Source organism: Acomys russatus, chromosome 8, assembly GCF_903995435.1.
Source record: "Acomys russatus chromosome 8, mAcoRus1.1, whole genome shotgun sequence".
Classification (NCBI taxonomy): Eukaryota; Metazoa; Chordata; class Mammalia; order Rodentia; family Muridae; genus Acomys; species Acomys russatus.
In genome coordinates this window covers 56,245,584-56,389,762 of record NC_067144.1, presented here as the reverse complement: position 1 = coordinate 56,389,762, position 144,179 = coordinate 56,245,584, and positions in this window count along the sequence as shown.

The following is a 144,179-nucleotide window of genomic DNA, read 5'->3' as shown; positions in this document are numbered from 1 at the left end:
ATAAATTTTTAAAAATTTGATTCTGGACAAGAAAGTACCTTTGGGCTAAGCCTTGATCTCCATTTTATTTGCCTCTACACTTTGCTTCCTCATATTCAGTTATTGCTAAATAAGAGACTGCTATTAGCTAAAAATGAGTCGAGTTCAATTATTATTACTAATGGACCATTTATCCCTCTCATCTTAATAATGTAAAACCTTTTCTTAGATGAATATTTTTGCAGTGTCTATTTCAACATAATAAATCTGTTTCTTAACCAAATGAGGAAAAATAAAATGAGTCTTCTTACTTCCTTAGTAGTGCCTGAGGTAACAAACATAGATAATAAAAACTCATTATGAACACCAGGGTGTAATTACTTAGAAAATAATTCTGAGAAGGCGAGGACCCATAGGTGAGGCTCTGCTCTGACCTTCACATGTACACCAGGCTTGTGTGACTCTGTACTCGCACACTAACATCTCTCTCTCCTACCTCTATATTTCCTTGAATACTTCACAATACTTAGGTGATGGCCACAAAAGTTCTTCTTATCTGCCTAAAGACACTATATATTTTTCTTCCACAACCAAGAGATGTGTCTTGTGCGTGTTACTTCCCCTTGCAGAATATTTTTTGAGTAGAATATTCCTTGCGTAGCTCTCATTAGTACCTCTTGGTTGTAACCTTTCTCTTAATCTCTGCAAACTTGTATGTGTGGGTACAGATGACAGATAGAGGGTAGATAGATACCGATATTTTTTTTTAAACTTATGGTGAAAGAGGTTGAGTGGCTTTTAATTGTTACTGAAATCCTGTCTTTTGGACATGATGCAGTTGTTGCACTCATGAACTCACAGTAGCTATGGTTACCTGTACAAGATCTACACAAGGTCAAGTTGACAAATGAGATAACATTCCAACAGGCAGGCAGCACTAATTTCCACAGTGGGTTACATCCCATTGGATTCATCCTCAGTAGTGGGATTATTTTCTTTCTCTTTCTTTCTTTCTTTCTTTCTTTCTTTCTTCTTTCTTCTTTAAAGAAATTCTGTTCTCTGTCCCCAATACCATTCAACTACTTTCTTTCTTCACCAGGTCACATACTACCTTCCCATTTTTGACAACAACCACCATAACAGATTGGAGATGATTTCTCTCTAGGGCCTTAATTTTATGTCTTCAGTGATTACTGACAATAAACTTTACTCATATATTAGCTGGCCATGTTTCATGTAATCATTTGAGGAAATTTATTCAGCCCTTTGAATGTTTGGTAATCAGTTTTTTGCAGTTCAGAGTATTAAAGTTATTGAAGTTATTTTCGAGATGCAACTAATCATTTTCTGTAGATAGTCTTTTCACTGTACAGACTTTTTTCTGTTTTCATTTGTGTGATCTTACTTTTGGAGTCATATCCAAATGATCAATGACAAACAAATATCATGGGCTTTCTTTATTTTCTTCTAGAACTTTCAAAATTTCTATATTTATTTAAGCTTTTGGTCCATTTTTAGGTGACTTTTGTGAAGACAACAAGTAAAGAAATGTAATTTCATTCTTCCATCTGTGCATATGCACATTTTCAATAACATTTGTTGAGGAATTAAACCTTGGAAAGAAGTAGAAAAAAAAAAAAAGGAGATCTTCCATGTTTTCTGTGGCAATGTGAGGCCAGTTTCTATGGAAAATTGTATGGAAGTTACTAAAAAAAATTAAAAGTTGAATTAACTCCTCCTCCAGAAATCTTGGGTATCTATCCAAAGGAAATGGAGGCAATACCAAAAGATGGGTCTGTGCTCATATGATCATGCCTGCATTTTGCACAGCTGAGCTATCAAAACAAATAAGAGCCCATTAACATGATTTGAGTGTGACCTAGGAAAGTTCATGGGTTGGAAGCCTGACCTCAATGTGCCAGGGTTAGGAAATAAGGCCTAATAGGAAGCATTTTAGGTCATGGTAACATTGCCCTTGAAAACTGATTGATGTAATTTCCATGAGAGTGAATTAGTTATCACAATAGCAAACTATTCATCCAGACCCTTTTTCTGTTCCCATTTCACATGCACTTGCCTGTCCTTCTGATCCTTCATCATTTTGTCGAGCAATGTAATTACTCCCCAAAAGCCAGTTAGATGCCAACATATCCTCTTGGCTTTTGGAGCCTCCAGAACAAGACAAAATAAATACCTTTTCTGTATAAATTATTCAGTTTTAAGTATACCTTATTATATTTATTTTAATAATGTGCATATGTTTGTATATAAGTATGTACACATATGTGCAGGAGCCTACACAGCAGAAGAAGATATAAGATCCTTTGTAGCTGCAATTACAAGTAGTTGTATGCTACCTGATGCACTGGGAGCCGAACGTGGGTCCTATCCAGGAACAATATGCTTATACCTGGTGAGCCAGTTCTCTAGCATTCTCCTCCCTTGCATTTAAGTATTCCATTATAACAACATAAAATGGACTAAGATATCAATTGAAGAGGGAATATATGCCCTATATATGAATGATAGGTATATATACACATTGCTGCTGAATCACACAAAAAAGAAAGGAACACTGCCACTTATTTCAATATGGGTGAACCTTGAGGACTATTTGATAAGTGAAATAAACCAAGAATAGAAAAAATAAATAATTTATGATTTCACTTATATGTGGATTTAAAAAAAATTGAATGTCAATTGGCTACACCTATATAGAGGTCATAAAGGGCTCACCTTTTCTGATGAATAGGGAGCGGGGTGGGAGAGGAACAGTGGGACTGGGAGGAGAGGAGGAAGGGGCAACTATGGGATGTAAAGTGAATAAATAAATAAGTTAATAAAAATAGTAAATGTCGAATTCATTTCAGTGAGTTGATCTGGATTTGCCCAGGGCTTAGGTGGTCAGATAAATGGAGACAATTTTTCCTAAGGGTATAAAATTTCAGCTTAAATTTGAGTCTTAGGGATTAAAGACTATAAACAGGACAGCATAGTTAATAGTACCTGAAATTAGTTAAGCAGTTGAGTTCTAAAATATTCTAACTAAAGACAAATTCACTACATGTGGTACCAGTAATTGACTTAATGATGCAAGTATTTCACCATGCATACATATATCAAATCAACACAATATATGCAAATACACTTGACTATTTTATTTGTCAAGTATATATAAATAAGACAAAATTAAAATTTAATATACAAATCTAAGTTAAACTGAATGAAAGTAGAATAACTGTCCATGATATTAAAAATTATTGACATGTATCCCCAAGTTAAGGAAGAAGTAAACATTCCTTTTGCAAGAATATTCAAATTTATCTCACAACATCCAAACTTAACTTCAAAAGTGCTATACCAGGTCTAGGAATTTCTGGGATGTTTTATCTCTCAAACCTTTAAAGGACACACAATCCATACTGCTTTGTGTATTACAAATTGACCAAAAAAACTCCCTGATCATGTTAAAGAGTCTATGTCATGTTAACATGGCTGAAAAAAAAAAAAACTCTTTTTTTCAACAGAAGAATATAACATTAATTGAAAATAAATATAAAACCTATCATGTTTCATTTAAAAAAAAAACAAAGATGGTACACTAACGTGGGGATTCTTTGACTGGTGAGCGATGTAGGAATGAGGGAGGTAAAGCATGGGCTTCCTGACTAGCAAATGCAAATCTTTGCCTTATGGTTCAGTCTGGACTCTGAGCACTAGGTCAGGAGCCAGTACTGCGCTCTTGTAGTTCCTTGGGCAATCCTAGTGAGTCCAACTAGACTATGCTTATTCTGGCAAGATGATAAAACCAGTATCTTAAATTAATGGAAAATCAATGTTTCTTCAAAAGTATTATTGGTATTTAATCAATACATATATATCAGGACACTCAGTTCACCACTTATAAAGAATAAAGCTTCAAGCAATAAAAGTACCACTGCTAAGTAAAGATAGTTTTAAGGTGAGAAGACCTAGTTTCTATTTACATGAACATTAATATGTTTGTAATTTTGAGATATGACTAGTCCTTAACAGAAATGCTATGGGAAAATTATAAAATATGACTCCTTGAAAGAATGACATTTCTGTATTATTAAAAGCCTAAATCATGAATTTGTGTGAAAAATTACAAAAAAATATTTGGAACATGCTAAAATCTGAAGATTAATATCTTTAATACATGAAATGTTTCATCAATTAGTAATGAAGAAATGTATTGAGTGGTAGAAAAAATATAGGTTAAAAATATGTGGCTGGATGACTGATATGATCTGAAGAGAAACCAGGAAAACTCAACCACAGAACAATCTACAGTTTGTCCTGCCTACAGAGTGTGCTGGGACTGGGAGCCTAGCAGCATCAGCATCAAAAAGGCCAGAAAGACCTCATCCACCAACTGATAGGAGCAGATGCAGTGTACCATAGCCAAATATTAGGCGAGTCCTGCAGAGGATTGGGGGGAAGTAACAGAGGAACCACAGGGTCAGGGACACCAGTGACCTTGTAGATCAGGAAGCTTAAGCCAGAGATCAGGGAGCCTGTATGGGTCTGACCTAGGTCCTTTGCATTTCTGTTATGGCTGAGTAGCTTGGTGTTCCTGTGGGAATACTAACAGTGGGAGCGTGGGCTGTACTTGATTATTTTGCCTACTTATGGGCACCTTTTTCTCCTCCTGGGTTGCCTGCCCTCTCCAGCCTTGATGTGATGATATGTGCCTGGCTTACTGTAGCTCGTTATGCCATGTTAGGTTGATGTCCCTGGGATGCCTGCTCTTTTCTGAGAGGAGGGTTAGATGGGTTGGAGCTGTGGGAGAAAGGAGGTATGTGTGGGGAGGTTGGGGGAAGGAGAGGGAGGAGAAATTGCTGTTGGAATGTAATATATGAGAGAAGAATATAAATGAAAATAAATAATATCATTAGCAGGGTATTTTTTAATTAATTTATTCTTGTTACATCTCAATGGTTATCCCATCCCTTGTATCCTCCCATTCTTCCCTCCCTCCCATTTTCCCATTATTCCCCTCCCCTATGACTGTTCCTGAGGGGGATTACCTCCCCCTGTATATGCTCATAGGGTATCAAGTCTCTTCTTGGCAACCTAGCAGGGTATTTTTAATGACACAAAACTAGATGGATGTTTAGAACTTACAACATCAAATTTAAATTTCAGATTATATTTTCCTACATAACATTATACTTTGTCCATGTCTTTCTTCTCCTGCTGCCTTCTCTACTGCCTGTCTCTTTTCCTTCCTTCAACTGTTCAGCCTCCTTGTTCATTTTACACATGTCCTACTGTTCTCTTGCTTTTTTCTCTTGCCTCTAACCCTTAATATTGCTCCGTGCCTTCTCCAGATAGCCTTTCTACTTTCATGACATCAAAAGAAAGTTTTAATGGACAACAGTGAAAAAGTAGCTTTAATTTAAAACTAATTCAAGTTAGAAACAAGAAATTAAGTAAGGATTTCAAAGTAGACAAACTCAGTGTCTTCTATACATAGAAATTAAGCCAAACACTGAATTTTGCATATGCTTACCATATAATTAAATAATTATTCTGAATATTAATTAATACAGGAAATTATTACAGCAGTGATTTTCTATAACTGGATAGTTCCCCAATGATTGACACAGAGAGAGCATGATTTATTATTAAGCTATAGGCACTATGCTGGGCAGATTCTGAACTATTCTAATCCTAGTACCTTTAAAACCCACCAAAAAACAATCACTTGCCAACCTGGTGACTCCCAGGCTGCTTCTGTTCCATCTGTTTCTCCTCATGGCCATGTGATCAGTGTCTCGGTGTCCATCCTGCCCATGGCAACTCCCTTTCTGCTCCATCTCCCCCTTCCTCTGCATCTCTCCTCCTGCCTCATGATCTCCCGACCCCATGCCTGGCAGCCTAAGTTCTGACTACCTCATTTTTTGCCCAGTCACAGGTTTCAGCATCTTCATTAGACAATCAGGGTTAATTGAGGAACAATCCTTATATCACATGGGTACAGGAGATGGTTCAACCTTTGTGACAATGTCCATGGCCTTGAAATTCAGGTCACTGAAATTAGCATTTGAAAACAGTGCACAGACTCTCTCCCGACAGTTCACTTGTAAAGATATACAATATATAATTTATTATGGTATGCATTATGTGTGTGGCAATACATACTAGTTATAACACGTTAAATGAATTAGTGGGGAGAATGGGCTCAGTGCATCAGTTAGGGTTGACTAGTAGAAAGCACAAAACATGGCTTTGGTTGAGGAGGTCAAATCCAGGAAAAGGAATCAAGAGCCAAGATAACGGGAACTAGAAAGGAACCCCTGCTCTTTCCCATCGTGTCTATGTAAGTCAACTGAGCTATGAAAGTTTTCCATCTCCCACCCTATCCCTCCCAAGCTTCTGTCACTTTGCTCAAACTCAAAGTCTTAGAAGAAATACACTACTGGTTCTAGCTTGATTTAGCTGCCAGTCCTTTGGCTTGAGAACAGGAAGCTTAATTTATAGCACAAAGACTACCAACAATGAGCAGGTGTCCTGAATAGGATACAGCTAGTTGTTGAATGGAGACTAATGCTAGATCATTCCTAACAACTTTAAATAAACATTATTTTCAGTTCTTTCCTTTTTGTTAAAATTATCAATGTATGTTTATACACATATTATGCATTAAAGGATAAAAACCAAAAATTATATACTAGCATAATAGCATAGTGACAACCTTTAACCGTATGATTATGATTTTATTCTAAGTCTTTGTGTGGTTTTGTGTGTGTGAGTGTGTGTGCACACACATGCATTCATAGACACATCAAAAAATATGATATTCATGTTTTGTAATTAAGACATGTAACTATGAATTTAAATATATTCCAGAATGCATGATTTGATCTACTTTTTTATTAGCTTCTAAATTCGATATTAAATATGGAAAGAATTACTGCACAACCTAAATTCTCATTCTAAATCTTGAAAATACTGAATTACAGTGAGATAATTTTTTTTTACTTGGCAAAAGATACAGTTTCTCTTTGATCCTGTGGAATTCATCTTAAAAATAACCTCATGAAAAAAAGAAGGGAGGCCAAGGGCAGAGAATTGGATTGGAGTGAATATGACATATTTGGAAGAAATTGTCTATATGAAACTCAACACCAAGATCAATGAATACATGTCAATAAGAAATGTTTTAAAATAAAAAAGCAATATAAGCCACAGAGATGTCATATTGTACTGAGGAATATGGTTCAGTTTTGTGCAAGACCAGCCTTGTTATCACTCTTGGAATGATTACATTCTATCTCAGAGCTGGGGACTCTTCAGACAGAGGATCTCTGCTATTCTCTTTCTCAGAATTCCCTGGATGCTATGGATAAAATGCCATGTGACTGGTCTTGTCATTCTTGGAACATCCCCACTTTTTTCACATGACCATAGTTTATTTCCTACGGCACTGTGCTCTGGAATTCTTAATATAGTGGTCTGAAACACAGCATGATACTCAGAGTTATAGGATCAAAATCCAAGTCAGAGAAAATATTGCAACCTAGTTTATAAGTCACTTGGTTCAAGCTCAAGTTCTTCAGTAATTATAGTTTATAATGACAAGGGGGCACAATAAGCGGAGGATTTGAATAGAACTATCAAAATTTTAGCCAGAAGAACTGACACTCCTCTTTTTTATCAATAGAATAATGAATGCATTTTAAATATAATATCTCATTTCATAGACTTGTATCTTTCTCAAATATTAGTCCTCTTAGCAAATACAATATTCTTACAAAAAGATTTCATTTTAATTCCCAAAGCTTAGAGTCTATATTATATAGCATAATTACCAAATTATTCTCTTTTCAAGAAACTCACATATCTTTTAGAAAATTCCAGAATAAAGATGAACTAGGTATTCATTAACTTTAAAGTGGAAATAACGTATCATGTAACTTAAGAATTTTATAATGGAAAGGTAGCTTCATTCTCTTTCAAATGAAAGTATATAGTTTGAGGCTTTCAGGAAGTAGTTAGTAAATTCTATTTTATTAGTATGAATTTGCTAACATGGACTCTAAAACCACCTCATTAAAATTAGTGTGTTCCAAGACTTAGTCATATAGGTGTCTCATTGAGAAGCAGATAAATGGGAAGATATAATAACTTAAAGAGTGACTACAGCTAAACTTTTAATAAGCATCAATTAATACCAAGGAAATTCGGGGTCTTAATCAACATTTACTGTTTCACACTTGCCAGAAATGTACTTGTGAGTTTTGACGGAAGAAAAGGGAATGCAATAGAAAAGCAGGCAATAGTAACTTAGAGGTTTTTAGTTTCTTTATTTGCTTGTTTTATGGTTGCAGTGATCACAGCTGTAAAGCCAGTTTATATGATTCAAAGGTTTAGCAGTTGACAAAGGAGAGAGAATGACGGTTTATATAAATATATCAAAACAAATACTTTATCCATTATGCAGAGATTTTCTTTACTTCCTAAACTATTTCAGATCAGAAACTTAATTGCCAATGTTTGTGAACTTAGTTATCAATAACCTCCCACATAGGTCATTTTTGAAACAATGTAAGTCATTTTTGAAAAGTCACATGTCTCTTTGCTTCTATTGTTAAAGCGTTGGATTGCATGAACTAAAGTTCTTCTGCCTTGTACTATCCTTCCTGAGAAGTATTTGTTAATAAATCTAACAGTGGGCTGGTCGTTTATTCTGTGATATGAGCAGAGACAAGCTCTGTAGAGTAAATACAGAGTCAAATGAATTAGAATAATGGGAGATGTTCACAGCATTTGGGAGGAAATACTTTTTTTCAGTGGCAGGATAAACACATAAACAAATTTCCTCTCCCATTTTATAAATTGGAGACTCTCAATGTTCTATTAGGTGAATGTGCCCCAATGAGCATTTGCCAAAACCCACACTGATGCTTAGGGAAACGACAAGATTCACTGGCTTTATTTCTCTTCCTCCAGATAAAAGGATTCTGAGCCTTTTCCGCTCTTATCTGGTTTATTCTGATGGCTTATTTGCCAGAGATGTGATCGTACAGTTTTATTAGATATCTGATTGTTTGTTGGAAGTGGCCTTCAGTCTCCAGATGAGATGACCTCCAGATAACTCTCTTCCAGGGCGTTGTGTTGCGCTTCAGATTATCGGCCCCAAAGGTTAAACTGTCAGGGAGGAATGGAAGGGATTTTTACCTTTTATTCTCAAACTGCAGGTGAAATCTCCTGTCGGCTTATGTCTGGGCTCAGTGGTCTCATGGGGCTGATGGAGGGAAATTGAGCTTGTTTGATTTAGTCAAAGGCAGTGCTCTCTGCATAACCATTGCATTTTATTGTTTATTGCCTTGATCAGGCGAGGATGCTTTGTGGTTTTTCGCAACTGATTTTAATAGCACACTACATGCAGCACAGCCTGTCATATGAGATATTATGGAATCTCAAACTCAGATCTGTGCTGTGCCAACATGGCAATGTTATGCTGGTACTCTTAATTTTGTTTTTGTTTTCCTACAGGGGAGGAGGAACAGGAGCCCTGTGTTTGCCTTCTTCCCCCCCCCCCCCTTTGTAACAAAGGCAGGGCTAGCTACTTAGGGTTTAAAGGGCAGAACAGAAGGTCACCCTTTTTGTCAATATGCAAATAGAAGGCAGTCGCAGACAGAAGGTCAAAACACATGGCGGCATAGAACTTACCATCACTGTGTCACCAGGAGTGATTTTGCACTGGGAAGCTGCGCCCAGAAAATGTGAACTTTTTCAAACACTTCCGAGAGTTATGAGAAGATGCCAGTTACCCTTGATAAACATTTAAATAGTATGACCACACAGGGACTGCAGCATGGGCACTGCATGCCATCTTTTTCTAATCGTAGCTGCATTATGTGCAGGCTTAAGCCTTTGTCTCATACACTGGAGATGAATAATGAACATTATATCACAGAACATTATATCTCCAGAAACTGTCTTGGACACCACATGGAATTTCAAAGGTTCATATTTTTAAGGACTCAAGTTTATAAGCATCAGGATGAGAAAGCTCACCCTGGGAATTTTTACTCAAAGATGCAAAAATATACAAGCATTTACAATAAACTTCCATGCCCCCTTGCACCGTAATGTTTTCCATTAAACGTTAAAGTTTTATCTTGCACAAGTGACTAAACACGGCCCTTTTGGTGACAATGCACCTGTTCTTTAGATTGTAAGCAGGATCATTTATTAACAGCAGACTGTGAAACCATGAACAATTCCAGTCACATTACAGTTTACAATGGTAAGAAATCACATTCAATCATATGCACCCACATAATTACTGTCAAGTAAAAAGCCAACAAACCATACTGCATTTACTTTTGTGATGAGGATGAAAGTTACTTTGTTGAGTGAGGCACACAGTCCATTTTTATCATCTCCAGTTTCTACTAGTTCACCCATTTCTAGAATCAGAATCAAGGTGAAGAAACCAATCAGTCCGTTCTTCATTGAAACCTTTCCTGCAGACACAAATAAAACTAGAGGTCAGGGACCTGCCCACACTGGCCCCAGGCTGATGGTCTCTGAACTCTTAGGCACCTTTAACCTCTTAGCCTGCCCTGAGACCAGAGACGCCTGCAGGGGCTCCTAAATACCTCATCCAGCTGCTCAGAGTTTTCACTGTCACCCCTCAGAGAATGCCCTGCAACTGGAGGGCTTGTGGTAACTACATTTCTCAACCCTAGGATGACTTTGTGGATATTCCTTTGGGTGAAATTCTCTACTTTGTTATTGACTATTATGTAGACAGTGCCATTAGAAGATAGAAATATTTTGTCATGGCTAATTAACTGAAGAAACTGAACTAATCCCCTGGAACAGCATTTCTGTGACATAGGTACATTGGTTAGAGGAAAGTCAGATAAATATCTCCTATTGTGCTGATTCCAGAATTTCCTTAAGAAGAAAAGGTGTGCCTTACAAATAAATTAGATATTAGAGAGTAAATAGAGCCCACAAAAAAAGACAACTGACCAGGATTAGAACCTCTTTCATGGATGGAGTAAGAGAGCAAGACAAATAGCAGAACAAAAGGGGCCAACTAGAGGGGCCACCTGGTTTCTAGGCAATACCCCTACTTCCAAGTGACTTTTAGGATATTTTATTTCTGTGAAGAATGTAATTGACATTGTAATGGAGATTGCATTGAATCTACAGATGGCCTTTAGTAACACATCTATTTTTAACATATAATCAAAGTAAGAATACCTAACTAATTACATAAGGTTAAAATACTGTCAGAAGTGGTATACTGCTGTGGGTATCATGTGAAGAAAAAGGAAAAAATGTAATCAACAGAGAAGAAAGGCAAGAAGGAGAGAAATCATTTGAAATCATCCATCTATTCAACACAAATTTATTTAGTAATTTCAACAACAGAAAGCCACCAAGAAGAACAGAAGGGCCAATTTTGGACACTAAAGATTTTTTAAAACTCCTTACTCCTCCAGTACTTGCATTCTACTGCACAATAAAAAATTTAGTCAAGATGAACGTAGTCAAGATAAATCCTTTATTAGAGGTGCAGAACTTACAAAATGTGTGTGTGTGTGTGTGTGTGTGTGTGTGTGTGTGTGTGTGTGTGTTCTTCATTCAAACCTTTCCCACAAACTCATGTGAAACTAAAGGTCAGAGATCTGCCCTTGCTGGCCCCAGGCTGATGGTCTCTGAAACATTTAAGCATCTTTCACCTCTAAGTCCTCTCTGAGGCACCTGCTGGGTCCCCAAATAACTCATCTAGCTGCTCTTAGCTTTCACTGCCACCCCCAAACATGCTCTCTCATTCTTTCTCTATATAAATGGGGCTAGATAGATAGATGGATAGATAGATAGATAGATAGATAGATAGATAGATAGATAGATAGATAAGACATAGAGACATAGGTTGGTATAAACATTGGGATTTGTTAGAATGGATTCTAGGCTGTGGTTCAGCAAGTCCAACAATGGCTGTCAAAGGAAAGGCCAAGAATCCAGCAGTCGTTGAGTCTCTATTGTTATCCAGTTATTTTTGAAGACAAATTCTATGTATTCTTGACTGGTCTTGATTCTTTGACCATCCTATCTTGGCCTCCCAAGTGCTAAAGTGGCAGTAGTTCATCACAGCCATCTGTTGTTTGACTTTTAAAGCAGGGGTCTGAAGCCTGGTATGCAGAACTCCGATCTTTCCAGAATGTCTTCACAGGGTTCATGAAGTGAAAACTATCTCCGCGATACTGTTATGAGGCTCCTCGATGTTAGCACTATTGGTGGTTGTGAACTGATGGCCAAAGCAATGGGGTTGACACATTTGCCGAAATGACACAGTGACAGTGGCCACAGTGGTCACTACTGCCCCACACTCACTAGAAAAAAAGAAAACACCAAAATAAACCAATAAAAATAACCCCAATTTTTTATTTAGATGATCTTTGGATAAATGAATTTAATTTTATAATTATTAACACACAGTTTACTATATGTTGTGTTAGCAGAAAAATGCATGAAATACCTCCTGCCACGGACAGGCTCTTCTTAAGGATCAACTTTGTGGTACAAGCTAACCTCATAGCTCTTTGGATGGGTCTATACTTGAGAAAATAATGGACCATGATTATTTAAACTTGGCTATTGGACAGATGAGTCATTAAAAAGAATTAAATGAGTCTCTTGAATCAAGGAAGACAAATTTTAAAATCTACTATCATTGATAAGCCTTTAACTTTCAAGTAAATTTAGGATTTTGGAAAAATTATTTTATTTCTCAGTAGATAAACATACCCCTGATGAAGTAAGTAGTGATGTTAACAAATGTGATTATATTAACATTGTATAAACATCTTTTATTTTAAAGAAAGGACATAAATCAACTCAAAATCAAAGTTATTTTTCAAACCCTCGATGCCCATGACGTATTGACATCAAGCAGGATGAAAAGATGCATTCAAAGGACAAGAATGATCAATCAGTTTCCACCTGACAGAGTGTGAACAAGAGACAAGACACTGCCATGGTTTCAGATTCCTTATTACAACTTGCCTCTAAGAAACTACCATTTGTCGACTTAAGGTGAAACTTCAAAAGTAATATCCAAATGGCTGGGGAGATTTGTCAAAGTGAGCAAAGCATTTGTATCAGAAGCATAAGGAGCCAGAGTTCAAGTGGGCACAGCCACTCCAGTTCTGTAGCCCCAGCATTGCGAAGGGAGGAGGCAGAGACAGGAGCATCACTGGGGCTTGCTGAAAAGCCAGTCTAGATTTAATAAGGCGCCCAGGTTCAGGAAGAAGCCTTGTCATAAGGGAATAGGACAGAGAGGAACAGAATAGGACAACTGATATGCTCTTCTGGCTTCCACACATGACCCTGCTCTCACATGTGCATATCACACACACACACACACACACACACACACACACACACACCATCCTAGAATCAACAATTATACAAAAGAGCATTAAAATACGCTTTCCTCTTCTACTAAATATCTATGTGAAGCTAACTCTTCTTTATATTATGTTTAAAAAGAAGTAGATAACAAAAGATTCAGGGCAGGAAAAAGACGACAAGAATCCAGCTAGTTTCTATTAAGTTAGACATTTACAACTTGGCAAGATGTAAACCATACCAAACTTATTATTTCATTTAAGGAATATATAGTTGATTTTTATAAATTTGTTGCTTATCCAATAGGTCTATTATTACCTTAAGACAAAGTAATGCATACCTTTGATTTATTTTTAATTTTAATGCATACTGTAAAATACTAAGAGAAAACTAACATAAATAAACTTGCAAGACTAAGGAACCAGAACAGGAGGTACAGAAAAATTTGAATTGCAAACAAATATGATTATTTGTTAGCATGCATCTACACCATGTTATATGTGGTGTATAACAATACTAAACCTTTTCATTATGTTTCTCAAATTTACACTTAAGTGAGCATCCTAAATTTTATCTTACATGCATTCTCAATTATTGAGAGGGTAAAGAAGTTTCCAAAGCAGTGAGTAAGCACTGCTTCCATGCATTTTAGAGTTCAGTCTTGCTCCATGCCGCGTCTTTTTGCCCTTATTTGGGCTTACGGGCTTAGCTTCAATTAATTATTTTACAAGTCTATTGACATGAGGGTGATTGCAGGCACACATCTTCCTTTTGTTGTCAATTCTGGACACAGCTGATTTGCGTTTGTATTAAATGCTCTGAGACTGATTTATTGATGTCTATGAGAGTCTTGCCTGCATCTATGTATGTGCATTTGTGAGCATGAACTGGTGCTTGCTAAGGTCAGAGGCCATTGGATCCATGTAACCTGGAGTTACAGACAGTTGTGAGCTGCCCTGGGAACTGAACCAAGGTCCTCTGGAAGAGGAACCCGTGCTGTTAGCTATATCCCTAGCTCCTTAAATGTGCATTTTGTTCAAGGAGAAAATGAATGTGTGGTAGGAGCAGAACAGATGGAGTTATGTTTTAGCGCATGTTTCATGGATACTGGTGGTAGACTTATAAGCATTGTGTTTTTAAACAACACTGGAGATGCTCTCATAACACACTAAATAACGAGTGGCATTCCTCTAGGCCTATTCCATACAGAATTTGCACATAACAGTAGAAAAAGAACATATTGGATCTAAAAGACTTAGCCTTTGAGGTTTCAGACAGGAGTTTGAGAAAAAAAATCTTTATAGAAGACTTGCTACCTATTTTTCAATTAATGCTGGCAAGTATCTAGTATATCTGGATTTATTAAATGTGCTGCTAATAAAATAATAGTTTTTGTGGGAAAGCATAGATTGTGAAATGATTCACAACTTGAAATTTTGATGGTTAGACCCAACTTTCTGAAATGATTTATTTCTCTCTTTTAGTACACAAGAACTTCACCTAAATAGGCTTTTTGTTGTGATTTCCATCAATGCTTCCATGAACATGACCACAAAAATTGTTTTTATATAACTGTAGAAAATTCACAGAGCAGTTCAGTGGAGAAAATGTTGTTTGGCATGGATGTGTGTGCACAATTAATTGCACGCTCACCCTATTTTGTGGCGGCTATAGAGAGGATTCCAGTTTCCTGTGAGTTCACAAGTCTAGAAATGTCAAAAGAAGTCATGTAAATGGAATCTGTCTCCTGTATAATAGACTGTGTCTGATATCCCAAATTGCATTGTCCACCCACTGCTTGTATGCACAAACTGCAAGGTAAAAATTGCATTTCTCAGACTTGTTGGAGGCTATCATATTATTTAATTTCCATCATACTCGTCCGAGTGTGCTTACAAACAGAATCCAAAAGAGGAAGAAGCCAAGTGAGAGGCATCCATTTTACTGGTGAGGATCAAGGCCGAGGTGGCAGCTACAGCTGAGACTTCCCATGGTGGAACCCTGATTCAGCATCTTCCTGGAGCAGCGTGGGCATATTTCTGGCTCATAGCAAGGTAGGCTGGGACCAAAGTCAGCAGTATTAGCAACAGACTCATAATTTGTTATTCTCCTGCATCTACATCAGTAGCTTACCTGTTCACAGCAAAGGCAGAGTATTTCCAGAAGCTACAAAGTACTCCTGGGTGCTACGGCCCAAATAATTTCTCCTTTCCTTCAATAATTCTTTAAGTTCTCAGGTCTCTGTATCAAATTCTGTTTTGCTTACATTATCAAAAACAAGAGTCAGCAAATTTCAGTCATTGCTAAATCCAACCCAGCACCTGTTTTTATACTGTCTACAAACTAAAAATAGTTTGCATATTGCACAGGTTAGGAAAAATCAAAACAAGTATTATTTGGGACACATAAAATTCATCTGAGATTCAAATTTCAGTATCCGTGAGCTGGGTTTTACTGTGGCTCACCTACCCATTCATTTTTGTATTAGCTGTGGCTGCTTTTGCATCCCAACATAGGAACTGAAGATTTGTGGCCCCATGGACCACAGTTTAAAATACTTATTATTTATTCTTTCACTCACACACTCATACGGAAATAGTGACAACCTCTGATTTATTTTGGAGTGAAATGTCCTGGTTCAAGAGAACATTGAGTAATATAGATGTAAGTGGATTACAAAAGATGAAGTTTACCTGCCACTACCCACAGGTCCTTTCTGCATAATTTCCAACTACCCCACCCACCCAGGCTTTACACATCCTTCTCCAGCTTCGAGGGTAGCCTTTCCCTTCATAAGGAAACTTCCCTTTGCAACAAATGGAGATCACTACAGAAAAGCACAGCTAATCAAAACACAGAGTTCTATTCTTGACAGTCCCAATAGATATATCTACAATACAACTCCCGCACCTTAAGTTCAGGGAACATGGAAGAAGCAGAAAGTTTCTGAGAACCAGAGCATCAGGCAGTTTGTTGTGAGACCGTGTCTCCTGCTAATGAAGCTAAACCCGTGAGAATCTCATCAACATGACTCCATAAACATGGCCTGGATAGGGGCAACAACAGAAGACATGCTTAAGTAGATTGGGAAAAGTCCATGAGGCCTCAACCCTATGCAAAGAACTACAGGCAAGTAAGGAATTCTGAGAATGTGAGAAATAGTCTTCCTAACGGAACAGCACACAAATTGGTCATCCAATGCCAAATGATCAGCCTGAAAATATGCATACAAGTAACATTATACAGACTGAGCATGCTGTATTTGGGAATATATACTAAATATATATTACATCTTGTATATATTAAATGTGTTATATATAATGACTATGTTAAATATGTATTGTATGTTTATTATATATTAATTATATATTATATTATATGTTAAATATGTTGTGTATTATATGATGTGTATGTTAAATATATACTATATATTCCCAAATATAGCATGCTTAGTCTGTATTATATATGTATATATCATATATATTTAGTATATATTCCAAAACACAAATATACATATAGTAACAATTAATTTAAAAAAAAAAAGAGGCCATTAGTTTGAAAGAGAGAAAGGAGGTATATATGAAAGGGCTTGGAAGGAGGAAAGCAAAGGGAGAAATGTAGTCATAGTATAATTTTAAAATAACAAACAAAATCATAACAGCATATATTTTAATTATGTCTCTTTTAAGATTTATATAAACACATCCAGACCCTTTGCGTCCCACTGTGTTCCCTGCAGCAACTGTAATACGAGAGGAAGTGCCTGGTCTCACTGCAACTTGACATGCCATGTTTGGTTGATGTCCATGGAAGGCCTGACTTTTTCTGAAGAGAAATGGGGGAATGGGCAAATTGCAGTCAGGGTGTAATATAATAATGGTAGGATTAACTTTTTAAAAGAGGCAAATAAAATTACACATATTTAAAAATTATTTCTGATGCATGCCCTGACATTACAGCTTTGCATATAAACACAGCATATATATATATATATATATATATATATATATATATATATATATATATATATATATATATATCTCACTTTAAAAAGTAAAATGATAATGGCAAAGTTTATCAAAATGATAACCATCAAATATTTGTGGCGTATGTAAGTTTCTAAGGAAACAAATCACCTAAAATATTGGACCTCCAGCAATTTAGAATCCAAAGAAATTGATGAGATATTTCATTTTGATAACTCAAAGTGCCACAGTTATAGCAAGGCAGATCTAAAGATTGTATTTGGAAAATACATTTTATTATATTTAGGCATAAATATTTATTCCAGCAATGAGCTTTTCATAAAGCTGACTTACAAAACAACATATGGAAAATGGGAATACAAGTCCATTCATTTCACCATCATTCAAAATAATACATGAGTTTAAAAATTGTTTGAATAAAATAATTTTATAAACTAATCTTCAAACTGCATTCTTTAAAGTCTGTGTGGTTATCTAGAGCATTCTATGCATACATGAATGCATCTGTATTTTCACAAAGTCAAAATTCACTAAGAAACAGAAAGTGTATCAGTGGCAATGATAGCAATTTGGTGTACAATCCCTGCTACCTTGGAAGTCTGGCTGAGGTAAACTTGTGTTCTTTTATTCAAAATTGCTATTATTCACTCTAACATATCACACAGCACCCAGTGTATGTATGTGTGCCTACATACAAGCCAAAGGGTGCAAGTTAATGGATGCAAGTTAAAGAGGCTACATCCGAGCTCAAGAGTTTTCAGAATCGAGACAAGAATGAGTCTGTGTTGATAACATAGCGAGCAGGCCAGTGTCATGAGGCAACTGCAGTTGTGCCTGTTGAAGCCAAGGCTTGAGAGTAAAGCTGCAGATCTCAGCTGTGAGGTGAAAGGCCAAACTGGTGTCTGAGAGCAGTAAACAGCAGGTCCAGGTCCAGACGTGCCAACAAGTAGATGGGAAGACAGTTGAGTTAGCTTCATCAATAATGAAGGGCCAAGCCAAGCTAAAGCTACAGGGAGAGCTAGGGAATCCTCTGCAAAGTGATTCTTGACTCATACAAAAGGTTATCAGATGACAGAGTGGTCCAATGTCATACCAGCGCAGCATTAATTGTCTATCAATCAACCTATGGTGTCCAGATAAAGGAGTAAAATAATCTCCTTGGTCTGGTATGTCCGATAATTTCTTTAGCCTGGTTTACCTGATATGATTTAGTACATCCATGTGATTCCCACTGTTTCTACTCTTTCCAACTAACTTCCATGATGGCTTCTTTTCTGCTCCCAGCAATAAAAGTCACTTAGTCTCTGTTAGATGGGTGCTGTCTGATCTATGATACAGTTTCTGGGTCTACCCCGGGCCTACAGTCATCCTTCTCCCTTCAAATGAAATAAAAATCTGCTTATATGATAAAGTCCCCTAGGTCAAGGCACAGGCTGTAAAACTGCTGTCGTATATTAAGAAGCAACTCAGTAGATCATAGCCTGATCACGACATAGTCAACTCATCAAACAAAAACAATACCCTGCCACATGGATTCAGCTCTGATGCTTAGGCATTAAGCATCATTTTCAGATTCCACATCCCTGTTGATTCCAGAGAGTTCTGCAGGTAGAAGATCTGTGCAGATTCAGCAAGGTTTGGACATCTTTTGTTTACCATTTTCTGAAATAATTTTTCATCCTGTGAGCAATGTTGTTGGTGATCATTATGTAATCTGAAATCCTTCCTGTGTCTAGGTACCTACAGGCTAGCTTCTCTGCCTTTGCTCAGCTCTCAGACCAAATTTTAGGCAATGGACGCACATTCTCAGGACTCTAAGAAATCAGTCAGTTTATATCAGATCTGCCTTTCAAGAATTTACTCACTGACCTCTACTGTTCAGAATTTACCACAAAGAGTTCTCTTTTATGGGTGATTCAAATAACATGATGTTAAAAACAGAAACTATCATACAAGAGAGAGAGGCCAACTTGAGAATACCTTCCTCTTTGCGGAAACAACACATTTCTTCTTGCAGCACTCTTACAGGGTTTTAAGAGCATATTAGTAAACTGGAAAACATGTAGAAGAAAATAAGTTCATGTTTCTTAAGACCAGGAACCATGGTAAAATTGTTCCACACCACAATGCTTTCCATTTTAACAAGAGCAATCTTCCCTAGTTTCCCCTCAAAATTAGACACTGTGGGGAGAGGCATCATCTCTTCCTTTCCCAAGAAAGCCGGAGGCATAGTGGGTACAATCCCATATAACTAAGCTAGAGACATAAGAGGGTAGGGAATTGTGCCAGGATTCTCCCAGCACACCAGTGACACTAGTTTTTGTTACATAATAAGCTTTCCAAATTCCATTATGGATTCAGCCACATAAGCAGGAAGATGCCTACTAAGAACTCTCATTTTTGCCTTCTAAGTCATCAATGCAAGGCTATAGTAATTTAACCTCAGCAACTTTTCACCCCTTACACATAGCCCAGGGGATGAATAGATCGTCCTAAGAAGCAAAGGATCCCTGAACAGTACACTGTAAAGTCTGAAGGCTTATTGCAGTGCTTACTATTCTGGGACCAAGGAACGGGCTCAACCTGGGTAGTCATATGACACAATCTCTGCCTTCCCCTCTGCACTAGTGTGCACAGGTGCATCAGTGCGGCATGCCAAGCATGCTCTCTTTCTGCAGAGCCAAACAGATTTATTACTCTCTTATAGGGAGCGCCACTTACATCTGAGCACACTGGGGCAGAAAGTTGCCTCGGCAAATTTTTAGTCATATTGGGTTGGGGATTAAAATGATCAGGTCAGATTTGATTGGGTTCTTTGTAGTTAATGGCTGATTTTTTTAAATTAAAAACATCGCAAGGAGAAGCGCATGGGCTGTGGCGTTTCCCAGACCTTTGTGGATAGACTTTTAAGTATCTTGACTAATGTGTCTCCTCAAGCGTAATGAAAACATGTATTCAGAATTTTATCCGTGCAGTAAATCATCCTGCAACAGTCCTTTTGGTATGTTGATACTTGCTGGCAGTGGAGGAGAATATTGAGTTACATGAAGCATTTCCTAGTTATGTGTGAAGTATGTAGTGAAAACTCATGACTAAACAAGTGTGCTACCTTGGTGTCCAAGGGGGAGGGTTGCTGGTTGGTCATTCTTCTCGACTCCTCAGGGCTGTTCCCCTCTCACTCTCACAGGGCACTGTGACAATATCATGATTCCTGTCGGTGATTCTTCCTCCACAAGCAAGGACAGGCTTCCCAACATTTGACCTCCTGTCTTCCATGCTTTCTGTTACTTACACTATCGCTCCATGCAGGTATCTGAGCAGTCATTGCTTTGGAGATATAAGCTTCTCCTTATCACTAAACAATCAAAATGTAGCTAAGCATTCCTGTCAGCGTGAGCTCCTGCATTTACATTCTATCTCCTAAAACAATTTTCAAATGCATTTTTTCCCATTTTAACTGACTGCTTCAGCATTCACCTCAACTTCAGCGTTACTAAAAATCAACCATTACCAGCTTGTGTCTCCTTCATTTCTTATCCAACACATTCCTGCTTCCTGGCTTTCTAACTAGTCTCACAAACTCACAATTCCCTGGCAATTCCCTTCAAATATGGAGCCAAATCAGTCTATCCAAAGAACACTGACTATGCTGTAGAAAACCCCTGAAATCATAGTCTGCTGTCTGCAACCAGGGTCTTCTTGATATTAAAACCCACCACCATGAGATATCTCTATCTTTGCAACCTTCTGTCACCATGGGAATTCTTAAGGACCCCTTGGCTGCTTTTTTGGGCTCTCCAATGCACCTTGAACTTTCTTACCTCCATCCACGTTCACCACATTTTCATTGCTCATTTCATTATTCTCAAGTCTTAAAGCTAATCTCTCTGTCTGAGCTCAGATTAAACCCCACATCTTCTATCAGAATTTGCTCTGACCATACAGCACTAAACGGTGTCTCTTCTTGGTGCTTTGGTCTATATCACACCTCAGGAACAAGCTACTCGGAGGAACATTCTTTGCTACAATGTCCTTTACATTATATTATCTTTGTGAATAACTCATAAGCCTCCTGAGAACCCAGACTACAAGGAATGCACATAACTTTACATTTATGATTTTTTTCATTTTAAGAGCATCAGTGGTTGATTGATTGATATTTATTGTTTTCACTGTTAAGCATTTAGGATATATATTCTAGGCATGCATACGTTAAATAATTGGCACACTTGATCTCTGTGTATTACAGCCAGATGAAATTTGAGTACTAACCAAATTTCCAGTGGACTGGAAGACAAAAATTTAGTGTCTAGTGAAAATGAAAAAAATATGATGAGTGAAAGTAACTATTACTTTCTCTACCTACAATTCATGAGAAGAAATTAAAAGTAAAAGAGGTTTGAGGAAGATATTGATGTTTTGATAGTGGCAGGAGGGTTTTATATTGAAAATAATGTTGCTAGAAAGGCTGTATTTTCGCTCCAACTTTTGCCATTATTTTAAAGATAATCATGTAGATTTTTTTCATTTTTAAAAAAATAATAAGTGCTTTTACATAAAGTAATGTAAAAATTTATAAAGAAAAAATACATGTAGATAGAGTGTTTGACACCATATATTTTTCTACTGTGGTATCACATGGGATGTGACTTTAAATCTATATTTCTCTGCCAATTTTGGTGGCCCTTCCCCTGGATTTATGAGCCCAAGCACACAACTATAAATCTGCCCGTATTAGGTCGGCAGCCTGTTTTACTAGGTCTCTCTCTTTCAAGAAGTAAATAAAATATGTGCTGTTAATTTTTTAAACTGTTACCATGGAAATTTCAGCTGCAACATTACTAATGCCTTGTGCTTTTTAATTAACAGATCATTTGATTTTTATAAATATGTGCATGACCTTCTTAATATCATTTTAATTGATTTTGTTTAAGTAGCTTTATTTCTAAAGCTGCAATCAATATGGTTCCTAGAAGAGAAAGCAGAACAAAAATATTGAATGTAAGCCATTTTACAAGATGTCATTCTGCTTAATCAAGTTATTTATTAAGAAAATGAACTTTTAATCATGCTATGCAATTGTATTTTCCAGGATGCTAAATTCATTTCCATCTTTGTGGTTGTGAAGCTGTTTTTCCCAGGTCATTATAAAGGACGTCTCAAACATACACGCAGATTGCACATGCTAAGCTGACGGGACAGCCTGGGAGAGCAGAACGTACTGCAGTGTGTGCTTAGATCCTAGACATATGCAGAACGGATTGTTTTCAAAATTCATTTTTATTCCAGGTCAGAGTGATTTGTCATAAGCATACTTGCTTTAAAATTTTCTCACTGAGTAACCACAATTGAGTTTGTATTAAAAGGACACAAACTGGAAATATCAGATCTAATAAAAAATGTCCTCTTAACCCCTCTTAGTTGTGCATGTTCCACCATGATGGAATCCCATATTTTCGCGGGAGTCTAGAGATACTAATTGTCAACTGCATGTAAAACGAGATACACTGAATGGAAAATAACTAAACATAAAAGTCTCAGTTTCCTGGTTGTTCAAGCTCCAACAATTTTTTTACTGTATTAAATTATTCATATCTAAGTCTGGAGAGTGAAGGGAGGGAGGAGAAAGGAAAACACTGGAAATCCAACACAGAAGAGGGTCTGTCTTGTGACTGTGGAGATGCACTGATTACTGACTCTGGTTAATGGGACTATCGTACTCTATGAACACCAGCGGCTGAGGTCAGTGGTCCAGAGGGACTGGGAAGATGTAAATGAGGCCAGTGCATTTTGTAAGCTGAACTGGGTTTTGTTGAACTAAGTGATCCTTGCAAACCGCACCTACAATAAGCAGCTTTTGATACTGCGTTTTATTTATTTATTTATTTATTTATTTATTTAAAATAAACTTATTTTTCAAATTTTCTTATTTGCTATAATATTTGTGTACAGAAAAAATTTTAAACATTTTTAAAAAGTATTCTAAGAAGTAGTTAGTGGGAAAAAAAAAACCTCATTATCCCAAAATAAAGGTAATAGATATAGTTTATATGCAAGTGCTAAGTGAAAGAAGTCAATCTGATTAGAATATAAGGTATGATTTCACTATATATCCAACTATGTATATATTCATATATATATTCAATTATATATTCTGGGAAAGAAAAAACAGAGATATATAAACATATGTGGTTGACAAGTATTCAAAGGGAATGAAGGAACAAATGAGCGGGGAAAATGGGTTTATAGAGTCCTGAAGTTAGATAGTATGAAGCTGTAATGGTGAACTCAGTGTAAAGAGTATTTGCCAAAATGAAAGAACTACACATGGAATTTTTAATTAAAAATATGGACTATAGTTAATAATAATGGATCAATATTCATTAATTAATTGTAATAAACAGTGAAATTTAGTGATGGGAAGTTATATAAAAATGTATGTAATTATCTGTTAAGTAATGTTATAAATACTTGGCTATTTTTAAAGATAATATTCTCATTTATTCACACTACTGAAGAGTTAAGTCAAAACTTCAGATTTAATTAATGAAAAACTGAACAGTTTTTCCATTCATATATTAAAAGGCAGCCTCAGTTTTTATCTTAAGTACTAAAATGTCATTGTGTGTGTGTGTGTGTGTGTGCGTGCACACATGTGTGCATTCGTGTGTGTGTGTGTGTGTGTGTGTGTGTGTGTGTGTGTGTGTGTGCATACATACCCTTGTGGTACATAGAAATCAGAGGACACCTTGCAGTTTTCTCCTTCTCCTGGATATTGAATTCATATTATCAGTTTTGACAGCAAGTGTTCTTATCCACTGTCTATCTCACTGTCCCTTAAATTTATTACTATAAAAAGGTTTAATATGGCCAGACTAAATGTCCTTTCAAATATAATCCATGAATTGAATGTGTAGGGAAGTGGGGAAGGTGAGGCGTGGGAAGAGTTGGGGAGGGGAAAGAATATGATGAAGATTTATTGCATAGAATAATCAAAAAATTCCTTCAAGAACACTGTAAAATTATCTTTACCCTCAAGAAGCATACATTCCCACATTGTTTGCACCACTACAGCAAGATCGCACGTGTCTTGCTGGAGATCTGATATCAGTTTATATCTCTTTCTCATCAAACAAGCAGCATTTACCTCCCAGACAGTAACTTCTGAAACTTTAATAAAAACGATTAAAAGACATGGAAGACGTAAAAAAGCAATCCTCTTCCCGTGACATTTTTAAAAACTGAAGTCTAGGACATGAACAGCATATACTGGAAAGGCCTGCATTCAGGTACAGGTATGCACATTGAATCTCTTTTTTTTTTTTTTTTTTAATTAATTTATTTATTTATTTTTTATTAATTTATTCTTGTTACATCTCAATGTTTATCCCATCCCTTGTATCCTCCCATTCCTCCCCCCCCATTTTCCCATTATTCCCCTCCCCTATGACTGTTCCTGAGGGGGATTACGTCCCCCTATATATTCTCATAGGGTATCAAGTCTCTTCTTGGCTACTTGCTGTCCTTCCTCTGAGTGCCACCAGGTCTCCCCCTCCAGGGGACATGGTCAAATGTGAAGCACCAGAGTATGTGAGAAAGTCGTATCACACTCTCCACTCAACTGTGGAGAATATTCTGACCATTGGCTAGATCTGGGAAGGGGTTTAAAGTTTACCTCCTGTATTGTCCTTGGCTGGTGCCTTCGTTTGAGCGGGACCCCTGGGCCCAAATCTGCCTATCATATTGTTCTACTTGTAGATTTCTAGGACCCTCTGGATCCTTTTATTTTGCTGTTCTCTTTTATCATTTGCATCTGATGTTTTATTAGCAAAACCAAAAGTAAGAAATGACAAAATGCCATTGTTTCCAAAGCAGAAAGAAGATTTTCCGAAGAGGTGTTAGACTTATGACTGATCTATGTACGATTAGAGTCATGACCATATTAAACTAGTGCACAGCCAAGGAAAATTGAAGCTTGAATTGACAAAGTGGGAACCGAAAAGCAGGCATTTGCAGTTGATAGTGATGGCAGGAGCCGGAGGAGCTAGGGGAAGAGCTGATGATGGTATGACTGGCAACAAAACCGTCTGGGATGAGAATGCAGGGCAGTGTTTGTGAACTTCAAATGTATCCAGAGAGGAGGAATGCAAAACTTGAACAAATATTTATTCATTTTTATAAATATTTACTTCTTTTATTAGTTTTGAATGAAAATCATTGTACTGTAAGAGAATATATATTCTTAAGTGCAACAAATAGATATGATTCCATGGAAAGATAAAGTAAAATAGTTAGATAAGGTCTTCAAAAACCTCAGAAACATACAGAATATGGCACTGAAAAATGTTTTTATTATTTTAAAGATTCATTGACAACGAGACAGGTTAAATTCTGGCAACACACAGCCTACCTCAAAGAGAATGATGAGTGTCAAAGAACCTCCTTATGGAGATGGCTTCAAATGTAGTAAACAAGACACTGGGCAAAAATGTCCTCATTTCTACCACAGTCAGAATTCTGCCTATAAAAAGGCAAGCTTGGATGCAGGCAGAGTCAATGGCCAAACTCTGCCAAGATAGGGTAAGCAAGTCCTCAATAGTTCCTGCCTCACAAATATGTCTGTCAGATATATTGGACCAGACAGCTGAAGATGGTGCACCAACATTATAGAGAGTTTTGGGAGACTGTTCAGGCAGCAAACTGTCTCTGTCATCACATTTGCGAAGCTGTGAACCTGCACCCCCTGTACACTCAGGTAATTAATGTTATTCCTTCTCAAGTCTCTGACGGGGTTGAAGACCAGATACTTTAACTTTATAAGTTGTTTGGGGGTTAAGACGTTTTTAGATCTAGATGGATGTTTTAAGTTGATAATGATGACATATAATAGATATTGACTTACATTCAGAATTTTAGACTCACCAAGATAGGAAAGATGCTTTCTGCAAGGCTGCCAACTACAAACAGCCAAAACACTAAGAATGTAATTGCTATATAATTCCTGACTGTTTCATGGTTCTTCTTGCTATAGACAGTTTATTTTATATATGTGTAATAATATAAATGTATATGTAAAAATTTTTTTAAAAGGAAAAGGTTGTATTGTAAGCTTTGTATTGTTTTGACCCACAGAGCCTACAAATGGATATTTCATATAATAGTAATACCAAGGGGAAAGAGTCAGTATTTGGTCTAGGAATAATTTTTGTGTGTTTGTCAATTATTTACTTATTTATTTATTTGTTCACTTTACAACCCAATCATAGTGCCCTACCTCCTCTCCTCCTTGTCCCACCCTCATGAACCTTTCCACCTTTCCTCCCTCCTCTACCCTTCAGGAAAGGGGAGCCACAGCCAATTCACCCCAGCATTTCCAGTTGCATCAGGACTGAGTACATCCTCTTCAAAGAGTATCTCTGACTTGGACTTTGTTGCCTGCTTTTTGATCACTTCCCTCTGGTGGGAACAATTTCTAAAATGGTAATTTCCTTTGCTAAAACTCTAAACCATGAGAAGCATGTGAGTTTCCATGGTAAGCTAAGTGGTGACACACTCTTCAGATGCTGTGATTACTCACAGCAATCAGCTTTCCATAGGAAAACAAACTACACTTGTCCGGGGGCTACAGGGAGCAGACGGTTTGCAGAGCTGGCTATCCCGGCTGGTTTCTAGGCTAACACACACAAACTGGATCAGCCTCACCTTTGGGAGATAGTAGATCAGGCCATACTCAACGCTAATCACCAACCATGACTATCTTCTTTGAGCTTATTTAACATATTATCTCAACATGAAAACGAAGTAGATATTTTGGGGGACGTTCATGCATTTCTGAAAAGTCAAGGTGAGATTTGGAAGGTTGATAAGTTTCAACTGAGAGGAAGAAGATTGTCAGGAGTGTATTGAGTCCCGACACTAAGAGATTAATTTGGTGTCTTTAAAGGATCTTGATGAAGGAACTGTAGACGCTGACCTCTGCTATGAGCCTTCATCACATCTCAGCCCCTACAAAGTGAGGAGGTCTAGTCCACTACGATGCTTATGCTGGGTATCTTCTCTATATACATTAATTTCATTCCAGGCATACAAATGCTACATCGTACTTATCAGTTCTTGGTCATATGCACACAGACCTACTAGCTATGTCCTCATTGCTCGCTGCTTGGTTATGAGAGACAATTTTAAAGAAATCACCTATCACAAGGATGGACAGCAACAATGTGTCTTTATCATCACCTTCCTCTCAAAAGCTCTGGTTCTTCCATGAATCAGGTACCTCCCAGAACTGTATCTTCACTGATATTTTTTTATTAATTTATTCATATTACATCTCAATAGTTAGCCCTTCCCTTGTATCCTCCTATTCCTCCCTCCTTCCCGCTTCCCCCCTTCTCCCCTCTCTTTGTCTGTGATTGAGGGAGACCTCCTTCCCTATATATGCTCTTAGATTATCAAGTCTCTTCTTGGTAAGTTGCTATCCTTCCTCTGAGTGCCGCCAGGCCTCCCTATCCAGGGGACATGGTCAGAAAAGGGGGCACCAGAGTTCGTGTGAGAGTCAGATCTCACTCTCCACTCAACGGTGGAGAATATCCTGTTCATCGGCTAGGGCACCAGCCAAGGAGAATATAGGCAGTAAACTTCACTGGTATTTTTTAAAAGTGTTTTTGAAGCAGGGTTTCTCTGTGTAGCCTTGGCTATCCTGGAACTCTGTAGACCAGCCTGGCCTCGCCTCACAGAGATCTGCCTGCCTCTACCTCCCGAGTGCTGGGATTAAAGGCGTGTGCCATAACCACCTGGCCTTCTCTGGCATTTTAACATCATGTTTTCAACTTTTCTTCAAGGCCTTACTAGTAAAGAGCTGCATGAAGCTCATTTCCTCGTTTACTGTGAAATTGGTATAAGGACATTGGCCATTCAGTTGCTCATTGTTCCCTGCCCAAGTCCCATGTAAGAACTTGTGCTAAACCTATACCAAGAAGAAACTGTCTTTCTTCAGAGAATATTAAACTTTTCTTCTTCTTCTTTAGTGAAAATGAGTTATATAACTCAGTGTCTATTTGTCTTTTTGTTGTTTTGTTGTTTTGTTTTGTTTGTTTGTTTTCTATGGCCTTGGATATCCTAGACTCACTTTGTAAACCAGGCTAACCTTGAACTCACAGAGATCCACTTGCTTCTGCTTCCCAGATGCTGGGTTACAAACATGTGCTACTGTGCCTGGATGCATCTGTCTTTTATTCTTTCTGTCTGTCTTTAGATGCCAAAAAATATAAAGCCAGTTTTATGTGTAATCATATAATAGGTTGTCATTAGAGGCTGGCATGCTTCCTTCTTTGTTCTTTCTTTTTCTTCCTTAAATATACATTTGTTTGTTTATTTATGTATTTAGTGTGTGTGGGTGTGTGTTGGCCACTATTTATGGAGTTCTAGGTACAGACAAAAACACAGAAGTGGGATTGGATCCCCTGGAGTGGGTGCTGGGAACTGAACTCTGGTTCTGTGGAAGAACAGCAAGCGCTGAGTCATCTCATCAGCCTCTCTTTGCTTATTCTTAACCTTTATTTATCTACTTTACTATATATATATAATTTTTGTGAGAATTGTATGTCAGCCAGCTGAAGTCTCTAATAGAGCGATATCAAATATATTCATGCCAACTCTACAAACAATTTGTTTTATTTGGGTCAGACTTGTTTGAAAACTTCTCTTTTTTGCTTCATAAGATCCTGTTAAATTTAATATAGACATTTGGAATATACAATTAGCTGTGATTTAAACATATGCCCTTGGCACAATTTCACAAACATAAAGTTACAAAGAAAATAAAGGCCACAGGAACGGAATCACCATAGTCGCAATCAAAATAAAATTGTTCATTCGCTGTCATTAGAGTCCGGCATTCATTCAGCAAACATCTTATCATGCCAGGTTTCTATAAGGCAGCAGGCGGGTTCACTGGAGAGACTACAAACTTGGGTTAAAAAACTGGATCGCCCTCAAGGTATTTGCGGCTTAGCAATTAAAAACCAAGGTGTTTATCCATCGTGCCTAATGGCAAGAATGAGGTATATCTTGTTCAGCAACACCCTATGCACTATGCCAGGATTTTTTTTTTTTAATTTCAAAGACAACTTAAAAACATAAAACAAAATTACGTTATGGGAGAGTTTTATCATGGAAAGAAGAAAACTCTGAAAGATGATTAATAAGTAAACTTCCTTTAAATAAAGCTGAGGAAATGGATGATGGGAGATACAGCCACATGAACCAAGCCTATTTTAGTGAAGGTTTGACTCTTTTTTTCCCCCCTTAATTTTAATGTGAGCAATTTTTTTTCAAGATAAAACTTTCTTAAAAGTAGAAAAAAAAATTACAGCCTGTGCTCTGTAGGCAGACAGTACAAACGTTTTATCAGTCTTAAGCCCCCACACAGGAAGTTTGGTCATGGGAATATTTTCACAGCTTGCTGCCAGCCTTTCCAGAACTGAGGGTTGAAGGTTGCCACAATCATTTGTTTTTCATATTCAGCTGGCCTTTTTCCGGAGGTGAATAATGCAACAGTCTGGGAACCAAGCTGGAGGTGAGGCGTTTGCCTAGAAATTGGTTTAGATCGTTCCTGGCTTCCTAGTTCCTGGTCACCAAAGGTCACTTGGTTGATAGCTAAGATTTCATTGGAACCTTGTCATATAATCAGGATTCAGAGCTCAGCTGAAACTTTGTCTCCTCTGTGAAAGGAGACAGTGGTTTTATGATTAGCCTCAGAATGTTAAATTAGGTGTTGGCAATTATGAGCCATTTTCATAGTTTAAATTGCACTATAGAAACAGCTGTCCAGAATAGCTAAGGCAAGCGAGTTGAAAAGGAAAAAAAAAAAAAAAAAAAAAAAAAGCTGGAGCCTGAGTTCTCCTATGTGGTGATTCCACTATGCATAAATGGTCCTGCTTTTATTACCAAATCCTGGAAGCCACCTTGACCACTCTTGAGAAAGAACATTTTTGGTATCCTCCACCAGAATCCCCCAGCAGAGCTATCAAGAGCAAACCCCTTATTAAAGATAACTTTTGAATGTGCCACAGGAACTGATTTACATGAAAACACTGAAATCTTCTCCAGTTTATTTTCAATATTAGTTTTCCTTCCAGTCACCCTCACGTTCTTAGAATATGTCTACAGATGACCCATGAAACCAGACCCTAAGATGAGCACAGCTCTTCTATGAGTTCCACTGCTCAATACTCATGAAGACACTCTAGGACTTTAAGACTGAAGTGAGCAGAAAGATGATAGAGAACCTATGAGAGAAAGGCTGAGCACGCTTAAAAGCCACTAATGCTCTTTGAAACAAGGTAACACTTCAGTTTCTGTCCCTGCAGACACCACATGGCAGGGTAGTGTAGGTGGGCTTAGCGTAGGGAATGGGCGCCCCCGCAAAGACCGAGGAACAGAGACAGACGTCATTCCTCTGCCTCAAACTTGAAAGACAAGACCTGGGGCATCAGAGAGTGGAGGAGGTAAATCCAAAGAGACGTTCCAAGTTGTCACATAGGGAAAGGGGACACATGCTGGCCTGCTAGGAAACGTGCTGACCTGGCAGGGTTCCTGAAGTGTGAGCAAAGAACTGGGTATCCAAGGACAACTAGGCAAACAGAGACTAGGGAGGTGAGAAGTACAGAGAAGTTAAATCCAGAAGCCTTTGGAGGGTTCCCCTAAAGCAGCACATAACTAGGGTCAATGGTGCTTGGGACCTCCAGAGTAGCAGGAATGCAGCCTGCCCAATCAGAAAGTATCATAATCCACAAGGTAAAAGTCTGAGAACCATCTTTTCCAGAAATGAAAATATTAGTCCATGTAAAATATTATTCTGGTCCAACTTAATGTATGTTTTATTTCTTCCTTTTAAAATTTCATTGCATTTTTGCTATGCAGCCCAGAGCTGGCTTTCAACCACCTTTATCTGTCTCTCAAATGTTGTGATACAGTCATGCAAAGCCACAACCTGATCCATGTAACAATCCTTAACAGCAAGACCTGCAAGCATCACAGCCTCCAAGATATTATACCATACCTTGGGACAAAACTCAAGCTCATTTATGGGAATAAAAATATCACTTCGGTTTTCATATCAGTTCTGCCCCTTACCTTCTGTGCTACTTCAAAATACTACCTTATTTTATGTGTTTTAATTCTAAATACAATAAAGAATTATGTAAATGTTACATTCTTAGTGTTTTGGCTATTTGTATTTGACAGCCTTGAAGAAAACATCTTTTCTGTCTTGGTGAGTCTAAAATTCTGAATGTAAATCAATCTCCACCACATATTGTCATTATCAACTTAAAAACATCTTGATGAGAATCAAAGCGCCTCCTTATGGAGAGGAGTTCAAATATGGCAAACAACCCACTGGGCAAAATGCCCTAATTTCCACCACAGTCAGAATTCTGCCTAAAAAAAAGCAAGCTTAGATGCAGGCAGAGTCAACGGCCAAACTGTGCCTAGACAGGGTAAGCAAGTCCTCGATAGTTCCTGCCTCACAAATATGTCTGTCAGATATATTGGGCCAGAAGGCTGAAGAAGATGCTCCAACATTATAGAGAGTTTTGGGTGCCTATTCAGGTAGCATCTTCTTATTTGGAAACTGCTAACCTGCACACCCAATATACTCAGGTAATCAAATTTATTTCTTCTCAAGTCTCTGATTGAGTTGAAAACCAAGTAGCTTAGCTTTACGATGATATTACCTTACTTTAAATAAGGGATTCCTACTCGATACCATCAACAAATCTGTTATAGAAAGTGTTTGTGCACATTAGCTTGCCACCCACTCAGGAGAAGCTCACCACTGTGAACTAGGGGAAAGATATAGTACCTGGCATCCCATCAAAGAACATCGGCATACAAAAAAACTGGGCACATACAACCAACAGTGAAGCCCAAACAAGCAATTGAAATTCCCCAACCATTAACACAGATGTTAGAATCAATAGATAAAAGCACCCCAGCATTTATTATTGTAGTTAATAGATTAAAACTGTCATGTGCAGACATAAGATACTTTTAAAGGTCTAAATTGAGTATCTGCAGATGTCCTGGGAAACACTGTCATTGTCAAATTATGTTTCTGCATTGGAAAATGGAAGTATGAGATGCAAAGCAAGAAAGAAAAAAAGGAAGGACAAAATAAGAAAAGGAAGGAAGGAATTATTACAGTAGATAGAAATCCCAGTGCTGAAAGAGAGAGAGAGAGAGAGAGAGAGAGAGAGAGAGAGAGAGAGAGAGAGAGAGAGAGAGAGAGAGAGACACTAATGAACTTCGAAGCTTGGAAACATCTTTTAGAAGCTTCAAAATAAAATGTCCAGGGTAAAGCTGTCAGTTGTCAGCACTCAGGCTTTATTATCAAGATCTGATGGACTGTAATGGGCAATATCAACAGCTCGTCTTAATTTAGGGGTCTCTGGGATACTTCTGACTAAGATTTGAAAAGGTAATACTCCATACCTGGCCCTGTGGTTTTTATTTAACAACCCACGACTTATGGAAGGATCACTATATCTTCCCCCATGCAGGATACCTCAATTCAAATTCTTTATTATTGGTTTAGCATTTTCAGTAAGCAGATAAAATCGGTTTCTATTTTGGTTTTTCAAAAGCTACTAGTATTGGTTCTCTCTCTCCCTAGACCATCATCTACCCTTCCCCCTCTCCTGCCTCATTCTTCTTTCTTGTTCATACCACTTGTGTTCACCCAGTAAGATCCTTTCCCCCACCCCCTCCATGGCCTCTTTCTAGCTTTCTGTCTTCTATACATCTCCAATATAGTAAGCACATCTAAAGATTTGAAGCTAGGATTGACATATGAGAGAGTACATTCTGCACTTGTCTTCCTGGGCCTGACTTATATCACTCAGTATAAATTTTTCTAGTGCCATCCATTTACCTGCAAATTGATAACTTTCCATATTTAATGCATTAAACATCATTGTGTGTATTTATCACATGTTCAGTATTCATTCATCAGTTGATTAACTAGAAGCCAGTTTCTTTTCTTACCTATTGTAAATAGAGCAGCAATGACCCTAGACAAACACTAATCTTTGTAGTAGAATAGAAAGTACTTTAGGTATGTGCTTGGGGATATGGCTGAGGCAGAAGACATTTCTTTTTCTAGCTTTTCAAGGAATGTCTACCTTGATGATTTCCTTGAAATTAGTGCATGACACTTGCCCAACTGTGTCCTTTGCACTGCAGCAGCTTTGCACTTCACGGGGTGTGTCCCATTTGCTGTCAGTCTTATTTCCTGAGGCTTGTTCAGAAGTCCTTTTCCTGAGCAAACATACTGAAGTATACCTCTCTCCTTTTCCTCTGGAAGTTGCCACAGCAGATGCACTTGCCATATTTTGCTCAAAGGACTTGGATAAATCAAAGTAGAAGTGAGCTGGAAGCTTACTCCCTGCTGTCTAGCTTTCATAATGGGGAAAGTATACAGACTGTTGCAAGGGAAAGTTGTCAGTGCTATTACCTGACTGTGACTCTCAGGAGCAACAATAATAACCAGGTAGCCTGTGTGTGTGTGTGTGTGTGTGTGTGTGTGTGTGTGTGTGTGTGTGTGTGTGTATACATATATATCCATCCATGGATGCAATAGTGGCATCCTACAGGAGAGAAATTATGCCTGTGCTGTAAACCTGGACAAGAACCTTTAGTTGTTGAGGTCGTTGGCCTTAAAGGTAAAGCCACCACAATTATTTTATTAAGTAGGCATAATACCAATCAGCATTCTAAATAGTTATCTTTATATACATAGATTAGTGCAGTTCTCACCCTTCATCAGAGAAAGGCCTTCTTGTAGAGGATAGTTTTAATTTAAACTTGAAAGTCACAAAGTGCAACAAATAAGTGACTACGGAGTGCTCAGTCCTAAATGGGGACATCTCTATTACCCGCCCCCCCCCCGCAAAGACCAGGGAATGAAGTAAAGTCTGAAAGGGAAATATTTTAAGATCTAAAGCTTGGGGAAAATGTTGTTAGACAGTGTCTGCTGGACACGGCATGCTCAATTCCCTTATAAACTCATTGCTACAGTGGGCATCAGTGCAGTCCCTGCACAAGACTTGTTTGGGTGACCAACTTTTCATTATTCAAGAATCATGGGGACTCGTGAATCTTTGGGGGACACGTGACTGAAGAAAGGGCGGGTGGGTCACTCTCTGTAGGAGTCTAATCATTGCTAAGTTTCTGAGGTCCAGTAAAAACTTCCCTTTTATGCTCATGTAGGAAATTTTAGGTCACCTCTCTCTCTGTCTCTCTCTCTCTCACACACACACACACACACACACACACACACATACACACACACTCACACACTCTCTCTCTCTCTCACACACACACACACACTCACACTCTCTCTCTCTCTCTCTCTCTCTCTCTCTCTCTCTCTCTCTCTCTCTCTCTCTCTCTCTCTCTCACACACACACACACACACACACACACACACACACACAGGAAGGGACTTAGGGACTTGCAGGGAAGAAGGGTTTCAATGGGAAAAGAGAGGCAAAGAGCAGTGAGAGAGACTAAAGTTCTATATGTACATGTGTGATATTGTAAACCAAGAAAAATAATTTTAAAACTAGGAGATCAGTGAGAGCTGGGGCAACTCATCAAATTAGATATTGTAGGTGTATACAGTTAACAGAAAGTCAGCGATACATCAAGGGAGCTATGGTAAAACATGAGAAGTGGCCAGAACTCTGAAGGAAATTATAAATCTACTCATTAAACCAAGGAAATGTGATGCATAGCTGCACTGCTTGACATCATATTACAGAGCACAATCTAAATTAGCAGTCAGTGATAGTAAACATATGCATTGGGATAACTCTTAATAATAAAATCAAATAATATTTTTATAGAGAGGCCATTTTGGACATAGTATACCTTTTAATATCTTAAACTTTTCTGCCTATAATAACAAATCTAATGCTACTGAAATAACATTTGCAGTGACCTCTTTTAACCTTTACTGAGTACATTATCTCAGTTTACTTTTCCCCCACACAATTAATTTTTTTTAGAGGCAAAAGTTTTGAGTAGACTTAATTGCTAAAATAACTACCTAGAAAATGGAAATAACCTTCAATTATGAACTATGATCAAAGAGAGCCTTTTCATTTTGCTCACTGTTCCCTGAAATGGCTTTCATTCCCTCACCACATTTTAAGGAACTTTGACAAAACATTTTATTTTGCACCACTAAGAAAATACTTTCAGTTGAATGTGGTCTAAATGAGACAAAACTTTTAGTCAATTCTCACATAATGAGATATATACTGGCTTGGGGAGGGAACTACAGTGAGGAACAAAAATCAAGCTCCCTGGACCTGATGTCATTGGTAACTTTTGTTTCAGTGATTCATCTGGACCGCATACAGCAGCTCTATAAAGAACAGGTGCTTTGCTAGGGCTGATCAAAGCATAAATGACTAGGAAACGGCTCCTGTCAACGATTCACTGATAATACATGGTTCTTTCTAACAGACTATAAGACTGCAAGTCTTATTCCTACACCATTCTCAAAGGCTTTGCCTATGTTTTCACTGAAGAAATTAGCTTCTGGGAGATAAAAATGAAGAAAATGGACAAAAAACTTAGAAGCCATAGATAAGTCCTCATCTTTAGGATGTTTTGGGGTGGATAGACAGAAGCCAGGCATGGTAGGTCATGTTGCAATCACAGCATCCATGCCTCTAAGGTTGGACGATCACTTCCGAATCAGGACCATGCCTTTAAAAAAATTTCAAACAGAATTTAATTTTAGCACAGCTTCTTTATTCTAGGAATATTCAGTGTGCAATGTACTATCAACTTAAAGATAGCTTCTTATATTAAACACACGCTTAAGTATATGAAGCTTGTAACAAACAGTCTAAAAGAAAAGACTTCAGTCTTCGAATGAAGAAAGTCAATTCTAATCAAATGTCGGAATTTTAATGTACCATGAGGACAAGTATATGTATGAAAAGAGAACTATGAACGAAAAGGCTTTGATTACCCATGTCTGCACAAAATAAGTTTCCAGACATTTCCCAGCATGCCCTCAACTCTCCATGCAGTTTGGAGGTGTCATGGTCTTGGTAATAGAAGGTGGGAGATTCTGTAGCCGGAAGTGTGAGTATTGCTTGGTAGGTTCCATTTTCAACTACTTTTAAGTAATTAGCTAAGGGAACTTGATTCTACATGACTGCCGCTCATCTTCATGTCTCGCTACAAGCCCATCATAAACGGCAGCACGAACATTCTGTGCATGTGCAACCTGTTCAGAACAGTTGGAGAGAATAAGATAGGGGAAAAAAACCCTCAAATTAGAAGTACAGTATCAAGTAGTCACCAGTAATTGGGCAATCAATAATTGCTCACCGGGCTTATTTATATTTTCAAAATATTAAATAACTCCATCTACCGAGGCCGATCTTCAAAATATGTTCAATCTCAGAGTAAGCAATGCTAATGTGATAAACGGCATCAACCTCACTGGCAGTGTAGCCAACATCTAAAAGGCAAAACTATTCTAAGAAGAGAGAAATTCGATGGGAATTCGATGCTCCTGGGGGCATTTGGGAAAGATAGGATCTATGGAGGGGGAGGAGGAGGTTTGGCCTCTCTCTGGCTGAATACCTCAGACATGACTCATTCTGTAGTCAAATGAGGCGCCTAGAATGCTAAACTAATCAGAGGGGAAATGGTGCCTCTCCCACCATTCATTTTCAGGGCCAGACTTGCCTACTTCTGTCTGTGTTTTTCTTGTTCATTACTGTTCTCTTCGTTTCCTTCTCTTCTGTTTTCTTGCCTGGCTCCCATCAGTGTTTCACTTCTCACTAATTGTGGTTTCTACGAACTTCCTCCAAAACACTTGGTGCATGTAATTTGGTAAGCCAGCTCCTAAATTCCTAATGCTTGGCTCGACTCTGAATTTCTTGTCAGTTTGCTATAAGTATTGGAACATAGCAGGCTTTTAAAACTTTGGTGTTTCTCTACTATCAGTATTTGAATTTCAAAAATCTGCTCCATGCTGAAAACAGTGACGATTTCTTTACTTCTTCTTCCCACTGTTTAGAGGAAATCTGCATAAGTATATACTTTGCAACTACTCTGGCCACCCTTAATGAATAGGAACCATGGCTTCAGGCTCCATATACTCTCTCAACTAATATTTATTTGCATTACATGCTAAGCACTATGCTGAGAAGTGGAGATGGGCAGTTTTTCTCTCCCAGAAGGTCAGAAGGTGTCGAAAGATCCAAAGCAGCACCTGATCAGCCCCACGAAACAGTGTATCTCAGGCCCGGGAGAGTTAGACACAATTTCTCCCAATCTGGAGCACTGTTCGTGAGTCTTGATTCTAAAGATGAGAGTGTGTAGTAGCCCCATATCTTCACTACAATGGATGGATTACTGTAAGAGACGTGAGGGCTCTGTTGCCTAACTCAAGCCCCCCACCAGTTCTTAAAAAGATGCCATTGGCTTGGCTGAATGCCTGCCTCTAGAGAGTTGGTTTGGGGTTTTGTTTTGTTTTAAATGTTCTGATATGGGTGTTCTGTATTCATTTTAAACTTCTCTGTTTGGACGTAACTTTCTGGCCTGCTTACCGTGTGTCTCTGCTTCTGTTTTGCTGCTGGAAACTGAGAAATTCTGCTCTGATAGGTGCAATTGGGTACCAGCCACTACTGCTCAGGCCTATGTTGGGAGCCTAATGGTTTGGGTCCTTTATATTTTACCACTAGCTAATAGACATAAACATGGCCAGTGGAGCCAAAGGACCCCATGAGTCCCTAGAGGACGGCTGCTCAAAGCCTTGCCCTTCTCCGTTTTGCTGATATCATTGTTGCTGAAGCAGACAGCGGAAAGGGTGAACTATGAGGACCTAGCTCTTAGCAGACATCTTCAGAATCAAGTGTACCGGATTCTTGCATTTTCCTCTCATTTCCCAACTAGCTCTAAATCCTATTTACAGCTCCATTAACTGTTTGTCACTGTTAGAAAAAAAAAAAAAAAGATTGAAGAAGGAAAGATTTCTCTTGGCTCACAGTTTCAGGGGCCTTTGTGCAAGACTGCCTGGATGCATTGCTTTGAGCTGACAGCAAGGCAGAGTGTCCATCATGGTGTGTGTGTGTGTGTGTGTGTGTGTATGTGTGTGTGTGTGTTACAAACCTGGCTACTCACTCAACAGCAGACAGGACACAAAGATTCAGGACAGAGTCCAGGGTTCCAAAACTCTTCAGGGCCTTGCCACTCATGATTTATTTTCTCCAACCAAGCCCTACCTTCTGATTCTTCCACCTCTTAGCAAATGATAAATCTATCAAATGGATCTCAAAGCTAGAACCTCTGAACACACCACATTTGGGGCAAATCCATTTTGAGGTCCCTTCATATCGTACCAACCAACTCTATGTTCCACTGCCAGCTACTTAAAACTTCAGCTCTATTAGAAGTTGGTTGGAACAGCCTTGTGTGTATCTGGCATTTACAAACAATTCAAGTCCTTTTTACCAGACAGTAAACCGAGACATGTTACCACTGAGAGTGGTGAAGGCTCAGCCTTTCACACACATGATGGAGTGGAGCCTGGGACTTCAAGGAACCCTCACCCTTACTTGGCTTTTTTTTTTCAATATTTCTAGCTTATTGCCTTCAAAACTAAAAGAATCACAATATCCCAAGCAGAAGAGATGAACGGAAAACCATGGCTTGGAAAAAGAATTTAGTATTAACCAGCTGTGACCAACATGCCTATCTGGGAAATTTCTCTAAAACTATTAGAAACAGACATTAAGTAATAGAAATGGAACCACTGCTGGGCTCAGGGCTTAATTGTTGTGTTGTTAGATCCCAACAACCTCTGCTTTTCTTTTAGGTTGACTAAGAACATCCCCTCCACAGCGTACAGGTTCCCCAAGAATCCCCAATTAAAACACTCAAGCTTCTGGTCATCTAGAATGAATACAATGGCATGCAGACATGCAGACATGCAGATCTTAGGCTGAAGCAGTAAGTCACAGCTGGCATTCAGCATAACTACAAATTTTTAAAGCTAATTTAACCATTAATGAGACAAGCAGCAGTGTTTTATTTCTGGAGCCGGGTGGTGACTCACAGACACAGGGACCGGGTGGTCTAGATGTGAGCCTCTTTGCCATGCTTAGAAAAGCTTTCAGGAACTGACTTCACACTCCAGATCTTGCTGGAAGAATTGAGGAGATATCCTTAAAGGGTCATAATTTTTAAACATTTGTATAACTGAATGCAACACAATGACTTAAAGATAGCCTCCATTCCCCGGGAGCTTTAAGGAGTTAATTCTTTGGAAACCCAGACTTTTTTTTTCCCTTCAAAGAAAGACCATGCTCATCTTATTACAAAATAATTTATTCATATTAAGTACATATGTATTAGTAATTTATGGCTTACAAATATTGTCTCTAGGGCTCTTTTCTTATCCATAGCACTGTGTAAATTGTCTTTATTAGGTCAAATCCATGAGCTATATCTAGTAATTCTAAGGTTAATTCAGAGAGAGAGGAGAGAGGAGAGAGAGAGAGAGAGAGAGAGAGAGAGAGAGAGAGAGAGAGAGAGAGAGATTTTAATCCAACTAGCCAACATTACTTTCCTCTCTCTGTCAAAGATGTCCATTTCCTACATGACTGCCACCATTTGACATAAACACATTCTTTGATCAGACTAGAGTACTGGTGTAATAAGTCATTATGTCTTGTGTGATTGCTTCCATTAAAAACATGGGTGAAATCGCCCATCCCATGGTGTATATGGCTACATGGTAGGCTTCCTTTATCCATTTCCTCACCAAGCATTTGGGGTAGCCGTTCTATCCATAGCCAGTCTCATCCCATCCCATCACCAAGGATTATCTTTCAGTGCTGACCTAGGGCCTCTATCTTTTCCTCCAGCTGAGGCTTGAGATGTTTTCTACAGAGGGAACAATTCCCCCCGCCCCACCCCACAACCAGACTCCTCGCTAGAATATTCGGAGCACAGCATGTCCCAGGCATGCAGCACCTGTTACTCACTTGTTTAAATGTCTCATGAAGGGGACAGAGAAAAAAATAGTTTCTCTCCATCTCTGGGAACACACATAAATTTAGCATACAGTTCTTTTTTGGCCTCTTCCAACTTTGAGTTACCTTAAGAAAGGCCATAGAATATAATATCTTGAAGACACTCTTGCTTTTCCAATTTCTTCCCTAAAAGAATTGAGAACAGGTGGTGTCCCAGAAAAAATAAAAAGGACGGGAGCAGGGCGGGGTGGGGAGAAGTGAAAAATACAATAGTAGTTGATGTTATAAATCCAGGCATAAACCTGGGATGAATAAGTGTCAATCAGCGTCTTATTATTAATATTTGCCTTGCTAAGTATTTGGTGATCTAACTCTATTTAATTCTGTGGTAATCAGGACAGAAGAAACTGCTTTTGAATACTGAAAATCCACTATATACATGAAGACGCTGTTGACCAACTCTGCTTAGGAAGTAGACCAATTTTACATAATTCTTCCAGCATTTTAAGGTGATTTTCACCATGTAACCAACCAATCTTTACTTCATTAGAATTGTATTAAAAACATACTCATTTGATATGACTGTCTTGAGTGTCTTGTTATGTGTAATCATGGACATTGCTGACATCATGGGAATATGAGAGTCACATAAAGATGACACATGGCTACATTACTGTATTTCTTTAAGTTGAAGCATAATTTTTTCTAATATTTTGATTTTTTAACATTTTTTTCCTGTGTGTGTGTGTGTGTGTGTGTGTGTGTGTGTGTGTGTGTGGTGTGTGTGTGGTCATATGTGCCATAGGCCTATATGTGCCGTAGTAAGCCTGTGAAGGCCAAAGGATATCCTTGCGGGGGGCAGTCAGTCTACTTTCCACCATTTGCCTTATCTACTGTTTTCCCCTGTCTCTAGCACGTTAGCTAGTTCACAAGTTTCTGAGACCTTTACTGTCTCCATCCTCTATCTCACCATAGGGACAAGGAGATTACAAATGTGCATTACAGCTCTCAGCTTTCCCTGGGTTCTGGGTATTCAGACTGAGATTCTCATGCTTATTCTATTTTTCTTTTTAAGCAAATGAGTCACCTTCCTGGCCCCAGAGCCTTGTTCTAAATGGCTTGATCTGTGATAGGCTAAGCTAGATATGCACTTCCGAAGACCTGAGCATGCCCTCTGCGTGCACACTACTGTACAAGCTCACCCAGACACACAGACTTCCCTACCACAGCACTCAGACAAGCTGGAATGTCAAATGCTTACACCTCTTTAGCATTTCTCAACCACACTGAAGAAACACCTGTCAACACACTTTGAACTACTGACTTTTATACCACTGTTTATTAATATCTACTTTGTAAATACTTTTCCAGGCTGATCTAAGAATTATGGACATACTCATCCAAAGAGAATTTAAGGTCAGCTGTTAGTATTAAGCAAGTGTTATATTTATAAAATGTCTAGAAATATACTTTTTCATCTCCAAGTGTACTGGGCTGCTTTTATTAAACTCTCTTTTTAAATTTAAGTATAAACAAATAACTTGTATTTATGATTCTTATTCACCGTGATAGTTACACAAGAAAAAATACCTTAGGATCTGTTCTATCTTCTCTTCCTGTCAATCTGCCTCACCTCTGGAGCCAGTGGGAAATTCGGGGAGATATCCAGCACATGTGAAACTTACCCAGCCATAGTTCTTCCTGGGAAATGAGAGACTGTGCCATGATTAAAACTGTCAGACTGGAGAGATGGCTCAGAGATTAAGAATACTCTCTGCTCTTCAAGAGGTCCTGAGTTCAAAACCCAGCAACCACATGGTGGTTAACAACCATCTATAATGAGATCTAATGCTCTCCTAAGCACTGTATACATAGTTAATAAATAAATCTGTCTATTCTTGATGATAGTAGTGGTGATGGTGGTGGCAGCAGTGTGTGTGTGTGTGTGTGTGTATGTGTGTGTGTATGTGTGCGTTGTCCATGTGTTGTGCATGCACATGCATGTGTGTTTGTGCTTGTGGTGTGTGTGTGTGTGTGTGTGTTGTCGATGTGTTGTGCATGCACATGCATGTTTGTTTGTGCTTGTGGTGTGTGTGTGTGTGTGTGTGTGTGTGTGTGTGTTGCTGAGTGTGTGGTTTGAAAGAGGTAGAGTATCAAGTTTTTCGCTGCATTTTGGACTACCATGTGCATTTCCAAGACTGACAAATGCAGAGCTTTTGTAGTCCTTGCCTCTTACACATATAATCTAGAAACTCTGTGCAATATTGAGTATGTAGTAAATGCATGGTGTAGGCAAATGAAAGATTTGTGGGTTTGTGAGCTGAGCTATGACCAAAATAGTAAATTAAAACGAAAGGTGTAGAAATCATTGTAAAATGAATATGCTTAGCTGTGTTGAAACTGGTCCCAGGAAATGATTCATACAAGTGATGGGAACCCCTTAAGTTTCATCAAGAAAGCAGGTCCCTTCCTGAAATCCCATTTAAAAGGTACAAATTTAAATGTGTGTGACAAAAGATAAAAATTAAACATATGTGATACAGTATTAGTACCCAATGGATGTCTCTCTCTCTTTTTTTTTTTTTTTTTTTCTCATCTAAAAGTTGTGAGGAAACATTGCTTTGCACTGAAGAGAATTTATTGCTCTTGCAGAGGACTCCAATTCAGTTCCTGCGCCCCAAATGGCAGCTCACAACCACCACATCTACTTCCAGAGGATCCAGTCTCTCTTCAGCCCTTTGAGGTTCCTGAACACACGTAGTGCAAATACATATACCCAGGAGTGCGCGCTCATGCGCGCGCGCACACACACACACGCATACACGAATGCACGCACTAAAATTAAATAAATATATAAGTTATGATGAGTATTATTGTGATAACAATTATGAGTAGCTTTGTGAATAATAAGGATAATAACAGAGATTTCCCTATGATTATCACAAATGTCCTTTAGGAAACATTTGCTAGCTTCCCTAAGTGAGGATTCCATTGATCACGGTAGGACCTACTGATAAGGAGAATGTGATCTTTCAAGAATAGTCAGCTAGAACAATGTGATGCAATCAGGCACTAAGAGCATTTTCTTCTTCTACTCCAACTTAGCCCTCACTAAAAGATCAGGCTAGAGAGATGGCTCAGTGGTTAACACCACCGGCTGCCTTCCAGAGGGCTTGGGTTCAATTCCCAGCACTCACATAGCAGCTCACAACTGTCTGTAACTCCAGTTTCAGGGAGCCTAACACACACACACACACACACACACACACACACACACACACATACACACACACACGTAAGCAAAACGCCAGTGCCCATAAAATATAAATAAATAATTTTTTAAATATTTAGATCTTCATTTGGTTTAATAACCTAGTTTCCAATGTAACAACATAAATATCTGGACTTATTTAATAATAATATCCTCATGTATTGATTAATAATTTGCTATTGTTTAATATATATATATATATATATATATATATATATATATATATATGTACAAACACTGAGATAGGCTCTCACTTTGTAGTCCCACTCTCCCAAAATGCTCTTTGTGGGGAAGAGAAGCCTTCAAATCAGAGCTACATCTGTCTTTGCCTTCCAACAGTTGGGATTGAGGGTTTGCAATATTATTCCTATCTTCTAAAAATACTTTCGACTGATGGGTAAGAAACAAAGACACATTATCACAGAGTAAAGGGCTGGAAAAAGATTTTCCAAGCAAACAGATCCAAGTAGCGAGCTGGAGTAGCCATGATAATACCTAATAAAATAGATTTTTCAACCAAAATTTATCAAAAGATACAGGGAGGAATACTTCATACTCATCAAGTGAAAATATCCACCAAAATGATGTCTCAATACTGAATATCTCTGTTCCAAAACAATGACACCTGTATTCATAAAAGAAACATTGCTAAAGTTTAAATCACACATTGAACCCCACAAAATAAAAGTGGGAGACTTCGACACTCCACTTTCACCAATGGACACATTATCCAGACAGAAACTAAACAGAGAAATGATGAGACAAACATAATGAATCAAATAGACCTGACAGATAATCCACAGAACTTTACACTCAAACACAAAAGAATATACCTTCTATTCTGTACCTCATGGAACCTTCTCCAAAATTGACCATATACTTGGGCACAATTCATGTCTCAACTGATACAAGAAAATTGAAACAACCCCTTGTATTTTATCAGATCACAATGGATTAAAGTTGGACTTCAACAACAGAAACAACAGAAATCCTACATATCCATGGAACTGAACAACTCCCCGTTTAATGAAGAAAGAAATTAAAGATGCTCTAGAATTCAATAAAAGTGAAGGCACCAAATATTACTTTAAAGGCATATTGGAAAGTTCTCAAGCATTGAGTTCTTTGTGCATAAATATGAATATGTAAAGAGTAGAGTAGGGGGACAAAGGAAAACAGTCAGAGCTTTGCACATACAAGGCAAGTTTTCTGTCATTGATCAGTATTAAAGATCTTGGAATTTTCTGTTTCTTTCTCTCACCAGAATCCATAAGACATGAGTAAAAGAAGAGCTGAGGTATTGTTTCCCATTTCTCGTTAAGAACAGTATGCATAGGCACTGTAACATGTATAGTAGTTAATAAAACACTAGCTGCTGAAGTAGCATTGAAATTGGGTCTTTTGGGGGAGGGGTACTTGTTTTAAAGCATGGGATTATGTACATTTGTACCTTGTCTGGAAGAACTGTAACAGATCTATTTTAGAAATTCTTTGTGTCTGTGTCCATGGGAGAAGGGGTGGTGCAGTAGCTGGTGCTGCTCATCAACATATGTTGATAAGGGGGAGGTGTAGTCTTTCATTGTTCCCTCCCTAATTTTGAGAAAAGATCTCATATTGAAATCTGAATCCCACTATTTGGGCTAGACTTGCTGCTTGGCAAGTTCTGAAGAACATTGTTCCTTCATTGCTGTACTTCTGGAGTTACTGGCCCATATCACAATGCTAAATTTTAGTTTGCTTCCAGGGACCAAAAATCAGGTTCTCTTACTTGTATGCTGGTACTTTACCCATTAAACCATCTCTTCAGCCTCTAGAATTTATTCTCCAGAGAGAATATCAGTCTCTGTGATAGAATTATTAACAGTGTAGATCACTTAAAGCAAATGTATCCCATTGAGAATATCTGCTTGTTTCATGTACTGTGAACTATAATTTTAATAAAGCCTGTTTTTACATTTAAAAAAGAACAGAAAGGAAAATGAAGGCACAACATACACAAACTTAAAGGACACAAGGAAAGCAGTGCCTTCATAAAAAAAAAAAAAAATGGAGAGACCTCATATTACCTAATTAACAGCATACCTGAAAGCTCTGGAACAAAAACAAGCAAACACACTCAAGAGGAGTAGACAAGAGGAAATAATCAAAATCAGGGCTGAAAATAATGAATTAGAAACAAACAAAAATAAATAGAATCAACAAAACTAAGAGTTGGTTCTTTGAGAAAACCAACAAGAAAGACAACTCCTTAGCTAAAATTAACAAAATCAGAAATGAAAAAGGGAACATAACAATAGATACCGAGGAAATCCAAAGAATCTTTAGGTCTTACTTCATAAAATTTGAAAGATTCAACAAAGAAAGAGAATTTCATATCAATTTCCATTATGAATATTGATGCAAAATTACCCAATAAAATATTTGTAAGAATGTATTAAAAACATGAAGTACCATGATCAAGTAGGCTTTATCCCAGGGATGCAATGATGGATATGAAAATCCAACATTGTAATCCACCATATAAACAATCTGAAGAAAAAAAAAAACAGCATGAACTCAATAGATGCTGAAAAGGCTTCTGGCAAAATCTAAAACTCCTTAATGATAAGAGTCTTGGAGAGATCAGGTCTATAAGGCCCATCCCTAAACTCAATAAAGGCAATATTCAGAAAGCCAATAGCCAACATCAAATGAAGTGTAGAGAAACTTAAATCAATACCACTAAAAACAGAGACAAGGCTTCTCATTCTCTTCCTATCTTTTCAGTATAGTACTTGAAATTTTAGCTGCAGCAATAAGAAAACTGATAGAGTCAAGGGGACACAAATTGGAAAAGAAGAAGGCAACCTATTGCTCTTTGCAGATGATATGATAGTATACATATGTGACCCCCAAAAAGTTGCCAGGGAACTCCTACAGCTGGTAAATACCTTTAACAAAGTGGCTGGATACAAAATTAACTAAAAAAATCAATAGCCCTCCTATATACAAACAATAACAGGATTAGAAAGAAATTGGGGAAACAATATTCCTCACATAGCCACAAATAATACAAAATATCTCTGTATAAATCTAACCAAACAAGTAAAAGACCTGTATGACAATAACTTCAAGTGTTTGAGGAAATAGATTGAAGAAGATATCAGAAGATGGAAAGATCTCCCATGCTCATGGATTGGTAGCATTACCAAAAGCAATATATAGATTCAATGCAATTCCTATCAAAACACCAACACATTCATTAAAGACCTTGATAGAACAAAATTCAACTTCATATGGAAAAACAAAAAACCCAGGATAGCCAAAATAATCCTGCACAATAAAAAAGAAATCTAGAAATATCACCATTCCTGATTTCAAGCTGTATTATAGAGCAATATGAATAAAAATCCACATGGTCTAGGCATAAAAAGAGACAGAATCAAATTGAAGGCCCAGAAGTAAACCCACATACCGAGGGACACTTGATTTTTGACAAAGAAGCCAAAACTATAGAATGGGAAAAACAGAAGACTTCTTCAACAAGTGGTCCTGGCCTAATTGGATATCTTCAGGTAGAAAAATTAAATAGATCCCTATTTAATCACCCTGCACAAAACTCAAACCAAAGTGGATCAAAGACTTCAGCATAAAGCCGGATAGATTAAATCTGATAGAAGAGGAGGGCCCAAGGCGGGGATACATTTATCTCACTGAGAAAGGGAAATAGAATAGATATCAGAGGTGTCTGGAGGAAGGGAAACAGGGATGGGGAAGTAGGAAAGGAAGCATGAAGGATCAATTTGGGAAGGATGGAGAGTGAAAGAGTACTAGGAGAGACAACTGGGATTGGGAGTGGGCATCTCTGTGATGACTAGAAACCTAGGATGATAGAAAGTGCCAGGAATCTATGAGTGTGACCTTAGCTAAGACTCCTAGCAATGGGTGCTATGGGACCTGAAACAGCCACCTCCTGTAACCAGGCAAGACTTCCAATGGAGGGACTGGGACATTAACCCAGTCACAAAACTGTAGAAAAACAATTTCTCCTGCCAATAAGGTTTGCAAGGGTAACAAGGGAGCAGAAATTGAGGGAATGGCCAACCAATGACTGCCTCAGCTTGAGACCTATTGTCATGAGAGCTCACCCCTTACACTATTAACTGCTACACTTCCAAAAGGTGCCCACATAACTGTCATCTTGGAGGCTTCACTCAGCTACTGATGGAAAGAGAAGCAGAGAACCACAGCCAAACATTACTTAGAGCTTGGGACACTGTGGAAGAGGAGGCTAAAGGATTGAAGGAAACAGAGAGGTCAAATGTACAAGAAAACTTACAGAACAAACTAACCTGGGCTCATAGAGGCTGACAGAGACTGAACCACCACACAGAGAGCTTGGACACACCTAGACCCTTTGCACATATGTAACAGTTGTGCAGCTCGGTCTTCATGTGGTACTCTTTTTAATTAACTAAAAAGAATAAAAATAAATCTTCAAAAATATGTATACATATTAAGCTATGCTGCGAGTTTCCACTGAAACTTCTTACCATGAAACTGGAAGCCAAAATAAACCATTCTGCCCTTAAGCTCCCATTTGTCCCATAACAGGTCACAGAGACGAATAAAGTGATCAATACAAGATGAGGATCTATGCTTTAAAATTAGGTCAACCAGACTTATTTTTTAAATTGGTGGAATAAACACCTTTCTTTACCTCCTCTTCATAGTCAAACAGTCTAAGATCTAGAAAAAAACAAAACAAAAACAAATAAAATAGTTTAAAATCAGTAGACATCTATAATTCAAAGCAAGTGTGCTTGAAGACTTAAGTCAATGGAGGCATAATGAGTAATTGAGAGAAGACAAAGAAATCACACAGGTGAGCACTTTGCTGTATTTGTCTTATAATAATAATATTTTTTATTATCTATTTTAGTAGTAGTAGTAACAGAGTGTGGTGGCACACACCAGTAATGCCAGCACTCAGGGAGGCAGAGACAGGCATATGTCTGTGAGTTCCAAGCTAGCTTGGTGTACAAAGTTAGTCCAGGACAGCAATGTTACATAGAGAAACTCTGTCTTAAAAAATCAAACTCCTACCCAGATCTAGCCAATGGACAGGACATTCTCCACAGTTGAGTGGAGAGTGGGGTCTGACTTTCACACAAACTCTGGTGTCCCATATTTGACCACATCTCCTGGATGGGGAGACCTGGTGGCACTCAGAGGAAGGATAGCAGGCTACCAAGAAGAGGCTTGATACCCTATGAGCATATACAAGGGGAGGAAGTCCCCCTCAGTCACAGTCATAGGGGAGGGGAGTAAGGAGAAAATGGGAGGGAGGGAGGAATGGGAGAATACAAGGGATGGGATAACAATTGAGATGTAATATGAATAAATTAATAAAATATAAAAAAATTTACATGATAAAAAATTTTAAATGCAATTTGACATTTTAATTTGTTAAAACAGGATGCATTGCTTTTGTAATAAAAAAAAATATAAGAATGTCTTTAAAAATGGAAACAAAAAAAAATCAAGAAGAAGGCCGGGTGTGGTGGTGCACACCTTTAATCCCAGCACTCAGAAGGCAGATGCAGGTGGATCTCTGTGAGGTCGAGGCCAGCCTGGTCTACAAAGTGAGTCCAGGATAGCCAAGGCTAACACAGAGAGACCCTATCTTGAAAAATTAAAAAGTAAAAAATAAATCAAGAAGAAAAAGAGCAGGAGGAAGAGGATCAAAAAGACTCGAGAACTGGAATTACAAAAAACAATTTTGAAATGTTAGGAGGATATTTTTAAAACGTCATAGGGAAAATTAGCCTCTACCTCTGGCCCTGAATTTCTGTAAGCTCCTTCAAATGCCTGCCTCTTACTGTGCCTTAGGCAGTAGGTACTAGGGAAAAATAGAACTAACCTGAAGCTATTTGCTCAGTTATGAACCATGTGCCTTCAATTTCCACCAAATTCAAAGAGCTAATAGCTAATAACACATTCTAGGTTTCCTGAGAGACAAGGCATACCCTGGGAGAAAATTCCAGTAGAGATGTCACAACACAATTGCCACCTGGCCCGCCAGAAATGCTAATCATAAGAAGTTTATCAATCAGTAAGAAGTGTCCCCATCCTGGTTTGCTTTCTGTTGTTGTCATAAGCACCAGGACCAAAATCAATTTGAAGAAAGGGTTTGTTTCATCTTTTGCTTCCAGTTCGTAACCTGTTAATGAAGACATCAGAGAAGGAACTCAAGACAGACCAGAGGCAGGAATGGTGGAGGAAAGCTGCTTACTGGCTTGCTCCACTGCTCCCATGCAGCTTGGGTCCACCAGCCTAGGGATGGTTTCACTCAATTGGTTGTGCACTCCCACATCAATTACTTCTAATAATAATTTTAAAAGGCCCAAAGACAATGCCCATAGCCCATCCTGATGGAACTAATTGCTTAACTGAGGTTTCATATTCCTATGTGTGTCAAATTGGCAACCAGGAATAGCCATCATAGCATCTAGCATTCACAAATCTCCCCATTTGCTTATTAAGCCATTAATATTAACTAAGAAAGAGAAAAGAAAACTTGCAGTATGAAAAGAACCATAACATATTCAGGGAGCAGAAAAATACTGTACTTAGTATCTGTGGAGAGCTAAGAAAGTGCATCCCTGAGACAAAACAAAATGCATAAAAAATTCATAACTTGAAATTAGGACTGGTGATACCTCCAGCAGTGTTTTTTTTTTTTTTTTTTTTTTTTTATCATTATTCAGGATTTTGTATCTAAGAGCCTTTGTGCTTGCATATATAAGTTAGATTTTCCTTCAATGCCTGTGAAAAGTCGCCCTGGAATTTTTGTGGGTATTGCATTGAATCTGTAGCCTGATTTGGGAGGATGGTAATTTTCACCCTGGCAATCCTATCAATCCGTGTACATGGAAGACCTCATCATCTTCTCATCACCTCAGGTGAGCAGACAATAAGTGACAAAGTCTCCCATCTCTTCATGAAAAGAAGAAAGAAAACTGGAGATGCTAGGGATAAAATGAACATATCCCAGCATGATAAAAAGCTATACATGAGAGATCAGTAGCAAGCACCATGTTTAACAATGAAAAGTCAAAGCATTCCTGCTGAGGCCAAGAACAAAACACAGGGTGTGTACACCTATTCAGTATAGTACTTGGAGTCCTCACAACAGCACCAAAGGTAGGGAAGGAAATAAAAGAGATACAAGGAGAAAAAGAAGAAATTGAAGTATCACTGATGGCAGTTGATGAGTTCATATATGTGAGACTCCAGAGTCTCCACCAAAGGACTCCTACAACTAATAAATGCCTTCTCTCACATAAGTAGTTCCTAACATCTAATCTTTAAGTTTGAGTGTTTAACTTGGAGCATCTGTGGAAACCATGAAACTATGAAGAAGCTATAAGAAAGTCAAGGGTGAGGGATCTTATGAGAGGACAGTAGTACAGTATGTGAAGGGAGAAAGAAAAACAATAGAAGAAGAACTTAAGAGAGAAGAGGAAAGAGAAGTGAGGAAGAGGAAGAGAAATTTAGCCCTAGATGTGTTTTAAAAGGACATATAGATACCTGTTCTTTTATAAACTTCAAACTTTAACAGGAATTTCCATAGGTACTTACATGTAACTGCTCTTCTCAGAAATCATAGGCAACCAAATAAAGATCACTAAGCAGTGTGAGATGCCTCTTATGCAGTTGTTGGTTGAGGGCATCCCAGAAATCCTCAAAACAAAGAAAACAGTTGCCATTATCCTTGGTTGCTTTTTAGAACTTGGTAATAAGATCCTACTGCTGAAGATATCGTATATTTTGTCCAGAGCACTTGGAGAACTGAGGCTCTCACCATGTCAGAAGATGATATGCAGGCTGCTAGGTGAGAAAGAACATGAACAGTCATATCCAGCTATGCACCCTGCAAGCCACAGTAACAATCAGTGGGGCAAGATATATCCACAAACGCAATAGTGACATGAAAGTTATATGGGTAACCAATCACTTGCGGATTGAATTTAAGGCCCATTAGAAAGGCAGAGACTCGTGTCTGAGACTGTAAATCTGTTCAAGAACCCACATCTGGGGAGCTTATAAGCTTTAGGAGTGAACCTATGCCTACTATTGTTTTGCCAAATGGACATAGTATCGAGCTACTCTCTAAAGATGTATCTTTGTACCTAGAGATCAGTGCCGCTCTCAGTTATCATTGAAGAAGAGTCTTTGTGTAGTGAACTCAAAACTAATCAAACTACATAGAAAAAGTGCAAGCAAAATGCTCAACCATAGATGGCACATATCTACCATAGTCCTTCTCTGCAGAGCTTAGGGAACATTTTAGAAAGTGGAGGCCAGAAAGATCCTAAGAGCCAGAGGTCAAGAAGATTGGAACAAATTATTGTCACCAAACATAGCATGATCCTTCAGCTGTGGTTGTCTGTCCAAGACTGCCGAGAGGTCAAGCTAGTCAATTCTCCAGCTTAGATAGCAAGAAACACATGAGCACTCACACCCAGCTGACCTATTGATAGTTGATGGCTGCTAGGGAATGGAGAATTCATTTTCTTTAGTGATGTGGCCTCTGGCAGGGTGACTGAGCTACAGCTTATGGACCCACAAGTGAGAGACAGAGAGAAAGAGAGAGAGAGAGAGAGAGAGAGAGAGAGAGAGAGAGAGAGAGAGAGAGAGAGAGAGAGTAAATGTTCAAGTACATGAGCCCATGTGGGCCATTTCTCATGCAAATTATAACAGATTATTACAAAAAGGAGAAGAAGGGGGAGGAGGAAGGGGAGGAGGAAAATGATTAAATTGTTTAGGGGACTTAAATGGGAGATTCTAGAGGAGTTGGAGATGAGAATTGAGCTGAATATAATCAAAATACATTGTATGAATGCATAAAATTCTCTAAGAGTAAACAAAAAGAACATAAAAAACAAAAAACAATGAAGTGATAATAAAGAATAAAAATACAACAAAAATGTGAAGCTATAACTAATGAAAAACCAAAGATTAAAAAAAAAGAGGAGGAAGACAAAAGCCCTCTTTTCAACCAGTAAGAGTTATGTAAACAAAACAAAACAAAACAAAACTGTGACCTCTGCAGGAAATAAAATCTTTTCTTACTTCTAATCATAACATAGAAAGGTTGAGGCTCAGCACAATGTTTTTCATATGCTTTGTGTAAATGCCATCCTTCCATGACTTCTATATAAATAGTCATTGACCAACCACACTCTCACCGTGGAACAATGATATCAGGGCATTTGAGGCAATGTGTATCAATGGACAGTGTTGCACTCCAGCTAGAGACTATTGGTATGTATTCTGTGTTCCCTGTGGTGGACAGGTCAAAAAGAAGGATACGTCATAGGAGAAAACAGAATCTAATGTGAGAACAGACACCTTTCAGCATCCTTTTCAAGCTGGAGAGGAGCCTTCACACAGAAAAGGCCATCCCACATTGGACAGAAGACTCCAGGACAGAGCGTTCCAGAGGAAGTGACAGTGAGTAAGCAGGTAAATTATCAGGTACAATTGACAGTGCAGGACTATGAATGAGGCCTTATTTATAAAGCTACTAAATAGAATGTGGTCTTAGCAGTAGCTTCTATATAAGCTAAGAAGTGAAAACTGTCTACTTACAATTACCCAAACCAGAAGAACTATTGTATATGCATGTAAGCTAAATCTGCTTCATTTTTTGATATAGAGAAAAACAGTTTATATGTTAGTCATTACAATAAAAATGCCAGCTATGGGTTTATCACTGCTTTAAGGCCATTAGCAATGACTTACATTTTTCAGACATGTAATATATACATTAAAGTTATAAAGCTTTAAGTCACTGTAAAAAAAAAACCCTAAATTTCTAAACATGTAAAGTCTAGAATGAGACTCTGAAGGGCCAGATGCAGGGGTCTGCTAAGGCAGTCTGGGAAACAGCCAGTCATCTGCATCCTCACCTCCTGAGTTGTTGCAGTTTTCTCAATGTCATTGAGAAGGGTCTGGAACAACACAAAAAACGCCTTTTCCGTCCTGCAATTTAGAATTTGTCTTCTTCCAATCAGATATAGAACATTGGTTCTATTTTAAGGAAATAGAAGGCAAAAGAGAGTAAGTGTCATGAAAATGGTTAAAAGTTGATGGGAAAAGCAGGGTTGCATGTGGAACATTTTTTTACAACACAGGTAATGTTTTAGAACCAGGCACATTTGAAAAACTGAGTCATATAGAAAAAAATCCATTTTTAAAAAAAAATCTAAGTCCATATGGAAAAGAAAAATTCAAGCTGGCAATTGTAAAATTGCTCATGGAATTACCAACTCTATTTTGCCAAACATGGCAGACACCTCCACCCTGACCCTGACAGGAAGAAGAGAAGCCACATCTCAGTGTTCTAATATACCAATATATTTTAAAATAAAATTAGGAAATGTAAAGAAAAATGGATGGATGTGGAAAGAATTTCATTGAAATGATGCAGACATAGAACAGCAAAAGATACACTTTCGTGTGTGTAGAATCTTTTAGTGTTTTTAATGTGTATTGTTGAGAAGGTGTGAAAATGAGTAAAAGTTAAACACTAGATAGGAGCCCAAGGGTGGGGGATAAAGGATGCAAAGGAAGCTTTCAGGAAGGCCAAAGTATACATGTGACTTAAGAGCAGAGAGGAGGCTCCTGAAGGGAAGAATGGGAAAGGGTAGAGAGGATGGGTCGGGGAGGGGAAGCAGAAGGAAGAAAGTCAACAAAAATTTTGTTTGAGAAAGGCCAAAATAAAATCAATATATATATATATATATATATATACATATATACATAAGATATAATTAAAATGTTGTTTTTGAGCATATGCTCCACATACTGTGGTAAGCCCCAACCATAAAACTATTCTTCTTGCTATTTTATAACTGTAATTTTGCTACTGCTATGAATTGGAATATGAATATTCGTATTTTCCCATGGTCTTTGTTGAATGCTGTGAAAGGATCATTCAACCCCCCCAAAAGGATCGCAATGTATGGGTTGAGAACCATTTTTCTGACAAGAGTCCTCCTCCCCATATATGAACAGTTGACTGCTATGATGTCAGTCAGCAGGCTAGAGTTACTTGTTGACCAGAATGAATTTCCCTCAACCAGCTCATCATCACGGAGGTGAAAAATACATATGCCAAACAACTTCTCTAAATCTTGAGACCATTGCAAAAACAAGGAGGACAGCGTTGGCATTACTGAGCGACTCAAGAAAGATCCCACAGATCCGTCACCTAGAAATATCACACACTCAGGAATCTCTTTGGAAGGTCCCCTGACATTGGCCAGGGAATTTCCTTTCCCTTTTCACCTAGAAATAACTTGACAAATCATCATTCTGTCCCCACGGTCCAACATAGAAAGTATTTCTTGGCCTGTCCTCCTGACTTCCTCCTGTGAGAGTTTGAACTTCAGGCTCTTAATGTGTTTTCACTCCAACCTTATTTTTGTTACATTCTTCACCTCGAGAGCAAACTCCTGACTCTTGACTCAGCCCACATGTGACTTGATTCTTGCAAAATCTCTGTGGAGTTTAGCTTGTCTAGTGACCTAGAATTGTGTTTCCTCCTGGCTGTGTTCTCCATGGTGGCATAGTCGTTTTCTTACTGTCAAAGAAGTGTTTCTTCCTCCACTTTGTCTCTTCACAAGAGCAGGACCACCAGATATTCTCTTCCTGCTGTTTAGATCCTTCCAGCATGAGCTGTCACAGGACTCCAATTTCATTGGCTTTTAGTCTCAAAGGGCCTTGAACACGTTTGCAAATCCATCTTACTAACAAAATTAATCTCATTTTATTCTTGTGTGTTCTGTAACATCAATGTTAGATATAATTAAAAGTAAAAAAAAATCCACCCAAAACACAAGGCATGAGAGTTGTTTCTTCCACAGGGTCATGCTATGAGCCAATAAATTGCTGGGTTTTATACGACATTAAGTGATGATGAAACTGTAGCACACATTACTTTGTGCACAAGCAAGGCTAAATAAAAAGGTGACTCATTGAGCGTTCAGAGCTTTAAATTTAAATGAACACAGCCCACCATGAACTTCAGGCTGCGCTGTGTTGCTCCCCCACCTCAGCTACTAATGCGCTTCCTAACCCAAATTCTTCCCTATGGCTCCACAGTGAGAACTCTTGTTCTCATGTAGGTTTCCCTGCCGTGTGTAGAATAATCTTTTTTGGTCTGGGGTTCTTTTCAAACTGCAAGCTACCCGTCTGCTCTTTGCTTCTTGCAAGTCCTACCCCTGTGGTCCCCAGCGCTATCTCCTGCTGTGCTGAACGTCTGTTCGGAGGCTTTCCACTTATTTTTCTTTCCCTACATGTTTTTCTACTCATTATTTCCCACACCCCAACCACTGGACAAAACCGGTCAGTAACATTAGCTTGTGTGTTCTTGAGGTCTGGGTCTTTTACATCCTGCAGCATCTCACAGCACAGGAAAGGATTCTATGCAGTGATGATTTCAAATATTTGTTCAGAGAGTAATTTGAAAACTGGATGATTTCTTTCAATTTGCTTCTGTAAGTGGCATTCAACAGATGTGGATCTTTGTCTCTGTCTCTCTCCCTCTCTCCCTCCTTATCTTTCTCTCTCCCTGTCAGTTTGTCTCTCTCTCACATACATATTCACACACACACACACACACACCTTAAAGAATTGGGCAGAGAGAGGGAAAGTAAATCAACTTTGGAGACATTTTAAACAAAAGTATCTTTTATCAAAGTCGCATTGAGCTGATATGACATCACAGGTAAATACTCAAAGTTCTTTAAGCAGGTAAATAAGAAGTACAAAAATTAAAAAGAATGGCATATAACTAAAGGAGTTATTGGTTAGGAAAAGATTCTTTTAAAAAAACAAAGCAGAAGGTTTATTAAATAGGAAACATTTTCAACATAAGCTGGTAGTGGCACATGCCTGTTAGGCTAGCATGCATGTGGTGAAGACAGGAGGATGAAGGTTTCAAAAACCATCATTGGCTACATAAATGCTAGCCTAAACTTCATGAGACCCTGTCTCGAGAAGAAAAACCAGATAAAAATAATACAGTCAGTGCAATCTGTTGATTTATGATATGAAAGATGCATAGTGATTAATAATACTGAAGGAGGAAGTAGAGCGACTCTGACAACACACATCATACACCTACCTAAAGAAAGACAAAGAGAATCTTTCTTTTGCTCAAATTTTCCTCTACAGTAAATTTTTCTTACCCTAAAAATCTAAGAGTTAGATTCAGTATAATGTTTACCATGTAAATACAGTCAGCTTGTATTCCCAAGGTCAGCCTTGTTCACTAGCATGCCTGTAGCAGCAACCACCCACAGAGAAGCTGGCCAACCAGGAGAAACAGGATCTGCAGGTGTTCTGCAGCTTGAGAGTCATTTTTGGGTATCAGTCTTGGTTGGAGGGGCAGGTCACAAGAATAAGGGTTCAGGGTGAATGGGATTCAAAGTAAGGTGGGTGGTGGCCCCCTGTAAAAGGTATGGTGGCCTATAGTTTTTGTAGTAAGTCTATCCCGATTAGGGGATAGGAGCAATGTGGTGTGACTAAGGAGGAATAGTAACTTGTCTTGTCCATTGTCCAAGAGGTTATTCAGGGAAAGAGAACAGGATACCTGCAGCTATCCATCCAGATGTCTCGGTCAGGACTGAGTTGAGCACTCCTGTGCAGACCAGGAATTAACAGATTTTCCCCCGGCCAATAACATTACCTTGGGCTCCTAGAGACTCAGTGGAATGGGCCTCTCAGTCCTTGCCCAGATGGAGGATGGGGCATCCTTTTGCTTCCAGTTTGGGCATTCATTCTTCTAGTAGTTTTTGGTTTTGCTTTGGATGTTTGTTGTTGTTTTGTTTACAATAAGCACATTGGTCCTTTTCTGGCCTCTTCCTTTCCTAGAGTGTGGCAGTTTGAATAAAAATCACTGCCATAGGTCCATAATGAGTGGCTCTACTAGGAGGTATGGCCTTGTTGGGGTAGGTGGGGCTTTGTTGGAGGAAGTATGTCACTAGGGGGTGGGGTTTCAGGTCTCAGAAACTCAAACTAATTTACTTCTTTCAGCTTGATGATCTAGATGAAGAATCTCCAGCTGCCTCTTCAGCACCATGTCTGCCTGCATGCCACATGCTTCCTGCCATGATGACAATGAACTAAACCTCTGAACCATAAGCCAGCCCCAATTAAATGTCTTCCTTTATAAGAACTGCCATGGTCATGGTGTCTCTTCTTAGCAATAAAACCCTAACTGAGAGAGTGACTATGGGCTCCCCTTCTGCAATCTCTTTTATTGGTCTTCTTGAGCACTGCCAGTTCATCTTTTGTTCTGCTTTTCCTCTACAGAGTCACGGTTACTGTAAGCCTTTTGAACAATCTCCAGTAATTGGGACCTGTTCATATTCTCAACCCATTCTTTCCTGATGTTGCTTTCTAATGTCTAGGACCAGCTGCACAGCAAATGCAATATTGGTTACTTGCTGGGTTTCTGGTGTGTCTGGGTCTACAGAGGTAAACACGAGGGAAGCAACACAGAGGTACTCCTGGAACCAAGCAGGCTGTTCTTGGGACTCTTGTAGAACCTCCCTTACTTTAGACAGATTGGTGAGTTTTCTAGCAGCTGCCTTCAATGATCCTGGAAACACTGTCCATTTCTCAAGCTATCCTCCCAGAGAGGATCCAAGACCCCTAGTGTCCCAGTGTCTTAGTTCCGGGGATGTCACTGGCTCCACCAGAATGTTGCAAGGTAAGCCATCAGAAGCCATCACATAGAAACTCTTTTTTTAAAGATATTTTATTAATTTATTCATATTACATCTCAATTGTTAGCCCATCCCTTGTATCCTCCCATTCCTCCCTCCCTCCCATTTCCCCTTACTCCCCTCACCTATGACTGTGACTGAAGGGTACCTCCTCCCCCTGTATATTCTCATAGAGTATCAAGTCTCTTTTTGGTAGCCTATCCTTCCTCTGAGTGCCACCAGGCCTCCCCATCCAGGGGACGTGGTCAAATATGGGGCACCAGAGTTCGTGTAAAAGTCAGACCCCACTCTCCACTCAACTGTGGAGAATGTCCTGTCCATTAGCTAGATCTGGGTACTCTAGTTGAGAGAATCATGGGAGAATGGGGAAATAGAAGGATCCAGAGGGTCCTAGAAACGTAGAAGAAGAACATTATAATGGGCGGATCTGCGCCCAGGGGTCCTGCTCAAACTATGGCACCAGCCAAGCACATGGAAACTCTTAAAGCCAGAAAAAAGAGTTTATTGCCAACTGGCGTCTGCACAGCAAACTTTCCCAAATCTTGCAGCATCGAGTCTTATAGCCCTTTGTTTTTTACACATAAAACCCAAATGCTGGTTGTCACACTTCAATTACTAAGAATCATAGCTATAAAAGACAAAGAGCAATGTTAGTACGTTTAAGGACTTTCCTGGAACTATGGACCAGGTCTTTGGTGGATTGAGTCTTTGTTCTGGTTTTGGCAGGTGCTGGGGCCTATGTGCTAGGTTTTAAGGTCATAATGGTGCCTCCAACATGGAGTCACTTGTACTAAGCTCTAGTGGCCCCTTCCAGCTTACCATTTTTATTAGGAGCATTTGCACATTGTGTAGAGTATAAGTCAGGAATTCTAAATTAGATCTCAAGTGCTTTTTCGGCTCAGCCTAATAATGAGCAGGCTGCTTGGGATCCCACTTTTCTCCTGCTACCGGGGAGATACAGATTCCCTTGGTGTGGGGGGCTTCTTTGACCCAGCAAATGCTGTGACTTCCTATGGGTTCTCAAGGTCTTCAGGAGCTGCTCTAACAGCTGCTGCCTACGCTATTAATGACAGAGTCCCAAACAGTAGGTCCTCCACTTCATAGGAAGTTGAATGTCACAAGCCCACCCAGATAGCATTCATTGTTCCAGCAATGAGATTTGGTCAGCCTCCTATAAAGGCAACTTCAAGGTGCCTTTCCTCGGCCATGGGATATGATAGTTTTCATCTTATACTAGGGCTTTCCCCCCATAAAATGAAGTATAAAAAATCTTATGGCAAATGGGACAGTTCTATGTCATTAGGGGAAAAGTCAGTGTGTGTTTCTTCAGAGTATGAACAAAGGATAATTATATGTGTGCCATAAAACTCAGACTGGTCCATAGGATAAATGATCAAAGAGAACATGTATGTGACTGTCCTGCTTTCTCCATATGATTTTGCCTGTTCCTTAATCTGCCTCCATGATAGCATATTCCTAACTAAGTTACTCAAATATCATACCCATTCCTGTACCTTCAGAAAAAGGCGAGGACTCACCTCTGCTTACACCTCAGGAAGTCATCTCGAAAGGAACAAAGCACACTACCAGGTGTCCACACACTTCTGTAAACCACACTGAGAGAATAGGGTATGCCTACAACCTCTCACCATCTTTTGCCTTGTTCATGCCTTAAATAAAACCCAGCCTGTGTGTGCTGTGTGATGCTCCAACTTTCCTCCCAATGTGCTCACAGTGACCGTAAGAAAAAAAAAACTCTCATAAGTCGTCTTTTTCAGTGTTTGTAGTTAACACCATCTAAATATCCAGCAAAGGGTATAAGCCAAGATGCAAAGAGGAGTACATATGAATAGGAAGGTATCTGCAAGACTTTCTTGAAGTCAGTCACTTTGACAGGGACTTTTAATTCCAACAGTTCATAAATACCAGCAGCCAAATCACTTCAGGCGGCCTATTCATCATTAAGGCCCCGGATGCCTATAAACTGCATGTTAATTTTCGCATGTCCGACACACTTTGTATATGTCCTACACTTAGCACATGAGGTAATATGTAAAGCACATAGTACAATGTGAGGCCTGCGATAAGCTTTGGTGACATTTGATTTCCTTCCTTATATAACAACAGCAGTTCAGGTTTCCTTTCTCCAGCTCCATAGAAAAGAATTGGAGAAAAAAAAAATAGAGCTTTCTAAATATGACAAATGTTCAGAAGTTTGCAATTCCCTTTTGGCAGGGCTGTTAATGTCGGTGAGTTCCTCCAGAAACCTGTATTGATGTCATTTTAATATTTCAAATGGTTCATTTGGCAAACATAAACAGTACCGATAGATTTGATTCCGTGGCCTTTTGCTTGGATAATGGATGTAGAACTTGGTACTAACTGGATTTTCTTGTTCTTCTGTTTTTAAAATTCATATAGCATATCAGAGAGGGAAAAAAAACGAAAGAAAAAAAAAAGAAAGAAAGACAGAAAGCTGTTACAGTCTTTGTCATGGTATCATCTTTAGGGACCAGGAAAGCTCTGGGCCCTAAATTCCTTAGAACTCTCTCTTCACTCTTCTTCCCTTCTGTTTGTCACTCAGCACCCAGGAATCATATTCCACTGCCAGCATCTGCCCAAGACCTAGAGGGAGAAATGACTTCCAGATCTTTGTACCTTACAGTGCACGGATTAATTTCCTCTCCTGCCTTTCCACTCCACCAGGCTACACTTTGTTTGCTTGCTTCTATCTGGATTGCTTACATTGTTATATCCTTGAGGGTGTGTGTGGCATTTTCTTTTGTGCTTGTAATTATGCTGATCTCTTTCAACACTCTGAAATACAAGCAATCTTTGAGATATGTGTCAAAACTCTCTTAAACTATCCTCTCACAGTCATGGGCAGTGGAGGCAGCAGCAATGAGCTGTCACTTCTAGGCAGCCACCAGTCACGGTAAACCACAAGCACACTACCGTGTACTGTGTATGCTAGCATGTATGCATTTAGGCTTGTGATAGTTCAAACATATGATGGGTTTATTGGAGGCATAACCCCATCATAAGTCAAGGAGCAGAAGTCCCGCTGATTCTACTTAAACTGTCATTTTAAATCTAAGATAATATGTACTGTTTCCATTTCACATTCCTTTATAATCAAATTTTCTGTTTGGAGAAACATTTTAAGATTGAGTGGATATCTTCAGAAGTTCACTGGTCTTCATCTTTGACCTGGGATAAGTAAAGGGATTATCTTTTCTGCTGTGCAAACAGTGCTTTTATAGGAACACTGTCTCTCGCTGGGTGGAAAAGTGGAAGATAGAGATAGAGATAGAGATCGAGATAAGGAGAGAGAGAGAGAGAGAGAGAGAGATTATTTAAAGATGCTATTTCTGTACTTGAGAGGCTGAAGCAGGAGACTTTTGAGTACGAAGTGGCTCAGGACTCCATAAAGAGACTCAAGCTCAAATATAAACTAAAATAATAATAATAACTAATTTAGAATATGTTGTAAATCCAAAATATTAACAGTGATTATTGTAGTACACAGATAAAATAAGGGCCCAGCATTGAATTGACCCTCAAATACATAATGTTTAGGAAGTCTTTGGAACACAATATTACATTTACAAAACCATGCCATTCTTTCTACTGTATATATACATGAGTTTTGTTATGTTCATTTTTATGGTAATACATAATGGTGAGACATTTATTTATCCATGAATGATGCTACAAAAAGGAAATGTGTTTTATATATTTGAAGCTTTCAGTGTGTGTTATGGTCTACCAAGTGATATATATATATATATATATATATATATATAAAATTTTATTTTATTTGCAGCACAGGGGTTGGTCCCAGGTCCCAGTGCTAAGCAAGCACTCTGTCACAGAGCTCCATCCCAGCCCCAGATGAATTACTGATGTGATGAATTTGATTAGGACTTAATGACACCACTAGTTACTAAAAAAAGGAACAATTTCACAGGGCACACTTTCAAATATAAATCCCCAAAGTTGACATAATCAACAACTCGATTCATTCCATGATTAGAACATCCATCCATTAATAACCCTTAGATAAAATGACTTGATATGCCAAAGGAATATTTCTTCAACATGTATCTGAGGGAGAGAATTATCTAGAGGTGATTATGAAAGATCAGTGCAGATTTTTTGGCTCCATTCCAGACAGTCTGATCAGAACCCTGGGGCTAGAAGCCTGGAATCTGCATTTTAACAAGTTCCTTCCTGGTTCACCAAGATACTGATTGTTTCATTCACTGAAACAACCAAACACTAGAAAGAAGGTCTGAAATGTTAGTTGGGGGGTGGGGGGAGGCAGGGGGCAGGGGTGGTAGTGGTGGTATTTAGGAAGATAGGAGACTCAGCATTTCGGAGGGGGCTGGGTAAGATTTCTTTATTTGCTAAAGTAAATACTTGCAAAATTACAAATGAGCTATATAAATTGTACTAAATGCTGATAACTTGAAATCTCCAAAATGGAATAAATTACTGACTATTGCACTTTAAATGGACATCAAGAGTGTTCCAAATTACCAAATGTTTTGCCATTTTGATAAATTGGTTTTAATTTTTTATCAGCCTATATTTAAGTACTCTCCAGTAATGTGTGCCAGACAGTTCCATTAGGCTTCTTCAACTGCACTTATTTTCTTTAATGTATGAACTGTATAAACTAACCATAATTTGGATAGCATGGTGCCTAATTCCATTACAATGCTGGGAATGGCCCCTCCTGGGTTTGGGGCAGCAGTCACACAGTGAACTGTAGGGGAAAAATATGAAAAACTAAGGCAGGCCATCTATCTTTTGAATTGATTCTGGAAAATTAATTCATGAACACAAAGCGAAAAATCAAAATCGTATCAGGTAAAAATGAAACAATTTGATGGAGAAATGAGAAGATATTTGGATTTCTGCACACAAAAGAGGAGGAAAATGTAAGAAAGGCGTTCTCTCGTCGTGAGTCTTAAGAATGCATAATTAACTCCTAGGCACTGTGAGATAGACTCGCACTGCCGGTGGTTCGCTGCCAGGAAAGGACATGCCTGGAGCCGCTGGCCAAAAAGAATTGCAGGCATTCGCTACTACTTTAAAATATTCATGTTTCAGCTACAACACTGCATATTTCCGATTGACAGATATGGAAAAGAAATTAACTTTTTCTTTCTGCCTTTCCTGGCATGAGCACCGTACACAATTAACTCTTTCACTCATCAATTGTAATCGCTATCATTGGAGAATTCACTTTTCTGAAATGGACTCATGAATTTGCTGGGTTTTCTTCTAAGCCTGAAGGCAATATTTGTCCACTGAAATCTGATTTTTGCCTTTTTATAGACCCTGATATGTGTTGAAAAGTAGAACAAACCTGGAGGAAATATCTCATTCTAATACAGCTTTCTCCCTAAGCTGGAAGTAAACAAAATATTAGTCAGAGATTTAATGGCTTGGTAGACCCTAAAACCACCTACCTGATGGTTTTTCACAACCATCTGGAGATATCAGGAGGTAAAATAAAGAGAACAACATAGAAACTACATTCATCTAAGCAAAAATCGCTGTCAATTTTTCCTGTAACTTCTCTCAACTGAGAATTTCCTATTTTTTTTTAATTAAAAAAAAGCACTACAATTATTTTACAAAAAGAATTGAGAAAAAAAGATATCCATAAGTGTTTACTGTTGCTAAAGAAGCGTTATTGATAACAGTTGCTTTGAGTATCAAGAATCACATTGTTCATGAGTAGATTATGAATTTCAAAACTTAATCTTTGTCTGGCAATGAAGTATTACCTTTGAGATGGGTATATTTATGTAATATTATTTGTTTTGCTCTCTCTTTTTTTTTTTTTTTTTTTGATAAAGCTCTCTGTCTTATTTTTCAAATTTATCACTTTCATCTCACTCTAAAGATCAACCATCCAACACTACAAACAAGTCAATTCTTCTCCCCCCTCCCCCTGCCCCGGAACTGAATTACATCATTAAAAAACGAACTAGTTGTAGATATATCACCTAAATTGCCCTGGCTATTGTTGATATAAGAAAATACTGCACACCACAAACACAATAAAGAAAAGAGGTTTATTTAGCTCATATCTTGGACCCTGAAAGCTCAGGATGGTGAAAGCCTATCTGGGCAGCCTCTTGTGACAGCATCCTGCTGGAAAACATCACAATGGCAGGCGTGTGCAAAAGATAAAAGAGATGGCAAGGCAGGCAGGAAGCCAAAATAACCAGAGGCAAGATGGCTTTTTTTTTCCACCCTAACAACTCTTTGTCTGTAAAGTCAGCCTTAACCCTTTCCAAAAGCTGCTCCCTCTACCCTAAGCCTTCTGTACTAGCCCCCATCACCTCTCAGCATTGCCATGTTGGGGACCAAGCTTCCAGCACATTCCTGTTTGAGGGAATCCCTCAAATCATAGCTGAGCAGATGCACAGCCATGTTTGTGCATCTCAGAACCAGCAAAAATGACTGTGCTCCTGGCTACCTCTGAAGGCTGGTTAAAAATTAAATTAAATTCGTCTTTTCTTAGAGCTCTGTCACATGTTGTTGACTGTGAACTCTGTGATTCTAAAGTTGCAATTTTATGCATAGAATGGATCCCCAGGCAACTTGGTTTTATGGTATTCTAGTGGTCTTAACTGATTTTATTTTTATTTTACTGATGTGGTGTAATGTGGTGTGTGTGTGTGTGTGTGTGTGTGTGTGTGTGTGTGTGTGTGTGTGTGTGTGTATGTGTGTGTGTAGATATCTATGTGCATATATATGGAGGTCAGAGGTCTACATCAGTTGTCTTTCTCAATCACTCCCTGCCCTAGTTTTGAAACATGACCTCTCATTGAACTCACTGATGTAGCTAGCCTGACTGGCCATGCAGATCTGAAGACCCTCCCTGTCTGTCCTGTAGCATTGGCATTAAACCTATGCTGCCCCACTGAGATTCTTAAGTTTTAGCATTGAGTTCTTGGGTTCAAAATCAGTCCCTCCTGCTTACATAGCAATCACTTTCCCTGCTAAGCCATGTCTCCAATCTCAAACCCTGTATTGATTATGGACATTTTGTCATTAAACTGCCATTAATAATGTGCCCCATGGCTGTTAAAATCATGATCATTCAGGAAGCTTTGAATTTGTCTTCAAAGTTTACACAGCAATTCCTTTCTTTCAATAAAGGAGCACATGATTTAAATTCAGAATGTGGTATTGGCCATTTAGAGAAAGCAACTCAATAATAATGATCAACTTGACATTTCAATAGAACTTGACAGTGTTCAAGGCTTCATATGGATTACTTCCTTTTATTCTTATAATGGCCACTTGTCACACATGAAACATTAACATCATCTCCATTTAAGCCCAAATTGAATACTCTAGTGGACTGCATAGTAACTATACACTGCTCTACCTGTTACATTGAAAGGGAAATTTATACCTTAAAAATACTTTAAAAGAGAGGCCTCTTCCTATTTTCACTGACTGTGACATCTCGTTTTTCTCAAGTTTGTTCTATTTTTGTTTGTTTGTTTGTTTCTTTCTTTCTTTCTTTCTTTCTTTCTTTCTTTCAAGAGGGGAAGGAACCCCAACCTCACACATTCGGAAGTGATGGGCATGGCCTATGGCTGGAGATACAATGTATAATACAAAAACTGTACTGACCAGATTCCTAGCTCAGTTTTGTTCCTAATGGATATCTGTACGAGAACTGGAGATGTTTTATGACTGTGTGTGTGGTGGGGTGGAGGTACAGTTTAGTAAAAAGTTGTGAACTTCAGATATTCACATCAGTGTCTGTCTTTGAAAAGCATCTTTCAGAGTTATTCATGGGCAACTCACTGCTTGAAGAAAGGCTTGGTAACTTAACACAGTGGCTCAATCGATTTGAGCTGCCACAACGTAATGTCCTAAGCTGTGTGGCTGTATTAACAGCAATCTAGTTTCCTTCTGCTCTAGAGACTCAACTCCACATCTGGGATAAACATTCCAGCTGCTGTGGTTTCTGGTGAGGGCTCTTCCTGCCTGACAGATGGTTTCTTACTGTGGCCTCAAATGAATACCCTTCTTGGGTGCTTAAGGAGGAGTAAGGACAGGCAGACAGGGAGATGGATGGGGAAGGAGGAAAGGAGAAAAACAGGGAAGGACAGAGCCCTTTTGCATCCCTTCTTATAAGAACACTAACCAATCAGAGCAGGGCTTGACCCTTAATCACTTCCTAAGAAGCTGCATGTTCAAACACAGCTGCTCCTGGGGCTTGGTGCTCAGAACTTAACAATATGCAGAGACAAGAGCATTCCTTCTGCAACAACTTTTCTGATAGGCCAAGATTTGGGGGGAGAAATTATTTTTTCCTAAAAATGACCACTTATACTGCTGTTCACCTCTGTACGAGCTTCACATGTTATTTACACTTGGAAACTGGACTCTAGTACCACTGGACTAAAAAAAATATAAATTGAAACACTGAGAAACAGGATAAATGAATCTGTCTTGAGGTTTCAAAGCATAATTCTGAACAGTCTTCATTTTGTGGGAAATCAGCAGAACTCTCTTGCTTCAGGTCACTTATCTATGAAGTGAACATGACAAAGATACTGTACATGAAGCCTGTGATGATAAAGTGGCCTCGTCCTGAAGGATATGCCATGTCTTGGCATAGCATAACGTAAACCACTGGTGACAGCGGTTATCGAAAAGAGGCTAAGTTTTGTTCTATAACTACAGTACCATGCTGGCATTACTTCAGCACGGTAGCTTCAGCTGACCAAGTTTCAGAGTTCACTCTTTTTATAATTATAGTTCACCATAGAGAGAGAAAATGATCTGTAGCTGATTCTATCCAGTTGTCGTACTTGCTGTCTCTTCTTGATAAATGAATATAATCTGCCCAGAGTTATTCTTTTGGTTTTGATATCTGGCTTGTCATATAAATCCACTTCAAACATGTCAGACATAATTGAACATTTTTTCGAAAAGCTTATGGAATAGATTCAAATTTTTTCTCTATGATGAAGGAACAAAAGTGGGTGAAAGTTTTGTGTTTTTAAAAACCACCTCTCAGCCGGGCGCGGTGGCACAAGCTTGTAATCCCAGCAGGTGATTTCTGTGAGTTTGAGGCCAGCTTGGTCTACAAAGCTAATCAAGGACAGCCAAGGCTACACAGAGAAATCTTGTCTCAAAAACCAAAGAACAAAAAACAAGCAAAAAGAAAATAAATTAAATCCACCATCAACAGGTAAAAGTAACTAATAATGCCAATGAAGATTTTTGTGTATCCAATAGAAAATTACAGATATTTTATGTAAAAAATACAAAAAGTGTGACTCGTCATCAGCAGTTTGAAGTCATGGTAGTTATCAGGCACACAACTGTATCTTGTTGACTGTTGTTAAGATGTGTATATACCAGGGATAGAAAGATATCACAGTTAATTAACTCACAAAGACATGACTTAAATTCTCAGAGACTAGGAATTTTTTAAAAGGCTGAACATGGTGACCTGCTGCAGAGGCAGAGATGGCTGGTGGCCAGCCAGCCTAACTTATTTGATGTGTTTCAGGCCAATGAAATACCAGTCTCAAAATGAAGCTGCGGACAGCACCATAATAACAATACCAGAGGTTGCCCTATGACTTTCACATGCATACGCAGGAACATGAACACCATGCATATGCACACATAAACATAAAATGTCATACACCAGTATATTGTGACAATTTCCACATTTATATTGTATTTCCTTGAGAGAGAGAGAAAGAGAGAGAGAGAGAGAGAGAGAGAGAGAGAGAGAGAGAAGGAGGGAGGGAGGGAGGGAGGGAGCACATATGCCTATGGAAACCTTTTAAAGACATTGAGTCTACTGGAGTTTGAATTGCTGGTGGCTGGGATTCACCTGACATGAGTGCTATGAACCAAACTCCAGTATTCTAGAAATGCAACATGCACTCACCTAGAAAGCCAACTCTCCAACCTCATTAATATAATTTTCTAATCTGATAAAAAATACCTTATGTGCTAGAGTATTTTCTCAGTAGGAGTACACACGTTTCATGGACTCCAAGACCCAGGTCACTAGGAACCTGTACCCACCAGTTCAGTCAGAGAGAAGAAAAGTGAGGCTAGGCAACAGTAGCAGCTGCCATAGAAGTCTCAAGTCTCTAGAAAGAGCATGCTGATGAATTTCTATTTTCAAATTCTCAGCACAGCTCCCATTTTACTCATGCTGGCCTGAGTTGAATCCTAAGATGCTTTTCCGGTACCATGCTCAGGTCACATGATAGTTAGCCTAATTGTGTCACTGCTATCCAATGAGTATGCTCATCAGACAAGAGCAATGGATCCAATGAGGTACAGCTGAGATTTGTAAGCCATGGTGATTCTGCCAGTACAAAGGAGTTAATCATCACTTCATAGAAATCCAACTCCTTTTAGACCAGTTTCTCCAGCCACATACACAATTCCCTGGAGAAAATAAATGCACCAGAAAGCCGAAGGCCAAGAAGCATTGTGCTTGCCCAATGCAGAGCTTTCACTTGTCTTTCTTTCATTCTGTGTACAACAAGTGTAGAGAAGCTAACTGAATTGCATGGACCATCTTGCTTGTTTGATGCATGTTAGTACTCTCTCTGCTCTTATGCTATAAACACTGGCTTTCCCCTACAAACCAACATGGGGCTCTCTCTTCCTTTTCCATGAAGAGAAGTTACTTTTTCCAGTTTCCTACTCATAAGTAATGACTCACCACCTTACTTCTTAATGAAACATTCACTCAGTGTTCTATTTCTTATGGAAAATATTCACTCAGGGTTAGGGATCTGGCTCAGTGGTAGAACATTTGCCTAGCATGTCCAAGGCCCTGAGTTCAATCCTCAGCACCATAATAAAAGTAAAACAAACGAATGGTGCAAGCAAAGCAATGAAACATTATAGTCATCCCTTACCTACTAACCCTAGTGTAAAGTGCATGAGAAGTTCCAAGTGAGTTAGAGCTGACTGCTAGAAGTCCAGGCATAAGCTGTTCTTCAAAGTCCTCAAGCAAGGGAAAGAGAGGACACGGTATTTTATTTTGATGTATTTTATCATTTAATTCTGCCTTGCTCCATTAGTGCACACTTCCCCTAATGATATGAGCTGGCTTTAGTTCATTCATTCCACACTCTCTGTTTGGGCTGGTGCCTCCAGGTAGACCTTGAGCTGTCTGTGCTTTCATAACAAGCATCAATTTTTCCCCTCTCTTTTTTATGCAAACTGAGAAAATTACTGGGGATCCTGCTGATTCCAAGTTCAGCTTGGCTCCCCTTGAGCTGGGAAAAGACATGTTGGGTTCTTGACTCCTTAGGCAGAGCTTGGAGATGCGCACTTGAGATTTTGTAATTCATCGCCAGATGTGGCATTATTCACCTTCAAGGACCCAAGGTCTTTGGAGAGTCTACAGCAAGAAACATTTGGAAGGCAAAAAAGGGATAAGTAAAGTGTGAAGTATAAAGAAACAAATAAAAGAAGACCCTTAGCATGGAGAATGAGTGCAATAACCTCCAAATGCGATCGCTGAGGTTCATGAGAAAATTCAGAGGAGACAAAGATGATGAACTTTATGGAACTGCAAGCTTACCAAAGGGTTTGTTGACAAAGCATAGATCTAGTTTAAAGAGGAATTACTGTGGACAGTGTTACGATTAAGTGGTTAAGAGAGCTTACTGCTCTTGCAGAGGATGACTGTTCACTTCCCAGCACCATACCAGGTGGCTCACAATAGCCTGCAACTCCAGATCTGACACCTTGTTGGGGCAGCAGTGACCATCCATAAATGTGTGCATGCCTGAGTGAGGACATACACACACAGAAAGAAAAAAATCTTATCTTTTCTTTTACATATACATTTATATTATTCCACATATCTACAATAAACTACCTACAGCAAGAAGAACCATGACACAATCAGGAATTATATAAATGTTACATTCTTCGTGTTTTGGCTATTTGTATTTGACAGCCTTGAAGAAAACATCTTTCCCATCTTGGTGCATCTAAAATTCTGAATGTAAATGAATCTCCATCATATCTTGTCATTATCAACTTAAAACATCTATCTAGACATAAACACATCTTATTTTTTTAAAGAATGAATTAACTCTTAAGCCATAATTCTGGCATGGTTGTCCTTTTGTGGCTGGAAGGTAGGAAAACAGCATTCTGGAGAACCCAAGCCTCAGTCACTACTAACACAGAAGTATGAGACACATGCCCAGCATGCATTTAGGGTTCTGACACCTCACTGATGAGTGAATTTTACCTTTCTGTACGTGTAAATCTTGACACCAGAGCACAGCGTAATGAGGGATATATGGATGGCCCATATCACAGATCATCGAACTCAACCTCTGGTCCAAATCCAGCCTGGCATCTGTTTTTGTAAATAAAGTTTTGTTGAAACACAGCCATGCTCATTTGGTTATTTATTGCCTATGGCTGTTTTCACACTACAACTTGCATAGCTGAGTAGTTACAGCCGAGACCATCTGGCCTACAGAGCTGAAAATATTTACTATCTGGCCCTTCACCAAAAAAAGTTTGCTGAATCTTGATCTATATTAAGAGATTGGGAGTTTTCTTTGAGGTTAAAATAATTTGGCAACCAAAAGAATTTGAGGCTATTTCAGGGCAAGGCTTAGATCATAAAGAAGACACTAATTCTCAGTGAGAGTTTTTGAAAAGGGAAAACAACAGCACAGGGGTAGGGTGGACACAAAAGTCAAGAAGAAAGACATTAAAACAAGCCTCTTCTGCGTGGTTATCATGAGACTAAGCTACTGACACGGCTGTTTATAATGAAGTGGGTCCTTTCCTGTGCTTTCTCTTTTTACAGGTGCTTAGATGCTTTCTGTGTTCCCGCCATAGATATTATCTCAGAGGAACCTTGCAGACACTGTTACTGTGACCTTGAACTTCCCAGATTCAATAATCACAAGCCAAATGGGTTTCTCTTCTTTATGCATTACTCAGGCTGTAACAGAAAATGGATGAGATACCTAGACATAGCTGTAATTAAGTTGTTCTCTGAAAACTCTGGACATCACTTCTTTAAATATTAGAAGAAATTTTCTATAGAAATGTATCAGATAGATGATAGATAGATAGATAGGTAGATAGATAGATAGATAGATAGATAGATAGATAGATAGATAGAATGTCCCTGGCTAATATCCTATTGGTGGCAGTATGTAGTTACTGTCTGAATGAACTACCTTTCTTCAGGACAGCACTTAGTTCATGTGGTTTGAGTCCAGGGCCCATCTTTTATATGGTGCCTAGACTTTGCAGTAGGCTTTGATAGAAAGGTGGAAAGATAAAACTATAGCTTCAGTTTTCCAAAGCCAGATGGTGAATGGCAGAAGAAAAAATATATATATATATATAAATCTTCCTCTGCCTCTGCCCTAATCTGTTTTCCCTTCCTCCCCAACCCCAAAACTGAAACACAGCTACGCTGAAAACTCATGCTAATTACAGTCATTTATGTGCGTCACTTGTCCATTACGCCATTAAGATCATGGAACACAGTAACAGTTATTAATATCATTAAAGATGCATGCATTAACTTACCAATGATTTTATTGTCCACATTCTGAAGAGCTCAGGCAATAAGCAGAGAAATAATTGCATCTCTTTAAAGTCAAGGACCTCCACTAAAGTTTCAACTCTTTCCTTTAAGCATGTGTTGTCTTGGAAAAAAAATCAATCTCATTTTCATTTTAGCTCTCTCGTCTATAAAGAAAGAAGCATGTACTATATTTGGTATTTAAAAATATGCTATAAGATGAAAAATATAAAGTCCATGAAGCATCATGGACTATCTCCCTAAGACATAGAAAAGAGATGGATCTCCTGTGAATGAGTAGATGCTAGTTGGAAACATCCTGTTCTTCTGCTCATGCATTGCGGTTCATTCCCCTGCCACTGAAATACCCAAAGCAAGAGATGGGGAAATGGGATATTGATAGAGGTATGCCAGTCACTCTCTACTTAAACCCAATCAACCCTGCAGGACATATTGACTTAGCTTCTATAGCAGTTAAAAGTGTGAAAGAGTCTTTGTGGCCACTGATGTCAGCCAATTCTTTGAAAGTTCTTGAACTTCAACATTAAGATGTAAAGAGAGACAATTTCAGAAGATGTTCTCAGTTACTTGTAGGATAAGACTTAAAAAAAAACCAACAACAACAGTCTTCTTAAAGAACCTTAGCATAGCATTTTAGGTGCTCTGATTGTACTTTCTGGGTTCAAGTTTTGTTATGGTTGTTTTCATTTTAAATTAGTAAAATATTTCTATGTATTTCTCAAACTAAGTAACCCTGTTAATTTCTACTCATAGTCAAATTATTTTTAAAATGTTACAAACAGTTATAGGAAATTTTAGCAAGATTTTAAGTGACCATTAATGAAAACTAAACAACAGTGAAACACTAGAAAAAGCACAGGTGATTTCCACCCATATGAGGATGAATTAATACACCATTCTACTATAAGGAGATGGAAAACATCAAATAACATTTCATATTTTATGAAAAATGATGATTGAATTTAAAGATCTAAGTGCTATTATGCTATGTAATTGTGAGAAAATATGTGTACAAGGTATTGGTGTTGGTTGAGTATGAAGTAAATACCAAACACTAATTTCAGTTGTTTAAATTGATCTGCAAAGATGATGTAGTGTATACAGTGCTTGCTGTGTAAGTACCAAGACCAGAGTTCAAATCCTCTGCACCCAGATAAGTGCTGGCCAGGAGTGCTGGCCTATCTGTAATCCCACGGCTTGGGGGCACACATAGGGAATCCCAGAACCACGTGGCTAGCTGGATAATCTGGACCAGGGAGCTCTGGCTGCAGCCAGAGATCCTCACTCAGCAATAGTGAGCCATCCTAGAAGAAACCGATGTCCTTCCCTAGCCTCCACATGCGTGTACATGAACACAAGTGCATGCGCATGAACACACATTTGTGCCCACACACATATAAGTATACACACACACTACACACATATTTACACCAGAAAAATAGAATGTTTACCTTGTTGAGAAATGTCTGTTCTGTAACAAGTTATTCAACAATTATATTGCATAAATCTTTTATTGTAGTTTCTTAGGCATCCAGGGGGAAAATATAAAGAATAAAGAAAAAACTCATTTAAAACATTTAATACCTATTTAAGACTGTTCTCAACACACAAGGAAGGGGCAGCATAATAATAGCTTAAAAATTCAAACAGTTCAATTAAGGAGTTGGAAGAAGCACACACACACACACACACACACACACACAACACAACACATACATTCATATAACCATGTGTACACAGGTACCCACGTAGGCACAAATACATTTGCTTTACAGTATTTGAATGTAAAACCAACATCTAGCATTTATTGGGTTCTCATGATGGACAAGCTGCTGGACCAAGGACTCTATAGGAATCATTTTACTGAGTCCTTACAAAAAAGACTGAGGGGCCAGTAGACACTCTTACTTTTCAATGAACAAAACTGCCAGAGAATCAGACAAATCTAATAGGTAGCCTGCACTCACCCAGCGGAGAAGCATAGAGGCAAGAATCAAGTCTATCTCTTCACGGACATTCAGTATTTTGTAAATACAAAGATGTGTATTAAAAGTCAGCTGCATAGGTGTAAGCTGTGACCTCTATAAGTTGTTGCAATGTAATCTAAGGCAAATAAACCTCTAGAAATAGTATAGAATTTCAGGTCATAGGAGGTGAACCCAGAGAAGGAACCTGTGTCTAGGGGATGCTATCTTGGGTACAGAATAGGTGCTTTTAAAACCTGAGACCTGAAGCAAGAACCAAGAAAACTGCAGACCGGAAGAACAGGTCTCGGCATTCTAATGAAATCATCACTTCCTCTGGTAAATAATTGGAAGATATTAGGAGTTCAAAACAGTAATGTTAATGAATAGGTTCTGTACAGTAATTAGTCCTTTCTGGGTCTGGGTCTTAAGGGGTTTATTTTAAGTACTTCAGTAAAATGCAGGGTAAATATGGGTGCTTTTATTGTATGTATTTAAAAAATATTAGTCATAACTCAGAGGATTTCTGGACGAGTGCCAAAATGTCTGTGAATAAAATTTTTAATGTTTAAGAAACAATAAAACATATGAAAGTTTGTTCCTGTTTCTTCACTTGACTCCCAGAAAAAGAGATGGAAGGAAATTATCAAGAGAAATATATTGACATTGTAGTCTTATTGTATTATGTGCTATTTAAAACTGCTTGTTATTTTTTTTTTAACTAGTTAATTTGATTAATTATCAGCAGACATATGAAGACAATCTTTGGCAAGCAACTCAGTAAACCCAGAATACATTTTCCATGTTATCTTATATATAGCAGCCAAGTAAATACATTTTTACCCATCTCAGGAGACCAGCCTTGGAAAAGTAACTTAACGTATTCAAGTTGTGAGAAAGTAAACTGTCCATATTCTCATGAATTTTACAACATTCATCTTTTAGAGCACTGACCTTTTCTCCTCTCTGTCTCTGTCTCTCTGTCTCTGTGTTTGTCTGTGTTAGGATTTTGCCCCAGTCTGCCTACCTGTGATGTCATTGCCTACCTCCCACTGGGCATGGCCCTACCCAAAATTATAAAAGGACAGACCCTCCTATTGGCTTTCTCTCTTATCTCTCTTACACAACCCTCTCCCACCTCTCTCTTACCTCTTCCTCTCTTCCTTCTGCTGTCTCTATCTCTTTGTCTATCTGTTACTCTGTGGAGTACCCCTTTCCTGCCCCCCCATGCTCATTTAATAAACTTCTCCATCTAATATCTGTTGCCTGGCATATTATTTTTTAATTATTAAACTCTGTATCTATCTCTCTGCCTCTGTCTCTCTGCCCCACTCTCTTTTTCTCTCTGTCTCTCTCTGTCTCTCTCTATATATTACAAAATATCAATTGCCAGTCAATTCTATATTCAACTAAATACTGGTTTTAAACCTCTTAAGTTCTCCAATATTTAAAGAAAACATAAATATCACCACAGCTTGATCTTTTAATTTTAAAAAGTATTAGTTACTAGTAAAATCATTTCTTGGAGGGAGTAAGTGAAGTCCTGGGTAAATGTCTGTTGTTGGCATGGGCACAGCCCTGTCGAAGATCCCACTACATGAATCCCATGGTAGGGATGTGGCACAACGTTCCCTGGGTGAGATTCAGAGAGCCATCCAAGGCTTCTAAGGATGCAAGTGCAGATGCTGGCCATGTGTACAGAAAATGTTCACTGTAGCTTTCTCTCCCTGAAAACATTTATGACGTCAATATTACTGCTACATTGACTGCTTCTATACAGATTTGTTAAACCTGCCTCTTCATTCAGCTGTGTGCAGTAACCCCGCTGCTCAACCACATATAATACATATGTATATATAACTCTGTGTTCAACTGTATATAATAAACATGTACATAAAAAACAAGCTAAGGTTTTGGGATGCCTCACCTTCTCCACTAGAGAACCCAGCTCACCTGATCTGTGTCTGTGTGTTTGTCATTTCCTCAGCTCTTTACCACCCCAGTTTGATCAGTCCCTGGAGCTGTGCAGAGAAAGGCAAAGAACAGTACTCTTGTCTCAGTTTCCAAGGTGGCTTAAGGTACTTGTTTTGTTTTGTTGTCACTGTAGTAAAGTTCAGTTACAACTACAATGGTTGCCAAAAGGGGAGTTGAAGCAAATATTTAATTTTTTCAATATTAACCAAATTCAAGATCTGAGAGCATGGCCAAGAGTGGTGGCAGCTGTTTCCAGTTCTAGCACTTGGGAGGTGAAGGCTGGAGGGTAGAGTTCCTGGCCGACCTGGGCTACAAGAAGACCCTATCTCAACACAAAACAAAATGAAACAAAAAGGCAATCTATCAAGATTTTATGTCACAGTAGAGCAGAGAGAAGGTTATCACTTTGCTATTGCTCTGTCATATTTCTTCTGAAAGCCCACTAAAATAGGCTTAGAAAGGAAACCTATAACCGGGCGTGGTGGTACTCGCCTTTAATCCCAACACTCGGGAGGTAGAGGCAGGCAGATCACTGTGAGTTTGAGGCCAGCCTTGTCTACAAAGTGAGTCCTGGACAGCCAAGGCTACACAGAGAAACCCTGTCTCAAAAAAAAAAAAAAAAAAAAAAAAAAGAAAGAAAGAAAAAGAAAAAGAAAAAAAAAGAAAGAAAGAAAGAAAAGAAAGAAAAAGAAAAGATAAAAAACCTGTAAAGACAAACCATATCAGATATTTGCATTATTATTCACAACAGTAGCAAAATTACAGTTATGAAATAGCAACAAAATAACTTTATGGTTGTCTGTCAACACAACATGAGGAACTGTATTAAAGTGTTGCAGCATTAGGAAGGCCAAGAAGCACTGCTCTATGGTGAAGGAATGGTGGTGGCATTTTTTAAACTAACTTAACTGGACAGCAAGGTGAATCAATGTGGTCCAAGCCTGATGATGATCTGGGTTTGATCCCTGGAGCCCACATGGTGGAAGTTGAGCTTCCACACACTGCCATCAGATCTCCACCCATGTGTGTAGCACACAACCACAAATAAACAAATAAACATACAAATAATAAAGAAATATGATCCCATTTTATTTTTAAGAAAAACTATTTTATCACAAGACTTCACTCACTCCTTGCAAGGCAGGAGGTTGTTACAAAGAGAACATTGGAAACTGCAGGTTGAAGAAACAAAGAGCCTGGATAGTACTCTGACTGGAGGGAGAATTGATTTCCTCAAGTGATGTTTTCTTGGTGTAGTTGGTATTGCCTGGGAGAAGAATACCCTATTAAAACACACCAAGACGTCTCACGCTGGGTTTTGATACAAAGCTTTGTCAGCTGTGTACTCCAGGCAGCACCCACAGCTTGCTTGCTTGACTATCTTCTCCGGGTCCTCGCCAAACTGGTACTAAAGTGAAGGCAAACACAGTAATCTGCAAGAAAGTTCTTTTAGGCACGGTCCCAAGATTCATCTCCTTGGTGATAACATGGGCCCCTCAGTTGAGCAACGACTTCAGAACTCGCCCACCAGATTTTGTCAGCCATTTCTCAGGAGGAGAAAAAGGAGAAGAAAACAAGTTATAAACCTGTCTTTCAAGTAAAGCCAAAATTTGGGTAGGAGAGGTGGGAGGTACTGGGAAGAGTGGAGGGAGGGGAAGCCATAATAGGGATGTATTGTGTGAGAGGAAAAAGTAAAAGGAAACAAAACAAGACAAACAAAGAAAAAGAAAAAATGCTCTCTTCTCAACTGGATTCACCCCCTTTCTGTCTCTCATTAGAAAATAAACAGTCTTTGAAGGAATCATAATAGAATAAAATATAACCACAAAAACCTAATACGTTGCAATAGGACAAGACTAACAGAGAAGAGCCCCACCCCTCCCTGACAAAATGGTGTGTGAAACAGATATGGACATGGAGACCCACTCTTGGACTCAAGAATTCCATAAAAACTAATGTGAATGCCAAAAATATTTGCAAATAATCTGTAAGATTAAAAGAGAAGGGAGATCCAAGATGGCAGCAAGCAGTGTGGACCATGTTTGGAAGCTCCAGTGAACAATTCAGGGAATTGCACAGATTTCTGAGCCAGGAACACCAAGGTCCCCATACCACGGCAGCAGGAGTGCTCCATGGTTTGGAGGGACCAGGGTGTGGAGGACCTGCGTGCCCCTGCACACGGGAGGAGCGCATATTTTCTCGGATCGGAGCAGCAGCGGTAGAGGCAGCAGCAGCAGCAGTGGCGGCACCAGCGTCACCATCGTCAGCAGCAGTGGCGGCTGAGGTTTGCAGCTCAGAGTCTTCCAGTGGAGGTGATTGGTGTGGTGGCCGGTGGGAGTTGCTGTGGGAGAGGGGACTCTGGACAGGATTTGGGTCGCATGGTGCCTTGAGACCCGAACTGGACTCGGCGGACAGTTCAGTCCCAGAGTCCCGGGTTCAGCTCAGTGCACAGTGCCGTAGATACGTTGGCTCAGTTCAGCAAGCAATTCTACCCAAGGCACTAACTCAGCACAGCCACAGCTCCCCTGCTGTGTCGCAGGCTGGGCAGAGCACTCAGCTCAACCAGAGGCACTAGCTCAGCGCAGCCGCAGTTCTCCTGCTGTGATGCAGGCAGGACAGAGCATTCAGTTCCACTGGTGGCTCTAGCTCAGCTCAGCAAGCAGTTCTGCCCTAGACACCAGCTCAGCTCAGCGGGCAGTTCTGGGGTGCTGACACAGGCTGAGGTCAGCACACAGATTCAGCCCACAGGCCCGAGCTGGACTTGCTGGGCAGATAGGGTCCAGAGACTCAAGCTAAGCTGTGCACACAGGCTCAGCAACCCCAAGATTCTGGCTGGACTATCCACAAAGTTTAGACCCAGAGTCCCGGGCTGATCTCAGCGTGCAGTGTGAGACCAGACTTCCTGGCTGAGATCGGTGCACAAATCCACCCTGGAGACTCAGGTAGAGCTCAGCGTGCAGTTTGGGACCAGAGTCCCTAACTGTGCTTGGCAGACAGATTGGGTCCAGAGACTCTAGTTGAGCTTTTGACACAGTCCCGGCTCTAAGACTCTGGTTGGACACAGTGTGCAGTTTGAATCCAGAATTCCTGGCTGAGCTTGGCGGACAGTTAGGGCCCTGAGTCAATAACTGATCACAGCATGCACTTTGGGCCAAAAGCCCCTAGCTGAGCTTGGTGCGCAGTCCCAGCCCAAAATTCTGGCTGGATCCTGTGTGCATTTTGGGCCCAGAATACCTAGCTGAGCTCGGCAGACGGTTCAGGCCCTGAGAATCTAGCTGAGCTTGACGCGTGGTTCGGGCCCAGTATCCCTGACTGGACTTGGCAGGGGACACAGAAGGCTGTGGATACCTTGGTCTGACCCAACGCTCATTCAGAGACCCAGAACAATTGCAAGACCAACAGCACAGGGGAGCTGAGGATCACTGGCTGTGAGAATCCAAAACGACAGGGCTAACCTCCTGCCATCTACACAAGTGAAACATCAGAGCTTCCAGCCTAGGGAAATTGTGAGAAAACAAGTGAATCTATCATCAGACTCCCTCCATCCAACTCTGGAAGCTACCCAACAAAAACAGAGACGGTAAGATGTCTAAAGGACAACGTACAAGCATACACAAAAAAAAAAAACCCAAAACAACATGGCGTCTCCAGTTTCCAGCTATCCCAAAGAAAACAACCTAGAGAACTCAAACACAATGGAAACACAGGAAAATGACCTCAAATCCTTGGTAATGAGGATGATAATGGAGGAAACAAATAAAATTCATAATCAAATGCAGGAAGACGCAGCCAAACAGGTGAGAGACATAAAACAGGCACATAGAGTGGAACTGGAAAAATTGCAGAAAAATGCAAACAACCAGATGAAAGAAATAAATAAAATGGTTCAAGCTCTGAAGACCTATAAAGTGGCAATGGAAGAAACTCAGGAATATACAAACAATCAGATGAAAGAAAAAATCAGTTCAAGATCTGAAAATGAAATGGATTCAATGATGAACACACAGACAGATGAAAAACGAGAACGTGAGACCTCAGAGAAGAAGGTGAGCAACAAAGAGGTGAGCTTTTCTAACAGAATCCAAGAGATGGAAGAACGAATCTCAGGTCTAGAAGATACAATCACAGATCTTGAAGCAACCATTAAAGAAAATGCCAAATCTGGAAAACTCCTGACACAAAACATCCAAGAGATTAAGGACACCATGAAAAGAAGAAATCTGAGTATAATAGGCATTAAAGAAAGAGAAGATATCAGACTCCAAGGCCCAGAAAATATTCTCAACAAAATCATAGAAGGAAATTTCCCCAATCTAAAGAAAGAGATGCCTATAAACATACAAGAGGCCTACAGAACACCAAATAGAATTGACCAGAAAAGAAAAACTGCCTGTCACATAAGAATCAAAACACAAAACATACAGAACAAAGAAAAAATATTAAAAGCTGCAAGGGAAAAGGGCCAAATAACATCTAATGGCAAACCTATCAGAATTACACCCGACTTCTCAGCAGAAACCATCAAGCCAGAAGGGCCTGGACAGAGATCCTGCAAACCCTAAGAGACCACAGATGCCAGGCCAGACTACTTTACCCAGCAAAACTATCAATAACCATTGATGGAGAAAACAAAATATTCCATGACAAAAACAAATTCAAACAGTACCTATTCACAAATTCAGCTTTACAGAAGGTACTAGAAGGAAAACTCCATTCCAAAGGCTCAAGCTACAACCAAAACTACTCAGGAAATAGATAACTATACCATGGCAAAAACACAACTACACAAATGCTCGACTGGAAACAACATCAAAATTAAGACTCTTAACAGTCACTGGTCATTAATATTTCTCAACATCAATAGTCTCAATTCTCCAATAAAAAGACACAGACTAACTGAATGGGTGCATAAACAAGATCCAACATTCTAATATCCAAAATATAGAAAGAACTCAAGAAATTAAACACCACCAAACCAAATAACCCAATGGAGAAATGAGGCTTAGAACTAAACAGAGAATTCTCAACAGAGGAATATCAAATGGCTGAGAAACACTTAAAGAAATGCTCAACCTCCTTAATCATCAGGAAAATGCAAATCAAAACAACTCTGAGATTCCATCTTACACCCATCAGAATGGCTAAGATCAAAAATTCAAGTGACACCACATGCTGGCGAGGATGTGGGGAGAGAGGAACACTCCTTCATTGCTGGTGGGAATGCAAACTAGTACAGCCACTTTGGAAATCTATCTGGTGCTATCTCAGAATACTGGGAATAGGGCTTCCTCAAGACCCAGCTATTCCACTCCTTGGAGTATACCCAGAAGATGCTCCAGCTCACAACAAGAAAATTTGCTCAACCATGTTCATAACAGCCTTATTCATAATAGCCAGAACATGGAAACAGCCTAAGTGTCCATCAGTAGAAGAATGGATAAAGAAACTGTGGTACATATACACTATGGAATAATACTCAGCTATTAAAAACAAGGAATTCCCAAAATTTATAGATAAATGGATTGAGCTAGAAATGATCATAATGAGTGAGTTAACCCAGAAGCAGAAAGACTCAAATGGTATATACTCACTTATATCTGCATATTAGCCCAAGGGGCATGTCCCACGAAAGCCTTCACTTACCAGGAAACTGGGACAGAGGGGAGGACATCCTATTGGCACTCTAGATGAGAGAAGCATGAAAGAACAACAAAGTAGAAGGATCCAGAGGGTCCTAGAAACCTACAAGTAGAACATTATGATAGGCAGATTTGGGCCCAGGGGTCCCGCTCAAACTAAGGCACCAGCCAAGGACAAAACAGGAGGTAAACTTTAAACCCCTTCCCAGATCTAGCCAATGGTCAGAACATTCTCCACAGTTAAGTGGAGAGTGGGATATGACTTTCTCATGTACTCTGGTGCCTCACATTTGACCATGTCCCCTGGAGGGGGAGACCTGGTGGCACTCAGAAGGACAGCAGGTTACCAAGAAGAGACTTGATACCCTATGAGCATATACAGGGGGAGGTAATCCCCCTCAGTAACAGTCATAGGGGAGGGGAATAAGGGGAAAATGGGAGGGAGGGAAGAATGGGAGGATACAAAGGATGAGATAACCATTGAGATGTAACAAGAATAAATTAATAAAAAAAAAGATTAAAAGAGAAATATCCTCTCTTACCTGCCCCTCTCCAATTGACGCTTCCATTTTAATTCCCCCAATCCAGCTATAATGATCTGTACTATTTCCCTTTACTAATGAGATCTTTCTTCTCTTAATCGATTTCACAATACCTAAGCTCTGTGGTTCTACAGATTATAGTGTTGTCATAACTGACTTAATAGCTAATATCTACATATAAATGAAGATATGCCCTTTTTATCTTTCTGGGTCTGTCTTACCTCCATCAGGATGTTTTTTTTTTCTAGTTCCATCCATTTGCCTGCAAATTTCGTGATGTCATTTTAAAAGGCTGAGTAGTATTTCATTCTGTAAATGTACCAGATTTCTTTATCCAGCCATCTGTTGAGGGCCATCTAGGTTGTTTTCTATCTTTGGCTATTATAAATAGAGAAGCAATGAACATGGTTGAGCAAGTATCTCTGTGGTAGAAAGAAGTATCCTTTGAGTATTACCCAAGAGGGGTATAGACCGATCTTGAGGTAGATCAATTCCAATATTTCTGAGTAAGACTGATTTCCATAGTGGCCGTACAAGTTTCCACTTCCACTCTTGAGGAATGAGTGTTCTCCTTATTCCACATGCTCACCATCATGACCTGTCATTTGTGTCACTGATATTAGCCATTGCGACAGGTGTGAGATAAAATCTCAAAGTAGTATTGTTTTTCATTTCCCCGACGACTAAGAATGTTGAACATTTCTTTAAGTGTCTCTCACCTGAGATTCCTCTGTTGAGAATTCTCTGTTTAGATCTGTACCGCATTTTTAGTTGCATAATTTTGTCTATAGATATCTTGTTTCTTGAGTTTTATATGTATATTGGATACTACTTCTCCATTGGATGTGGAGTTGGAAAAATCTTTTTCCATTCTATAAACTCTTTCTTTGTCCAAAGTATAATGTCATTTATCTTACAGAAGCTTCTCAGTTTCATGTTGTTGATCTTTGTACCTTTGATATCAGTGTTCTGTTCAGGAAAGTGTCTCCTGTGCCAATTTGTTAAAGGCTATTCCCACTTTCTTTTCTATCATGCTCAGTGTATCTCATGTTATGTTGAGGTCTTTGATCCATAAGGACTTGAATTTTGTGAGGGTGCAAAGTATGGATCTATTTACATTCTTCTGCATGCAGACACCCAGTTTGATCGGTACCATTTTTAAAGATGCTTTCTTTTTTTCCAGGTTGTATTTCTGGCTTCTTTATCATAAACTAGGTGTCCATAAATGTGTTGATTTATGTCTGAGTCTTCAATTTGATTCCATTGAAAAACTTGTCTGCTTCTAATACCAGTACCATGTGGGTTTTATTATTACTGTGAAACTATCAGCCTAGTAAGAAGTCTGTCTTTTTATGTTACTTGGTCTTTTTCCCCTTGCTTATTATAATATTTTTCTTTGTTCTGTACATTTAGTATTTTAATTATATGCAAAGAGGACTTTCTTTTAGTCCAATCTATTTGGTATTCAATAAGCTTCTTGTAACTTTATAGGTACCACCTTCTTTGAGTTAGAAAATGTATCTTTTATAATTTTGATGAAAATATTTTTCTGGGCCTTTGAGCTGGGTTTCTTCCTGTCTACTATTCCTATTATTCTTATGTTTGGTCTTTTCATAGTGCCCCAGATTTCCTGGATGTCTTTTTGCAGGAGCACTTTCTAATATTTAACATTTTCTTTGAATGAGATATTCATGTCTTCTACCATGACTTCAATGACTGAGATTCTCTCTTACATCTTTTGTATCCTGTTGGTAAGAGTTGTCTCTAAAGTTCCTGTTCAAATTCTTAAGTTGTTATTTTCAAATTTCTCTCAGTTTGGGTTTTCTTTATAGATTGTATCTCCATTTTTATGTCTTGAACTGTTTCAGAACCTTGAAGGCTATTTTAAGTCTTGTGCTTCACCTGTGTTGCAATTCTCAAGGCCTACTGGCTTAGGGTTCCTGCAATCTAGTGGAGATGTATTGTCCTGGCTGTTACTGGTGGATTTTTTATGCTGGCATCTAGGCATCTGGGTTTGGGGTTATTTTGATTGTAGGTGCTGATATCTTGTTTGTCTTTGTTGAGTGGGTATTTTGTTCCTCGGATTCTGTTCCACTCTCTGGATCTTAGGAGTTTGTGGTGGCTGTGTGTTGCCTGATAGGAAATTCTGGGACCCAGCTAAGTGTGGCCACAGATCACTTCTGACAAAATATGTTTCTTGGTTTGGGGGACTAACACAGAATTGGAGATGTTTTGGGGGGGGGTACAGGGCTTCATAGGTCAGAGGAAAGCACATGTTCCACCAGGCTCTGCTTAGTGCCCTGAGAATGGTAGCAATGAGTGAGGAAAGGCCACAACAGGTAAGCAGCTAGAGAACTGAGAATGAGGCTGGGAGATTGGATAAGGAGGAGAGGAGGGAGTGAAAACCTGAAGCTGGCCTCTCTGCTTTGCTGGCCTACTAACTTCTCTGGCAAGTTGCCTCCTGGGTTTCCAGGGAATTCCTGTTGAAGTTGTGGGCTGGAATGATGGGTGAGTGGGAGAAGGAAATCTTGGGGGGAAGTATCTGTGTGATCCACTGGAGACAGGGGCAGAGAAGATGGGGAGGCTGCTGCCAGTGGTCTGCTCCAAAGCCGGGGCTGAGACTGGAGCATGGATTTGGAGGCAAGGTAAAAGAGGTGAAGTTCAGGAGTTAGCTTGCCTGCTTCCCTGGCCAGAGTGCCCTATCTCTTGTCCCTATGGGTAAAAAGGCAGAAAGTCATAGAGCCATTCATGATGCTGCATTTTAATTTTCTGAATACTAAAAGGAATACATGTGTATGTATGAACATATGTATATATATGTATATGTGTGATATATATAATATATTATTATACATCTTTCAAGAATTTTTAAATTCAAATCCATATTTTAGGCTAAAGAAAACCTTCTGTGCTTGCTAGTTTTATGTCAACTTGACAGAAGCTAGTCATTTTAGATGAGGACTTCAATGGAGAAAATGTCCTCACCAGATTGCCCTGTGGGCAAACCTATGGTGCATTTTCTTGATTGATGATTAATGTAGGAGAGTCATCTCACTGTGGGCAATGCCAGCCCTGGGCAGGTAGTCTTAAGTCTTATAAAAAAAGAAGACTGAGCACACCATGTGGAGCCAGCCAGTAAGCTTCACTCATCCATGGACTCTGCCTCAGTTTCTGCATCCAGGTTCCTGCCTTCAATTCAAGCTCTAATGCCCTTGCAGGATGGACCCCAAACTTGTAAGCTGAAATTAACCCTTTCCATCACAGCCCTTACAGAATACCTCACATCATTTTAGGTGACTTCTATAAAGGTTGAGCTCTTTGTCACCTTCAAGTGGAAAGTAAATTATCTCAATTACTGTAGTTTCTGATAATTGAAGATGAATTTTAATGATCATTTTGGGATGTAATACAGGTCTCCATAAACTGATCTGACAAAATGAATGTGTATATACTAAAAAGCAATAATTTTTTCCTAAAATTCCCTTTCTATGTTCACTATACTCTCAACTTATTTAATACATTTATGTCAAGATCTTCTAAAATAAATAGATTGTTATACTTTATACTTGAGTCATTGTATCCACAATACGGAGAGCCTCTCAGTCAGGTCTAGAGTTTTTCTTGGCTGTCCCTGTCTTGTTTCTGATCCTGTTTCCTCCATTCCTGCACGTTTTCATTGGCTCTACACCCTCACACTGCTGGTGGTAAACTTCAGATCTGGCTGTGGCGGACCTTCCCTTCCTCTCAGTTTTTCAGAGGTGTGGTATGTGCCCCGCTTCTGGCTCTGCGGATGTTTGACCCTGAGAAGCTGTTCCCAAATTACCCTCTCAAACCAGAAGTTACAAACAAGGTGGGATAAAACAAGACAGTAGTAGAGAGGAGATGTGCTCTGGACTACTAACCACTTGCTGTAGGGAAGTATAAAAATCTGTGATAGCTGCTTGTCTTTGTCCCCCCCCCCCTTCTACTGCTGGGATGCAATACCACAGTTTGGGGTATTTATTATTTTTTTAATAGAGGTTTATTTAATTTTAGGCCATGGAGGCTGAAAAAAAAAAATCCAATGTCAAGATGCCAGCGTTAGATACAAAGCATCACAAGATGACACAAAACTAGCATCCCAGACAGAGCTCCCTTCTGTGTCAAGGCTACACCTAAAGAATCAGTGAATCCACTGATCCACCAGTGAATCCAAAACAGGTCCACAAGTTCTCACACGCAAATACTTACAAACCTCCTGAGATTGGAGGAACTCATTCACGCTTTAGTACTGTGGGGACAAAGTCCCAGGATTCGGTAGCTTAGAGTAGTTCTAATGGTTCACTTTGATTGCCAACTTGAATAGATCTAGACTCACCTAAGAGACAAGCCTCTCAAGCACGTGCGAGGGGTTATCAGATTGTGACATGCAAGACACACCTTCTTTATGGGCGGCCCTATCCCATGGCCTTGGTTGCTAGACTGAATGAAGAGAAAATGACAAGAGCATCCATTACTGTCTGCTTCCTGACAGCTGGTGCAGAGGGTGGGATCAACCACCGCAAGCTCTTGTTGCCATGGTTTTCCTGCCATGATGGAGTGGACCCTTGAACAGTGATCTGAAATCACCCTTGCTTTCCTCAAGTTGTTTTTGTCACATATTTTTGCCACAGAAACAAGAAACACAACTAATTTGCTAATATATATTTATTATCTGATTTGCTTCTGAAGGGAGAAAATCTAAAACAGATCAGTGGGTGGGGCTAAAAACAAGATACTAGATCTGCACACTTTAAAGGCTCTAAGGATGCCTTTTCTAGTCATTAGAGACTGCCTACACTTTTTAAATTCTGCCAAGCCACAAATATGCTTCTGTCATCTCCTTCTGATTCTCCAGTCTCACCTTTCATTGCTAAGGACCACTGTTTTCATTTGGGGCTCATTTAGGGAATCCTTGATCACACCTCCATCTCTAGAACCTCAACTTAAGTCAATGTCAAGACACCCTTCTAGCGTGGAAAGTAGCACAGTCACAGGTTCTCCGGGATTCGTCTGTGGACATCTCTGAGTGGAGGGAGACATTACTTTGCCCTACCACAAAAAAAAATAAAAAATAAAAAATAAAAATAAAAAGGAAAAAATGAAAAGAGGAGAAATAGAAGTGGCATCTCAGGATCTAGACAATGCCTGAGAGATGGTAGCATTGATGCTGCCCCCCACTGTCCCTTTCTTGCCCTGCCTGCCCAGTGTTGCACCCTGTAATCTCATCCTCTCTTCTCCACTGAACTGAAACTCCTCTGGAGTTCATCTCAAAGACAATGAGCTAATCTAGGCTAATGAGCTCTTCAGGCAGACTGCATCATCGCTGAGGATTCCTGTTGAAGACAATGCCCCACTTTCGCTGACCTTGGTAGTTACCGAGCTAGTATTAAGAAGTGTTGGCCAGGTAGAAAGGGATAGAGACCCCACTGGGAGCATGCTTTGCAGAGAGATCCTTCCACGTCACTCCAGGCAAGAAATCACTTTAACCTACTTCCCATGATGTAGACTGGACCCTAGAGAGTGGTGTCTCAGTCTTCCTCCTGAGACAAAGACATACTTCTCAGTCCTTTCTGGCCTTGGCTTTCTCACATATTCAAGAGGAGGATTATTCTCCATTGTGTCAATTTGTGAATTTTGGATTATCAAAAACTTTAGCAGTGTCTCTTGATTCAGAATGTGGACAGTAAGGCTGTTTGCAGCACTCTTTCACTTGAACTAAATGGTGCAGTTAGAGTGATGTGATTAACTTTCTCTAAGAGCTTTGAGAAGTCTCTGAACTCACTAATCCTTCTGAATAAAATGATCTTATGCTTTCGTTCATCTTGGAGGCTCAGAAGCATCTCCAACACCTGAAAGCCTTTTTTAACCCTTGACCTGAGATCCTTTGAATGACACTGACTTCTGTCCTGGCATCATCATCCTTACATGTCCTAACAGAATTTTACTAAACCCTGATGTCCCTGGCCACATGGTATGCTACATTCTTTTTAGGGTGTTGCTCTGATGAGTAAAAGAAAGAGATGTGAATGCCATAGACAGGAATCGACAGACCCTGCATCACCAAAAACTTGAAAAAAAAATCTCAAAGCATAAGGATTCTAAATGCAGCAAGAAGGAAGACAATGACTTGAGAACTAGACATTTGCTTTGAGATATTTTAGTGTGGTGCTGTCTGCATCATACTGCTTTCTATTTTCTCCCTCATAACCTGCCAAGTGCCTGCCACACAGGAGGACTTAATATGTGTTCATTGATTGATGGATTGATTGCTCAAGAGGCAAAGCAAAAGTCAGGGTTTGTACTAATCTGTTAGTATTGTGTAATGCCTGAGGCTGGCAATGTAGAAAGACAGCAGGGTTGTTTTAGCTTATGGTTCAGGAAAGGCATAGCTTTAGCATCCACAGCTATCTATGGTCTTGGCAGCAGAGTCCAGAGCTTCACATAGGAAAAATTGGGGAAAGAATCTCTCTCTCTCTCTCTCTCTCTCTCTCTCTCTCTCTCTCTCTCTCTCTCTCTCTCTCTCTCTCTCTTTCTCTGTTTCTGTGTCTGTGTGTGTGTGTGTGTCTGTCTGTCTGTCTCTGTGTCTCTGTCTCTGTCTGTCTCTCTCTCTTTCTTTCTCTGTGTGTGTGTCTGTCTGTCCCTCTCCGTCTCTCTGTCTCTGTCTGTCTGTCTCTGTCTCTCTGTCTCTCTCTCTGTCTCTCTCTCTCTCTCTCTCTGTCTCTCTGTCTCTCTGTCTCTCTCTCTCTTTCTCTCTCTCTCAATTTAGTCACAAGAACACTAATGATTATGTGAAATGCTGTTTCCCAAAAGTACTGTCACCAGTTCCAACCTTTTAAAACTTCAAAATGGGGTTTAAATTTCAGCATGCGTTCTGGGTAATAACCACATCCAAAATTACTTTATGGCTATATGGCATATATTCATAAGAGGGCTTTATCCCAAGTCTACAAATCAATATAACCCACAGATGGCAGTCAGCAGTCATTGCCACTTGTCATGAGTTGCCTCCCATAGTTTCCGGTGAACATCAGTAACAGGAGCAAAAGGTGACTTGCCCTTGCCTTGTTATTGTTAAGAAATAAGATAAGCACAATAGTAAATATGATACAAACACATACATGTACTATTGATACACATTAATATTAAAGATATTGGAAAATGTATCTTGGTTGGCCTGTAGGCATAGAGTGCAGGCTACAGGAGACTAGATGATAAGGATGTAAAGGTGTCAGATTCCTTCCCAGCAGTCACTCAAATCCACCTCCCTGTGTGATCTTCATGAAGGATATCGTAGAAAAGTACTTACACCTCCGAGAGAGACCCAAGTAGGACAAAGCTATAAAGCAATCCAGAATGTAACTGGCAGCTGTCCTAGAACTACAGAAAGGCCAACCAAAGGAGGAAGAAGCTAGCACAAATGAAGCAAGCCATGAAAACCACACACAGTCTGGGCAAGTCCTATGCCATTACAGTCAGGTCTGTGAACAAGCACATCCTTGTGCTTGTTTGTTTTGTTTTGTTTTGAGACAAGATCTCTCATACTCCATAGCCCAGGTTGACCCGTGGATTGTTGTGTAGCCCAGACTGCCCTCGACTGCATCAGCCCTCCTGCTGTAGCATCTTAAAGGCTAAATTAAGAGGTGAAAGTCATTATGTTCATCCCTCGTTATTGTTTGTCAAGTTTGAGTCCAGTGTCTGATGCTTATAGCAAAAGTACCAGGCACAGGGAGCCATGTCTACATCCCTTTCTCAAATACTCAGTAGCTGTTGTATTCATGTAAGTAGGATACCTTCTGAGGTACCATTCCACAGAAAGCATTAAAATTGCAAATGGATGTGTTGGATTACTCATACCTGTAATCCTACCATTTGGGAGGTAGAGGCAAAAGGAGTGGGTATTCAAAGTAAACCTTGGATACATAGCACACTCAAAGCCACCCTGGGCTACATGAGACACTGTTTCAAAAAAGAAACAAAGCCCATAAATGTTCATAAGAGACACAACATACAGGATTAGCATAGGGTAACAGATATGAATACCACTGAAATACAAGAATATTACCCCACACTACCAGGAAGAACACTAATCAGATATAGCCCATAGCAGAAACCAGTGGCTTACAAAAACAATGCAAAGGCTTACAGAGACACCTGTCAGCATATAGGGAAGGAACTAGAGTCACATGTCATTGAGGTGACCAGGATCAGTGAGGTTAGGTGTCTGTTCTGTATCACTAAGTGATCACTCCTGATGGGATAAATGTCACATTTCTACTAAAGAACTGCTTTTCATTGAAAGCAAATATGAGTCACCAGCACAAATACAAAAGAAAAAAGAAAAAAAAAAGAAACAACAGGTGGTGAATACAACTCAAGACATTAAATTTCCATGAGTCACTGAAGCCAGATGGTGTGCTTTTGAGAATTCAGCAGAAACTTAAGATCAAAGCATTTTGGGTACTAACAGTATAGGCGACTTACCACCAACATTAGGGAGCCGCCAACTGTGCTATCTGACACCGTTAGACAGAGGACAGATTGTTTAGGTAATTCAATTAATTCAAGGAAACCGAATAAATACACAGAGCAGCACCAGGTGTAAGCCACTGTTCCACATGCTGGACACTCAAAAGTGTGTAAGACAAGGCCATGCCCTCCAAAAGCTACGGCTGAGATGACTGGCATATTGTCAGCCACAAACAAATACACATGTCAAGCATAAGCAATGATTTTTATAAAGACAGCAATGTTTAAACAATTCCCATATATGCACATGTGTGTGTGTGCGTGCATGCAGGGGGTTGGTATTTGGTGTTTTGTGATTTGTGAAATGTAAAAGGATGAGAGTCACTGCTGACTTCCCATGTATTATTTCCAGAGTAGTAGTGTGGACCCCCCCCCCCCCCCGACCTTCATCCTTCTGAGAAGACTGCAGAAGTGGAGGCTGTCTGCTCTGCCCCAGCCCTCTCACACCCTCTGCCAGGGCATCTCTGATCCTGGCTTTCAATGCTGGAAAGCCACAGGCTGGACATTGGAGATTCCGGAGCAGGTGCCACAGAAGCAGCATATACCCCATGCACATGCATGCTGTTGGAACCAGCAGGAGCATCATAGAATCCACCATAGGAGGTCCATCTTCCAAGTCTCAAGGGCATGCAGTGATGCGCAGCTGCAAATGAGTGTGGGAAATGCGGAGCTGTGCAGCCTAATCACACACCGTGCTATATCGAAGCAGGCTAAGGGTGTAACGGTGGCTGAGAGATGAAGACATGTTGGCACTATTTACATGTATCCCTCAGGAGTTTATAGTTAGGAAGGTAAACTTTTGTCCTCAAGATGGGAGCTATACTGCTATCGTGGTGTCAAGTTCACTTTCATTACAAGAGCAGCTTTGTTTTTATTTTATTTTTTAAAATTTATTTATTCATTGTATATGAGTGTTTTATCTGCAAAAGAGGGTATCAGATCACATTACAGATGGTTGCGAGCCACCATGCGGTTGCTGGGAATTGAACTCAGGACCTTTGGAAGAGCAGGCGGTGCTCTTAACCACTGAGCCATCTCAAGATGTCCTTGGCTAGTGTGCCTGGTCTAACCTTGCAGTAGAAGCCAGTAGGTGTTCCCTTAGACTTCTCCTTCCAAAGAGCATTAGGTAGCCTGTCTTTCTTTATCATTTATGTAGGCTATGGTGTTGACATAGAGCAAAAGAAAATAGAATGGCCACACTCTCTAGCATTTAAACCCACCTTCCTAATCACAGTAGTGGACTTCTATACCCAGCCCCATCTGCAGATGTAGCTCTTCCTGACTCTCCCACCTCACTAAGACAGAAGCTACAGAGTCAACCTTTGCCTCTCCCTCATTTTCTCAGTTACCATTTAGATCATTTAAAACAAAACAAAACAACAACCCTGCAAGTTGTATTACAGAGGTTCTGCCTCAGTTTCCAGCCTCTTCACATTAAAAAAAAAAAAAAGAAAAAGTAAGTTTCCCTGGAGTTACCTACCAGGTTCTCCCCAACCCCTGTGTATGTGTGTGTGTGGGGTGTGTGTGTGTGTGTAAATCTTTGGGTTATTTCTGAGTGTATGCAAATGAACATGCAAAGGTACATGTGCCTGTGAAGGCTAGAAATTGCCTTCAGCACCCCCCTTTATTGCTCTCCACCTTACACATTGAGGCAAGGTCTCTTCTACTGCCTTTTTTACAGTTTGATCTCATCCCTGTGTCATAGCTCCTCTTCTCTCCATTCCCAGATGCAACGTACTGACTCATCTATGCATTTTCTTCTTTTGTTCCTATTCTAAACCTAGCTTTTTAGTAAGTGAATTTCTATTCATATTCTATGACCCAGTGTGAACATTACTTTGTCAAAATGCTCCCAAGTAGTTTTTTTCTCTACTTATTGTCCAAATGTATATCTCAAGTGTTTCATAACATACTGCATTCCCACATGCTGTCTGTTCTTCTGTAAATGTAAACTGATAACCAACATCTCAGTCCCATTTTTACTGAATAACCAGAGGAAATAAATATGTCATAAAAAATCTTTTTTTAAATAAAAGAGAATTTGAAGACCCAAGAATATTTCAAACTATTACAAGATAAAAATAAAGTTCTCAGACTTAGGTATAAGATAGATAGATAGATAGATAGATAGATAGATAGATAGATAGATAGACAGATATTTGAGATATTGAGACATTGGTGTCTTTCTCTTTCAGATCTGCTCAGTCTATAAAAGTTGTAAGCCTTGCAGTTGGCACCAGACAAGCTGAGCACATGGGAGTTTCTTACAGGCAATCTTGGCTCTCTAGCCAGATTGAGCCAGCAAAATTGTAGAAGCCTGGCACAGCTTCTCTTGGACTGTGCACATGTTTAAATGATAGTACCTGCATGAAACAAATCCTAGATATTGGCTTTCATGTATTTCCCAGGAGAAAGAAAGATGTACTGAAATCTACAGTGAACCTGTCAGTCATAGAACAATTTGATTCCTTGTATTAATTCTTAATGTTATGAGAATTGATATAAATACAAAGAAAACCAAAAAGTCACTGTTAGTTAACAAAAGAAAAACACAGTGGAATTTGATTGATGCTTTTATGGGGATTTCTTCTAGAGAATAATTTCCCACATGCATTTTAGGGAATCCTGGTTAATAACTTCATGATCAGAAGTTTGGGAAATGAACATACACATTGTCTTCTTGGAATATCAAACCATTGTAGAAGCCTGGCACAGCTTCTCCTGGGATGTGCACGTGTTTACATGATAGTACCTGGATGACTGTAAGCATAGATATTGGCATTTGTGTAACTTCTAAGAGAAAGAAAAAGCTGCCTTCTAACCTCTTAGAAGGCCTATTAAATGTTGTTTTAAAATCAATGGCTCTTATAAGTCACTTGGCTTCTGGCAACATCCAACAGGATTAGCATTCAGTACTGATAAGGAAAACAAAGACTTTAGGTATGGGAAACTGAGCTTTAAAAGGTTGTAATGGGAGTGAAAGTGGAGGCTCTAGGTGTCCTCTGACTGTAAATTACGAGAAACTAAGCCCTAGAATAATTTCTCCCTGTTGTAGACTGAACTGGATGATGGTAACGCCTAAACAAAAGACACTGGGCTCTCATTCCTGCAAGCTGTGAATATGATTTTATGTAGAGAAAAATCAAATATCACATTACATGGCAAAAGATGCAACTTAGGAACGTTAGATTAAGAGCTATCCAGAGTTATACATGAAGTCCTTAAATATAATCATTTATCAGACAGAAAGAGGAGAGGACATATGCTGGGAACACAGAAGTGTCACACTGGAATATCGGGGCAGACATCAGAAGCCTCCAGAATTATAGTACAGGCTTTTGCCTACCGCCCCCACAGTGTCCCATCAACTCTCAGGCATAGTGAGCAAATATGACTTTTTCCCAATGTCTTCAACTCTATGGTTATTTGTTACAGCAGCCACAAGAAGCTCATACATTCTCACTGAGCACCTCTGCAAAGAAGGCACTCTACACTGTGCAGGTCACCTCCATAATATCCCCCGAAGTGGCAGCTGCTTCCACCTCCAGTATCCCAGTTTCCTTTAATAGTTGTCATCACCCTCTTTGCACCTATTTATATATAATAGCCTATATAATATCGAAGGCAATTACTTTCATAAATGTGAACAGCATCTTGGTGTACAGCTTTTTTTTTTTTTTTTTTTTTTTTTATGGCCGAGGATATTTTCGTGATGAATCCGTTTGTCCTTTTTGTCAACTTTTACTTAATGCTTCTATCATCAGCTTAAATAAGCGTGAGAGACAGCTGACCTCCAGTAAATAGGACAAAGGTCAGAGAGGAGAGCTTGGAGCAGCTAGGGCATATTCATGAGACACATAAAAGGCAACCCTTTTCTGACGTTGTAGGCTTTGGTGGAAAGGCTCTGTTTCAGAATGTGGCAGTTCAAGCTGGACTGCATGGCAGAGGAAGACCTTAGAGGCAAATATTCATCTTGGGAGTTGTTTCCAGGGGAGATGAGCCAGAGGCAGAAGCAAGTGGTCACACAAGTTAACCTAAGCCAAAGGAGCCACCTACAAACAAACAAACAAAAACTTTTTTTTTTTTTTGCCTTTAATAGAAAAAATAAACATGCCATTGGGCCAGCATCATTATAAACCCCGATAAGACTAATAGAAGTGTTTTAAGGATAAGTCCATGGCCTGCCCCTCCCTGACCTTTGCAGTACTGGGTATTGAACATAATTCCAGGCAAGTTCACGAACTGAGTTAAATGTCCAGTTCTCTCTCTGTCTCTGTCTGTCTTATCTCTCTGTCTCTCTGTCTCTCTCTGTCTCTGTCTCTCTCTGTCTCTCTCTCTGCCTCTCTCTCCCCTCTCACTTGCGTGTGTGTGTGTGTGTGTGTGTGTGTGTGTGTGTGTGTGTGTGTGTGTGATGCAGGCAAGTATCTGCCTGTTCACATGGGTGTGCATATGTGGACTCATTCACACATGCGTGCATGCACATGGATTACTAAGGTTGTTGTTGGTATCTTCCTTGATCACTCTCTTAACCAGTTGCTTGTATCTATTGAGGGAGGGCTCTCCTTTTAATCCCAGGACTCACCAGTATAGCTGGTTTAGGTAGTCAGCTTTCTCTCAGAATTCCCTGTTCTGTCTCTCCAGTAATGGCATTGCAGGGATGCTATGATACACCTCCTTGAATTTATGTAGTGCTGGCGATCTGTACTTAAGTGTCTTCACACTTAAACATCAAGTACTTTCTCTACTGAACTATCTCACCGCTAATGTGCCCCCAAGCCTGCCTGGCTGCCTGGCTGCCTTCTTTCCTTCCTTCATTCATTCCTTCCTCCCTCCCTCCTTTACTTCCTGCCTTTCTCCCTCCATCCCTTTCTCCCTCCCCTCCTCCCTTTCTCTCTTCCTCCTTCCTTCCATCCCTCCCTCTGTTCCTTCCTTCCTTCCTCCCTTCTTCCCTCTCTTCCTTCCATTCTTGTTTCCTCCCTCCCTCCCCTCCTCCTTCCTTCCCTTCCTTCTCTCCTTCCTTCCTTCCTCCCTTCATCCCTTTCTCCCTTCCTTCTTCTCTCCCTCCCTCCCTCCTTCCCCCTTTCTTTCTTTCCTTCCTTCTTTCTTTTTTTTAAGTTAAAGGCTCACTAAGCATCTCAGACTGGCTTTGACCTTTAACCTTACTCAAAGCTTAAGACTGGCCTTATTCTGTTTCTTTTCTGTAGCCTCCCTAACTGCCTGGGCCACCAAGACAATCCCATGAGTGTGACTCATTTCCTGTATTCCTTATATTAGTTTGTAAGAAGAAAAGTTGAATGCGAAGAATTTCAATTCTGTAGGTTCCAGGTGGAAATCACAAAGCAGAACATAATAAAACACCAGCTACTCAGCATTCCTTAAAACTTACTTAAGGAGCTGCGGCATTTGCCTGTGAGGGTGAATGGTCAGGAGAATAACGCAAGTGGTAAGTTAAAGGTGAAGGGTTCTGCTCGTTCCCAGTTTTTCTGGTTGGTTGGCAGTAGCAGTTAATCTCTGGGTGGCAGGCAGGGTGACTTGCTGACAAATGCTGTGTTCAAATGTGCATGTTACACACATGTTAAATTCTAATGGTGCTATGGTTAGCCCCTCCTATCTTCCTATATGTGCTGCAATTTAAATTGGAAAGGTCAGGGGAGAGTGAATGTGTGTGTGTGTGTGTGTGTGTGTGTGTGTGTGTGTGTGTGTTTGCTGATTCTATCATGACCTTTAAAATGCAAGACAATTGAAAACTTGTGGATAAGACTACACACACACACATAAATACACACACACACACACACACACACACACACACACACACACACACACATTCTTCTTTCTGTTTCTATATTCTACCAGGTAGCATATGAATAGAAATGTGTAGGATGATTTAGTGTCTGGCTCACATTGTGCTTCATAGATGGCACCTCCCATATGACCATATATGGAAGAAGAAAAAGACAAGCATCTTTGTTTTTTTTTTTTTTTTCTTTTTTTAAATAAGGGCACTACTTTCATTAATGAAAATCTGCCCTCAATTACTTAATGAAGTTTCACCTCTTAGTACCAGTACACTAAAAACTAAGTTTCCTCACATGAACTTGGGAGGATACAAATATACACTACAGAATGGATGGATAGATAATAGAGTTATATAGCTACATCATAGAAGATAAATTAGATATAAAAAGATTCAAATATCTGTACCATTGAACAGTTACTAAACAGCTCAACACATTAATCTGTCAAGCATATTGTCTTAATGTTATACACTTTCAAAAGACATCTCTTCTACAAATCATAATACTATTTATTTATGTTTTTTAAAAGTTTTTGTAGATCTTGGAATCAGTTCTTTCCTTCTATGGGTCATGCAGATACAACTCAGGTTGTTGGGTTTGGCAACCAGTGCCTTTACCCACCGAGCCATCTGGCCAGCCTTTTAAATCGTAAAATATTTTTTAAAACAATATGTACAGACACAACAACAAAGTATGCAATTGTGAGCATTTAATGAGACTCCCTCTAAGCCAGAACAAAAGTGTCTGATGCATCGCCACATCCTTACTCGCAAATTGCTATGAGGTAAATATTACACTTGTCAGTACTTCCTACAGGAGAAACTGGAAGCCAGAGTTCCCATCAAGATCCCCGGCTCACACTCTTGTTACCCAACATCTTAGATAAATGAACTTGGATTTAAGACAAGGCTCCTGATTTTCCCTAATGTACTAAGTTTGATGACCAAATATAACTAATCTAAGCCTCTAGAGTATCAGACAATTGGCACATGATTCCCAGTTAACCCTTTCAGAGCCCGGAATAGCAAAGTCACCTGTATCCCATGTGAGGGTGATGCTCGGGTACAGTTGACAATGCTACAATTTCATCTTTCCCAGTTTCTTTACTAATCACGGAACACAGAGGGCCAACCAATCTCCTACAGCAATTAACCAGCATGAGCCCCAATCTATGTGGTTATAAATATCTTTGAGACCACCCATCCTTTTCATTAGCAAGAAAGGATAATATCTATATGACAGATGTAGAAACACGCCCACGCTATTTCTTTTACAGAATTTCTCATCCAACCCCTGACTTTCCCCCTTTGTTGTTTTATTTCTTTCTCCTTTCTTTCTCTTTCTCTTTTTCTTGTTTTCATGATATGATAAAACTCAGATCTCTTTCCTTTCTTTTCACACTGACCTTATGCATTGAAAACTGTCCCACAATATTCACAGTAATCACATGGCTCTTCCACAACACAAAGCTGGTGAGTGTGTGATGGCATTGTGATAGTGCCTCTCTTTACTCTTGTTCCTTTCCTTACTAGGGGTTACTGTTTCTTTCCATTCTCAGTCTAAAAGCCATGATGAACCTCTCTGTGCTTTTTCTTCCAGTAACAGCCACAGGAAAGGTATTAGAAACAGCAGATGTCTTGAACAATAAACACTGACTGTTTTCAGAATGAGAACACAGCATCCTCAGGGCCTATCTGGTGCTTCTCACCACACAGTTCTGTTTGCTTCTTGATGGTGCCAGTTCTCCCCTAAGAAAAACAACAACAGTAAAAATTCAAGGCCTCTAATTGGTAGCTAGACCCTGTTTTGTGTAGAGAAGAATCTAATGTTGATTTTTAAATCAATTTAATATTGTCACTCTGATAAAAAAGAGATATGTTAAAATGACAGGACTTGGAAGTAGCAGTATTAATATTTTCATTAGTAGTAAAGAATATCTCAAGTACAACAGGGTGTACTTTCCCACTGTTCTGTGCACTAAGTGGTCAAATTGTAGCAGCGGCTCTTGAGGAAGTAGGTTTTAGAATACAAAGTTTGTAATGGAAATGAAATTCACAGAAGGACAGAAACAATGTACCTGAGGCAGAAATAACACAGAATCTATGGGTAGCACTGAATTCTATTGAAGGAGGGGAGAAAATAATAATACTGAGAGCCAATGAGGAGAGAGGTGGACCACTACGGGAAAGCATCACTTGGGACCCCTGTGAAATCTCAAAAGTGTTAGTTGCCCTGCGATTCACGATCAGTGAGTTTGTAGGTAGGCTCTTTTGAAGCAGGAGTAAATTGAAGGCAGAGAGGACAAGAAGGACGACGGGAACTTCCTGTGGATAGCTGGGAGAACGGTCCTTGCAGTTGCTACTCTGCTTTGGCGATCCTTTTAGAGGGGTGTTATTGACACTTGATGAAAGGCCTCTCCCAAAGTCAAAGCAACCAGGAAAACTGCTTTTCTTGAAAAACGGCCTAAAAATGAACTCAAGGCCAATCTCAATGGGAGGAAAGTAAGCAACTTTCTCTCACTCTCTGACTTCCAGACTTCTCTCTCAGAGCTCTGGCACATCAAGGGGAGCTTCCTGCTGGCCTTGTTTAACACCTTCAAGTGAGTCTTCTAATCCCAGAACAGCAGAAGCTTCAGGAGGGGGAGATCTTTGAAAAGTCAGAAACTGTATTCAGATCAATCAGTTGGGGAAGAGTGATTTTCATTGCCTGGGGAGACTCTTCCACCTGGCATCCAAAGAGACCACCCACCAGGCTGTAAAGCAGATCTCTCAGAATTCAAATTTGAAGTGATTTAGAACTCTCCTGAAAGATTAGGACGAAAAGGTCAAAAGTCCCTCCGCCTTTAGGTCAGGTTACAAAGGTCAGGGTGCCCAGAACTGAGTCATAAGGGTCAGAGTATCCTGCCAATAAGTCTGTGACCAGGAGCCTGATACTGGAGGAAACACGTGGTGCCGGTGGAGCCAGATGACAAATAAGTTTACCCGACAGCAGGAAGGTAAGAGCAACTGGAGACTGGGCAAACATGAGACATTTGGAAACAGAAGTTTAGAGATTTGTCTTAAGAAGAATCTGCTGTATCTCAAGAGAAAACTCGCTTTCCCCCAAGAGTGGAAGTGTTAATCTTACTGTTTGTTACAGAGGATCTTGCTCCCAGTGTCATTTCTTTCTGTGCTGTGATTAGAGGTTGAATTCTTTTTTGGAGTATTTTATTAACTTATTCACATTACATTTAAATTGTTATCCCTCCCCTTGTATCCTCCCATTCCTCCCTCCCTCCCACTTTCCCCCTACTCCCCTTCCCTATGACTGTCACTGAGGGGGACCTCCTCCCCTGTATATTTGACCATGTCCCCTGGAAGGTGAGGCCTAGTGGCACTCAGAGGAAGGATAACAGGCTACCAAGAAGAGACTTGAATTCTTTTTAAGTTGGATCTGAAAACTGATGACAGCAAAACCCAAGTGCCAATGATTTCCTAGCATTGTTCTCCAACTAATACAGAAACTACAGTGAAGCATACATTAGCTTAAGGTATTGACCTTAAATGTGGATGAAATTATTTTAAAATAGTTTGCCTCCAGTTTTGACTTCTTTCAAAATTACTTAGATGAAAAAATGATTTTTATGTTGAGCCTGTTTTCTTTCATTTCATGTTTTTTTTAATTCCAGGAAAAATCACAGCATTACAGAGACAATAATTTGAAATCATCCCTTAACAAAAGAGCCAAATGGAGATTTTCCATATGAAATGTTAAACAAAGTAACATTACTGCCATTCAAAACATTTCAGCTTAATATAACTATCACTGAGGTGGCCAGATGTCATAACCTTTTCTTTTAGAAACAAGGATTCATGTTGGAAGGAGTGAACTGACTCCTGAAAGTTGACGTCATCTCCCTACATATACCTGGCTGAAACACATGTGCACACACGCAGGTGCACACTCACACACACACACACACACACACACACACACACACACACACACTAATAAAAGTAATAATAATGATAATAATAAATTTAATATGTAAATTTATTGTAAAAACTTTACATTTACTTTTTAATTTACAGAACATTTTATTATATACTAAAAAAGCAATAAACACAATATTCAGTGTATTAATAATGGACTTAGTTGTGAAGGACTTTTGGTGATTAATGGGACTTGATCAAATTAAAAACAGTGAACCCTATTTCCATTTTTGGCTTGTGATTTTAATTATCTCTAATATGACCATGTATTTCATCCCATATGCACTATGTTAAAAAAAAGTCATACAACCTAATGTTATTAAATGTTATCGTTTTTGGCTTCTTCCTCCCTGGACAGTACTAGGCACTGAGCAGAATACTGCAAGTTTGCAAAATAAAGAAGAGCAGTTTCATTACTAAGATGTGGTCCTGTTTTCTTTTCAAGGTAGACCTCAGCAGGACTACTGCCAACAGAGCCTTCCTTCAGCAGCACCCGACTCTCTCTCCTCTTAAATAAGTCACTGCAGAGCTTTAGACTTTTGTTTTAGAGCATGATTCCCTTCAGATCTACACCATGTGCCAAGACTATACAAAAAAATTCTACAAATGTGTGGCTATGCACGTAGCTGTTACCCTGTGAGAAAATGATCCTCCTTTAGCGGTTGTCTCAAACCCGAAGATGGAGTTGGAGTTGGGGGACTCCTGTGCTGGTTCCTTTCGTGTACTGATGGACTAAATAGAGCTTCTGCCTCTACCTAAACCTCACCACTACTTGTCTCTGTAGTTGGAACCAATGGCTGCACCAAGGCTTTTGAGACTTCCAGCCTTTGCCCCATGAAAGTACATTGTAACTATCAATATATGTGACATTCAAGATGGTATGTGTGTCAGTGGAAGTTGCATGGAATGATTAATTAAGTGTTGTCACAACAAGGGAAACCCTTACAAGTGAAGGAATGCTAATATAGTATCTTCATTCTCAGATAATCCTAAAAATGGATTGTGGAGTCTTATCTCCAAAAGACTTGGCAAAGGTAAAACCTTAGTTGTAAACCTCAAAATATGTTTAAAATACCTCTGTTTAGCCAGACTGAAGTTATTCTGGAGTAATATAAACTATCTATTTGAGATATCCTTTTGTTGAGTCTTAAAAGCTTCTAGCCTGTGAAGTGCCCAGTGACAGATTCAATTGGCTTGGAATAATGCCACCAAATAAGCATTCATGGCTGCATTGTGTAATATCTTATATTATAGTTATATTCTAGAAATTTATAGATCATTTAGTATTAAAGACAAACTTTAGTTCAGCCATATGAATTTATTCAATGTTCCCTTAAGCGCATGCTTAATCTGATATAAACTGAAATTATTTCATCGTCCTAAAATAAATTCCCTGCTATTTTTAACCTTTTAAAAAAATTCTGGTTTTAACCAGGCGCTGTGGTGCATGCCTGCTATCCCAGCACTTGGGGAGGGGGGTCAGAGGCAGGTGGATCTCTTGGAGTTCAAGGCCAGCCTGGTCTACAACAAGAGTCCGGGATGACCAAGACTACACAGAGAAATCCTGTCTCAAAACAAAACAAAACAAAACAGATATATACATATATATGGACCACTTTGGACGAATTTCCTTTGAGATTTCTTACCTAACTACACACTTCTACTGAAAATGAAGTTGAACATGGGGATACATGTCTGAAATCACGGCACTTTGGACACAAACGAGGGAAGATTACTGAAAGTTGTCTGTTAGCCAGGGCTCTATGGTGATAGCTTGTCTCAAAAATAATCACAGAAGAAGGAAAGAAGAAAAGAAAAAAAGAAAGAGAGGGAGGAAGGGAGGGAGGGGTCACCTACATGACAATATTTTCATGTGTGTTTATGATGTGTTTGTCATGTTTTCCTAATACGTCTAACATACATCAAGAAGAGGGGATGAAGCTACCTGACCTGCTGTGGCTAGTGTGACGTGTTAAGTACTTCACATAGGCCGTCCCAAGCAACCACTTAAATCCACGATCAATGGTTTATGCATCTTGTATGATCTACTAAATGCAGGACACAGACACCATTCAAAACTGCTGCAATTTAACACAAGTAAAGACACTCTCTGCCATCAATGTCCCTATGGCTTGTTGATTCTTTTCCCTGTCTGGAGGGCTCTTTTCCTCTAAGATTCAGGAGACTTTTACTGTCATTTTTGCAAATGTTACTAATTCAGAGGAAGCATCATGAGGTGATGCAGTAATTCCAATGTGCTAGATTAAGTCAAGTCTTTTACTCTCCCCTTCATTACTTCCGGGGATTTAACGCAGAAGGAAAAGGTTATGGCACATTCTCCGTTAAATTTATGGACTCAGGACTAAAAACACCAGGTCAGATTCTGGCTTCTCCAAGTTGAAGCTCATTAAAGTTTGGTAAACCTAATTTCTCTTCTTCAGACGTAGGGGCAGCGTCAACTTCTTGAGTTAAATGTGTTAATGCATACAAAATGGCTGTCCCATGTGAACCAACCTTCCTGGAGCTACACCTCCCACTGATCCTTGTGCAAGGCTCAGTAGCTGATTAAAGCTTCCATGAGGAAAAGAGGATGAAATATTGAGAGTCTAGAACCAAATTATTTAGTCTATCTTTACACACTCTAATGGTCAACTGTGGCCCTCCTTATGAGTAAGCTAACCATGCTGTGACCATTAGGTAAATTTGTTGGCATATACAAACAGAACACTGGTTCTCAACAATTGTAAGAATAAGAGTACTGCTGGTCATGGTGGCACATTCCTGTAATCCCAGCGCTTGGGGAGGCAGAGGCAGGTGGATCTCTGTGAGTTCCAGGACAGCCTGGTCTACAAAGTGAGTCCAGGACAGCCAACCCTACATAGAGAAACCTTGTCTCAAACACAAAACAAAACAAACAGAAAATAAGAACACCATCAGCTGATACCTGAGCTCAATAGCTGATACCACTATTCTGTGTTCAGCCTGCCTAATGTTGCCAGCAATATGTTTGAAAAGTGTTTGGACTCATGGCCTTTTTTTTTGGGGGGGGGGTATTACTGTTGTCATTGTTATAAACTTTTATGCAACTATAACAATATTGGAACATGGAATTTGGGGTAGCCCAGAAACACAGATTCACATCCCCTTGCGGTAAGAGTTGTGCCTTTGTTTTGAAAGTTGTGGTGCCCACCACAGGGTGCCAAAAATAACATTTTACGGAAAAAGTCTCTAACTGAAGTCAGATACCAGCACCATGGTTCCCTTTTGACCATATGACATTGTCTTCTAGGGTGGATTTTGGTTAGTGTTTGGTGAACTCAGATCTCTTTTAGTTTATTCAAAAATCCATTGGCTGTTTACTCTGGGATAATTGTTTAGAATTCTATTTAGTACATATCTTCTGGACTTTTGGGGTTGCTTTACAACATTCATTTTGTTGGTTTGTTTTGAAATCATCTTGGTACCTGGCTGTTCTTTTCTGCATTTGTTATTGTTATCATCTCTTTGCTTTCAGCCCTCTGAAGACATTGTAGTTTCTGACCATTTGGTTTCTTAATTTTCTAGCAGTTTTTCCCCTAAGCAATCCCTCCAAAATCTTATCTAAGGATGAAGAAAAGCAAACAAATGTTTGTTATTCCAGCAGGCTTTATGTTTGATAAATAAGTTCACTCAACAACATAAAAGTGTGAAAGCAAAAGTGAGTAGCCGGAGAGATGGTTCAGTAGTTAAGAGCACTTGTCATTGCTACAGAGGACCCAGGTTCAAGTTCCAGCATCCACACAGGGGCTCACAATCATCTACAAACTCCAGTTCCAGGAAATCAGAAAACTTCTTCTGACCTCCATGGGCACTAGGCATGCAGCTGATACCCAGACATATATGCAGACAAAAAAACAAAAAACAAAACAAAACAAAACAAAAAAATAACCTAATACACATAAAATAAAATAAATAAATAGAACAAAGTTTTAAAATTTTATTTATTTATCCACATTACATCCCTATCACAGCCCCCTCCCTCCTTCCCTCCTGGTCCCATCCTTCTACCTTCTTTACCCTTTCCCACATCCCTTCTCCTCCAAAAAGAGAAGCACCCCTGTACCAATCCACCCCAGCTCATCAAGTCATATCAGGACTAAAGGCATCCTCTTCTACTGAGGTCAGGAGAGGCAGCCCAGCTAGGGGAAACTGATCCAAAAGCAGACAACAGAGTCATGTCAGAGACAGCCCCTGCTCCACTTGCTAGGGGACACACATGAAGACCAAGCTGCCCATCTGCTGCTACACATGTGTATGGGGCCTATGTAAGGCCCCAGGGCCTAGGTGAATTGACTCTGTTAGTTTTCTTGTAAAGTTCTTATTCCCTCTATCCTTCTCCCAACTTTCCCACAAGACTACCTGTACCATGCCTAATGCTTGGCTGTGTATCTCAGGATCTGTTTAGCTGCTGGGTGGAGCTTCTCAGAGGACAACTATGGTACATAGTAGAGTATCATTGATAGTATCAGGGGTTGGCTCCCTCCAATGGAGTGGGTCTCAAATTGGGCCAGCCATTGGTTGACCATTCTCTCAGTCTATGCTCCTCTTTATCTCTGCATATTTTGTAGGCAGGACAAATTTGGGGGCAAAAGTTTTGTGGGTGTGTTGGTGTCTCCCTCCCTCCGCTGGAAGTCCTGTCTGGCTAAGAGGCAGACACATCAGTCTCCATATTCCCAGAGAAGAACTAAAACACATGGGAGAACCATTGCCCCAAAGCAATAAGTTATGAATCAAAACACATTAGGAATGACTGTTTCCTAGAGCTCTCTCAACCAAAAATCATTTTGTTGCTTTTGTTTTTGTGTTTGTCTTTTTGTTTGTTTGTTTTGTTTTGTTTTTTGCTCGTTTGTTTTTCTGATGCAGGACTTTTCTGTGTGGCTTTCTTTTAGAGTATTATTGTTGTCATTGTTATAAACTTTTATGGAACTGTAACAACATTGTAACATGGAATTTGAGGTAACCCAGAAACACAGATTCACATCCCCTTGAGGTGAGAGTTGTGTCTTTGTTTTAAAAGTTATGATGGCCACCACAGGGTAACAAATATGACATTTTACAGAAAAAGTCACTAACTGGAGTCAGATACCAGCACCATGGTTCCCTTGTGACCATATAACATTGTCTCCTAGGGTGGATTTTGGCTGTCTTAGAACTGGCTCTATAAACCAGGCTAGCACTGAACTCAGGAGGCCCACTATCTTCTGCTTCCCAAGTCCCGGGATTAAAGGTCTGCACCGCCATTCCTCCCTTAACCTAAAATCTTAGAAGCACTGCAGCACCTTTCCTTTCTGTCTGTCTACTCTACTTGCCTGGAAGCCAGTAACGAGCCAAGGGAACTCTCCTGGCCTTTCTTCTTCTATGCTTTATAGCCACAGTAGAAAGAATCCTAGCCACTTTCTCCTTTGCACGGTAAGCCAACTAGCCTTTCTCCTTGTGAGACTAAACCATAGCTTAATTCAAGACCCTCACTAAATGATGTTTAAAAAAAGAGGCTTCCTGTAACTTTTAAGCCAAAATAAATAATTTAAATTCTATATGTTCTCATTTTGTGAAAGGTTGAAAATAAACCAGCTGTTGCACACATCTGTATTTTTCAGCTTTACACTGGACAATAATTAACTCTCATCCAGGTGCATCTGAGAACTCCTAGAAAGAAAACAAACCATTGGGATGACCAAATTCTGGATAAATGACTATGTGTCAACACACTCCAATGTTCTCATAAAAGCTAGAAATAGTAATATAAGCCTAGAATCCTGGCACATAAAATAATCAGTTTAAGACAAGCCTGGATTACACAGAAAGACATTTATTTTTAAAAATATTAAAATGAGGTCTAGGGATGTAGCCCAGTATTAGACGCTTTGCCTAGGTAGTGCCAAGTGCTCAGTTTGTCCCTCTGTATTGCCAAATAATGACAAACAAACAAACAATAAATAGTAAGATTAAAACTGTTTGATAACAAAAATTATTCACTCATTTATGAATAACACAATCATTTCTCTCACCTTCCTAATTCAAGAGAATTCTGCCATGTGAATTTACTCGGTAGGAGAAAGGAAGCAGCAAACAGCAGAGCATAGACACAGGGTTTAGAAAATTGGGTTCAGATAACTGAAGTGTACAAAACAAGAACAGAAAGGGTTTTAAGTAGTGACACTCTGTCTGGATATGGGCTGTCTTTCTAGTAGGCCAGAGTGGAAGTGATATATTTTAACTATTTCGAAATGGCTTTTTGTTTTGCAAGTTTTCTTCACTATGCATTCTGAGACTGGACCATGTGGTTCACAGCCTTATAAACAGTATCCACATAAAATTCATGACTAAACGTATTGTAAATTATAGTAACCGAATTCAGGGGCACACACAGTTGTAGTAGTGTAATTTGGACTATCCCTGTTGATTGACTCGCTGACTTCACATTTGTTCGCCTTTAAGTGGCAACCAGTGATGTATCCATTCAGCCAGTCCTATAGAGAGCTGCATTGAGGAACTTACATGACCCACTTGCATTTTTTTCTTAAAAAACAATCAATTAAATATTTCTGTCATGCAATTTATGTTGCTGCCTCTGTATATTTGCATCTCTTTCTTCATGGTGACACACATCTCTGCAAGCCTCATGAATAAGGTAGTGTTTTCCCACAGTAGGCATTAGTTTGGAGCATAAAATAATATTTAATAAACACCTATCTGATTTACCAGACATTCTACCAGAGTCTTTTTAGGATTGTTGACAAATATTAAGAGTTTTATAATACCCTCTGAGTTTCTTGATTTTATATTTATTACTACTAGTACTATGTGTGGGAATAATTGGTGAGTGGATGGGAAGAAGTGTGTGTGGACATCAGAGGGCCACTTTGAGAAGTTGGTTCTCTCCTTGCATGTTTAGATGAGCTCCTAGCATTGCACTCAGGAGGCCAGGCCTGTGCAGCAAGCCAGAACTCACTGAGCCAACGTACCAGCTGAATGATCTCTGAATTTATATAAGCTATAACACCACATTTTTAAACTTTAACAGAAATCTGAACATTTAGAAATTGAATTTTTGTTGAAGTCTTACTGAAGAAATGGTTGGATATATATTTCTCGTATATTAACGAAGAAAATACGTTTTAAAAGACAGAAAGCAAGTCATCGGAGTCCTCCTGAAATCAAGGAATTTAATGTTTACAGGGACATAAACTGAAAATACCCCAATCTCTTACTTATATATTTAGGGACGGAGAGTGTGTTTGCTTCATTTTGTGCTTTGTTTTTTGTCTTAGGTGCTGCTCTATTGCTTACAGAAGAAAGCTTTTAATTAGGTGCTTGCTTAAAGCTTCAGGGGGTTACTCTGTGACCTTCATGGCAGGGAGCATGGCAGCAGGTAGCCATGGCACAGGAACAGTAGCTGAGAGTTTACAGCCACAAGATGGAGGCATGGAGAGGAACAGTGGCCTTTAAAACTTCAAAGTCCACTCTCAGTGGCACAGCTCCTCCCACCAAGCCACACCTTCTGATCCTTCCTAAACAGTCCACCAGCTAAAAGCTAAATATTCAAATATATGAGCCTATGAGGACCATTCTCATTCAAATCATCATGGTTTTGTTTAGTTTTGGTAGTGGTAGCAAAGTACCTCTAACCAACCTACGCAACAAAAAGATTCTAAGAATTCAGGTGAAGCTCACAAATTGTGGGCCACTAAAGGAGTGGGAATTAACAACAAATCCCAGGTGATGCCCCTCCTGTGGTTCTGGCCTCTCTGGTTCTCCAGGCCTGTTGGGATTATTTCTTTCTCTTTCCACATAGTATGATAGAGATAGGTGACTGTCCAACATGTCCATCTCCACAGCCATTTTAGTTGTCACTCCCTTGTAGCTTTAGAAGAAGAAGAAGAAGAAGAAGAAGAAGAAGAAGAAGAAGAAGAAGAAGAAGAAGAAGAAGAAGAAGAAGAAGAAGAAGAAGAAAGAAGAAGAAGAAGAAGAAGAAGAAGAAGAAAAAGAAGAAGAAGAAGAAAAAGAAGAAGAAGAAGAAGAAAAGTAGCCTGGTGACTTGGAGTGTCAGTTCCTTGGAGACATACTCTCATAGTTTCAGGTGAATTAAGTTCTGTGTTGACTAATCCATAGCAATGGTGAAAAAGAGTAGACAAAGATTCCTGCAGTGAATTTCCCCACCAAAAAAAAATCATATTTATGGAACAAAAATCCCACTTTTTTTGTACCCCACACTTGTTCATATCTTAATGTGTTTTTTCTCACAAAAAAAAAGAACAGCTTCATGTTTGTTTCCAATTTATCAAATCTTGAAAACACTCAATATTGAGGATTGCAGCTCCCAGTGAGACTTTAGTAGACTCAGTTGGAAAACTAAGACTACCATAGTTAGCCATCATAAAATGACTGAGGCTGACTACGTATGTATGTTACCTGACCCTTATGAAATTTTCTCCCTTTCCCAAATAGATTGATGTTTTTAGTTCAATGTAATTAGACCTGACAAAAATCTTTGGAGGAAATGTGCTTTCTTATTTCATTATAATCGTGTTTGTGTCATAACAGACTGGCTAAATGAAAGGGACATACTCAAATCACTGGAGGAGCAGATGAGCAAATTGAATAGTTTTGGTGCGTTCACAGAAAAACTGATTAAACAATGGAACCGTGAAACGCAGGCTGCATTACCCAGGAATATCGCATGACAGGGTTCTCTGGTCTAGGGCCAGAACTGTACAGGATGAACGTGGAGGGCAGAAAGGCTTTATGTCCTAAATTTTTTCTTGGTCAAAAGAATGTGCCAAACCTTAGTGATAGAAACAACTATTACATTGAACTTTGTTACGTTTTTGTATAATTTCTGTGTGTTTTTGTGGTGATAGATGCATAAGATATATTTATTTGATGCTTAAAGTATAGAATTTAACATGAAGTTTCACAGCTTCTGTTTGGAAAACTAATTCTAAGTTCATGGAGTTGTACAGATTTGGGGTCTGGATAATTTTCACGAGTGGTGTTTCATTTCTTTACAAGATTTTTATAACAAATCTTATAAAAATAATATGTATAAATGAATAAAGTGATTTAGAAGAATAAAATTACACTTAAAAATTACTGTTTCTTGGGCTGGAGAGATAGCTCAGCAGTGAAAAGCACTGGCTGCTTTTCCAGAGGACCTGAATTCAATTCCCTACACCCACATGGCAGCTCACAACTATTTGTAACTCCCGTTCCAGGGGAATCTGACACTTTTCCACTGACATGCATGTAAGCAAAACATCAATGCATAGAAAATAAAAATTTTTAATTATCATTAAAATTTACTGTTTCCAGTTTTCTTAAGATAAACAATCCCCAAAAATATCAACAAAGCATGTGAGATTTGATAACAAACTAAGGGCATGTTGTTTTTGCGCACTTACAGGCAGCAGAAAATTCTCCCTTGGTTATTTACATCTATCAATGAAGTCGTTATTTCTCAGCATTAAGTAGAGAGCCTAGCATTGTCTAAGGCCTGTGGACTCAATTTTCAGCAATGAGAAAAGGAGGAAGAAAGGACCGGGAGGAGAAAAAGGAAACAGGAAAGGAGAGGAGAGGGGGAGGAAAGGAGGAAGGAGAACAGGGCAGGAGGGCACGGGAAGGCAAAGCAGGACAAGAACTGATAGTAGAAAATAGCAGTGACCAAAACAAAGGATCTCAGAGTGACAGAGGCAATCCACTGAGTGAAATTGTAATTTCAACTCAGAAATACACTTCCCACACAAATTAAAAGCAAACAGTACTCAAGAAACTACTACTATGAAAAAAGAAAAACTATATAATGAAAGGTCTTAGATAATTAGCCAGGAAATTTTCTAAATATGTGTTAAGCTGCTTGGGATATGTCAAACAAAACACAACAAGGCAAACAAACAAACAAAAAGCCAAAACAACAACAATATATTCTTGTCTAACTAGAGACCAAGACCCAGAAATTGAATATATATATGTATGTATATATATATATATATAAATAAAAGAAAAATTAAGAGAAATAGAGATGTATGTTGGATGATCCAAATGCTTCAACAAACACTTGAATTTGTGAAGAAATAGCCAAGAGTTAATTGGGTACAATTTGGAAAAGCCATGTCTAGTCACTAAGAGTATGAGATGTGTTTTCAGTGTATAGGCAAAGAAAGGAAATATGTGATGGCATGTTGCGACATGTTCAAACACATGGTGGGCTATCTACTTATCTTTGTCTATTAAAAACATCTTGCTGATTATAAGTATTTGTTTCTCCAGTCATAGGATTAGACCCAGAGCCTCACACGTGATAAGCCATAGTTATAGTTTAAAACAAAAACCAAGAATGGAAGAATGTGAAGTCATGGGATCTAAGAAGTACTATACACATTTAAAGCTACGCTGAAAAGAATCCCTCAAGCTAGGCTCTGTAGCCTGTGAAAAGGAAACCAGTCAGAACTAGCAAATGAGGAAGGCTCGTAGGACTACAACATTCCTAAAGCCAAGTGGGTTAACTTCAGCATGTGGTGTCCTAAGAAGCAAGGTTAGCGTGGTGCGGAATGAAGGGCAGATATTCTACGGGCAATAAAGGAAATGAAAATGGGAAACTCATGGAAGAACAAGGATGTGTGTGTGAAAATCTTGGGTCTAGCATCACAGTGATGAAGGATTCTGAGAAATACATCCTTTGCTAGGAAAGAATCCCACTTGGCCTTTATTCATGTGATATTGGCAAACAGCATGATAGGAGGACATCGCTGCTCACAGTTCTATGATAATTATAATATTGAAAGTATTGCTTGCTTCCGTATTTTTACATAAAGTCTAGAACTTAAATTTGTACTATAGTAAAATTTAAATAAATAACCTTGGTGGACGTAAATAATGGTACAACTAAAAGATCCAAAGAGGTATGGAGAGGAACAATGAGAGGGTATTTATTTTCTTTATCTTCATAAGATAAAAAGGGTTACTGACAATTGTGATGAAAAACAGTGACAACAACAAAATAATGTTTAATAGCAATGCAATCAAAATCAGAAGGAATAGCGTAAAAATAAATAAATATTAGCCAATTGATAAGCTTCTCTGGAAAAAATAAAATAGAGAGCTGTTTCAGGTTATAAACTGGGACTTTACAATTGTGAGTTATTTTAAAGCTGTAGGTGAGAAGCAGAGGCAGGAATGTACTACCTAGACCAGGTGTAGTAACAGCCTATAAGGTCATTCTGCAAGAGATCTTTTTGGTTGCAGTTTGTGTTTTGTTTCTAGTGTGATATTTGTGAAAAGTAATACAAAGACTTCCAATTTCGGGCAACCTTCGAGGGGAGTTAGGGGGAGGGAGTAGAAGGAAAAAAGCTCCCAATACCGCTGTTGTATTCTGGGGAGCCACTGGCAGGAGCTGGCATGCACTCCTGCACTCTGCCCTGCCTTGTTTGTTTATGCTCCCTACCCAGCTCCTGTGAGATTGGATCTGAGGATTTCCCATGGAGAGTTAAGGAGTTAAAAAGCAGAAGTTCTCCATTGTGGTTCAAGGCTGGTACCCCACGGGAAATGGGAGCAAGGGAAGGAAGGATGTGGTTTGAGAGATTATGATCTTCTATTTCTACCTGTCTGTGTAGTTTAAACTGACTCTTTATGTCAATGTCTGTCTCTGTCTTCCTCTTTGCAGCCTCAGTCACACATACAGAAGGAACAAACATACCCTATTGCTAGATGGAGGGTCAAAGTCGAGCAGAAAGATGACTTCAAGGCAGCAGTTCAGTACCAGGGGTCTACAGCTTTTACAAAAATAATAATAAAATGAAAAAATGTGTGCTTTTTCTTTAAAGAAAAGATCTTATTTTACTGTGTAGGGTGGCCTCTGGTTCACTATATAGCCCAGTTTGGCCTCATAGTCCAGATCTTACCGCCTCAGGCTCCCAAGTACTTTAATCACTTTACAGCCTGTCTAGCCCCTCCCCTCCTCTCCTCCCCCTCCCCCCCCCATACTCCCTTTCCCCCATTCCCCCCTCTCCTACTCCCCAGGGAACAGAGGTCCCTACATGGGTACCAACTCTCCCAAAAACATGGAGTCACAGCAGGACTAAGCACAACGTCTCCCACTGAGGTCAGACAAAGCAGACCAGCTAGAGGAAAGGGATCCAAAGGCAGGCAACTGACTCTTAACAAGCCCACCTTTGGATCTTGCTTTCCCTTTCTCAGTACCCTGAAGGCGGTGTTAGAGATAGAGGGAGCCCGTCTTAGCCGGATTAGACTGAAATGTGCCCAAGAAGGAAGGCCTAAGTGGAGCCGTTGAGATTTGGGGAATTGTGTTCTTTAATCACCTAGCCAAGTGATTTTCAAACGTAGTACGTGCAAAGGCTCATGCCATTCAGATCTCCCTCAGGTAGTTTACTAGGAAGAACCCCCACAAACAGCCCGGAGGCAGTAGGTGCTTAGCTGCAATGGGACTTCACTGAAACAAAGATGCAGGAAGAGTAGGTGATGCCACCAGCCCTGCAGAAAGATGATGCATGAACCTGAACCGAGATGAATGTGGGCTGTCTGGGAACTGATGACTCTAGGTTACCTGAAGCACAATTTCACTTGCACTGTGATCCTAATCTTCTGGGAAACCAGAGGACAGACAAGTCAGCCTGCTGTGAAGTCACCCTGTTGAGTCAACGCCGGTATGGGTCAGAATGCACTCACGAGGAAGTACTACTGTACAGAAGACATCACTGGGCTTTAAAGATAATGCATGATTGGTGCGGTTGCAGGGGAGCCACAAAGGAAAACATCTGCTACCATCTCCCGATTTCCGGTCAGGAAAACTGAAAGTAAATGGATGCATTCCTAACTGGGTGAAAGTGACAGGTTCCATCCTACAGATTAGCAGTGGCTGTTAGATCACATTCTACGTACCTCTTTTTACCTAGAGGGAAAATAAAGAGTACTTTGGGAGAGGAGAGGTCCATGGTGAGTTTGATCATACAGCCCAATGTGATACAGTTCCACTTTTCAAAAAGGTAGTTTCTCGAGCCAGGTGTGGCGGCACATGTCTTTAATCCCATTACTCGGGAAGCAGAGGCAGGCAGATCGCTGTGAGTTCGAAGCCAGCCTGGTATATAAAGCGAGTCCAAGACAGCCAAAGCTACGCAGAGAGACCCTGTCTCAAAAACACAAAACAAAACAAAAAAGTGTAGTTTCTAAAGTCCTTTGAAGCCAGTCCAGGCACTCCAGTGTTTCCCTGCTCTGCAGTTCACCAAAGGACCAGTGTTAGGCTCAGAGTGCTGCAGGACACAAGCTTTCGTTCCAGAGGGACCAGAGTTCACAACATGAAAATAAGGTTATGGCTCCAACACTAACCTCTGTGTACAGCAGCCCTTGGCCTTTGACTCCCAAGACTGAGAGTTTCCAAGTAGAAGGGTCTGGACCCCAGCTTTTTCATAGTACCAGGACTTTGACGTCAGCTGTTCCAGAATTAACCCCAGATCATAACTTTAACCCTAGGGCTCGCAGAGTTTGCCCAGAACCAAGCCTTTGGATCCAGGGATTTCAGAATGCACAGTGGAACTCGAGCTTTCATTCGAGTGGCCCCACAGTTCACGTGGAACCTAGAAGTTTCAGAGTTCACAGAAGAACCTAGGCTCTTACTCCCTGGCTTCAGAGTTCTGGCCAGGGTGGGACATCGGACCCAGGGGCTCTAGAATGTCCCCAGATGATTGGCTTTGATCTCAGTGGTGCCAGAGTTCACTCTGGAAATGCTGTTCTGCGTTTACAAGTGTCAGAACTACTGCTGGACCACACTCCAGCCGTTGTAGAACGATCAAGGGACGATGCTTTGACTACAGTGGTCCCAGGGTTCACTCTTTTGGCCCCAGAGTTCCCTGGGCAACCTTTGGCTACAACGTACCTAAGTGTAGAGATCAGGCTATATACTAACCTAAGTTATCCCACATTGTTTTGGTTTTTTGAGACAGGGTCTCTCTGTTTTGGCCTTGGCATATTGTACTTTTTTTTTATAAATTGGTTTTCCAGGATATGCATTGCCCTAGGAAACGCCATCTTACAAATAGGATGGAGGATGATTGTGGCCCCTGGATAGGCCCAGACGTTATACATTGTACATTAGCACCGCCCACCAGTGCAGGCTTATAAATATCAATCACTTATTCCTGGAAGTAGAATCAGAGCCACCCTGTAAGTATACTGGGGCACAAATTGAAGCCATTGGAGCACCTGAGTGTACTCAAATCATATCAGTGAAACCAGGCCCAAGGGCTTATCATACATACCAAAGGGTAGGGTGTAACTTCAACACCTGGATCCCTGAAACACGCTCAGCCCTGAAATGGCACTGTTCCAAACCAGCCTGTCTCTTCATACCTGTGTGAGTGAAAGGGCCAAGAGCATCAGGCCCCTCACTACCTACTATGCCTGGAGTGTGGGCTCAGCTTAGTCTCCATTTTTGATGTGCCATGCTTGACTGCCTGGCCATCTACCTGTTTGACTATCTGGACCTAAACCTAAACCCATTGCTTCCTGTCCTTGAACCCCAGTTTTGTCTTTCATCTTGCAGCTACTTGACTTATCAATACTGACTCTTTTCAGCCCATTTCTGAAACTTCTTGAACTCTGCTGCAGCCTCTTTAACATGTATTTCTATTGTAAACAGCATGCATGTGCACAGATACCATTACTGTGTGCTGTGAGATGTTAAAATTATAATTGGAATAAAAGAATAAAAGAACCTATGTTTGCTGTAGCTAGATTACCAAGGTATCATTATGTCAAAAATTGCTGTCATTGAAACTGTTGGACCTTGTAAATTCATTGTTAATTTTAAAATTCTGAAGCTGTGCCACTACTCAAACATGTTTCATCTGAAACAGTGTTCATCGTGGGAGCAGACTTTTGCCACTACTGGTTCCAATGTTTGCTGCACGGCTGGGGACTTGGGGACAACACTCCCAGAGTTTGCTGTGGGGCATAGGTTTGGTCCCAGAAGCTCCACAGTATCTCAGACGATCAAGTTTTTTTTTTAATCTCAGAAGTCCCTGAGTTTCCTCCAGTGTTAAGGTTTTCATCTCAGCTATCCCTGAGTTCAGAAAGAGACCCAGCCTTTCATGGTACACATCTTAAATCCCAGCATGTGGAGGCAGGAGCAGGTGGATCGCTGTGAGTTCAAGGCCAGCCTGGTCTACAACATGGGTCCAGGACAGCCAAGGCTACACAGAGAGATCCTGTCTTGAAAGAGAGAGAGAGAGAGAGACAGAGAGAGAGAGAGAGAGAGAGAGAGAGAGAGAGAGAGAGAGAGAGAGAGAGAGAGAGTCCCCCAGAGTTCCCTGAAGAATGGCTTCATTGGTTTCAGGGATGCCAAAGTTCACCCCCAGAACTGGAGTTTGGAACCTAGAGATGCCAGAGCTGGACTTAGATCAAAATGGGAACTTAAAGCCTAAATTACTGAATGTGAGAGCAGAGAACAAGCAGTGTATATTTTAAGAAACAGGTTTAGGAATGAGTAAAAGACAGAATTCCAAAAGCACAGGGACTAGACTGTCCAAGAATCAACAAGACAGTGTGTGAAAGGAAAAGTCTCTTCACAAAAAAGGCAGCCCACAGGATGAGGTAAATGTTTGCTATCTATATTTCAGATATGGGGCTGTTATTCAAAACTGTAAAATGCTGCAAAAAGTAAGTACAAAACTGGGCCAAGGAAGATGGCTGAGCAGCTCAGAGTGCGTGTTGTTCTGGAGGAGGACTCAAATTTGGTTCTCAGAACCCATGCCGAGTTCCAACCCCAGGAGATTCCAACATCTGTGCCCTCAACGGGCACCAGCACTTGAATGCACATACCTATACCCAGGTACATGGAAAGACATACACCATTAAAAATACAATAAGTTAAAAAAAAAAAAAACCCTGCCAATTAACAAGCAAATGAATGGAACAGACAGTTTTCACAAGAGGAAACACAAATGATCTGTCAGTATTTAAAGCATGCAGCATCTCTGGTCACCAGGGAAACACAAAGGAAGACCGCTTTGAGACGCCACCTCATCTTGCTTAAAACAGCTGTCATCAAGAAACCCGTCAGCAAATCCGGGGCTTCTGCTTTCAATCCTTGTCATTACACACATTTATACAACCTGCTGAGTCTGTGTAATGAGTTTGAAGGAGAGCAAGGAAGGATTATATGGGAAAGTTTAGAGGACAAAGGGGAAGGGGGAGTGATGTAATTATATTACAATTCCAAGGCATAAAAGAAATAATTTAGCTGGGCAATGGTGGCACATACCTTTTAATCCCAGCATTTTGGAGGCAGAGGCAGGTGGACCTCTGAGTTCGAGGCCAGCCTAGTGTGCAGAGTGAGTTCCAGGACACCCAGAGCTATACAGAATAACTGTCTCAGGAAAGAAAATAAAAGAATAATTTTTAAAAATAAAAGAAATATGACAAAAATGGTGGGGAGAGTTTACCATTGGTAGGATTGCAAACTAGCACAACCATATTAAAAATCAATATGGAAGCATCTCAAAACATTAAAACTAGAACCACAATACACCCACTAGACCACTTCTGAACATATGTGCAAAAGACTCCATACCCTGCCACAGAGAGATTTTCGCATCCATATGTATTGCTGCCCTATTCTCCATATCAATGAAATGGAACAAGCTTATATAATACATAAACAAATGAATATGTAATACAAATGCTATATGTGTACCTGAGAGAATTTTATTTAGCTGTTAAAAAGGTGAAATCAAAAAATATGCAGAGAAGTGACAGATTTGGAACCTGTAATATTACACTAGGTGACTCAAACTTAGGAACAGAAAAATACTATGTTCTTTCTCATATATGAAAGATAACTTGCACTGTATACACGCATACACATGCATACATACATACATACATACATATATACAAGGGGGGAGTAAAGAGGAAAAGACAGTTGGAGAAAGGTTGTAAGTGGGACTATGAATAGCAAAGGGGAGGAGATGAAGTAGAAAGAGAATCTGCTAAAATACACCTTCAAATATTATCACAATATCTAATAAGGTGTATAGTAAAAATTTAAATTGTTATAAAAAGATACTTCATTATATTGTTTGGGCTCTGAATAGAACCTCTCAAAGTACAGTGCATCCAGAATCCTTCAAATTAAAGGAAAGGTGCGCAGAGGCATCATTTCCTGACCCTTTCCTGGTTCTTCTGCCCAAGCCTTTTTTCTCCCACAATGTGGACTTCCTGCTCCCCCTTTGCCAAGGTAGATGCTCTGAACTATCTTGCTATTTCCCTACAAATACTCATAGACCTAGAAATAAGACTCTAACCTCCTCTGGCCTTTCTGTGGAAGGTGACTGTAGACAAGTTTTCAGCCTCCCTTATCTGATAGTAGGTCCTAAGACTCTCATTAAAAGGGACCCTCTTCTTCATCTGGGAGGAAAGAACACAGTGCAATGAGACCAGCTATATCCTGCTTAGGTGGGACATACTCTTTTGTCTGATCACATAGCTTCCATATAGACAGAAGCTTATTCATCGCTGAACATAAGCAGAAAATGTGTCAGTTTTCCTTGACTCATTGTGATGTCATTTCTGTAGTCTCCTGTGCCACGCAAACTTTGACCAAAAAAATTGTTAGGCTGTTCTACTGATCTGTCTCTGTAAGCCTTTACTGCAAACCTGGATAGGTATCCTACACAGGCCAGGCAAAGCCTCCCTCCCATGAAATTCACTTCTCTTGAAACTCAGTACATCAAAAATTTTAAATATTAAAAATAAATAAAAACAAATAAAATAAAGCCCAGTACAATAAGCCAAACAAACAAATCTTTTTTATAACTAAAGATATGTCAGTCATTTATCTCAGGATTTGATTTTCTCCTATTTAATTTGGTAACTATGTTATGATAACATGACACTGAGTTACCTTTGCTTTCCAGAAACTACTTTTTCCATTATGTGTTCTTCTCTCAGCTTCTTCAATAGATCTGACTATGGAAGAAGTCCTGTTTGGACATCACTGTCAATATTCCCAAAGGAGACCTTTGTTCCTGTAACTTATTAATTAAAATTCTAATAAGAATTATTTTATTTCACTGTTTAAATCTTCCATTCTATTTACAACCCAATGAGATTTTCACTGTTGATGTTATTAATTCTCAGTTATATTGTAATCCTCTTTTAGTACTCTTCTATTGTCCATAACATTTTATTGTTTTTTATTTTTGTTTTTCTTAATGTACATTTGCCTTGTTCATTTTCAGAAAGTTTGAGTAGAGCAGAAAGTTCAGGTCAAAGCAAACCAAAGATGACTCCAAAGCTGGGAGCCCGTTAACTGAGTAAATGACAAATCCATGCGTAGCACCAAGGAAGTCAGATAGAAGAGTTGAGGAGAGCTGCTAGTGTTAGCATGTTGAATTTAAAAAAAAAAAAATCCCAGAGGCTAAAATTGGGAAGGAGGAAGTGATTGAAATTGGAAAAGAAGAAACACTGTCATACAGAGCTAAGAATCACCCCAAACTAGCATTGCCCAATGCACTCCATTCCCACTAATCTAAAGAGAACAACCAGTCATGTCAAACCAGGTAGATCGAGGGTTTCTGTTTGTCCTTGTGATCAAAGTCACAAAAGAGAGACTCTTTACGAGTCATCTTTGGTTTTGGCTGTTAGTTTAGTCATCTGACAAAGCTAGAAATTAAAGCGAGTAACAGCTCCAAAGTCCAAGAGGGCCCTAAATTATACATGTGGACTTTCAGAACTGTCCATATTGCTCACAACTCCCACATCTTCTGGGGAAAATCTCAAAGCTCCTTTAAGGAAAAGGAACTTAGAGTGGGGTCTGACTTTCACAAGAACTCTGGTGCCTCATATTTGACCATGTCCCCTGGATGGGGAGACCTGGTGGCACTCAGAGGAAGGATATCTGGCTACCAAGAAGAGACTTGATACCCTACGAGCATATACAGGGGGAGGAGGTCCCCCTCAGTCACAGTCATAGGGGAGAGGAGTAGGGGAAAATGGGAGGGAGGGAGGAATGGGAGGATACAAGAGATGGGATAACCATTGAGATGTAATATGAGTAAATTAATAAAAGAAAAAAAAAAGAAAGAAACTTAGAACTTTTAAAAACTGTATATGGTAGGTAAAGAGAAGTTAGTTGGTTTGACTTGTGAAAAGTTCACCACCCATTTTGTGAGAGGTTTCAGGCATAAGAAAATCAAGGATTTTGCATAATGTGTATTCTAGGGCCCGTTGAATACTGAACAAGGTCAATCTGACAATTACAGTTACGCTATAGTGGCCCTTAGGTTGAACAGTGAGTCAGTCCTCTGGCTGTTACCATAGCAACATGCTTTGTGTATTCGTCAAATATTATTCTCAGTTTACAAATAATTTTACAGAGACAGACAGGTTAAGTCACTTCTAGAAGATCAGAATGTGTCAGCGGGAAATCAAAGCCTGAAGCAACAGGCCTACTACCCAGATACCTGTGTCTATGACCTCAGAGTAGGGACTGTACTTCCCGGAGACAGGACTTGATTGCTTAGCTAATGAAATAGGGCCTAACACCCACCTCTTGGTGACAATTAATTGCAACAATTACTATTCTTTAAAAAGAAGAAAAGAGAAAAATAGAAAAAAAAATCATAGTGACTTTATTTACCCAGGACTAAGGAGGCCTTTTTTCGTAAAGTGGGGAAGACTAAATATTTCTGTGTACTTTCACTTTAGGAATAAGCTCTGATGGTAGGCATGTGTAAGCGTGAAACAAATGTATTTACTTGTGATTTATCTAGCACTTTTGAAATGATTATGGGGCTGCTGTTTCCACTTGTAAAAGGTAAATTAGACGTTGGTGTGAAGGTCCACGTCTTGAATAATAATCATGAGTAAGTTGAGCTATTGGTTTCTGGTTCCAGCCTCATGGAAATCTTAAAGCAGGACGCAGAAGAGTTAACGGGAAGCCCAGACAGTTCCCTGCTGATCTGGTAATGAGAGAAAGCCTCTGCTGAATGTCAATAGCTCCTTGTGAACTTGGGTAACCCAGCTGAGCCCTGAGCTTGCCAGAGCTGGAGGAGGTAATCAGCTTGACCCTAGTGACCTTCCTGAGGCTATGCTCTGCCCTGCCTGGAGAAGCCGCTTTGCATACGATTCCCACTCACGCAGCAGCAGCAGCAGCAGCAGCAGCTCAGTGGAAACTCTTTAAGGAGAACTGGACCTGAGTCAGCCTCAAGACACAACAACCTAATATAAATCAGTCAATGCTGGCTATAGATTGCACAATACTGTAGGTGCTTTAAAAGAAACGGATGCAAACACATCCTGGAAACGAGAGAAAAGGTTTCCAGCAACTGCTATGACATCTGCCCTTGCAGGTTTATTAAAATAAAGTAAGGTTATGTAAGAGTTCTGTTGGCCCTTCACATTTCTTTATGGAGTTCTATTCTACTGTGCGCGTGTTTACCTTTCTGATTTCAGCAAATTGATTCCATCTCGTTGTATTGTTTAGGTGTCACCATTTCCATTGCAAACCAAGGAAGCCATGTATGTGATGTGCAGACACAACCATATAGTTGGAGGCTACCTCATGACATTGTTAGTATGTGGTTAAACATCTGACCCTTTTCAGCTCAGAACCAGAAACTCGAACAATCATCACTTCAACCCCTGTCCATCTCTGCATGTCTAAATGTACTGTTAGTAAGAGAATATTATTCATAGACTGAAAATAAAAACAGATGAATTATTTGTCTTTCTTTTTTATCCCAGACCCATCCTTTCCTCTCAGGCCCACCCTCATGCCCTCTCCTTTCCACTTCCCATTCTTCTCAGAGAAGGGAAGGCGCCCAAGGGGTATTAACCCACCCTGGCACCTCAAGTCCCAGCAGGACTAAGTCTGTCCTCTCCCACTGAGGCTTGACAAGGCAACCCAGCTAGGGAAAAGAGATCTACTTGTAGGCAACAGAGTCAGAGCCAGCCCCAATTCCCATTAGTAGGGGACCCATATGATGACTAAACTGCACATCTGCTACATATGTGTAGGGGTCTAGGCTGAGCCCATGCACGCTCTTTGATTGGTGGTTCAGTCTCTGGGAGCCCCCAGGCGCCCAGGTTAATTGACTCTGTGGGTCTTTGTGTGCATCACTTAACCATGTAGACTACACCACGAGTATTTCCATAAAAATAAGAAAGAGTGATTTGTATAATAAGCATTGCTTGTCATAGGCTGCAAATCTATAAGTCCCTCCCATAAGAAATAACAGAGTTCGGATCCTGAAGACTGTTACAGAAAGATGGAGTTGGCTCAAGGACCTAAGAATGGCTATTCCCAGGCTTAACTCAAAGGCACATTGTTCCATTAAGGTGGTAAAAGCTTAATTTTTTTTACCCTAAAGCAAATTTACCATCATGTCCATTTATTAAATATGCACAATTCTTTAGTGCGTAGTAAATCTTGGTGGCAACTAATGAAGTTTTGCTGGAAATTTTTACATTCTGTGTTTATTTATTAGGAAAACAACAACAACAACATTGTGACAGTAATTTCTCCAGACAAGCTGCATTCTTTACCAAATGTCACAGTACCATTCTCACTTTGTGGCCTAAGGGCAAAGAAGGTTGCAATTTCCAGTGGGCAATGCTGGAAAGCTTGTTTGATAAAACACTGCAAAACATGCTGCCCTTTGTTCTTGGCACAAGCATGCATGGTTGGATGATGTAGAAGCCATAAGCATCTTTCTCCAACCCTCTGCTAAGTCTAACATTATACCCACCATTTGGTCTGAAGGAAGACAATGCAGTTCTAAGCCCTACAGTGAGCTGAGCGGTGACAGATAGTCAAGATCACTTGAAGAAATGATACCTATATTTGATCACAGCTGTCAAATATGAAGAGTCTAACTGGCAGATGGATGTTAGCCAGATTTGGCTGATTCTGGCTCAAGCATCTTGTAACTGAAGGCTGGATTTTCAAAACACATGCCACATGCCCAAGTGACTGACTATCTATTGAGATTCTGTGCTGTCAAGCACACTAATAAAATATGTCTCCCTGGCTGATTTTTAAAAGGCTATAAAGATCAGACCACAAGATAACTGGTAATTTTAGTGAAGTCTAAATTTGTACAGAGTTTGCCTCTTAGATCGCATCAGATATTTACTTGGCCACTAAAACACTCTGTAGCTGTAGGTTCCCTATATGCAAATGTAAAGGCAAGACGTGCTTTGATTCACCAGACTGATCTGGGACAGTAAAGAAGGGCCCACTTGCTTGCTTTGACCTCGTTTTCACTTGCCTTTTGGTCTTGCAGCAGCAGTACCACCACCACCATCCCCACTCTGCAAACGGGAGAAGATCTTTATCAAAAATTCCCCATAAGTCAAAAGCTCTTTCGGCACAGGAAGAGGACACATTCCACCACAGTGAGGCATGGTTATTTGGTACTCTGCAAAATGAGCCTCTGCTACCTATGACCTGAAATAAATGAGGAAGTCTCAGAAATTACTATGGCAACGAGTCTAAGCTAAACACGCACATGCGACTTTTTGCCTATTTCTATAGTCTTACAGTCAAAACATAATTTTCACTGGTTAGCTGCCTGGATCTACCTAACTGAGGTGTCAGAATGATCTTGGGGCTGGGGTTGCTGTCTGACACCTATAATCCCCACACTTGGGAGCTACACACTAAGTTTTATGCCAACCTGGACTGTGGAGTAAAATTTTGCTAAAAAAAAAAAAAAAAAAAGGAAAAAAAAAAAAAAAAAAGGCAGGGTGTTGCCAGGAGTTAACCTGTCTCATTGTCATTGAATCTTTAAAATAAAGAAAACATTTTTAAATGCCATATTCTTTATGTCTCTGAGGTTTTTTGAAGACCTTATCTTTTTTACCTTATCTTTCTATAGGATCATATCTATCCATTGCTTCTCATTTGGGAAGCTGCAAACTTGCACGCCCTGTATACTCAGGTAATTAATTTTATTCCTTCTCAGGTCCCTCATGGGGTTGAAGACCAGATAGTTTAATTTTACAATTATGCTTAGTTGCTTAGGGGTTAGGATGTTTTTAGATCTAGATAGATGTTTAAAGTTGATAATGATGAGACATGATAGATACTGACTTACATTAAGAATTTTAGATGCACCAAGATAGGAAAGATGTTTTCTTCAAGGCTGCCAAATACAAATAACCAAAACATTAAGAATGTAACATATATATAATTCCTGATTGTTCCATGGTTATCGGAGGAGGCAGGATTCAATGGGTTCTGGGTACTAAGAACAGTAGCAGGAGGTTTTTGGTCTGTTTTGGTTTTTACTGTTCTGTTTCTTTTGAGGACAGAGCTCTCTGTTCCATGCCATTTGTTCTATGGAATTACATCTTCCATGCAGAAAAGGCTGGAGAATGGTAAACCCTCCCTACCTTTTATTGTACAAAGTAAATTAACTTCAAAAAGGCTGAAGCTGTGAGTAAAACTGACAGCCTCATCTTTGTGTTCATTATTTTTTGTTTTGTTTTGTTTTGTTTTGTTGAGACAGGGTTTCTCTATGTAGCCTTGGCTGTCCTGAACTTGCCATGTAGACCAGGCTGGCCTCGGACTCATAAAGATCCGCCTGCCTCTGCCTCCCAAGTGCTGGGACTAAAGGCATGCGCCTCCATAGCCAGCTTATATTTTGAAGATTGTATCTGAGAAATGATCAAAATGATATTCATCCCATAGGGCAAATCTATTTTATTTGTATTTGTGTGTATATACATATACACACACATATGTATGCATACACACATATATACAGATATAATATATGTATATTTGTGATGGAGTCTCACTATGTATACTTGGCTGACCTCAAACCCATAGAGATAAGCCTACATCTCTGCCTCTGCCTCAGGAGTGCTGAGATTAAATGAATGCACCACCACACCTCGATCCATAAGACAAATCTGAATCAGTAATTGGTGAAATGAAACTACTTAATATTTTCCTTTTTATAATTAGTGTATACATACCTTTATCAAAGTCAAAATAGTAAGAAGTATTTTTACAACTATCGTGTTCAAACACATACAGGAGGAGACCCAGACATTAATGCTGTAGTATTCCATTTCGGCGGCACAACATTTGGGTATGAAAAGGGACAGTATTAAAATAAGGCACAGAGAATAACAATTAGTTCTGGTTCGATTACTCCATGGCAAATTATCTTTGGCCAATTATTATGAATAAATGTATAGAGTTCTTGCATTATTAATATATATGAGCTGCAGATTATGTGTTTAAGTTTCTATTAGGGGTCTTTGTGTGATGTCCTCTCTGTTCTTCTTAAGTCTAGTGCTACATGAATTTCTTTTTCTTTTTCTTTTTCCTTTTTTTTTCCCCCAAATTATTTTGCTGTAAAACTTTTCCCTAAATTTTTGAAAATGGCATTGTTTTACAGGAGTGCTCCTGGAAAAGATTGCATCAAAGTCAAAGTGTTATAATTCCTGGAAACCCAGAGAAATTGATACAAAGTATGAATGAAGATTATTTGGGTTTTTTTCTTTTATCTGAAAGCCCTGAGAATTTAATTGTAGAATTGACTGGTTCCACTTAGGATCCGACTTCATCTTAGAGGCTATATTTGGTTCTGAAATCTCATTGCAGTAGCTCCTGATTGAGATCACACTCAGCTCTCTCACATGGTGGTGTTTCAGGACTCTCCACTGAGATAGGTGCTAATTTCCATCCTCCTTTATTTCCTACAAGTGGAATTAAAGTGAGATTGTTCAGCCAGCTTTTTTTTTCCTCCTTTTAAATTAACTTTCAGCACTTTGAACATTCTTGAAAATAATGATAATATATCCACATAGGCCAGAGAATGGTGGAGATTTAAAAGGCTGAAATTGTACTCTCAGTTTTGTTATACTTTCTATTAATTGCTAGTACTAGAGGAGATGCTAGTGACATTGAAATTGTGTGTGTGTGTTTGTATGTTTGTGTGTGTATGTGTATGTGTGTATGTGTATGTGTGTATGTGTGTTTGTGTATGTTTCTCTCTCTCCATCCCTCTCTCTCTCTCTCTCTCTCTCTCTCTCTCTCTCTTTCTCTCTCTCTCTTTCTGTGTGTGTGTGTGTGTGTGTGTGTGTGTGTATGTGTGTGTGTATGTAAGCATGTATGTATGTGTTAGGGTAGGGTTGATGTCAAGTGTCTTTCTCAATCACTCATCACTTTATTTACTGAAGCAGGCTCTGTCATTGATGCTAACTATTTGCTAGTGTTAAGTAGGCAGCTTGGGGCTGGAGAGATGGCTCAGAGGTTAAGAGCACTGTCTGTTCTTCCAGAGGTTCTGAGTTCAATTCCCAGCAACCACATGGTGGCTCACAGCCATCTATAAAGTGATCTGATGCCCTCTTCTTGTGTGTATATGTAATAAAAAAAAAAAAAAAAAAAAAAGGAGGCAGCTTGTCTCTCCAGAATGTGAGTGGGGGATGAGAGGGAATCCTGTTTCTAGTTTCTGATCTTTGAGACTGATAGGCATGTGGCCAAGCCTGGCCTGCTTTTTATGAGGACACTGGGGACCTGAACTTGGGTCCTCACATTTTCCCTGCAAGGGCTTTATCTACTGAACCATCTCCTTAGTCCATGCAATTACTCTTTAAAGAACTATTAAAAAAAAAAAAGTTACTACTAATCTATTGAAGCTGTTGCACTTCAAAACAAAAGCAAGAGAGTTGTGGGATAGTACAACTAAGTTTGAGGTCCAGGGAAGTGAGCTTTCCTTAAAGAAACTTGGTATTTTGGTGTGTTCTGAATCTTGTGAGTGACTGCCTGATTCTATACTTTCTTCCTAGCACAGTGCAGAGCAAAGTATGGTACATAAAAAATACAGGTTTGAAATACAAATACATGCACAGGCCCAGGTTCATTGAGAAAGAAACTGTCTACTTCTAAATGAGTCCTTACTGCATTTCTAGAACATGAAAGGGCGATCTTTTAAAATCCCAGTCATGGTACCCTTGTACTAATCATCTTCAGTGGCGTCCAATTTCCCAGAGTGATCGCTGGAATTGCACAGCAGGACTCAGGAAACCCTCCACCCTGCTCCTTCTCCCACTCTGCCCTTGTCCCTAATCAAGACACATAGCTACAGTCCATCTGGGTCTAGCATGATTTTGAACAGTCTGTGCCTTGCGTATTTTCTCTTCATGTTTTTGGATGGTGGTTGCTTTTCCTTTAGTACTAACCAATTCAAAGCTCAAGTTCTGTGCGGAGCCCTTCCTGCAGGCCCTCTGCTTCCATATCTTTAAAGTTCTCAGAACCTTGTGGTAGGGTAGGTGATGCTTTTTGTCTTCTGTCTCCCTCAAACAAAATACTCTGAAGGCTGGTTGTTTTCTTTTTTTCAATATTCAGTTCTGATGCGCTCAACATGGCAATGCTGAGTACACAGTAGGTACACAGATATCCTAAAGGAGAAAGGGAGAGAGTGGGGGAAGGAAGAAGAGAAGAGGGAAGGAGACAAAGTCAGAGACAACCAGGAGAAATGTCACTATTGTACAGTTCATTGCACAAAGCCAGAGCTCAGAATAAATTTCATTTCTTCGGTCTCAGTGTTTGGAGGAGAAGTGTGGAGAGGAGCAAGCTTAAGCTATTTTTTTCCCCTTCCTCTATAGCCAGATGAACAGGGAACAAGTTACTATTCAGACCAATGACCTCTAAAGAGAAAAAAATGGTACCGATAATTGTTTTCAATGTACTAAAAATATTATTTAAATTTTAAAGAATTAACTTTCCTCTTTCGTAACTGGCTCTTGAAGCTTAGTGGTAATCACCGATACAGCTCCACATGAGTGATGACATGAGTTAAGAAGCCAAAGCAATCATTTTCTTGTTAAAAAGTTGGCCTTTGAAATCTAAGCTAGCACAATTACTCCCAAGCTTATTTGATACCCATCCTGAAATGGAAGTTCAAACCAGAAATAACCAAGTTCTTATTGTATAAAATTGTGTTGAAACACCAGGTAAAAGCTAGTTATTTTGTAGCTTTCTGCGCGTTTCAGGTCAGGAGACTAGTCTGTTTTACTTCCTCTTTAATGGGGAAGGGAGGGTGCTGGAGGTTCTTAACTATTTAAGGATTTCACTGCTCAGCAACCTCAGCTAAGTGAAGAGTGTCAGTGCTGTGAGGCATAGCAGGGATGAACCTTCTTCAGACACAGTCTTCTTTGCCGATAGGGTTGGATCTCTTGTCCTCTAATGGATAGGCCTGAGTCCAGCTTCAGACAAAGACAGTAATGCAAAGCACTTTCCTTTTTGGAAGCCATGGACTACTCATCACACTGCAGTGAGGGGTGGCTTCTGGATCATGCAGAACAAGAATGTTTTAAAGGCAGGAAGGCATCACCAACTGTCATGGCATGGTTCCATTTGCTATTCCCATCTCCTCTCATTGCTCTGCAAATCTCCCAGATTATCAGAGTGCTTACCAAAATACACATAGGAATAAATAAGTAAACAAACAGCCAGATGGCTGGGAGCTAGGGGGATGGGCCTCAGCTGCTCCCTTCCTGTAGCACCCACCTCCTTACCTTGGCTACTGAGGCTGATAGCCTTGTTTTTGTCATAACCCTGCCCTTCACCCACTGCAACCTTTCCTCTTAATAAACACAAAGCCTAGCAGGCAGGAAACCTGCCTATCAGCTTGATCAGGAAACCCGGTCCAAGGCCATTCGGTACAAGGCCTTTCAATCCAAGGCCAGTTGGTCCAGAACAGTGAGTCTGCAGCAAAACCTTAAAAGCTAGTTCCTGGGTTCTCAGTAGGTCTGAGCACTGGCTACGCTGTACCATCACAAGTCAAGACAAAGGGGTTGTTCCAGACAGCCTCCGCTTGCTTACCAGTGTGCCTTCAGCCGTTCAGAGGCCCCGTTGCCCTAATTTCATTTTCCTGTTTATAGACTGTGAGCATTTCTTTCTTCTTTTCCCCTTTCCTAGCCTATTTCTATGATCATTTTCTTGCTTTTGCTTGAAATAGATTCTATGGGCACCTGAGAAACACAATGAGACAGTCAAGAATTAGGTGGTGCAGAATCAATCACCATTTTAGCAGCACACTGGCATAGCACACATCTTACTGTAAACATCAGGAAGGAAGCCTATCAGCAGCAGCTAGTGCAAAAAAACAAAACAAAACACACACACACACACACACACACACACACACACAAAACAAAGTGCTTTGGCCTAGAACAGGCCCCAGTTATTCTCATACATTTTGAATGAAAAATTCGTGAGGGAATATTCAGATGATGGGAGCTAGACAAATCAATCAATTATAGCTCCGAAACCCGGGTTCAGTGGTAAATCTGCGCAGAGTTACGATGCTGAAAGTAAACTCACACATCTTCAAAGCGTCTCTTCAAAGGCAGAAGGTAAGTAAAAACATCACACAGGATGGAGACCCGAAACCAATTTTTTATGAGAGACAATAGAATATTGAAAATTAGGGAAATATACTGGGAAACAACTAAAAATCATCACAATTGCTAACATAAAGGGGGAGTTAGAGGAAATTAAGAAGTTAGGGAAAGTGCTATTGCACTACGACAGTGAGGCTCCAAGCACGTCAGGAGGTTTTCAGTTGAAGATTCTGATTTCACTTATATCAAATTTTCATTTAATATTATTTCTTTCCATGGAATTATAGATTTATTGTTAGATGCTCATTAAAGCTATAGTCAATTCAATGTTTGCTTTACTGGTATAATCAGTGTCCCATATTTAAACTTTCTTCTTCTTCTTTCTCCTCCTCCTCCTCCTCCTCCTTTTGGTAGAAGCAAAATTACTTTTCTTAATCTGTAAACTTTTAACTGTTTTTCTCCATTCTTCCTTTGTTTCTAGGATTTGTCTACCTTGGTTGTAAATTCTGATCTTCCAGATGTGAACCTGAAAGTAAGTAACATAAGGAGTCTACTCAGCCATCAGCAAACCACCTGGTTACACTCTATACTAGTCCCATGGCCAATAGTGCTAGAGCCAGGAGCTGACTAGTGGTTTCATCTGGGCAGAATGGCAACAGCCATAGTGACCTCTGTGTGAGTAACCTGGCCATGAGCCCTGACCCATGGGTGGGGCTGGCATATTACAGCCCACGCCCATTGCCTAATCCCTCTGACTCCAGCAAAACTGCAAAGGAAGGACTAGGATGACTCTTACCTCCAAAAGGGGTGTAAAAGGAGGAAGAAGGAAGATGGCCAAATAGCCCTGGGGTGAGGGAAGTTCCTGGCCTCCGTCGATCCCCACTTGGGAAAGTCAAGGTATTTTGGCCTAGACAGATGGTTAATAAGAACACTGAAATCAGAAATCAACAGCCAGCCTGTCAATTTCTCTAAGAAAAAATAATAACTTAATGAGGAGCTAAGTCACGCTGGATAAGAGATATAGGTAGGGGAAGGGTATCCTGAGAGCCCTGAAAGTAAAAATGCAAATACAATTCTACCATTTGAAAGGGATTTTCTCTGAAATCACACCACCTTGTCACATAACCTTATTGTTGTGGTGGTGGTTGTTTTAAATCAATTTCTCATTCTATGTAACATAACTGGGCTGGTCTGTCAAGGAGCTGGAAAGAGAAAAAGATAGGACTTAGATAGGAAATTCATGTCCTGATGCAGGGATTCTTAACAGCCAAGAAACTGCACAATCAGAAGCTGAAATACCCTCATGCAAATCAGTCTGGTCTTCAGCATGACCTTCGAGAACATATATCTATGAAAAAAAAAAAGGCAGCTAGAGAAGTTTGAGTCAGCAAAACAAAGCCAAACAAGCAAACAAAAGTCATGAGACAATACTGCTTTCTTGACAGTATTCCCCCAGAAACTTTTGAATAATTTCTGATTGAAATGGTGGAATGAAATAACGGCAAAATGAAGTTATAGTATATAAATGTAAGTTTATTGGAAAGAAGCTCTCAGCAGTTGAGGGAGATGAAAGAGAGAGAGAGAGAGAGAGAGAGAGTTGCAGAGAGAGGAAAGGAGGAAGAGGAGGAGAAAAGAGGGGGCAACCAAAATGTCAGGATTGTATAGTAAAGGGCCTCTGGGAGAGGGGAAAACCCAACCTAGGGGTAAGAAATTCAGGGTAGAGGTCAGGATATGCCAGCCATGCGCTGCAGCAGATAGGGACCGAAAGATATCTGAAACCAATCAGTTTCCAACAGTCCTGGATAAAGTATTATATATGGGTGTCAGCCTAATTCCTCCATTTATCACTGTGTGGACAGGTAGTTAGTAGACACAAGTACAACAGGAAGATATGTTCGTTTCTTATCTTTTTTAGCCAAAAGGCTATAGAAAGAGGAAGTCTTTGTATATGAACCCACCTATCCTTAGTTTCACTCACACACACACAAACACAAAGAGAGAGAGAGACAGAGACAGACAGACAGGCAGGCAGACAGACAGACAGACACAGAGACACAGAGAAAGAGACAGAGAGAGACAGAGACAGAGAGAGATAGAGAGACAGAGAGAGAGAGAGAGAGAGAAATTGGAGGGTCTGCTGCTTTCTCCATGTCCTTCATAGACTCACACTAATGGAGAGTCCTTAGAGGCTGGTTGGCTCCTTGACTGATTGGTTCATTCTTCGTTTATCCATTTAGCAGACATTTGTTTTAGGAACTGCTTTGCAAAACATACAATGCAAGGGGAAAGCGGGCAAAGACAAAAGGACATTGGGTTTTGCCCTGGAGAAGCTCATGGTCCAGTGATGAAGACAGACATGGAAACAAATACTTTGGTTATGAATCATGACTCCTAAGTTAAAGTGAATATACAATAAATGTCACATCACTTTATTGTCTTTAAGAAAGAATGAATGTTAATCTGAGCTCCTGGTCTTTTAAGCATCTGGGACACTCAGTGATGAGCATTACTGAGCTTTACTCCTTGCACTGTGCCTCCATCATGTAAAAGTCCTCAGGTCTTACAGAGCCTACAGCATGTAAGATGCTCCAGCATGAAAAGAGATCCCTTCAATGCTGGGCTATGAAAGCTCTTCTTGAATGCTCATGGTCCAAGACAAGATAATTACTTAATATCTGGAAGCCCTGCTTCCTCCATGGCATATCTCAGACACCGAATCCTTAACTAACTGAGAGCTGGGTGTCCAAAGCCAACCTTGGATACCTAAGTAGCCAGTCTGTCCTGCTTCTGCATCTGTGCAGGACTCTGACAAGAAGTGGGCATGGCTGCATCTTAACATTACAGCACTCATTCAGCTCTACTCTCTTCCCTGATTGCCTTGCTCTTTCCTTAAAAAAAAAAAAAAAAAAAAAAAAAAAAAAAGTGTTATGCATAAGCTAACATAATGAGCTAGTATCATAGTTTTGGTAAACTTATTAAAATCATCCTGACCATTGACCCTAAAAATGAGACCCAAGACTGTCATGCCTTATATCCTTACCTCACCTTAGGCAGATCCACTGTCAGAGTTTAGAGCCTCTGAGATGGCTCAACTGATAAAGGTAGTTGACACCAAGTCTGAGGACCTGAGTTCCAGTCCCAGAACCCAAGTGGTGGAAGGAAAAAAAAAATGCTTGCTAGAATTACTGGTTTTTGTAGTCTCACTTGTGCTGTTTTATAGTTAGTAAGAGAACAAGATGAGGGGGCGGGGTAGAGGAGCACAAATTAGCAGGAGACTTTTGAGGTGACATGGTGGGAATGCACAGGAAGCAGGATACAAAGATGACCTATAGGAAGAAAGAAAGGTCTCAGGGACTGTTTAATACCAAAGCCAGGCACTGGTTAGCAGAGAGTCAGCCTTAAGCCTCTCCCATTTCAAAGGGGATGAGGTAGTTTCTCTCCTTTTCCCACAGCTTAGTCATCTTCTCTTTCAGGACCCCGTTACACTAAATGTTCAGAATTTAAGACTTTTTTGTTTATTCTTTTGTTGTTGTTGCTGGGTTTTGTTTTGTTTTGCATTTTTTGCTTGTATTGTTGGTGGTGCTGAGTTTGGTTTGATTTGGTTTGGTTTGGTTTGAAACAGGGTCTCTACTTAGCTCTGGCTATCCTAAAATTCATTATGTAAACCAGGCTCTCCTTGAACTCACCAAGATCTACCTGCCTCTGCTTCTCAAGTGCTGAGGTTAAGGACCACTGTACCTGACTAAGAGTTCTAAAGGAACAAAACTGACAGACAAAGGCTTTGATGTGATGCTGGATGATAATGGCTTGAAGGTCAATGGCTGCTCAGGACCAGTCTAAAAGATGCAAGGGCTGTGACACTCACCAAACAAAAAGGTTGTCTGGTATCCATATGCAATGTAAGTTATATTGTTTCAAGATTTCTTTAGGAAACATGTTAAAAATAAAAATGAACTATCTGACGATTGGAATGCTGTTTGTATCTTCTAGAATTTGCTGTAACTAAGTACTGAGCACTAAGTACTGTAAGCTCGATAAAGTAAAATGGGATAAATTAGCTCCATTCTGGAGGATGAACTGTCAGGGACCACACTTCCATTGAGACTCTGGGTCCATCTGTCTTTGTGTCTTCCTTGTCTGTAGTAGGCCCCATCAGTGTTTGTGCTGTCTGACCTTCGTCTGTTGTCACGGGGAGTTCACTGTCTGTGTCTGTCTCTGTGTCTCTTTCTTCTTTTAAGAGCCCAGTCAGATTGAATTAAGAGTCTACACAGCTCCAGTATGACCTCATTGCAAAGTATTTCTTCATTATGTCTGCAAAGACCCTGCTTCCAAGTAAGGTCACAATAACAGATACTAGAAGTTAAGATTTAACAATCTTCCGAGGCTGCATCACTCTGTCTACATATGCAGCCATGGAAAGAGCGTGGGGCTCAAAGCTGTAGTTAATTGCCTCTCAGGCCTTAAATGGGTTCTTTGGCAAACAGGAGAAACTCCAAAATTCCGTGGGTATCTGAGCTTCCTTTGATTCTAAAAATGAAATATTCCTCAAGGCAAAAACAAACAAACAAACAAAAAACATTAAGTAACTAATTGAAACTGAGTGTTCAGATCAAAACTGCAGTTTGAGGAACCAGGGATTACATAACGAATAACCTAAGCCCTCCCTGGCCCTCGCTGCATTAAGAAGCATTGCTTATGAAACAATGCACTGGGTTTAAACAATTTCTTCATTCGGGCAGAGGATAGCTCATCTTGTGTAACTGGTGTTCCCCACCCCTCTCTTAAAACTGCACTTTGATAAATATATTTGAAAGAAACAACATGAAGTATAAGAAAATTGGAAATTTAATTTACTCTCTAAATCTCATCTTCCCCTGCAATATTTTGAATTTTGAGGGCTATAGCAGTTATTGAAGGTCTTTTCTTTAGGTTAATTGCAAAATAAAGATCACCACTAAAGATTTTCAATTCACCACATCTATCTACATCCCACTCCATTACTTCTTGCCCATAATTGTACTATAACTGACGCATGAGTCGTATTTATGGCTTGACTCTGTCCTCAGAATATGTCACGTTGTAGAGCAGTCTTGCACATTGATAACTGGCCGATTAGCCTCATCTTTTTATCCTCTCAGCTTTACTGGCTTCTGTGGTTTGACTATGCATGTGAATGAAGAACATCTTTCTGGGATTCCACATTGGAATGATCCTAGGAAACCCAAATGTTGACCTCTATTCTATATCCTTGATGGGGACAATTTAGTAGGATCTTCATAGGTAGCTCAAATGTAAATAGAAGGATATCGGGAAGAACATAAGGAAAATAAACTTAGATGTTGACTGCGTGGAGCACATTTGAACAAAATAAGTTTAGTTCATTACTGCTTATCTTAATAAAGGCTACTATGGCAAGCTATGTTAGCTGAGTAATTTATAAACTGGAAGACTCTGTTACTCATCATAGTTCTGAGGGCTGGGAAATCAAACATCAAGGCAAAAACAAATTCACTGTCTACTGAATGCCCTCTGACTCCCCCACTTGCTCTGACCCCACTGTAGAAAGAGCCATGGAACCTGTTTGATGACAGCACTAATATCATTTGGGAGGTGGAACACTCTTGTCTTAATGATTTCACAATCTCACAGCTCCAAATAACATCCAATTGGCCAGAAGATTCGAACATAGGGATCGTGAGACAACATAAGCATTCAGACCACCCATAGCTAAGTTCTACATTCAGACAATCATGGAAAAGGAACAATTATACTCAAGTGATGCAAAGACTTTGCTTCAAATGTTGGTTAATTTATTTATTTTATTTTATTTTATTTTTTTTTTTTTGTACATTCATGGAGTGACTGAAAGTTTGTTTGGGGACAGTGGTAAACCTGAGCAGCCATTTACTAAATGATCTATTTAGTAAGAGAGAAGATGGCTGATAAGCGAGAAGAGACACTCACAGAAAGCAGTGGAGAAGCTGGTAACGGGGTAACTACATGACTGCAAAATTGGCATATAGACATGTGAGATACCAACTGTTCAGAACCAGAACCTAACTGGTACTGGCCTAAAGATGGGCTTCCTGGTCCTAGACCATAGGGGAATGGTGTGACCTCTGAATGTGTGAGGAGGACTCTGTTCTATTTTGGATGTGTTGAGTTTGGGGTGACTTCAGGACAACTGAGTGAAGATGTTCCCTGGGAAGGGTGAGGTCACTATCTCTGCTCTGGCATGTTTATAAAGAAGCCTCCCAAGGGCACAGACTGATGTTCTGTGTCCTTTGCGGAATTCAGATGCCCTGCCCTGTGTTTCCTGAACCCACAGTGGTTACTCAGTAAATTCCAGCTAAGATCTTTACAAAGCACCTTTGAGGAAAGACGCAGTATAAGACACCGACAGCCTTACTTAGCTGTTCAGCTGGGGGTGTTGAGAAAAATCGCGGATTTAACATGTTTAATGCAGTAACTTATAATCAGTGTCTTCATCTGAAATCAGCTTTTCACTGTGGAATGCTAAGCAATGTTGGAATATCTATGAAACTGCAAGAGATTTCAGGAGTCTGTCCTTCCAGAGGTTTCAAGGACCCTCAGCAAAGAAAAGGAAACAGCAACAATCCTTTAACCCAAGAAATGGGAGAGAGGAAGAGAGGGTGGAAGCTCAGATGCTAAAAGCCATCATGTGTTCTAGATATGCCCCTGGTTGGTACACTCACAAAACAAACAAACAAACAAAAAAAGAACAACCAGTTATGGGGGGAAAGTTGAGTTAGGGCCACATTGTGCCCTTGCAACCAGAAGTCTTGACTTCTGACTTCAGTTGACAGGGAGAAAAATATGAATAGGGCAGAGGTAACAAGGCAGCATGCTGGACTAACATGTGGCTATGCTGTGCCTAAGGCAGCTGCCTACCCCAGAAGGGAAGAACAGTGCCGGCGTTCCTCCAGCCTCAGGATACAGGGGGAGTTTCCAGTTTCCAGTTCTAACTGTGTAGTGAACAGAAGTTCTGTCTCTGATCTTGGGTGAATCACTTTATTTTATACAATAGCAGTTTCATCTTTTTTTTTTCTTTTGCTCCTTTGCACATTATCCCTTCTTTTGATTGTCTCCCTGCACCCTTCATTGAACAATCACACTCCAGATGTACAAAATACCTGTATTTGGGGGTGGGGATGGAGTGTCTTTCCTACGGAGAGCCATTCCTCTTGTAGCTAATAATGAAAATTATCAGAGTAGAGCTTGGCTCACTTGTGTCAAGATGAGGCGAGTTAACTGAAGGTCACTTTGAACACACTTTACCCTGCCTCCCAGGCACTGCTGATAAAGAAGAAGACAAAAGAGCAAAGACAAAATTAACTTTTCATTTCCCATGGAAGCCACAGAGAGACACAGAGCAGAGCAATGAGGAGAATCTCTTCAAACACACATTGGCAACCGGCACACTCAGCCTCTCATGCAGCTTGACGTATCAGATATAAGCAAGCATACAACGATTTTAAATGGACAGAAAAAGAAAGCCCCAGCTCTGAGAACTGATAAATGGTAGTGATATGTTTTCACATCTAATATCAGTCTAAACACCTTTCATTCCTATACTAGGTGAATAAATAAGACAATAAGAATCAAATGGTATATACTCACTTATATCTGCATATTAGCCCAAGGGGCATGTCACACAAAAGCCTTCACTTACCAGGAAACTGGGACAGAGGGGAGGACATCCTATTGGCACTCTCGATGAGAGAAGCATGAAAGAATAGCAAAGTAGAAGGATCCAGAGGGTCCTAGAAACCTACAAGTAGAACATTATGATAGGCAGATTTGGGCCCAGGGGTCCCGCTCAAACTAAGGCACCAGCCAAGGACAATACAGGCGGTAAACTTTAAACCCCTACCCAAATCTAGCCAATGGTCAGAACATTCTCCACAGTTGAGTGGAGAGTGGGATATGACTTTCTCAGGTACTCTGGTGCCTCACATTTGACCATGTCCCCTGGAGGGGGAGACCTGGTGGCACTCAGAGGAAGAACAGCAGGTTACCAAGAAGAGACTTGATACCCTATGAGCATATACAGGGGGAGGTAACCCCCCTCAGGAACAGCCATAGGGGAGGGGAATAAGGGGAAAATGGAAGGGAAGGAAGAATGGGAGGATACAAGGGATGGGATAACCATTGAGATGTAACAAGAATAAATTAATTTAAAAAAAAAGATATATGAAGTTTCTGTCGGCAATAGTTTTCCTTCTAAGCAATTACTGATTATATGCTTCTATATTACTTAACATAATGAGTGCCAGTTTTCCTCTCCTTCCAATGTATTAGCTACCATGCTTTCAAAATTTATTTCTGAAACTCTGTAGCATCACCAAAACATGAATACAGATTCTGATTCCTCAACCAAGAAGGGCTCACAGAGCATCAAGCCACAATCACATGCTGCATGGTTCTGAGCTGGGTCCTCTGCACATATGCTAGGGTTGCTGGCTTGATGTTTTTGTGGGACACATAACCTAATAGTGGGAACAGTCGGGGCTGTCTCTGACTCTTTCTTCTGTTGTTGGGACCCTTGTCTTCCTGGGCTGCTTTGCCCAAGCCCTGATATGAGGGTTTGTGCCTAGTCTTACTGTAACTTGTTGGGTTGATATCCCTGGGAGGCCTGTTCTTTTCTGAAGGGAGATGAGGAGGAGTGGATCTGGGTGGGTAGGTGGAGGCACTGAGAGGAGTGGAGGGAGGGAAAACTGCAGTCTGGATGTATTGCCTGAGAGAAGAAGTAAATAACAACAACAAGAATCTGATTCTTTTTGCATCTGATTTATCCCTTGAAAGTACGTCAATAATTACGTTGGGAAAGCATTAGTTCCACAAGCCAAGAGAATTCATGGATGATTATAATAACTAAAGAAGGTGGTAGTGCATGCCTTTAAGAGGCAGAGGCAGGCGGATCGCTGTGAGTTCAAGCCCAGCCTGGTCTACAAAGTGAGTCCAGTACAACCAAGGCTACATAGAGAAACCCTGTCTTGAAAAACCAAAAAAAAAAAAGAAAGAAAGAAAGAAAGAAAAAAGAAAATGAATTCACTTCACTAAACACCCCACCCACTGGTGAGCTGGGAAGGTTAAAGTCAAAGGACTAGAACTTTCAGGCAGTAGATTTGGGGAGCATTCCAAGTGTATGCTTTTCTTATGTAGACTTTTCATCTTGGTGCAGCAGATCCTAATCCTCTCAAGTTTATCATTACAAGGAAGGCAAAGTCTCGGCCCCAGAAAAGTTCAATTTGGAAATGGCATTTAGAAAAATATAGGAATCATCCCTTTGTTCACTGACACATTTTGTATTTATTTTACAGACTTAAAAGTTACAATACTATGCTCAAGTCTTAATTTGACTTCTACAATTGTTAATTGATTATGCAAGAACCTGAGTCACTCAAGTTAACACATTTGTTTAAATCTCAAAAATCCTCCTTAAAGGTAATATAGTATTCAAAACACAGAGCATATGTAGTATTGACTTTAGACTTGACAAGCTCAGAAACTAGCAAGACTCTTAATATCCCTCCAAAATGAGAGGGTTTAAAGCTTCTGCTTTACTAGAAAGGGATTTACAAAGGAAAATATTCTGAATGCTATTATCCCACCTCTGTGGTGTGTGTATTTGTATATGTCTATGTGTACATGTGAGCATGTGTGCACACTCAAACATGTGTGTATGTGTGTATGTAGTGTGTGTATATGTGTGTGTGTTTACTGAATATCCAGAGTATCAGGCTTCTAACTTCCCATTTGCATAGAGAATATTAAACTAAAGTCCCGTGCTTACCCTTAAATAAGATAATTGAAAATAATATTTAAAATGGGCAGAAAAAGCTAACCAGGGCAGTGCACGCCTCTAATCTCTGCAGCAAGTGGAAGGGGCAGGAACATCAGAGATTCGAGGTCATCCTAGGCTACATATCAAGTTTGAGGTCAACTGAGCTACATAAGAACCTGCTTCAGCAAAACAAGCTAAAACAAAACATGAACAACAAAGAAAGGAGGGCAGAAAGACACCAATGAAAACAGAATTACTTTCACTGGAATTCTCAGAAACACAACTAGGACTTAACTTTTTATAATTACATTAATACTAAAAAATAAAATAAAATTTAAAAATTACATTAATACTCATGGAAGATAACAGACAAGTGAAAAAATAAATATATGAAACAAATTACAAATAAGTGAGAGGTATCTGCTAAAGGGTAAGTTGTATTATCCTCAAAGTCAAATGTTGAAATCAGGTGTGATTTTATTTGGAAATAATATCTTTAAAGATAAAGAGAGCCCATTAGACTAGGCCTTGATCTAACATGGCTGGTGTCTGCACAGTGTATATAGGAATGCACACATCGAAGATGAGAGGACACAGTGAGAAGACAACCACCTGCCAGCCAAGGCCACTGCCCGGGACAGGCCTCTTCCCTCATGCCTCTCAGAGGAATCAATCCCGCTGACGTTTTAATCTTGGACTTCCAGCCTTCAGACCTTCATGACAGTATTTTTCTTATTTAAGCTACACAGTCTGTAGTGTTGTTACAGTAGCCAGAAACTAATGTATTCTCCATCATTTGCTAAGATTTTACACACATGTGCACACATACACATGCACAAATGGAAATGCACATGCCCATAATTGGTAACATAATTTGAATACTGCTTTGTAAGCTTTATTTTTCATTCATAAAAAGCAACTTTGTATACGTAATATATTAGGTATAACAATAAGACTGGAAATGTACATCAAGCAGTTATTTGATTCTGTACACAGTTCTAAGCTTTTTAAATTTACCCCTGGAGTCCTTACCTTTCCTAAATGTGCACTAATTGACCAGCTAAACAGTAATCCCTTATATGGAGATGAATTACATAAATGTACTAAGATACACTTGAAGTAGGTCCTTTATAAAATCTATTTACTCCATTTAAAAACTCTGCTGTGTGCATGTGTGCAACTGCTTTAGACAATAGAAGACACCTTACAGAAGACACCACTCTCCTTCTACCATGTGGGCCCTAGGGACTAAATTCTGGTCACCAGGCTTGGTTATGGGCACATTGACCTGGTAAGCCATTTCACTGGTCCACACTTCGTATTTAAACAAATAGCTCTGTCATGAACACATTTGTACCATAGTCTACGTACATACATACTGCCTTCTACAAGTGAAGGTGTGTCATCCTCTAATTTGAAAATTACCTTTATATTACCTAGAAAAACAAATTAATACATTAAAAAACAAGATTTTATAATTCATATGGGGTATTATACAGCAATATCTTATGTATGCCTAATACAAACAGGTGTGTGTGTGTATCTGTGTCTGTGCACATGCAGGTGCACACGTGTAATTTTTAAAGAGAATTAAAGACAGAGGGAAAAGAAGAAATTGCATCTAAGACAGCTATATGATTTCTGTTTTTACCATCAGTGAAGTGCCTATTTTCTTTCTCCTTCTTTCTTTTCTAAAACCAACCAATTTTTAGACAAGCAATTACATCTGTCTTAATTTGAGTGACACTGACTTTGCATAAATCTGAACTCTGAAAATACATTCTTTATTCCTTGTCATATTTTTATGAATATTTGATTTACTTTTATATCACAGATGTGGCCTTTCATGCCTTTTGTTGGAGAGATGTAAACATTTCCTCCCTCCCTTCTGCATAAGGTCCCAATAACAAACCAAAGTTTACTCTGGAAAACCACTGAGTTTATGCTTACTTACAGAGCAATTGATAAGAGTTATGGGTAAGAGTGTGGCTGGTCTTAAAGGTCTTCACCTAGCATGAATGATGACTCTCCATGGCTGTACAGATGGAGTGGCCCTTCCTCCCTTGTCTTCACCAGCCTATATACTTTAATCCTTCACTCAGTTCAAAGTTCGTGTTTATTTAGGGCAGAATTCTATACAACTAGTTGGGAAGGGTGGTTAAATACTCAGGAGAGGGTCCTCTGATTCACCCCGTATTCCATGAGAGGCGTCAATAGTCTACAAGCCCAGTTATGAAAATATTTTGCAATCAGGCCAAGCGGAGCTTCTAAAGATGGCGGCAGTGTGCCTCAGAGGATAGTTCTGTGCAGAGAGGTCACAGTGAAAGCCTTTTCTTTGAGTTATTCTTAGGATTTCCTGACCTCTCAAAGTCCCTCCTAATATCTGAATTACCTCCAACAATACCTTGTTTGTTCACCCAGAACGCCTTTTTTCTACAGTAGGGTCTTATTTGTGACTAGTTCAATCAAAGAGAATCAGACACAAATCAAAATACAGTCTGGGAGAGGTCCCCCTTCCCGGCCCCCCCCCACACCCACCCCTCCTCCCGCACCCCTGAAGGAAGGAAAAAGTAAGTTCAGGCAGATAGCTCCAAGGAAGATTTTTTTTTAAACCAAAGAGTTTGCTTATAATTATTTTACTTAGTAGACAATAGATTAGAAGACTCAGAAACAAAGAAGGGCTGCTCTCGGAAGCCGATTCTCAGGAAATCAAGCAGTGTTCCTTCCTGCCTGAAATGTTCCCGGTGTAGAGACTCCCTCCTTCTGCCATTCGTCTTTCTCCCTGCCTTCTGCGCGGTGCAAATGTTACTACAGAAATCTAACTTCAATATGTATTCTCTGCACTGTCTCTCCATATACTAATATTTCACTTTACATAAATCTCCCGTACGGCACTTGTAATATCTCTTGATTATTTGCTTATGTATCTGGTTCCGACACTGGCGTGAAAGTCATTTGTCTTCGTAGTTTCGATGCCTGGTCTCAGACAAAGGCCAGGATACAGTAACCACATGATTGTAGCTGCCCCCACATGCAGAGGGCCCATTGGAATGGAAAGTGTTTATTTCACTTATATCTGCAGGTACATCTTAAGAAACCGTGGGGTGCTCACAGTCAGCTATGTGGAAAGAAACTAATGCACCCGTTTAAGCATAACAGAACGATTCGTGCATATATGCAAACTCCAGTGGGCTTAGCCAGAAACACATGCATGTAAACGTGACAATTCTAAACATCACAAATCTCCACCTCTCCCCCAGCCTCAGGTTGTCCTTTAACCTGAAAAAGCAGTAGCAGAGAAGGGGGAGGCAATTATGATGTGACCTCTAAGGTTTGGATTTACTTGGGAAGGCTGGATGCTAAGGTGTTGTCTATTTGTTTGTTTGTTTGTTTGTTTTCCTTGCTATTTTGAGGGCAGGTTGAGCCTGGTGCTGCTTACGTCACTGTGGCAGCATCTCAGAGATTGCATGCTGTTTACACATAACAGTCCTGCCCTGCCTCTGGTAGCTGATCCTATCAGACTTGGTTATTTCCAGCTGTCTTCAGGAACAGACAGCTGCCTGGTCCAAATTTGCCTGCTTCACCACTAGAGAGGGTAGTGAGTGGGGTCAAACTCTTCGTAAGGCTCATGGAATCCTGAGCAAATGCTTGGGAGCTTGCGGCCTCACCGGATCAGATGGCTGCTGTGTGTATGTGCTCACTTGGAGCCGGGGCCTTTTCACCTTTCTGTTCTTAGGTTTTTCAAACTTATCCGCTAGCCGGCTCCAGCCAGAAACAGAGAAGATGATCCAAGACAGTTGGAAAGAAATTGGCAGCATAGTCACACTTGGAGAAATGAAGGAGATGCACAAATGTCTAATCTGATAATATTTTGTGAGTAGATTTAGATTCATGTATAGTCGGTGATTCATAGTTAACTTTGTAAGTATGCATATGGTATAGTGTCAAATAATATGTTTAGACTGTAATACCATGAGAAGCTGAAAACATCCAGTAATTTGAGAAGAATGCAGTGACAACGTCCTGTGCGCTGTTGTGTACTTTTATTTATTTATTTATTTATTTTACAGTCCAAGCTTGGGCAGAAAATTAAAAATGACTAGAAGACAAGAACAAAGGTGACAGCTGCAAGTCATCAGTAAGACTTAGTCACATCATCCAAAGGAGATTTGATGACCAAGGGGCTCTAACAAGTTTACTAAAATCTGGTACTGATGATGAAAAAGAAACACAAAGCTACAGGGCACATTGCTTTAGGGCCAAGGGTTCTTCAACTGGATCCTGAGTGCCAAGAACCAAAGAGAGCCTCATTTCTGTTTCTTCTGCCACTCCTGCTGCCAGAATAGCTTCTCCCTCATGCCACACTGGAGCAAAGCTCCTTTGCAAAGGAAGTGACAGGATCTGAAGAGATGACCTCATTTCCAGCAGCACCTCGAGAATTCTGAATCTGCTGACTTAAGTTGAATGTGGAGGGCTCCAATGTAAAGTTTGTATTAAATCTCTTCTACCTGGTTTTCTCTATCTATCTATCTATCTATCTATCTATCTATCTATCTATCTATCTATCTATTTATCTATCTATGTATCAATCTATCTATCTATCTATGGTCCCAGGTATTCCAGGATGACCTTGAACTGATTATCTGGACTTTCTTCTACTTCTCTTGCCCTTCTTCCTATATACTGGGATTACAGGAACACACTAACAAGCCATTTCTGTGGTCTGGAGAAACAATCAAATGCTTCCCACATGCATTCTCCCCACAGAACTGCATCGCCAGCCCTGCCGGCTTCTCCTCAGTGAAGGGGTCTGAAGGACAGGTTTAGGTGCTGGTTTCTTGCAGTGCCTTCAGTGCGCTAAAAGGTTTCTGCTCTCAGTCCTAGCATCACAAGAATCTCATTTCTAGATTTTTTAAAATGGCACTTTGAGATGATAAAAAAAAAAAAAAAAAAAAAAAAAAAAAGTGTTTGGGCCAGCAGAGAATGCTCATTACCCTCAAGGAATATCTAGCCAAGCTGGAGGAACCCAGGACCCCTGGAACTTCAAAGGAGAAGCCATTTCCTGTCTTTTCCAATGAAAAGATTTACATGAGGAGAGGCAAGGCAGGGATCATTATTAAATGAAGATGGCGAGAGAGCAATGATAAAATTCAAGCCTTAGTAAGAGTTCCTCTAAAAAAATTATTTCTATTTTTTAAATAATTTATTTAGGTTACATCCCGATTGCTATCCCCTCCCTTGTATCTTCCTGTTCCCCAGTCCCTCCTTCTTTCACGCTATTCCCCTCCCCTAAACCTGTGACAGAAGGGGACCTCCTCCCCTGCCATATGATCACAGCCTATCAGGTCTCATTCTGGTAGCCTGCTTCCCCTTCCTCTGAGTGCCACCAGGCCTCCCCAGCAAGGTG